Genomic DNA, 144179 nt, shown 5'->3' with positions numbered 1-144179 from the left:
TGTGGGGGGCGCCAGAGAGCGCCGAAAACATCCAAAAAGGCCCAAGGACACTTCGGCTTGTTTCCGGCGCTCCCGTACCTCAGGCCAAATGAGGTACTGCAGACCAATGTTCGGCTTTTCTCTGGTTATGCGCCCCCGTACCTCAGGCCAAATTAGGTACTGCAGGCCTATTTAGCTTGAATTCTGCTTGTCTTGCGAGTCAACACTCGCAAACCGAGTCAGAATAAAAAAAAAAAAGTTGCTTGCAAATCAGAACGCTCTCAAACCAAGTTACTCTTAAACCGAGCTTTCACTGTGGGATATAGCCCTTCTGACTTATTCTGTGCTATAAAAATGAAACTGCATCTACTTAGCTCATGAGAAAAGACATGGCCTATCCCATAAGTTGGCTGTGTTTTTACATGATTTGGCTGCAGTTACCTTTGACACTGACTTTACTTGTGCCTGGTATAGTTTCTTCCATTTTTATCAGAACATGATACGATTGAAAAATCTCCCCAAGAAGGACATTATCTGCAGGATGAAGACATTATCCCTGCACCATATCCTTTTACCTCTACAGGTGACACTTGTTGTTTGGACCACGTGTGGGTTCTGCTGCACTTTTTTGTGACCAGCTTACAAAATTAACTTCAACATCATCAAAACGTTTTTGCATTATTTCTTGCATAATGTTTCCAGTTAAATATTTCACCAGGCACCACCTCTGCAGTGCGTTTACTTGGATGGGACTTCAAGTTGCTTGATTGTCTCTGGTTTACTTATTTCATATTTGTTCTAGAATCAGATAGCATTGAAGACAGTAGAGATGATTTACTAAATCCAAAACTTCTGTTCACTTTGCAAGGGTATTTTCCCTTAGCTTAGTAAATGAGGTGAAGCTGACTAGACATGTGCAATTCTTTTCGTTCTGAATTTGTTTTTCATCTAAATTCGACAAATTCGTTAAATTAGAAATATTCTAATTAACGGAAACCTGTTTAACGAAATTGTGAAATTTGAAAACTCAAAGATTCGGAAATGAGAGAATTATTAAAAGCGCAAATCTGAAAATGCGAAAACTTGAAAATTCCAAAATTTTAAAATCAAAAATTCAGAAATCCGAAAAGTTGAAATTTGAAAAATGCAAAAATCTGAAAATCTCAAAATTTGAAAATTCGAAAATCAAAAATAATAACTAATAATAACTATTACTAACTATTAAATTATAGGTATTGTAATTTCCTTTCAAATTTAGCTTTCGGTGAACTTAATGAATATGAACTTATTCAAAGTTACAAATTATCTGAAATAGGGAATGCCGCATCTAAACAAATGGAATTTGACAAATTAATAATAATATAAATAATAATAATATTAATAACAATAGTGCAGTGCTAAAATATGTTGTGCACAATAGTTGTGGTGACACAAGATCAAAAATAATATAGAAATGCAGGCTGGATATATGTGAAAAAGTCCATATGAAGACCATGTATCACAATAAATACGATGCTGGATCAGTGAAATAACACAACCTAGTGTGTGAAATACTAGTCCATAAAAGAGGTGACTTTTCAATCCTTGACGTATAATGTTAAATATATGGTTGCCTGAAGGGATCACCAAGGCATCACAATGTAGTTGTAGGTATAATAAGGTACTCTTACCAGAGGGTGTGGACTGAAAAGAAAGTGCTCCAAATGGTGCAGGTCAAAAAATAAACCGTGACAGGTTTCATTTTAAAATTCATATAACAAAAAAGCACAGATAAAAAAGTGATCACGTAAACAATTATAAAAGCAGTATGGGATGCTGTTAAGCGGAACCCGACACGTTTTGGCTTGGAAAGTATACCAACTATACTATACTATACTATACTGCATACTCCACTCAACACAATGACATCAAAAAGATCTTGAACAGGCATTGGAAGGTGCTTTGCAGTGATAAAGTTCTTGGTCCTTTCCTACCTGAGAAAGCGGGAGTAATCTTCAGGGGAGCACGCTCTATCCAGAGCGATGTAGCTCCCAATACCATCCATCCTCCTAAAAAGGCCTTGTTTTTCCCTGAAGCTAACGGGTACCATCCATGCCGGAAATGTAATGTGTGTGTTGCCAACGTTTCGGGCAGACGTAGGACTGACACCTTTATTTCCACCGTTACCAACCGCATGTACACCATGAAGCATTTTACCACCTGCTACACTAGCTTCATAGTTTATCTTATTACTTGTTCCTGCAAGTTGCAGTACGTAGGACGTACTATTCGAAATGTTGCCATTAGGGTGAACGAACACTTGGCTAAAATTCGTAAAGGTTGTCCCAAACTTACGGTGTCCAGACACTATTTAGAACACCATGCTAAAGATCCCAGGGGCACACAGTTCCAAGTCATTGACAAGTTCGTTCCCCATTGGAGGGGCGATTCCTGTCTTAGAGGGGTCTCCCGATTGGAGACATATTGGATACATGAGCTCAGGAGTTACTCACCCCACGGTATGAACGTTGAATGTGATATCAACTGTTTCATTAACCGGGCGTGAGTACCCTGAGCTCCTGTTCCAATTTGCGGCTATCTGATAGTGTTTGCCCACCTATGCACATTTGCAGGAGTACCTACATGGTGAGGCAAATGCATAATTTAATAAATTTATATTATATTTCTTTGGTGGCTATTCATATTCCATCCATATAGATTGTGTAAATATCATGTTTATTATTTGCATACTGTAACATGATTGTTATGCTTTCTGTCTCTGGATATTAGCAGCAATGTTTCTGTGGTTGGTGCCCTCTTATCTGAGCGGGTCGGCACACTTCTCACACAAACATTGCATTATTATATAGTTTCTATGGATCTGTTTACCTAGTTGGTATACTTTCCCAGTGTACTATATTGGTTTTGTTGCCGTCTGGCATATTTTGCCCATTACAGATATAGAGTTTTTCTCCCTGTATGGGCATTATCTCACATCCCCCTGAGGCATGTTGTTAGATCACCGCCTTGTGCCCCTTTGATTGGCCCACACTCCGGGCTAGGGATTTGACGTGACTATCAAGTGGTCCCCCGCACCTGAGTATTAATGGTTTATGCCCCGGACTGCATATCCTGAGTGGTGGTCATGTGCAGTGGCATAGCGTGGGGGGGCAGAAGGGTCCGTGGCCCCGGATGCGATATTTAGGGGGGCGCAATTTCAAGCCAGTGTGTGTCCCACTGGCTGCGTCCTCCTAAATTTGATTTTCTGTGTCCCCGGCCGCCCAAAGCTCCGGCTGCTATCTTTCAATGTCTGGCGTCCTGTGATTGGGCCATGGGGGCCATGTGCGGCGTGGGGCTTGCCTGTCTGTGATCCTGAACTCCCGCCTCTGCACATGACCTCCATACACTCAATCACAGTGCGGCGTGCGCCGGACACTGAACAAACATGGCGGCCGCCCCCTCCTATCCTCCGATGTCATGATGCAGCCTGCAGGACAAGCAGCAGGTGAGGAGGAACACGGACTGGGGACTGGGGAGAGAGGCAGAGTGGCAGAGAGACACGCAGAGAGGCAGAGAGAGACAGAGCGGCACACAGAGAGAGACAGAGCGGCACAGAGAGAGAGACAGAGCGGAACAGAGAGAGAGACAGAGCGGCACAGAGAGAGAGACAGAGCGGCAGAGAGAGAGACAGAGTGGCAGAAAGAGACACAGAGAGAGAGACAGAGCGGCAGAGAGAGAGAGACACAGACAGAGTGGCAGATAGAGAGACAGAGCGGCAGAGAGAGACACACAGAAAGAGAGAGAGAGAGACAGAGCGGCAGAGAGAGAATGACAGAGCAGCAGAGAGAAAGACAGAGTGGCAGAGAGAGAGACACACAGAGAAAGAGAGAGAGACAGAGCGTCAGAGAGAGAGACAGAGTGGCAGAGAGAGAGACACAGAGAGAGAGACAGAGCGGCAGAGAGACAGAGCGGCACACAGAGAGAGACAGAGTGGCACACAGAGAGAGACAGAGTGGCACACAGAGAGAGACAGAGCGGCAGAGAGAGAGATGCAGAGATAGAGACGCAGAGAGAGAGATGGAGAGAGAGACAGAAATAGAGACGGAGAGAGAGACAGAGGCAAAGAGATAGAGGCAGAGGCAGAGAGAGAGGCAGAGGCAGAGAGAGAGACAGAGAGAGAAGGAGGCAGAGCGAGAGACAGAGGCAGAGAGAGAGATACAGAGGCAAATAGAGAGAGAGAGAGAGGCAAATAGAGAGAGAGACAGAGGCAGAGAGAGAGACAGAGGCAGAGAGAGGGGTAGAGAGAGAGGGAGAGGCGGAGAGGCAGAGAGAGGGGCAAAGAGAGAGAGAGGGGGCAAAGGCAGAGAGAGACAGAGGCAAAGAGAGAGAGTCAGAGGCAAAGAGAGAGACAGAGGCAAAGAGAGAGACAGAGGCAAAGAGAGAGAGAGAGACAGAGGCAAAGAGAGAGAGAGAGACAGAGGCAAAGGTAGGGAGAGACAGAGGCAAAGGCAGAAAGAGACAGAGGCAAAGAGAGAGAGAGAGAGAGAGATGGGCAGAGAGAGAGAGAGACAGATGGGCAGAGAGAGAGAGACAGATGGGCAGAGAGAGAGAGAGTTACTGTAGGCAGGATAGTATAGTGGTCAGTGTAGTGTAGTTCTCAGTGTAGTGTAGTAGTCAGTATAGTATAGTGGTCAGTGTAGTGTAGTTCACAGTGTAGTGTAGTGGTCAGTGTAGTGGAAAAATAGTATAGTGGTCAGTGTAGTGTAGTGTAGTGGACAGTATAGTATAGTGGTCAGTATAGTATTGTGGACAGTGTAGTGTAGTGGACAGTATAGTATAGTGGTCAGTGTAGTGTAGTGGATAGTATAGTATAGTGGTCAATGTAGTGCAGTGGACAGTATAGTATAGTGGTTAGTGTAGTGGACAATATAGTATAGTGGTGAGTGTAGTGGTCAGTGTAGTGTAGTGGTCAGTATAGTGTAGTGGTCAGTATAGTGTAGTGGTCAGTATAGTATAGTGGTCAGTATAGTATAGTGGACAGTGTAGTGTAGTGGATAGTATAGTGGTCAATGTAGTGTAGTGGATAGTATAGTGGTCAATGTAGTGTAGTGGACAGTATAGTATAGTGGTTAGTGTAGTGGACAGTATAGTATAGTGGTCAGTGTAGTGGAGTGGACAGTGTAGTGGTCAGTGTAGTGTAGTGGATAGTATAGTATAGTGGTCATTGTAGTGGTCAGTGTAGTGTAGTGGTCAGTGTAGTGTAGTGGTCAGTGTAGTGGTCAGTGTAGTGTAGTGGACAGTGTAGTGTAGTGGACAGTGTAGTAGACAGTATACTATAGTGGTCATTGTAGTATAGTGGTCAGTGTAGTGGACAGTATAGTATAGTGGTTAGTGTAGTGGACAGTGTAGTGTAGTGAACAGTGTAGTGTAGTGGACAGTGTAGTGGTTAGTCTAGTGTAGTGGTTAGTGTAGTGTAGTGGTCAGTATAGTATAGTGGACAGTGTAGTGTAGTGTAGTGGACATTATAGTATAGTGGTCAGTATAGTGTAGTGGACAATAAAGTATAGTGGTCAGTATAGATATCAGGTTGGGAATTACTATTGTATTTGAAGGGACTTGGGGAGTGCTAAACGTCCGCAGGTTGGGGGGCGCAAATTACTTGCCTTGCTCCGGGTGCTGACAACCCACGCTACGCCAGTGGTCATGTGGCCACCCAGGCTGGAGCACGATTGGTCGGCGCTCATGAGAATACTATTGGACGGCGCTCTGACGCCGTTACGTCATTGCGCATTGCGTCCGGGTAGCTGTGGCGAGTGGGTGGTCACATGGCCACCCAGGTTGGAGCGCAATTGGCCGGCGCCCACGGGAGTTGGATTGGACGGTGCTCTGAAGCCATGATGTCACTACACATTGCGTCCGGATGACTGCGATGAGCCCGCAGTGAGGCGCGTGTTTGCCGTCTGCGGGGTCCGTTTAAGGCCAAAATAAAGGGCTTCTCTTATGGATGTGTGTCTATAGGGTGACACACACCTGGGGACCGCCGGGATGCCATTGCACGGCGTATCGGATACAAGAGAGTGATTTAGTAATACGTCACTTCCTCCACAGTGGCCATATTTGATCCTTAAGGTGTCCCCAAGTACCACTTCCTGTATGGCGTCACCTATACAGAGATTATGTTGCTGGTATTAAATTGGAGTTTAAGGACGTTTAATATTAGGGTTGTCCCGATACCACTTTTTTAGGACCGAGTACGAGTACCGATACTTTTTTTCAAGTAGTCGCCGATACCGAATACCGATACTTTTTTTTAAATGTGTCCCCAAATGCAGCGATGTCCCCCCACATATGCAGCCATTGTCTCCCCCCATGCAGCCATTGTCACCCCCCATGCAGCCATTGTCACCCCCCATGCAGCCATTGTCACCCCCCATGCAGCAATGTATCCCCCCATCCAGCCATTGTCACCCCCCATCCAGCAATGTATTCCCCCATGCAGCCATTGTCACCCCCCATGCAGCCATTGTCACCCCCCATCCAGCCATTGTCTCCCCCCATCCAGCATCTCCCCCCATGCAGCCAGTGTCACCCCCCATCCAGCCATTGTCACCCCCCATCCAGCCATTGTCACCCCCCATCCAGCCATTGTCACCCCCCATCCAGCCATTGTCTCCCCCATCCAGCGTCTCCCCCCATGCAGCCATTGTCACCCCCCCATCCAGCCATTGTCACCCCCCATCCAGCCATTGTCACCCCCCCATCCAGCCATGTCTCCCCCCATGCAGCCATTGTCTCCCCCCATGCAGCCATTGTCTCCCCCCATCCAGCCATGTCTCCCCCATGCAGCCATTGTCTCCCCCCATGCAGCCATTGTCTCCCCCCATCCAGCGTCTCCCCCCCCATGCAGCCATTGTCTCCCCCCATCCAGCGTCTCCCCCCCATGTATCCAGCGTCTCCCCCCATGCAGCCAGCGTCTCCCCCATCCAGCGTCTCCCCCCATCCAGCGTCTCCCCCCATGCAGCCAGCGTCTCCCCCATCCAGCGTCTCCCCCCATCCAGCGTCTCCCCCCATGTATCCAGCGTCTCCCCCCATGTATCCAGCGTCTCCCCCCCATGTATCCAGCGTCTCCCCCCCATGTATCCAGCGTCTCCCCCCCATGTATCCAGCGTCTCCCCCCCATGTATCCAGCGTCTCCCCCCCATGTATCCAGCGTCTCCCCCCCATGTATCCAGCGTCTCCCCCCATCCAGCGTCTCCCCCCCATGTATCCAGCGTCTCCCCCCATCCAGCGTCTCCCCCCCATGTATCCAGCGTCTCCCCCCATCCAGCGTCTCCCCCCATACAGCCATGTCCCACTTACCTGCATCCCCGCTGCCGCCGACTGTGTCATACGCCGGGAACATTACAACTTTGAATCGCTGTAATGATTGGCGCTGCGTATAGACACTCCCCCTCGCTCGGGATTGGACAGTTCACCCGAGCGAGGGGGAGTGTCTATGCGCGGCGCCAATCATTACAGCTATTCAAAGCTGTAATGTTCCCGGCGTATGACACAGTCGGCGGCAGCGGGGATGCGGCGAATGGCGGCGGAATGCGGCGTCACGGCGACGGCGGCGGCGGCGGGGGAGGGGGGGGGAAGTATTCTATTTGGGTATCGGGGGTATTTGCGGGAGTACGAGTACTCCCGCAAATACTCGGAATCGGTCCCGATACCGATACTAGTATCGGTATCGGGACAACCCTATTTAATATATAACATCTGTACCTGTAGACGTTTGTGTTTCCATCCAATATATATATGAACATTTACAGTTATTTTAAAATGATTTTATGTAATTTTTGATGGTTCACTCCATGTACGTTGGATGCTGCTGTGATACATATGTATTACATTATTTCCTGCCTTTCCTGGATATGTTACATAATTTCCTGTCCCCGCCCCTGTTTGGGCCGACTCTGGCTTAGTACATATATAAAAGCAAGCAGTATGGGGGTGCAGTAAAATGCCCCCGGTGACGGCTCTCTAAGCCGAAACACGTCGGGTTCTGCTTTACAGCATCCCATACTGCTTTTATAACTGTTTACGTGATCACTTTTTTATCCGTGCTTTTTTGTTATATGAATTTTAAAATAAAACCTGTCACGGTTTATTTTTTGACCTGCACAATTTGGAGCACTTTCTTTTCATCTTTTTTCCATTGCTCTGTGAGTCCGTTGGAGTTCTCCATCTACATCCTGCATTGGAAGTCTCATCCGTCCAGTTCCTGTGGCTTGTGGCATCCATCCCATCAGATTGGAACAACCACCACCGTCTGGGGAGATCCTTTATGCAGTGATCCAGGTCTGCCAAGACCATTAAGCGCATGAGGCCCCGTACACATGACCGAGGAACTCGACGTGCCAAACACATCGAGTTCCTCGTCGAGTTCAGTGTGGAAGCCGCCGAGGAACTCGGCGGGCCGACTTTTGCCATTGAACAACGAGGAAATAGAGAACATGTTCTCTATTTCCTCGCCGAGGTCCTCGTCGGCTTCCTCGGCCGAAAGTGTACACACGGCCGGGTTTCTCGGCAGAATTCAGCTCTGAACCGAGTTTCTGGCTGAATTCTGCCGAGAAACTCGGTCGTGTGTACGGGGCCTCAGACTTACTATTGCAAAAGTCCACACCCCAGGGTAAGAGTACCTTATTATACCTACAACTACATTGTGATGCCTTGGTGATCCCTTCAGGCAACCATATATTCAACATTATACGTCAATGATTGAAAAGTCACCTCTTTTATGGACTAGTATTTCACACACTAGGTTGTGTTATTTCACTGATCCAGCATCGTATTTATTGTGATACATGGTCTTCATATGGACTTTTTCACATATATCCAGCCTGCATTTTTATATTATTTTTGATCTTGTGTCACCACAACTATTGTGCACAACATATTTTAGTGCTGCACTATTGTTCCACATTTCTTCCTTACTTTGTTTGTTTGTCTGCTGGCTGCTTTTTTATATATTTGTTTGGTTTAGCGCAGTTTTTTCCCTTTTTTTCACAATATAAATAATAATAATAATTTAAAAAACGATATTATTATTTATTATTACTATTAATTTGTTACATTCCTTTTTCATATTCGTTATGTTCACTAACAGCCAAACTTGAAAGGAAATTCCAATACCTATAATTTAATAGTTAGTTATTATTCGTTCTTATTTTCAGACTTTCGGATTTTTGGATATCAACTTTTTGAATTTTTGAATTTTTGGATTTCTGAATCTATGAATTTTCTAATTTACAAATTTTTGAATTTCTTCAAAATAACGAATTTCGATCATAACGAAAGACCTGAACGAAAATGAAAAAAAAAGAAAGAATGGAATGAAAATGAACACATTTTTGGCAGTGCACATGTCTACTGCTGACTTCCATCATCCAATCATAAGCAAGCTCATTAAGAACCTCAATTTAGAATTAATAATAAAACAATGGCCCCAGAATCACTTCTCTTCGGTGTGAGTAGAGATGCCTAAAATGTATTTCAGTTTACTGGTCTGCCGATTTTCCACCAAAAATGAAACTTGCACCAAATTTAGCAAGTGTGGCATGCTGCATATTAGTGCATTACCGCATTGCACTGCAATAGAGGGATGTTGGGATGCTGTTCCTGATTAATGGCATTGCACCAATGTGAGAACCAGTGAGACTAATACAGTGCTAACAATATGCACTGTCACTGTACTAATGACACTGGCTGGGAAGGGGTTAAACATCTAGGGCATTCAAAGGGTTAAATGTGTGCCTAGCCAGTGTTTTTGTGTACTATGTATGGTGCTTTTAGTAAGGGATGTGATGGATTTTTTGAAAATCCACCACATCCGCACTGTCAGGGTGGAGCTATGCCTTGTTTACATGGGCAGAGCTCCATCCAGCCTCTCTCCTCAACGATCAGCAGGTGCCAGCTCACATCCATAGGCCGGCACCTGCTTTGACTGATCACAGCAGAAGCAGCGCGCCCCCTACCTGAAAGTGCAGGAATCACATACAGTATATACATGTGATTTTGCACAGAGCAGCCCCCTGTAGCAGTAAATCGGGTCGGTCAGTAAGTGGATAAACAATGTATAAACAATCAGCTGGTTTGTTAATAAACTATGAAAACAATGTACAGTATAAGACTTTTAGACTTGATTATTTATTCTACTTGTATTGATTTTTTTCTTAACCTTTTTTAAAATCATTTATCTTATTTTATTAGCAGCTATTATGTTTTTTTTCCACAGTTCACCTGACACATTCACAACCTTTAAGTTATACATCTACCAAATTTGCTGCATTCATGATTACAGCCTGACTCATAGGTACATATCAAAGGACTAATCTGTTTACTTTGGTGTGATTTGCCAATCGCTAAGTAATAATATTAACAGCATAAAAAGGGAATTTGAAATGCTTCACAGTGGATGGTGTTGGTGCAAACAGACTTTTTGTCTCTGTTTCCACTACTGCGAGTTGTTGTGCGAATTGTGAAGTCGCACAACAAGTCCAAATCTATGTATTTCAATGGTCCCCATTCTCACTGGTGCGACCCAAGTCGCAGAGACCCCAAAAAAGTTTTTTGCACTACTTTGTTCTGACTTTGGTGTGACTTGTTGTCACCAGTCGCATGACATTGCATCAAAAATCAAAGTGGCACTGTAAACCGCACGACTTTGGGGTCGCAATAGTGGAAACCTAGCCTTAAGAATAAGGCTTCATTTCCACTGGCGTTTTTACAGCCACTGTTGTTAGGCTTTTTTACAGCTTAAAAACGCCTGTCCATGTTTATTTTGTAAAAAAAAAAAAAAAAAAAAATTTTTTTTTTTTTTGTGAGCTGCAGCTTTAAAAATGCCGCGGTCGCGTTTTTGAGCGTTTTTGCGCGTTTTTGAGCGCTTTTGAGCGTTTTTTAACGTCTGGCGTTTTTACAGCTCTACTCTGGAGCTTCAGAACGCCCTGGTCCCGCGTTTTTTTTACAGCTCAAAAACGTCTATGCCACTTGCAGCTCAAAAACGCCTATGTGGGAATGAAGCCATAGAATAACATGGACAGGCGTTTTTAAGCTGTAAAAAACGCTCAGAAACGTGGCTGTAAAAACGCCAGTGGAAATGAGGCCTAAAGGGCCAGATTCACGTAGAAGAGCGGCGGCGTAACGTATCGTAGATACGTTACCCTGCCGCAATTTTTCATCGCAAGTGCCTGATTCACCAAGCACTTGCGATGAAAACCTACGCCGGCGGCCTCCGGCGCAAGGTGGGCCAATTCAAATGGGCGTGTGCAATTTAAATTAGGCACGCTCCCGCGCCGGACCTACCGCGCATGCTCCGTTTCCGAACTCCCGCCGTGCTTTGCGCGAAGTGACGTAATTTTTACGAACGGCGACGCGCGTAGCGTAATTCCGTATTCCCGGACGGCTTACGCAAATGACGTTATTTTTTAAATTTCGACGCGGAAACGACGGCCATACTTTATACAGCAATACAATTGCTGTGTAAAGTTAAGGCACCAAAAAAAACGACTAACTTTGCGACGGGAAACTAGACTAGCGGCGACGTAGCGAACGCGAAAAACCGTTGTGGTTCGCCGTAACTCCTAATTTGCATACCCAACGCTGGTTTACGACGCAAACTCCCCCCAGCGGCGGCCTCGGTATTGCATCTTAAGATCCGACAGTGTAAAACAATTACACCTGTCGGATCTTATGGCTATCTATGCGTAACTGATTCTATGAATCAGTCGCATAGATAGAACAACAGATACGACGGCGTATCAGGAGATACGCCGTCGTATCTGCTCTGTGAATCTGGCCCAAAAAGCCCAAGCTACTTAAACTGGTCCAGCTCCAAGAAAAGGAAAAGTTCTCCCTTGCAGTGGGACTATGGCTCTACTGCAAGGGCTAACTGTTCATTTAATATAGGGGATAGCAAAAGTACATTGACTTACCTGATCTTCCACTACCCCAGCTGACTGCGCTCCCCCATGCTTTGGCAGTGGACTGTCTCTCAGCACCATCACATCCAATGCAGGCTATGGAACCTGCATCAGTCTTATTGACATCAACACCTTAAACCACTGGAGCAAGGGGGAGAAGATGCCATGACCTAGCAGAGTGGAGGAGTGGAGGAGAGGATAAAGCAGGGTTTGACAAATTTGCTTGGAGTCTAGGAGCCAGCAAAAAAAGTTAGGAGCCAGAAAACGCGCCCCGTCCCGCCAAGCTTGTGCGCAGAAGCGAACACATATGTGAGTGGCGCCCGCATATGTAAACGGTATTCAAACCACACATGTGAGGTATCGCCGCGATCGTTAGTGCAAGAGCAATAATTCTAGCTCTAGACATCCTCTGTAACTCAAAACATGCACCCTGCACCTCTGGACCCCTTTACATTATACGGCACCTTGCACCTAAGGACCTCTTTACATTACACAGCACCCTGCACCTCTGGACCCCTGTACATTACACAGCACCTTTGGACCCCTTTACATTACACAGCACCCTGCACCTCTGGTCACCTTTACATTACACTGCACCTCTAGACCCTTTTGCATTTTACAGCACCCTGCACCTCTGGACCCCTTTACATTACACAGCACCTCTGGACCCCTTTACATTACACAGCACCCTGCACCTCTGGACCCCTTTACATTACACAGCACCCTGCACCTCTGGACCTCTTTACATTACACAGCACCCTACACCTCTGGACCCCTGTACATTACACAGCACCCTGCATCTCTGGACCCCTTTACATTACACAGCCCCCTGCACCTCTGGAGCCCTTTACATTACACAGCACCCTACACCTCTGGACGCTACAGTACAGACCCCCGCTACAGTGCATACCACCCTACAGTGTACAGACCTCCCTAGCAATACAGACCCCCCACAGTGCACAGACCCCCCAACAATACATACACCCCATACAGTGCAGACCCCCTACAGCGCACAAACCCCCCTAACAATACAGACCCCCTCCCCACAGTACAGTAGTAGTAGTACAGTAGTAGTGGCTTTGCAGGGGGAGGGGTATTGTAAGCTGCATCTGAACCAGTCAGCACACTGGGACCCGGCGCCATGACAGACCCTTCCCTTCATACCCACCCATGTACCTCAGACCACACATGAAGAGAACGAGGTAGTGGCTTTGCAGGGGGAGGGGTAATGCGAGCCCTACCCGAGCCAGTCAGCAGACCCGGGACCTGGCGCCATGATGATCCCATTCTCTCCCTGGTCGCGCAGACTCTTGGCTCTGATCAGTCTCTGCAGTCGCTGTCACAGCCGAGCAGAGAGTGAAGCCACCTCCCCCTTCTCCTGCATGCACAGCACTGTGTAGACATAACGGAGGAGGGGAGGCGGCTTCACTCTCTGCTCGGCTGTGAAAGCCACTGCAAAGACTGATCAGAGCCGCGAATGTGATGGTTGCGCCGGGTCCCGGGTGTGCCGACTGGCTCGGGTGCAGCTCGCAATACCCTACGCAAAGCCACTACCTCGGGCTCTACACGTGTGTCCTGTGACCGCTCCGTGCTGCCGCTGCCTAAACCCGCGGCACTGTCTTCAGTCGCGGGAGGGCGTGGGTGTCCCCCCGGGGCGGCCCGCCTCCCGCTTAGTATGCCACTGCCTCGCTCCAGTCCCCTAGGAAGCATAGGCCGCAAAGCTGCGGCCTCAATTAGCAGCCATCGCAGCACTACGAGATCGTGAGATCGTGGGTGGGGGGGGCGGGCTAGGGTTCCGGTCCGGATGTTTGGGTCCACTGGAGTCCACAATCAGCTGGACTTTAAAAGACCAGGAAGAGAGCACAACAGGGCTCTGGCTTTGAGACTCAGGAAGGGACCTGAGTGAAGGGAGCACTGAATGTTGGATTAAAGAAAGGTTTGCTTTACTGCATGTTTTGTGGGTGACGGGGACCAGCCCTGCACTGTATAGAGAGGAGACTATTTGTTTAGTTAGCGCCGGACGGCAAGGATTTAATTTATTGTTTTCTTTATTTTTAACCTGCAAACCTTTTAAATAAAACCTGGCATCCGCCAGACTTAAAAAGAAAGTGCCTGCTTGCGGACTATGATTCAGAAAAGGTGATCCCCACAAGCTAATCTCCCACACTACCTAGAGATGTTTCGGGCGTGGACCCCTTTATCAAATCGATTTGTTAAAGGACCATGCCCGAAACACGTTGTCATGACTACAGCCTCCTGACAGCTTTCCATCTGCTCTACCACCGCATCTGCATTCCATCCCAATCCTTATTGTGGTGAGTCAGTCTGACATCGCTCTGTGTTGGTGACGTCACATCCAGCGCGCCACCCGACCACACCCGCTGCACCATCCGGTGGATTGGAGTCCTATGTCTGATCCATTGGGGGGCTTTCTACATCACTGACCCTTACAGGTTCTACAAGTGGTCTGTCGTCCCTGTCCATCAGTGCTCTAAATCAGTTCCCATCAGTGCTGCATATCAGTGCTGCCAATCCATGTCCATTAATGCCGCCTTTTAAATGCAGCCTCATCAGTGTATTTTCATCAGTACAGCTTATCAGTTCAGCCTCATCAGTGCCCATCAGTTACCATCAGTGCAGCCTCCTAAGAACACGTCAGTGAAGAAGAAAATCTACTTATTTGCAAAATTTGCAAGTGTCCATCAGTGCTCCAAATCAGTGTCCTTCATTGCTGAATATCAGTGTCCATCAGTGCTCCAAATCAGTGTCCTTCAGTGCTGAATATCAGTGTCCATCAGTGCTCCATATCAGTGCCCACCAGTGCTTCATATCAGTGTCCTTTAGTGCTGCATATCAGTGTCCTTCAGTGCTGCATATCAGTGTCCTTCAGTGCTGAATATCAGTGTCCATCAGTGCTGAATAATAATAATAAGTAATAATAATAATAAGTTCCCATCAGTACTGTATATCAGTGCCCATTAGTGCTGAATATCAGTGCCCATCAGTGCTGAATATCAGTGTCCATCAGTGCTGAATGTCAGTGCCCATCAGTGCTGCATATCAGTGTCCATCAGGGCTGCATATCAGTGCCCATCAGTAGTGCTTATCAGTGCTGCATATCAGTGCCCATGAGTGCTGAATATCAGTGCCCATCAGTGCTGAATATTAGTGTCCATCAGTGCTGAATATCAGTGCCCATCAGTGCTGCATATCAGTGCCCATCAGTGCTGCATATCAGTGTCCATCAGGGCTGCATATCAGTGCCCATCAGGGCTGCATATCAGTGCCCATCAGTAGTGCTTATCAGTGCTGCATATTAGTGCCCATGAGTGCTGAATATCAGTGCCCATCAGTAGTGCTTATCAGTGCTGCAAATCAGTGTCCATCGGTGCTGCATTTCAGTGCCCATTAGTGCTGAATATCAGTGTCCATCAGTGCTGCATATCAATGCCCATCAGTGTTGCATATCAGTGTCCATCAATGCTCCATATCAGTGTCCTTCAGTGCTGCATATCAGTGTCTATCAGTGCTGCATATCAGTGCCCATCAGTCCTCCAAATCAGTGCTCCAAATCAGTGTCCAACAGTGCTCCAAATCAGGGTCCATCAGTGCTCCAAATCAGTTCCCATCAGTGCTCCAAATCAGTTCCCGGCTAACCGCGCCGGCTGCCTGTTACTAATTGAGCTAACACACACAGATAGCAGGCAGCCAGCGCTGAAGAAGAAGGCACCGGACATCTGCAGAAGAACCGGGGTTCGCCGAGTCAACAGCGTAAGAGGGGAGAAGATGGAAGAAGCCCCCCGGAGTCCGGAGAAGCCCCCCCCCGGAGAGCGGAAGAAGAAACCCCCCCCGGAGAGCGGAGAAGACCCCCGGAGAGTGGAAGAAGAAGCCCCCCCTGGTAATTGAGCTAATAACGAAGACAGGGGGGGCATCCGGAGCAGAATAATAAATTATTTTAACAACCCTTGTGTTGTGTGTTTAATAACTTTTACTTTTTGCCTACAGGTGAATGGATAGGGGTACGATGTACCCCATATCCATTCACTTAGGGTGGGGGGCCGGTATCTGGGGACCCCCTTATTAAAGGGGACTCCCAGATTCCGATAAGCCCCCGCCCGCATACCCCGACAACCAACGGCAAGGGTTGTCGGGAAGAGGTCCTGTCCTCATCAACATGGGGACAGGGTGCTCTGGGGTGGGGGGGCCCGCAGTGCGCCCCCCTGCCCCAGAGCACCCAACCCCCCCATGTTGAGGGCATGCGGCCTGGCACGGCTCAGGAGGGGGGGGGGGCGCTCGCTCGTCCCCACTCCCTTCCTGACCGGCCGGGTAGCGTGCTTTGGATACGGGTCTGGTATGGATTGTAGGGGGACCCCCTACGTCGATTTTTTCGGCGGAGGGGGGGTCTCCTTACAACCCATACCAGACCTAAGGGCCTGGTATGCTCCTGGGGGGGAACCCATGCCGGTTTGGATTTTACAAATTGCCGTGGAGTTCTCCCTCGGGAATGCATACCAAATGCCGTCGCTTGAATGGGCCTTTACAAGGTGTGACTAACTTTACACTTTGTAAAAGCAGCCCTAGTTTTACACCAGGCAAACTAACACTTACGGCGAAAAAACTAGGCACAAAAGCTTTGAGGATCGCCCTAAGTGCTAATTTGCATACTAGAAGAGGCATTTCGACTCGAAATGCCCCCAGTGGCGGATGCGGTACTGCATCCTAAGATCCGGCAGTGTAAGTCCCTTACAGATGTCGGATCTTCTGCCTAACTTAGGAAAACTGCTTCTGAGGATCAGTTCCAAAGTTAGAACCAGAGATACGACGGCTTACGCCGGAGTATCTCTTTTGTGGATATGGCCCAATGTGAGCATATTTGCGTTTTTAGAATCTCATTTTAGAATCCGAACTGAAAACATGTATCTCCTAAAATGTCAGCCAGCCTCTGTACTTCCTTTGGCCACATCTCCAGTGACCAAGCATTACGTAATGCACACATATCTTTACATAATCCATACATTCCTAAGCTTATTTCTATGATTTACTCCTACACTAATTCCCTGCCTTTGTACACCTTCCGTTCTTACATAACCAACTGGGAAAAAGGTCTCTCATAAACTACAAGTCCAGCACCCAGTGTAAAGTGTATGCAAGAGAAGACATTTTTTACTTTGGGGTACGACTGAGCCTGAACTACCACTAAGCAAAATGGGCACCAAAGAAAGGGAGCACCACTAAATTTTTCCCATAGCTATCAATATAAAAGAACAGAGGGGTGGGTGGAATTGTTTCTCAAACCAATTGGCAGTGACTCACAATCCCATCAAAAGATACAAATAAAACAGAAATCATAAAAGGTAGAGGGAGGCCCTCTTCCAAATATCAGGATTTTTTTATGTGTGAGATGTTAATTGTAGTAAAATATGCCGTTAGTACACAAAAAATATTATTAATACACTGTAATACATTATACATTTTCATATCAAGAAGAACATAGTATCTGTGTGCTCACCAATTCTGTTAACAACTGGACCAAAAAATGTCAAGACGCCTTCCAAGGGATCCCGGTGGCACGGATAGCAGGGACGAACCGGACAGTGACCAATGCACAGGATACTTTAATACTACCTTATATACTTTAATAATCTACAGACACCTTATTGGTCCGTGCTGGGTCTAAAAATTACCTTAATATCCGCACATCTAACGGCCAAGTGGATCTGGCTTCCATTGGTCACTGTCCGGTTCGTCCCTGCTATCCGTGCCGCCAGGATCCCTTGGAATGCGTCTTGACATTTTTTGGTCCAGTTGTTAACAGAATTGGTGAGCACACAGATACTATGTTCTTCTTAATATGAACATGTATAATGTATTAAAGTGTATTAATAATATGTTTTGTGTACTAACGGCATATTTTTGTGTCATACACAGACCACTAATTTCATAAAGATTAAGTTGCAAAGCCCTGACGAAGCACGAAAGTGTGAAACTAGTTGGCAATCTGCATACCATACCCTACCTTCGCTTTTTGTAACTATTGTGGTTCAATTCATACAACTACTTGTTTTTATGTACCTCTTACTGTATATGTATATTAAACTTTTTGATAAATTCATAAACCTCTGTCAAGCAGCTTATAAATCAATCATTTAAGGAAGGCTTGGTACCCACCCTGTTGAAACAGGGCACAATCAAGCCTATCTTGAAGAAACCCACCCTCGACCCCAAGGTCCTTGAACATCGTCGTCCTATAACAGGCCTGAACGTCCTCTCCAAGGTAATGGAAAAAGCAGTGGTACAACAGCTGCAACAGCATCTAGATACCCACAATTTGCTTGATCCTTTTCAATCGGGTTTCCGTCCCGGGCACGGGACGGAGACAGCACTGCTCAAAATATGGGACGATGCTCTCGAGGCCACAGACAAGGGAGAATCTTGTCTTCTGGTTCTGTTGGACCTAAGCGCAGCATTTGATACGGTAGATCACAAACTCTTACTGACTCGGCTAGTTGAAGTAGCCAGAGTCACGGAAGGTGATTTATCTTGGTTCTCCTCCTTTCTGGAAAACCGATCACAAACAGTGAAACTTGGTCCTTTCACTTCTGAAAAACGCACGGTCTCATGTGGGGTCCCTCAAGGATCCCCCTGTCTCCGGTACTGTTCAACATTTATCTCCGCCCCCTCTTTGAAATCATCAGCACCCAAAAACTACTTTATCACTCCTATGCAGATGACACACAACTGTATTTTCGCATCTGCAACAAAAAGGATCATCATCTCGGTCTAGAGAAATGCCTCTCTTTGATAGAAAACTGGATGACTAAGAGTTATCTTAAACTCAACGGGGCGAAAACAGAACTTCTTCTGTTTCACGCCAGTCGTAAGAATCAACCAGCAACACCCTGGACACCCCCGCCCATTCTGGGCCAAATCATCCCCCCTAGCACCAAAGTCAAAAGTCTTGGGGTCATCTTTGACACCCACATGACAATGGATGCACAAATAGGGTCAGTAGTCAGCGGATCTCACCATCTGCTGCGCCTACTACGCAGACTTATCCCATTTATTCCCAAAGAAGACATAGCGGTCGTAGTGGGAACAATTGTGAACTCCAGACTGGACTATGCAAATGCCCTTTACCTCGGACTCCCAAAGTACCAAATCACTCGTCTGCAAGTCGTTCAAAACTCGACCGCCAGACTGGTAACTGGGAAAAAACCCTGGGAATCGATCTCACCTTCGCTGAGAACCCTTCACTGGTTGCCAGTAAAAGATAGAATTGCGTTTAAAGCACTCTGCCTGATACATAAGTGCATCCATGGGAAGGCCCCCCAATATCTATGCGGAAAAATAAAAGCTCACAACCCCAATCGTGTTCTGCGATCCACCAACCAAAATCTGCTCCAGATACCCAAAGCCAAATACAAGTCCAAAGGAGAGCGAAGATTTGCGCTCCAAGGTCCCAGACTATGGAATGCTTTACCAACCAGCATTCGGTTGGAGGAGAATCACTTGACCTTTAGAAGAAAGATCAAAACTCATCTCTTTTGATACCAAAAGAGACAGGAACAACGAGCGCCCAGAGGCGATTTAGTTTGCATGTGCTGCGCTATATAAGTTCTTCACTCACTCACTCACTCTGTGTTTGGTGTACTTACCTTATTACTACAATTGACATCTCACATAAAAAATCCCGATATTTGGAAGAGGGACTCCCTACCTTATATGATTTCTGTCCCATAGCTATCAACTCCTTAACTGGTTGCCGACAAGCTGGCACAGTTCTACGGCGGCAGGTCGGCTCTCCTGCGCGAGAGCCCGTAGCTGTACGTCGGCAGGCGAAGCGGGCACTAAGGGCGCGCGCACCCCCCAGCTCGCTCCTGACTCCCGCGCGCATGCCCGGCGGTCGCGATCACCGCCAGGCACCTGCGATCGCTCGTTACAGAGCGAGAACCGGGAGCTGTGTGTGTAAACACACAGCTCCCGGTCCTGTCAGGGGAGAAATGCCTGACCGTCTGTTCATACAATGTATGAACAGCGATCAGTCATTTCCCCTAGTGAGTCCACCCCTCCCTACAGTTAAAACACACCCAGGGAACACACTTAACCCCTTCCCCGCCCCCTAGTGTTAACCCCTTTCCTGCCAGTGGCATTTTTATAGTAATCAATGCATTTTTATAGCACTGATCGCTATAAAAATGCCAATGGTCCCAAAAAATGTGTCAAAAGTGTCCGCCAAAATGTCGCAGTACCGAAAAAAAAATCGATGATCGCCGCCATTACTAGTAAAAAAATATATTAATAAAAATGCCATAAAACTACCCCCTATTTTGAAAACGCTATAACTTTTGCGCAAACCAATCAATAAACGCTTATTGCGATTTTTTTTTACGAAAAATATGTAGAAGAATACGTATCGGCCTAAACTGAGGAAAAAATATATTTTTTTATATATTTTTGGGGGATATTTATTATAGTAAAAAGTAAAAATTTTTTTTTTTTCAAAATTGTCGCTGATCAATATCACCAAAAGAAAGCTCCATTTGTGGGGAAAAAAGGACGCCAATTTTGTTTGGGAGCCACGTCGCACGACTGCGCAATTGTCAGTTAAAGCGACGCAGTGCCGAATCGCAAAAAGTGCTCTGGTCTTTGACCAGCAATATGGTCCGGGGGTTAAGTGGTTAAAGAATAAGTGCACTTTTTGCTCCTTTTCTCTATGCCAGTGTTTCTCAAACTACCAATCAAAGCACCCTTTACATTTAAGCACAATCTTAAAACAAATAGTTGTGCAGCAACATCCACACATGTAAGACACCCAACATTAGAGGTGATCTATTCTTCCAAAGCAAATGCACCTTTGCACACTGGTACAGACTAGTATTCCAATGTTTCTCTTTTCCCACACTCAGGTAATGTGACCCCAGTGCTGATGGAGAGGGGCAGGGGAGTGGCAAAAAAGGATGCGGTGCAGGCACCCAACGTCCTCCTTATCAACCAATGAAGTCATTGGCTGTTAGGATGCCAATGGTTAGAAGGTTGTAATGGTTTAAAATGAGAACTAGTGGCTTTGTGTAACTAAAAGTCAGAGAGGCAGGCTGATGATGTCACAACCTCTGACTTTGTATTCATTGATAGAATATACTGCTTTCTGTGACGGTCCCCACTAAGGTTCCTTAAGCCCCACCCACATACGTGCCATTTCACATACTTGTATGTTTTCCAGTGGCGATCAAACCAAAATGATGGCAATACACTTTAGGGGTCAATTTATCAATGTTTTTACCCAAGATTTGCACATTTAGCATTTTTTTTCTGTCTATTTGTAAAATGTGTGGGTCTTGGGTGGAAATTGCATGATTCTTGAGTGAAAACATAAAAAAATAAACCTTTTTGTGTTTAAAGTGGAGGTTCACCCAAAAAATCTATTTTTAACATTAGATTGGGCCTAATTACGGGAAGCAGAATCGGGTGTTTTGTTTAAAATCAATGCAGTACTTACCATTTTACAGATAGATGTTCTCCGCCGCTTCCGGGTATGGGCTGCGGGACTGGGCGTTCCTATTTGATTGATAGCCTTCTGACCGTCGAATACAGCGCGTCACCAGTTTTCGAAAGTAGCCGAATGTCGGTGCACAGGCGCCGTATAGAGCCGCACCGACGTTCGGCAACTCGTGACGCGCTGTATGCGACTGTCGGAAGGCTGTCAATCAAATAGGAACGCCCAGTCCCGCAGCCCATACCCGGAAGCGGCGGAGAACATCTATCTGTAAAACATTGATTTTAAACAAAATACCCGATTCTGCTTCCCATAATTAGGCCCAATCTAATGTTACATTTTTTTTTCGGGTGAACTCCCGCTTTAAGAACAAACTACCTCATAATCAATTGGCCTCTAAGGGGAAGTAATCTCAAATAAAGTAAAAGCTAATGCATCCGGATTAGTATGTTTGAGAGGTTTGCTGGCTTTCATTTAATAATTAGTCAATAATTAGCTCCCCTGGCGTATATGTAACTCAACATACAGCTTAAACCTTGCATCCTAAATAACCAGACTGTCTGTAACTTTGGATCTTTATTACGATGAACAGATAGTAAGTGGCCATATAAGACGCGTATGAATAATAGCGAAACAAATAAATGAACATAGAAGAATTATATTAACACAAACAAATGTCTACTAGGCATATAGATAAACAGTCTTTATCATACCAGCGATGCTGTCCCAGGAGGATCAAGACTTAGGAAACATGTGGTGCAGACTTAGCTGACTCCATGTGGACTGTCCAATGGAAAGGAGATGAAAGAGTGGTGATAGGAAGTGAAGACAGTTTTCAATAACATGACAGGAAATGTACATTACCATAGAACTTGCCCGTCAACAGTCCTTTGTTAAGAGTGACATCTAGTGGACAACATTTGAATTGCAAGTCCAGAAGATATTACTGTATTTCCTTATAGGCCAAAGCAATGACAAATACTCTGCATGTAGATACGTCCTTTTTCCACTTTCTTTAACAGGCTAGACCAGGGGTAGGCAAACCCCGGCATGGGTGCCACAAGTGGCACACAAAGCCTCTTTTGCCGGCACGTGACTCCCTCCCCATCAGCAGAGCCACATTATATATGCACAGGGAGGAAGTGTCAGTGATGCGCAACTTCTAATGCATTCCAATCTCAGAATTTCCCACACCGCACCTGCACTGAGGGGAAGGCACTGCACCCTCACACATTGTAAAAGATGGGAAACATTGTTTGGTTCTCTAACTTTGCTGTAGCTGTGATTGCCAGCTCTTTAGATGGGGAAGAGATTGGGTGCAGTTCTGCTTGGGGGGGGGGGGGGGGGTGGTCCCTGTTTCCAGGGGGAGGAGGACTGTGATTGGCCACTGCTAAAGCCAAGATCCTGCTATCCCCCCCCCCTCCCCACCATCTGGAAGAAGATGATTCGCTTGGTGGCCACTGGTCACTACCAATCTCAGAAAGAAGAGATTTCACTGTGATTGAGAAAAACACAATCAGGTAACTGTTTGTGGAATTACTGTTGCTCTTCTGGGAACTTTGTTGACATACAGTGGGGAGAACAAGTATTTGATACACTGCCGATTTTGCAAGTTTTCCTACTTACAAAGCCTGTAGAGGTCTGTAATTTTTAAAAACAAAACACAAATTCAGAAAATCGCATTGTATGATTTTTTAAGTAATTAATTTGCATTTTATTGCATGACATAAGTATTTGATACATCAGAAAAGCAGAACTTAAAGCAGGAGTTCACCCAAAAAATCAATTTGTAACATTAGATATATGCTACGTTTCCACTGAGCGGATCGGTTCGGGTCGTTTAGAATGGAACGGGTTTGAATGGTCCGGTCTATTCTGGTGAGCGTTTCCACTGCAAATCGGACCGCCAGGGCCATACAGGTTTTAGAAAAAATGCCTCTCATGATGTCACACTAGTGCGACGAGAAACGTGATGCAGCGTCACTCAGCGTCAGCCAAACAACAACAACAACAATGGAGGTCATTCAGCAGCTCGTCTTTTCTCTGCTAGCCTTTTGGTTCTTTATAGGCAAAATTCATACCGCACTGTATGAGAGAAGGTTGCGAGCGGCAATGAGAAACACAGCCGAAAAGAGAAGAAAACTTTTAGCTTGGATGTGTAGCCGGGAGGAGAAGTATACATTTGTGCTGCTAAGACAAAGACGGCAGCGCTATAGGGTAAGCACAACTGACTGACTTACCTGAAACACACACACACACATACACTGACACACTGAAACACACACTGACCTACACACACACTGACACACACTGACCTATACACACACACACTGACACACACTGACCTATACACACACACACTGACACACACTGACCTATACACACACTGACACACAGACACACACACTGACCTATACACACACTGACACACACACACACACACACTGACCTATACACACACTGACACACACACACACACACACACACACACACTGACCTATACACACACTGACACACACACTGACCTATACACACACTGACACACACACACACACTGACCTATACACACACTGACACACACTGACCTATACACACACACACTGACACACACTGACCTATACACACACTGACACACACACACACACACTGACCTATACACACACTGACACACACACACTGACACACACTGACCTATACACACACACACAGACACACACACTGACCTATACACACACTGACACACACACACTGACACACACTGACCTATACACACACTGACCTATACACACACTGACACACAGACACACACACTGACCTATACACACACTGACACACACACACACACACTGACCTATACACACACTGACACACACACACTGACACACACTGACCTATACACACACTGACACACACACACTGACACACACTGACCTATACACACACACACTGACACACACTGACACACACACACACACACTGACCTATACACACACAGACACACACACACTGACACACACTGACCTATACACACACTGACACACACACACTGACACACACTGACCTATACACACACACACTGACACACACTGACACACACTGACACACACACACACACACACACACACACACACTGACCTATACACACACTGACACACACACTGACCTATACACACACTGACACACACACACACACTGACCTATACACACACTGACACACACTGACCTATACACACACACACTGACACACACTGACCTATACACACACTGACACACACACACACACACTGACCTATACACACACTGACACACACACACTGACACACACTGACCTATACACACACACACAGACACACACACTGACCTATACACACACTGACACACACACACTGACACACACTGACCTATACACACACTGACCTATACACACACTGACACACAGACACACACACTGACCTATACACACACTGACACACACACACACACACTGACCTATACACACACTGACACACACACACTGACACACACTGACCTATACACACACTGACACACACACACTGACACACACTGACCTATACACACACACACTGACACACACTGACACACACACACACACACTGACCTATACACACACTGACACACACACACTGACACACACTGACCTATACACACACTGACACACACACACTGACACACACTGACCTATACACACACACACTGACACACACTGACACACACTGACACACACACACACACACACACACACACACACACTGACCTATACACACACTGACACACACACTGACCTATACACACACTGACACACACACACACACTGACCTATACACACACTGACACACACTGACCTATACACACACACACTGACACACACTGACCTATACACACACACACACTGAGACACACACACACACACACACACACACACACACACTGACCTATACACACTGACACACTGCATTTTTTACAGATGCTTCTCCTTTTGGCAAAGCAGCGCCGCCGACCAGTGATTTGGGCATTCCCTCGTGCCAATGAGTGGTGGAATGTGACCGTCCCAGGATTCACCCACAGACAGTGGGTGCAGAATTTAAGGATGTCAGAGGAAACCTTCTCATTCCTTTGTGCCAAGCTACGTCCAGTGATGGAAAAGAAAAGCACCAACTTCAGAGCCTGTTTGCCTGTAAGGAAAAGAATTGCCATTGCACTGTGGAAGCTGGCTACCAACAGTGAATATAGGAGTATAGGTCATCTTTTTGGTGTCAGCAAATCATCAGTGTGCCGGTGTGTGCAGGACTTCTGTAAGGCTGTGTGCACATTGCTAGCTCCTGAAATTGTTCATTTTCCTAACAGGGAAAAGCTCAAAGACATGGCTGAGTACTTTGAGAACAGGTGGGGCCTTCCACAGTGTGTTGGTGCTATTGATGGCTCACACATACCAATAATAGCACCACAAGAATACCACACTGACTACTTCAACCGAAAAGGCTGGCATTCCATCGTCCTCCAGGGAGTAGTGGATGGCAAGGGACTATTCTGGAATGTGAATGTAGGAAAGCCTGGGAGTTTGCATGATGCTCGGGTTCTCCGATTGTCAACATTTTGGGATTGGGTTGGCCAGGGAGGCCTGTATCCTGTTAGCACTAAGAACATTTGTGGGGTGAATGTTGGCTATTATGTGCTTGGGGACTCTGCCTATCCTTTACAAAATTGGCTCCTGAAACCATTTTCTGACAATGGGCGCCTAACAACAGAGCAGCAAATCTACAACAAGAAAACATCCAGGGCACGTGTTGTAGTGGAAAATGCGTTTGGAAGACTAAAGGGTAGATGGAGGTGTCTTATGAAGAGGAATGACAGTGACATTCAACTTACAAAATCCATGGTCCTAACGTGCTGTACTCTTCACAATCTTTGTGAAAGCCATGGAGAAGACTTTGACCAGGATTGGAATACATCTCCAGAAGAGCCAGTACCAGTAATAGCAGCACAGGATATGGAAGAAGAGTGCAGCGAAATACGTCAGGCTCTGATGAGGCACCTTAACGTTAACGTTGTTACCGTGAATAATTAAAATCTTTAATTACTTTTTGCTAAATGCTAAATAAAATCAGACATACTCAGAGAAGTCGTTCTTGTTTTTTATTCCACAAAAAAAATCATCTTCATACATATTTTGTAAAAGCAAAATTTTGATAATGTAGAAACATTGTTTACAATAAAGAGCTTGTAAAGGTTTGTTTTTTTATTAAGCTAGTGCAGGGATACGCAATTAGCGGAAATCCAGCTGTTTTGCAGAACTACAAGTCCCATCATGCTTTTGCCTCTGGGTGTCATGCTTGTGACTGTCAGAGTCTTGCTATGCCACATGGGAATCGTAGTTCTGAAACAGTTGGATATCCACTAATTGCATATCCCTAAGCTATTGCATTGTAGTTTTTTTCTTCAATTTCACTACCAATAAATGTTTTTTTTTTTTTTTCTTGGTCTGAATTTCTCACTTCCTGTTCCTCCTTAGTAAGCTGTTCAATAAGCTGTGCTGACTGACTAAACACAGCTCAGATGATGTTGTCAGGTTTACTGAGAAGGAACAGGAAGTGAGAAATTCAGACCAAGAAAAAAAAATGTAGAAACATTGTTTACAATAAAGAGCTTGTAAAGGTTTGTTTTTTTATTAAGCTAGTTAGTGCAGGGATACGCAATTAGCGGAAATCCAGCTGTTTTGCAGAACTACAAGTCCCATCATGCTTTTGCCTCTGGGTGTCATGCTTGTGACTGTCAGAGTCTTGCTATGCCACATGGGAATCGTAGTTCTGAAACAGTTGGATATCCACTAATTGCATATCCCTAAGCTATTGCATTGTAGTTTTTTTCTTCAATTTCACTACCAATAAATGTTTTTTTTTTTTTTTCTTGGTCTGAATTTCTCACTTCCTGTTCCTCCTTAGTAAGCTGTTCAATAAGCTGTGCTGACTGACTAAACACAGCTCAGATGATGTTGTCAGGTTTACTGAGAAGGAACAGGAAGTGAGAAATTCAGACCAAGAAAAAAAACATCTAAAAAGGAAATTAAAGGAAAAGGTAAACCAAAAATGCCAAGTATATTCGCAATTACATCTACAATGCAAAAATGAGAAGAAATTAAGCGATCGGGGGTGCCCTTTGTTGAAATCCAGGCTCCACCGTCCAAGGGGGGGTGATAACGCAAAGGAGGCAGAAGGGAATCAGAGCAGCAGCACAAAGAAAGCCATGTGCAGCAAGGAGCAAATGTGTCCAATCTTGTGTGATCGCTGATGGCTCAAAGGAGCCTATTAAAAAAAAAATCTAACCTTTAAAACCCACTTTATTTTTAAACGTAAACATGGGTACAGGTCCTGTGCTGCATGAAAGGCACTAATGTCTGGGTGGTGACCTGGGTTGACGATTGGCTCCAATCACTTGAACAAGCTGACCAAGGACACCGAGGAAGGCCTGGTTGAAGGTAGCCAACTGCTCCATCTGCTGCCGGGCAATTTCTGCCTCCTGGCGCATAGCTTCCTGTGCATCCTGACGTAGTGCTTGAAACCGCCTCTCAGAAAGGTTATCCATTCTTTCCAGCTGCCTTTCTTCTGCTGCCCGCATATCCTCCATAACTGTGCGCAGATCCAACTGGAACCTTCTCCTTTCACCTGTAATATACAAAAGACCTAAATATTGCTTTTGGTAACATCTGCCAAATAGGGTGACCACGTGTCCCGGATTGCCCGGGACTGTCCCTTAATTAATACTTGTGTCCCGTGTCCCGGACACCCTCATTACGGGACAATACAGAGTCCCGGAATTGGCCTGGGCCGATCTAATGCCCCCTAAAATAGCCTTTGTATACATCATCTCTGTCTCAGCCTGTGGTGGACCCCTAGCTGACAGAGAGTGAGACCCCTTTTTACTTTATTTCCACCGCTGGCTCAGTGCCCAAACTGGTTGCTACCTCCTGCCTCCCGCTTGGCGTGTAGCAACCAGTGACGTCAGAGCAGGAGAGAGGGAGAGACCTATCACAGCGGAGGAGAGTTTAACTTCCTCCTCCGCGCCTTCTGTTCAGCTCCACCCACCTCCTCGTGTATGCTCTGGAGTCCAGCCAGCAGCCAGAGGAAACATCAGACTGTGAGACAGACTGCAGTGTACAAACTAAGGCAAGTAACATTACAAAGCACTGACCAGCATTGAAGATCCATCGGTGTTATAATCCTGTCGGCTCTCCCTCAGCAGTCAGAGTTCAGTAAGACACTGGAGTGTGTGTCTGCACTCTGCACAGTACACTCAGAGGCTTGCTCCAGATAAGGGTCGGCAGGAGAGACACTGACACATGACACCCTGGATGGAAGGAGGAAACTTCCTTAGATATCAGGGCAGGGTTCATGCTGGGACTTGTAATCCTTCACTTTTGGGGGTGTGACTCCCCCCCCCCCCCAAAAGTGAAGAACTACAGGTCCCAGCATGAACTCCTCAGAGCTGAAGATGTTTCCTGCACACATGATATCTCCTCACACCCAGTCCTGTCCGGCTGCTCCCTGTCTCTTCTCTCCCACTACTTGTTTGCCTCTCACTGCAGCAGCCCCCCCCCTCCTCCTTCACCCTCAGCCTTTCATGTTCTGCCACCTTTTCACCTTCTAGTCTTGTTACCCCCTCTGTATACCAAGCAATCCTCTCAGGAGTGGCTCATCAGCGACTATCACAACCTCAGAGTCCTGCCAGCATTCCATTCATTGCTCCTTCAAACTGCCAGAAATGTTTTAGTTACTCCACTGCAGCGGTGTAACTACAGGGGGCGCCATTGCAACCCAGCCTCATACTCCAGGATGGTCCATGCAGCTTCCCTCTAAACCTGGATAGGAGGGGTGTCATATAGAGGAACTGATGCCCTCCATGTTCTTCTTGCAGCCACTGAATGCCTGCAGGAGGTAAAGGAGGAAAAGCGGGCATTCAGTGGCTGCAAGAAGAACATGGGGGGCATCAGTTTCTCTATATGCTGCCCCTCTTATCCAGTTTCCTTCTGCTGCCCACAGGTCCCTCAACACTCTCCTGGCTGATCTTCCCCAGTAACTTCTCTGCTCTCTCCCACCTCACCCCCCCATTCTCCAACCCCCTGCTGTCCTCTGGTCCCACCTGTGCTGTTCTTCAGTCCCCCCCTCCTGTGCTGTCCTCTGGTCCCACCTGTGCTGTTCTTCAGTCCCCCCCTCCTGTACTGTTCCTGATTTGAAGGAACTGTCCCTCATTTAGGGCATTGTCCCTCTGTCCCTCAAGGAGCCAATATAAAAGAATAGTAGTGGTAAAAAAGCACCTGTGGGTTTAACCATTTTTATTTTTGTTTATAATTCTCCTACATATTTTTGCTAATAGGTGTCCCTCATTCCCATCTCAGAAAGTTGGGAGGTATGCCTCTATCCATCCCACGGTCCCCCTGTCCATCCCACGGTCCCCCTGTCCATCCCACGGTCCCCCTGTCCATCGCACTGCCCCTCTGACTACTCTGTGCCCCCCCCCCCTGACCACTCAGTTGTTCTTCTTGATGCCTAGGGCCCACTTTTGATCTTGCGCATGGGCCGCTGATTTCATACGCCCCTGCCCCCAAAATCTGCAAAAAAAATGGGGGGGGGGGGTGTCCCTGAATGGCAGTTTGGAAATGTGGTCACCCTACTGCCAAACCAATACTGTAAGCTCCTTTCTCATCTGCCCCACTAGACTGTACCACACTGATTCACTGCCACACCTCTGTTCCCCCCGCTCATCTGCTACACCAATACACAGCACTGCTCATCTGCCCACTGCTGAACCCCCTTCTCATCTCTTCTACCACTGTACCTCCTGCTAATCCCCCCCTTCTCATCTCTTCCACCACTGTACCTCATACACATCTCCCCCACAGCTGATCTCCCCCTCCTCATCTATTCAACCACTGTACCTCCTGCACATCTCCCCCACAGCTGGTCCCCCCCTTCTCATCTCTTCCACCACTGTACCTCATGCACATCTCCCCCACAGCTGATCTCCCCCTCCTCATCTATTCAACCACTGTACCTCCTGCACATCTCCCCCACAGCTGGTCCCCCCCTTCTCATCTCTTCCACCACTGTACCTCATGCACATCTCCCCCACAGCTGATCTCCCCCTCCTCATCTATTCAACCACTGTACCTCCTGCACATCTCCCCCACAGCTGGTCCCCCCCTTCTCATCTCTTCCACCACTGTACCTCATGCACATCTCCCCCACAGCTGATCTCCCCCTTCTTATCTATTCCAACACTGTACCTCCTGCACATCTCCCCCACAGCTGATCTCCCCCTTCTTATCTATTCCAACACTGTACCTCCTGCACATCTGCCCCACTGCTGTTTTAGTTTAAGAAAATGCAGTTAAAAATTACTTTATTATCATCATGTCTTACCATTGTGCCTTGGTGCATTGGGAGTACTCTGTAGTTGGCTACTCTGTGGTTGGCTACTCTGTGGTTGGCTACTCTGTGGTTGGCTTGAGGAAATACTGCTGCTGTTGCTGCTGAAAGACATTGAAGGTCCATCTTCTGATAAGTTTGATGCATCAGTGGAGAGTCCATCAACTGTTTCTGAAAATAAACATATGGTTAGATATTATATTTTAAATGGTAAGCAGAGCGATATCCTATGCAAAGTTTTAAAAAAAAAAAAACTTACCAAAGGGGTCTACCATAGATTCGAGAATTACAGTTGCAGAGTCCAGACCTCCCTCCCTGCCTTGGTTTGCTGGCCGATGACCGTAAATGGCGTCCATGGCGTCGTACCACCTCCAAGCAGTTGGACAGTTTCCACTACGGCTGTTGGCGTCCTTAATTTTTTTATATTGTGCTTTAAGCTTTTTAAGCTTTGCCCTACACTGGCCCGACGTCCGTTCAAATCCCTCGGCTGCCATCCGCTGAGAAATATCTTTATAGACCTTTTCATTTCTCACTGATCCATCAAGCTCACTCTGAATAACGCCATCGCCGATGATTGCTAAGAACGTAGATAGTTCCTCAGATAACCAGACCCTGCTGTTGTTTGCTGGCATCCTTCTCCTTTATATGGACTAATAAGGCGACGTGGTGATTGTTTGGCGCTTTGCTTTGACGTCAGCATTGATGTTTTCTGACCACCAATCAGTGGAAAGTACTGTGTGACGCCAGTAGCTCCGCCCTAACCGTACCGTTCCATTTTCTATGGACCCACATGAGAAGCAGGACCCTGAATGGTGCGGTACGGTTCGGTTTTATGGCACGCTTTCATAATGGAAACACCCAAAATAGCGTACCGTACCGAACCGTACCGAACCGATCCGCTCAGTGGAAACGTAGCATTAGGCTAATTAATGGGAGCAGAAATGGTTATTTTTTTTAAAATCAATGCCGTACTTACCGTTTTAGAGCTAGATGTTCTCCCACCGCTTCCGGGTATGGGCTGCGGGACTGGGCGTTCCTATTTGATTGACAGCCTCCCGACCGTCGCATACAGCGCGTCACGAGTTTCCGAAAGTAGCCGAACGTCGGTGCGCAGGCGCAGTATAGAGCCGTTTCGACGTTCGGCTTCTTTCAGGACCTGGTGACGCACTGTATGCGACCGTCGGAAGGCTGTCAATCAAATAGGAACGCCCAGTCCCGAAGATCATACCCGGAAACGGCGGGAGAACATCTATCTCTAAAACGGTAAGTACGGCATTGATTTAAAAAAAAAAATACCCCTTTCTGCTCCCCTTAATTAGCCTAAATCTAATGTTAAAAAAAAAATTTCGGGTGAACTCCCGCTTTAATATTTGGTACAGTAACCTTTGTTTGCAATTACAGAGATCATACGTTTCCTGTAGTTCTTGACCAGGTTTGCACACACTGCAGCAGGAATTTTGGCCACTTCTCCATACAGAGCTTCTCCAGATCCTTCAGGTTTCGGGGCTGTCGCTGGGCAATATGGACTTTCAGCTCATTCCAAAGTCTTTCTATTGGGTTCAGGTCTGGAGACTGGCTAGGCCACTCCAGGAACTTGAGATGCTTCTTATGGAGCCACTCCTTAGTTGCCCTGGCTGTGTGTTTCGGGTCGTTGTCATGCTGGAAGACCCAGCCACAACCCATCTTCAATGCTCTTACTAAGTGAAGGAGGTTGTTGGCCAGGATCTCGCGATACATGGCCCGATCCATCCTCCCCTAATGCCGCGTACACACGATAATTTTTCGGCATGAAAAAAAAAAGGAAGTTTTTCGGCATGTAGAAAAAACAATGTTTTTCCAACTTCATCATTAACCACTTAACGACCGCTGCATGTAAATAGACCTTCCTACAATACAGACCCCCCCTTCCTACAATACAGACCTCCCCTTCCTACAATACAGACCCCCCCTTACTACAATACAGACCCCCCCTTCCAACAATACAGACCCCCCTTCCTACAATACAGACCCCCCCTTCCTACAATACAGACCCCCCTTACTACAATACTGACCCCCTTACTACAATACAGACCCCCCCTTCAGACCCATAATGTACCAGGCTCAGTCTCAAAACACACACCACAGAGAGCCCAAGGTAGTGGCTTGGCAGGGGGGGGAGGACTCCGAGCTGCACCCGAACCAGTTGGCACATCTGGGAACGGAGCAACAATCCCCTTCTCTCACGGCTCTGATAAGTCTCAGGCAGCGTCTGTCAGCAGAGCAGAGAAGCCACCTCCCCCTCCTCCTTTATGTCTATACTGTGCTCTGCATGCAGGAGGAGGGGGAGGAGGCTTCTCTGCTCGGCTGACAGCCGCTGCCCGAGACTGATCAGAGCAGTGAGAGAAAGGGATCGTTGCTCCGGTCCCAGATGTGCCGACTGGCTCGGGTGCAGCTCCCACTCCCGCCCACTCCTGCAAAGCCACTACCTACTCTGCACTCCATGTCTATTGTATCACTGTGACCGTGCAATGTTAAACCCGTGACCAGTGCTAGCCCAAGACATTGTGCTGCCTGGGACCAAGAATTAAATGCTGCCCCCCCCAAAAAAAATCACGCCCACCAAAAGGCCCCCACATTCATTATTTTATATCATGATGACTAAAGGGGACCCGACATGCCACACGTTGCAGATTGTCACTTGCCACACGTTGCAGATTGTCACTTGCCACACGTTGCGGATTGTCACTTGCCACACGTTGCAGATTGTCACTTGCCACACGTTGCGGGTTGTCACTTGCCACACGTTGCGGGTTGCCACTTGCCACACGTTGCGCATGGTCACTTTCGTCACCTGCGGGTTGTCACTTGCCACGTCACATGCCAAACGTTGCGGATTGTCACTTGCCACACGTTGCGGATTGTCACAACGTTACATGCCACACGTTGTGGATTGTCACTTACCACACGTTGCGGATTGTCACAACGTTACATGCCACACGTTGCGGATTGTCACTTGCCACACGTTGCGGATTGTCACTTGCCACACATTGCGGATTGTCATTTGCCACACATTGCGGATTGTCACAACGTTACATGCCACATGTTGCGGATTGTCACTTGCCACACATTGTAGATTGTCACTTGCCACACGTTGCGGATTGTCACAACGTCACCTGCCACACGTTGCATATTGTTACTTACTGTGTTTCAGTGTGAATGCTGGCAGCAGAGTGATGATGTAATTGAGGGCGGAACTGTGGTGATGCAGGGCGGGCGGTGAGAGATGACATCTCTCTGCTCCCCTGCAAGCTCACTCACTGACTGTTCTAAGTCCCAACCCCTACCCCCCCCCCCCCCCCACCGGGCTGCGAGTGTTCTGTCTGCCGCTGATCACTAACGGCAGCAGCGCCGGCTCCTCACAGGCAGCGGCGCCTCACTTGCTGACTGCCCCCCCGGGTGCGAGTGTTCTGCCTGCCCGCCACCGCTAACGGCAGCGGCGCCGGGCTCCTCGCAGGCAGCGGCCTCTGACTGCTCCCCCCCCCCCCTCGCCCGGGCTGCGAATGCTCTGCCCGCCCGCCACCACTAACGGCAGCAGCGCCGGGCTCCTCGCAGGCAGCGGCTCCTCAGACAGCAGAGGGGCCGAACGAGCTGGCTGACGGGCGTCGATTTTCCACCCCACTAAAGTGCCGCTTGGTACCATGGTACCACCCGGTCCCGACAATTGCACGGTCGTGCGACGTGGCTTCCAAACAAAATTGGCGTCCTTTTGTCCCATAAATAGAGCTTTTTTTGGTGGTATTTGATCACCTCTGCGTTTTTTATTTTTTGCGCTATAAAACAAAAACTGAGCGACAATTTTGAATTTTTTTTATATTTTTTACTTTTTGCTATAATAAATATCCCCCATAAATATATAAAAAAAATCCTCAGTTTAGGCCAATACGTATTCTTCTACATATTTTTTGTTAAAAAAATCACAATAAGCGTTCATTGATCGGTTTGCGCAAAAGTTTTGGGCCCGGATTCACGTAGCACTTACGCCGACGTATCTACAGATACGCCGCGTAAGTGTAAATGTGCGCCGTCGTATCTATGCACCGTACCCATAGAACTAGATATGCCTGAAAATAAGCTTCCTCCGGCCGACGTAACTTTCCTACGCCGGACGCATCTGGCGCTCCCATTGATTTCCTATTCAAATATGCAAATGAGGGCGATACGGCGATTCACAAACGTACGTGCGCCTGGCGCAGGCTACGCGCGGTGCGCGTAAGTTTAACGTCCGGCGTAAAGTTATTCCACCTAAAGCAGGTGTAACTCTGCACCAGACGTGCACAGGTCAGCTGGAGAGCAGCTGCAGTAGCATTGTTACGGACGAGCTGAGCAACCACACTTGTATGCCAACATGCCAGGCAGGGCCGCCATCAGCAATTATGGGGCCCCTTACACAGCTTCAGGCATGGGCCTAGGGGGTGCTGCCGCAAATTGAGAAAGACGAACTAAAGAAAAATATATAGAAAAAAAGGAACTAAAAAGATTAATAACATTTTTTTTTAAATATCCAATTTTTTTTTTTTCTAATAAAAAAAAAAGAAAGGGGGCTTGCCATCTGGGGTCCTGTGCTCACACACACCACATCCACTTCACATTGGATTAGCACAAGTCCACCATGCAGAACTTCGGAGCAGCAACGCTGTGCCAAGGCCCCAATGGTATAGAAAGAAAGTGTATATATAGAGCTTACATGTTTAGAAATGGAGGAATAGCCAAACGCATTACTGTCCCTGGTAAGAAAAATGGATATATGTTCCCAATTAAGGGATGGGGCATGCTATCCAAATAGCATTCATATAGTCCCATGCCCCATCCCTTAATTGGGAACATATAGCCAAGGCCCCAATGGTGTTGCTGTCCATTCATACCACATTCACACGGTCGTGGGGATAACCTCTCCCCGACGACCCAGGGTGACACACCTTGCTGGCAGGAGTGTCACCCACACATTCACACACCAGTCACACTGTAGCCTGCACTGCTCACCGTGTGCATACACTACAAAAAAAAATAAGCTCATATCCTGAGAAAATAAATAAAATAAAAAAGCTCATATCCTGCGCAAATAAATAAAATAAAAAAGCTCATATCCTGAGCAAAAAAAAAAGGCACTCAATTGCCCTGTCGTGGGCCACGCCTGCTGCCACGGCTCTGGCTCCTCAGTTGCCTGGGGGGAGCCTCAGATGGGGGGTGGGGCATCTGGAGGAGGATCATCCCCAGGTCGGCCACTCCTGGCAGGTGCTGGCTGCCTGCCCTCCAATGCCAGGGCAATGCGGGTGAGGACTGCATTTGTCTCCGCTTGCATCCGCAGCTGGCGGGTGGTGGTCTGACGCTGGTGGCGCCTCGTCTGCCTCCCTTTCGCCTCAATGGCAGTCGTATTGGCCTGTACCGTAAATAAAAAATAAATAATACTGCGCTATATTACAATGTGTTGGTGAAACAAAGTGTGAATCAAAAAATGTAAGGGTGCCAGCACAACATGGAACAACTGTGAAACAAAATATAAAGAAAAAATGCGGCGCCAATAAGAACAAACATATCTGGGCCGAGGAGGGCAGGCTGTCTGCCACACGCCGCAGCTCCCCGGCTTTGGCACACATTTGCGGGTTTGGAGGCCCTGTTTCCGCGTCAGATTTTCCAGGAGGGATCCAGGAACACCCCTTGACTTCCTCGTAGCCTTCCTGGGGGCAGGAGAGGCTTGGGGCTGACTGTAGGGGGTGGCCCTTGAGGGGCTTTCCCTGATGGGGATGGACCCTGAGGGGCTTTCCCTGATGGGGATGGACCCTGAGGGGCTTTCCCTGATGGGGATGGACCCTGAGGGGCTTTCCCTGGTGGGGATGGACCCTGAGGGGCTTTCCCTGATAGAGGAGGAGGATGAGGGGCTTCCCCTGATAGAGGAGGAGGTTTGGGAGGGTGCAGGGATGGTGGTATCCTCCTGGAGGTAGACAACTTCCTGATGGTCCACTTGCTCCTCCTCAACTTCCTCAAGAGGAGAGGTGTGGGCACACTCCTCTGGGGATGGCGTGGGTCGTCCAGCAGATGAGGACGGGCCCGCTCCCTCCTAGTTCTGATACGCCGGGCGTAAATCATTGCACCACGCTCGGACCATCATTTGCATAAGGTCACACCCAGTTACAATTACGCTGACTTACGCCGACTAATTTACGTTACACCGGCGCAACGTTGGGAGCAAGTGCTTTGTGAATACTGTGCTTGCCTCTCTGAGTTATGTCGGCGTAGTGCATATGAGATGCGCTACGCCGGCATAATGATGCACCGATATACGTGAATCCGGGCCTCAGTGTCTACAAAATAGGGGATAGTTTTATGGCATTTTTATTTTTTATTTTTCATTAGTTATGGCGGCGATCAGCGATATTTATCAGTACTGCAACCTTATGGCGGACACTTCGGACACTTTTGACACATTTTTGAGACCATTGCCATTTTTATAGCGATCAGTGCTATAATTGATTACTGTAAAAATGTCACTGGCAGGGAAGGGGTTAAAACTAGGGGGCGAGGAAGGGGTTAATTATGTTCCCTAGGTGTGTTCTAACTGAAGGGGGTGGGACTGACTAGGGGAAACGACAGATCGCTACATTTTATGAACATGTGATCAGTCATTTCTCCCCCTGAAAGGACCGGGAGCTGTGTGTTTACACACACAGCTCCCAGTTCTCGCTCTGTAACAAGCCACCACGGGTGCCCGGCGGTAATCGCGCCCGCCGGGCACGCGTGTGGCACCAGGGGCGAGCAGGGGGCATGCGTGCCCCTAGTGGCTGAAATGCAAAATCACATAATATTACGTGATTTCGCACAGCGGAGCCGATCTGCCGCCGTAAAACTGCGGCAGATGGTCGGCAAGCAGTTAATGTCTAAACTGCTAGCAGCAAAAGTAAGTACACCCTAAGTGAAAATATCCAATTTGGGCGCAATTAGCCATTTTCCCTCCCCGATATCATGTGACTCGTTAGTGTTACAAGGTCACAGGTGTGAATGGGGAGCAGGTGTGTTACATTTGGTGTTAGTGCTCTCACTCTCTCATACTGGTCACTGGAAGTTCAACATGGCACCTCATGGCAAAGAACTCTCTGAGGATCTGAAAAAAATATTTGTTGCTCTACATAAAGATGACATAGGCTATAAGAAGATTTCCAAGACCCTGAAACTGAGCTGCAGCACGGTGGCCAAGACCATACAGCGCTTTAACAGGACAGGTTCCACTCAAAACAGGCCTTGCCATGGTCCACCAAATAAGTTGAGTGCATGTGCCCAGCATCATATACAGAGGTTGTCTTTGGGAAATAGACGTATGAATGCTGCCAGCATTGCTGCAGAGGTTGAAGGGGTGGGGGGTCAGCCTGTCAGTGCTCAGACCATACACCACACACTGCATCAAATTGGTCTGCATGGCTGTCGTTCCAGAAGGAAGCCTCTTCTAAAGATGATGCACAAGAAAGCCTGCAAACAGTTTGCTGAAGACAAGCAGACTTAGGACATGGATTACTGGAACCATGTCCTGTGGTCTGATGAGACCAAGATAAACTTATTTAGTTCAGATGGTGACAAGCGTGTGTCGCGGCAATCCGGTGAGAAGTATAAAGACAAGTGCGTCTTGCCTGCAGTCAAGCATGGTGGTGGGAGTGTCATGGTCTGGGGCTGCATGAGTGCTGCCGACACTGGGGAGCTACAGTTCATTGAGGGAACTATGTATGCCAACACGTACTGTGACATAATGAAGCAGAGCATGATCCCCTCCCTTCGGAGACTGGGCCGCAGGGCAGTATTCCAACATGATAATGACCCCAAACACCTCCAAGATGACCACTGCCTTGCTAAAGAAGCTGAGGGTAAAGGTGATGGACTGGCCAAGCATGTCTCCAGACCAGTGGCGGTGCGTCCATAGGGACGCAGGAGCGCCGCCCCCTCTAGCTCGCTCACAGCCAGTAAAATATACAGATTCATACACTGTATGAATCTGTATATTTTCGCCACTGCCGTCCACTATTCGGCTGGACAGAAGTTGAGCGCCGGTCAGCTGAATAGCAGCAGCTGACTGGCTGTGTGGAAGTGCCTATCACGGCCAGCGGCCCTGATAGGCTGTCCGAGTACAGCCCTGAGGCTGTAGTCGGCTTCCTGAAGCTCATCCTCGGGGCGTACCGGCCGTACGTCCGAGGATAAGACTGACAGGCGTCTCAGCCAATCAGGTAACCTGATTGGCTGAAGCGTCATCGAGGGCGGGACGAGGGACATCGAGGGACGTAGAAGCCATAAAGGTAAGTGCCGGGGGGGGGTACTGGGCACAGTGGCTACAAGTGGGGGCACAGTGGCGACAATTCGGGGCACAGTGGTGACAATTGGGGGCACAGTGGCAACAATTGGGGGCACAGTGGCAACAATTGGGGGCTGTGTTTGATGGCATCATGGTGACAATTGATGGCACAGTAGCTGCGTTTGATGGCATGGCACAGTGGCTGCGTTTTGATGGCATGGCACAGTGGATGCGTTTTGATGGCACGGTGGCTGCGTTTTGATGGCATGGCACAGTGGCTGCATTTTGATGGCATGGCACAGTGGCTGCGTTTTGATGGCACGGTGGCTGCGTTTTGATGGCATGGCACAGTGGCTGCGTTTTGATGGCATGGCACAGTGGCTGCGTTTTGATGGCACGGTGGCTGCGTTTTGATGGCATGGCACAGTGGTTGCGTTTTGATGGCATGGCACAGTGGCTGCGTTTTGATGGCATGGCACAGTGGCTGCATTTTGATGGCATGGCACAGTGGCTGCGTTTTGATGGCACAGTTGTTGCGTTTTGATGGCATGGCACAGTGACTGCGTTTTGATGGCACAGTGGTTGCGTTTTGATGGCATGGCACAGTGGCTGCGTTTTGATGGCATGGCACAGTGGCTGCGTTTTGATGGCATGGCACAGTGGCTGCGTTTTGATGGCACAGTGGTTGCGTTTTGATGGCACAGTGACTGCATTTGATGGCATGGCACAGTGGTGACAATTGATAGGTACAGTGAGGCTGCAATTGTTTTTTTTGTTTTTTTTCGTTTGCGCCCCCCCAAAAATTTTGAGCACCAGCCGCCACTGCTCCAGACCTGAACCCTATTGAGCATCTGTGGGACATCCTCAAATGGAATGTGGAGGAGCGCAAGATCTCTAACATCACCAGCTCTGAGATGTCATCATGGAGGAGTGGAAGAGGACTCCAGTGGCAACCTGTGAAGCTCTGATGAACTCCATGCCCAAGAGGGATAAGGCAGTGCTGGAAAATAATGGTGGCCGCACAAAATATTGACACTTTGCGCCCAATTTGGACATTTTCACTTAGGGATGTACTCACTTTTATTGCCAGCAGTTTAGACATTAACCACTTAAGACCCGGACCTTTATGCAGGTAAAGGACCCGGCCAGTTTTTGCGATTCGGCACTGCATCGCTTTAACTGACAATTGCGTGGTCGTGCGATGTGGCTCCCAAACAAAATTGGCGTCCTTTTTTTCCCACAAATAGAGCTTTCTTTTGGTGGTATTTGATCACCTCTGTGGTTTTTATTTTTTGCGCTATAAACAAAAATAGAGCGACAATTCTGAAAAAAAAACAATATTTTTTACTTTTTGCTATAATAAATATCCTCAAAAAAGATATTAAAAAAAAAAAAAAAATTTCCTCAGTTTAGGCCGATACGTATTCTTCTACCTATTTTTGGTAAAAAAAAAAATCGCAATAAGCATTTATCGATTGGTTTGCGCAAAATGTATAGCGTTTACAAAATAGGAGATAGTTTTATTGCATTTTTTATTAATATATATTTTTTTACTACTAATGGCGGCGATCATCGATTTTTTTTCGTGACCGCGACATTATGGTGGACACATCGGACAATTTTGACACATTTTTGGGACCATTGTAATTTTCACAGCAAAAAAATGCTATAAAAATGCATTGTTTACTGTGAAAATTACAATTGCAGTTTGGGAGTTAACCACTAGGGGGCGCTGAAGGGGTTACGTGTGACCTCATATGTGTTTCTAACTGTAGGGGGGGCGGGGCTGGATGTGTGATGTCATTGATCGTGTTTCCCTATATCAGGGAACACACGATCAATGACACTGCCACAACGAAGAACAGGGAAGGTGTGTTTACACACAGCTCTCCCCGTTCTTCAGCTCCGGAGGACCGATCGTGGGACACCGGTCCCGTGGGCACGGTCACGGAGCTTCGGACCAGGTCGCGTGCACGCTCCGGCGGCGTGCGATACCACGGCTGGGCTTAAAGGGCCACGTACAGGTACGTGGATGTGCCCAGCCGTGCCATTCTGCCGACGTATATCGGCGTGAAGGGGTCCTTAAGTGGTTAATGGCTGTGTGTTGAGTTATTTTGAGGGGACTGCAAATTTAAACTGTTATACAAGCTGTACACTCACTACTTTACATTGTAGCAAAGTGTCATTTCTTCAGTGTTGTCACATGAAAAGATAGAATAAAATATTTACAAAAAATGTGAGGGGTGTACTCACTTTTGTGAGATACTGTATATCCCGTAGTTTGTAGAAGCTATAATTTTTCCGCAAACTGGGGTTTTTGCAATATACAATGTTGCCTAAATTTATGAAGAAATTCGATTTTTACATTTTTGTTATTGGATATATTTAATAACAGAAAGTAAAACATTTTTTTTTTTTCAAAATTGTCAGTTTATTTTTGTTTATAGCGCAAAAAATAAAAACCGCAGAGGTGATCAAATACCACCAAAAGGAAACTCTATTTGTGAGAAAAAAATGATAGAAATTAAATTTATGTGCAGCGTGTTAGTTAAAGTAACGCAGTGCTGTATAGCGAAAAATGGCCTCGTCATGAAGGGGGGGGGTAAATCTTCCAGAGGTCAAGTGGATAAGCACACTTTAAAATCAATGAAACTTTGGCACGCTGAATTTGTAAGCGGTGATACTGGAGCGTGTCATAATTGTATACCATTTCATGTCACGTGTATATCAGCGTTCATTAGCTGGTTACTGTTGATTAGTGTGGTTATGTTCCAGCCTTAGGGCAGGTCGCCACCATTCCTTACATGGCACAGTCAGCAATAGACACAAAGCGGCTCTTTTCATGCTTGGAAATTAATGGGATAGTTACAAAAGCAATGAGAAGATTATTCAGTAAGCAAACAAGAGAAAAATCAATGAAACTCAGAACCTGCCTTACAGGGCAGAGGGAAGGAGCAGACTCAGACAACTTGTAAGAACCCGACGATACGACCTCACAGAGCTCTAGGAAGACTGGTAGAGCTGCGGGGCAAAGCAATTATTGCAGGTGGGCACTTGTTTTATAAATTACATAACAGTAGAGCATTTCTGATGTATACATATTTCTGCTGACTCTGCTTTTTTTTTGTTTTAATAAATGAACATATTCGTTTTGTAGTAGGTCACATAAATACTTAATAATCTGTAAGTATTGAACACATATAAACACGTATTTCAGTACCAAGAGTTATATTAGACCACGTCTTCTCAGCAAAGAAATAAACTTGTCTCATGTTAACCCCTTCATGCCTAAGCCTATTTCTGACATTTGGTGTTTACAAGTTAAAATCCGTATTTCTTGCTAGAAAATTAATTAGAACCCCAAACATTATATATAAATGGTGATTGTTGCAAAATTGTATGCCACACATTACTCACACTTTCATGAATTAAAAAAAGTAAACAGTAATGTTAGCCCAATTTTTGTTATATGATGTGAAAGATGACGTTACGCCGAGTAAATAGATACCTAACATGTCACGCTTTGAAATTGCGCACACTCGTGGAATGCCGATAAACGATGGTACCTAAAAATCTCCATATGATGCGCTTTAAAACAATTAACTAGGGTTGTTCCGATACCACTTTTTTGAGACTGAGTACAAGTACCGATACTTTTTTTCAAGTACTCGCCGATACCGAATACTGATACTTTTTTTTTAATGTCATGTGACAGTGGCGGTATTTTTTATTTAATTTTATTACTTTTTTTTTTTTTACCGTGATTTTTCTTTTTTTTTTTAGGGGGGGGGGGTAGTGTCAGTGTGTTTTTATTATTATTATTATTATTATTTACATTTTAATTTTTTAATTATTTATTGCAAAAAAAAAATTTTCATTCACTCCTGTTGGGGGGGCTTTGGTGAGATATCAGGGGTCTTAACAGACCTCTGATATCTCCCCTTTGAGACAGAGAAAGGGACTAAGGACAGTCCCTTTCTCAGCTGCACTGAAAATGAATGGAGAGAAGACAGAGGCTCCTATCCATTCATAAACTGAAACATTGTAAACACAGGTTACGATGTTTCAGTTATATGAATGAACAGAGTCAGTGATCACTGACTCTGTTCATTCGGAAAAGGTAGGAGCCGGGTTGATTGGTTTGCACAAAAGTTATATCGTCTACAAAATAGGGGATAGATTTATGGCATTTTTATTATTATTATTTTTAGTAATGGCGGTGATCAGCGATTTTTATTAGGACTGTGACATTATGGCGGACAGATCGGACACCTTTGACACATTTTTGGGACATTTATACAGTGATCAGTGCTATAAAAATGCACTAATTACTGTGTAAATGTCACTGGCAGGGAAGGGGTAAACAGTAGGGGGCGATCGAGGGGGTTAACTGTGCTCCCTAGGGGGTGATTCTAACTGAGGGGGGAGGGGACTGCCTGGGTGAGGAGAGCGATCATTGTTCGTATGAACAACAGATCGCTCTCCTCACCCCTGACAGCACGGAGATCTGTCTGTTTACATTGACAGATCTCCATTCTGTTTCTGTGTGGAGCAATCACAGGTGCCCGGCGGTCGCGTGCACATGCGCGCACCTCCGACAGCGCACGCGCAGCCCCTAGTGGTCAAAAGGCAGACCAACATACAGCTACATCGGTTCACCCATGGGAGCCAACCTGCCGCAGTATAACTGCTGGTCGGGAAGGGGATATTCTCCAAAAAGGCTGGTACTGAGGGGTGGAATCAAGAAACGGTGCTCAGAGATAGGTAGGGGGGGGGGGGGGCAGAGACTAAAATTTAACAAAAAAGGGAGAGTTCCTACACCTATTCTCTGAGAAAAAAAAGCTATACACACACAATTTGCATAGTCCCTCTTTCAAAAAAATGAACACACCCTCCCCTGCTCAAGATGAATACTTGTATACAAAAAAAAAACAATATAAATGCAACCACCGCATGTGGGAAATGGTATATTACATTGTCGATCTTGAGTTTAGGTATATTTTAATTTTCAGTACACATTTGTCCTGTGTCCTGTGCCCATGTAAATAATGCTGCATTCTGAGAATTCAACGGCAAAGCAAACAGACATTTCAGTCCATGTTCATTTGAATACAATTCAGCATTAAACAAAACAAGAGCTCTACTGGGTACTTGTATATATTGAACAATTGAACCCAATACAACTTTTACCTTTATACTCCTTTTACTATATGTGATTATTTACTGAGGGGCATTCTTTTTTTCAATGGCTCAGTGAGGTAGGTTACTGTAGCGTTTACCCCCGAAGGAGCCGCTTGGTTTGATGATTCCTCCGCTCTCTGCTACGACTGTGAACCGCTTTGTCTCCGCTGACACACATGGTTATGTGGTGGGGCCTATATTGGCTCAGGTATTACTAGGAGGTAGGAATACTACTCACAACTTTTGACATATAGGAAATATACACCATTTTAGCAGATTGTAAATAAAGTGCGTATATTGTCAAATTGGCACAGTAAAGGGTCAATAAACCAATATTAATAAACAGGTAAAGAATCCATAAGATTGCAGTAAAATAACTGACTTGAGAACTAGGATATAATATGGCATTGGCAGCTTACCTAGACTACAGCAATACTGGACCAAATTAACCCGGTATATGCATCATTAATAAAGCATAAACAGTGAAAAGTATAAATGGCAATGAAAAGTCTTAAGCCTCGTACACATGGCCGGGTTTCCGACGGAAAAACTGTCCAAAAACCACCGGACAAAAAAAGAGAACCTGTTCTATTTTTTCCCGCCGGGATTCCCGGCTGACTTTTTCCCGGCAGTTTTCCTATGGGAAAAACTACGATGGTGCATACACACGGTCGGAATTCCTGACAAAGCTCTCATCTGAGTTTTCCCAACGGGAAAAACCCTCGTGTGTACGGGGGAAAAGTTACCGAGCAGGTTCTTGGTTTTCCCCCTGGGATTTCCGAGGGATCTTTTCCCGTCGGGAATCCCGCTCGTATGTACTAGGCATTACAGTAACTCTCTGCAACAACTGATAAAAAAAGTGTCCCAGAGTGCTCGTGTATATACCCTCTGAATGTAGGTATATTTCGGTTTTCTTGGTTGGGGCACTCTTGGGAGGTGTTTGTATAGTACCTGGCACCTAATTTCCCAACTCAAGCTGGCTAACGTTAAGGCCCGGTCTATTCGGTGGTGCACTTAGTTACTGTCCCTGCATGCAGTAGTTGGCTACTAGTAGAGACTAGACCCCTTCCTGATCTGTTAGCAGCCATAATGATCACACACCCAGCATTGGCTCACTAGTCCGGGCCATGCACGATCCGCTGAATGGCCCGGACTAGTGAGCCACTGCTGGATGCTTGTCTGTTTGGCAGTCTCTTTGGCTCTGTCCCCAGGAATCTAGTCCCCACAGGCTCAGAGGAGGATGTTTTTGTACCATTCTTTATTCATTTATTCAAAAGTTCCCATGTCGCACAAGGCGCATCACCAGTTTTCCGTAAATAGCCGAGCTGCGAGTCGGCGCTATACGACGCCTGTGCCCGCCGTGTAGAGCTGACTGCGCAGGCCCTGTATAGCGCCGACTCGCAGCTCAGGCTATTTACGGAAAACTGGTGACGCGCCTTGTGCGACATGGGAACTTTTTCACAACACGTCAATCATCTAATCCAGGGATAGGAACGCCCAGTCCTGCGTGAATCAGAACCCGGGGAGAAAATCACAATATAACGGTATGTACGGCGAAAAAAAAAAAAGACCTGCATACTGTAAATGTCGTTCGTATGCTGGATGTAATGTTAGAATTTTAGGGTGAACCCCCGCTTTAAGCAAAATTGTGAGTGAGCCTATCACTCCCTTGCCTGAGAAGCAACCCCACACATGAATGGTCTCAGGATGCTTTACTGTTGGCATGACACAGGACTGATGGTAGCGCTCACCTTTTCTTCTCCGGACAAGGTTTCTTTCAGATACTCCAAACAATCGGAAAGGGTATTTATCAGAGAAAATGACTTTACCCCAGTCCTCAGCAGTCCAATTAATGTACCTTTTGCAGAATATCAGTCTGTCCCTGATGTTTTTCCTGGAGAGAAGTGGCTTCTTTGCTGCCCTCATTGACACCAGGCCATCCTCCAAAAGTCTTCTCCTCACTGTGTGTGTAGATGCACTCACACCTGTCTGTCGCCATTCCTGAGCAAGCTCTGCACTGGTGGTGCCCCGATCCTGCAGCTGAATTAACTGTAGGAGACGGGCCTGGAGCTTGCTGGACTTTCTTATGCGACCCTGAAGCCTTCTTCACAAATGCAGTGGAAATTATTCATTTTCACAGCAAAGAGGAACTTTGCAATTAATTGCAATTCATCTGATCACTTTTCATAACATTCTGGAGTATATGCAAATCGCCATCATAAAAACTTTGTGAAAATTAATATTTGTGTCATTCGCAAAACTTTTGGCCATGGTTGTATGCACAGACACACACAGACAGCAGGTTTGTATAGCTGTGGTCGCAGCAGCAAGAGACTGTTTCTCCTCAATGGCTCAGTCCTGGTCCCAGTACTCTATGGTCCCAGCACTCTCTGGTCCCAGTACTCTATGGTCCCAGACTCCCAGTACTCTATGGTGCCAGGATTTTCTGGTCCCAGCACTCTCTGGTCCCAGCAGTCTCCTGTCCCAGCAGTCTCTGGTCCCAGTACTTTCCAGTACTCTCCAGTCCCAGCACTCTCTGGTGTGAAGGTCCTGGTGTGTTGTGGAAACAATCTTTAGGGACAAGTGGGCAACTTACAAAACTAGAAAAGTTTGAAAAAAATAAAACTCAGGGTGGCCACATTTAATTTGTATTACCAGTTTGGCCAGTATAAATAATAACCGGTTTACTTTAAAATGCATCACTTGTAAATGATAGTTACCTTAAATAGAGAAAGCCACACACACAGGTATAAATCATTATAGAAGAGGTGAACACCCAATGTTTCATATTTCACACTAGGCTTTTTAGATTGCAGATTAAAACGCACTTCCAAGACACAGGTAAATTAACTGCCAAACATTGCCTGTCGTCCCCCACTATCCACCCGTCCGGCCCCCTGATCTACATGCAGGGCGCCGGACGCATTGATTCCAATCAGGTTTTTTTTTTTAAGCACGAGATTAGAGCTAGAGACTCTGAGGCCCCATACACACGAGAGGATTTATCCGCGAATACGTTCCAGCGGAACGTTTCCGCAGATAAATCCTCACGAGGATTTCAGCAGATTTCTCTGCGATGGAGTGTACTCACCATCGCATTGAAATCCGCGCCGAAATCCTCTGGCGATGACGTGTCGCGCCGTCGCCGCGATTATGACGCGGCGACGTGCGCGACGCTGTCATATAAGGAATTCCACGCATGCGTCGAATCATTACGACGCATGCGGGGGATCCCTTCGGACGGATGGATCCGGTGAGTCTATACAGACCAGCGGATCCATCCGTTGGGATGGATTCCAGCAGATGGATTTGTTTAGCATGTCAGCGAATATTCGATCTGCTGGAATCCATCCCAGGGGAGATATATCCGCGGAAACAGATCCGCTGGAGTGTACACACCATAGGATCTATCCGCTGAAACCCATTCGCTGGGATTTTTCAGCGGATGGATTCTATCGTGTGTATGGGGCCAAATAGTCTTCAAAAAAAGTTGGGATCTGGGTGCAGAGCACTGCGCCTGAAACCCACCCAGTTGTGTGACAATAGCGAATGTATATTCGCTATTGCAACACTGATTCTTCTCCCAGTCAATCAGGAAGTGGGTCATGAGACCCATCACCTGATTGGCTGAAAGGAGATCTTATCGGATTGGCTGCCAGGAGACGCAGAGGAACCCCTGAGAAAGCAGCTGCCCGGAGAAATGGGGTAATTGCAGGGCCCTGACTAGATCGCAGGGGGGGGGGTTGGTGCTGCCCGTGACCTTGGCTTTCTTGTAATAACAATCGATGCAGCTAATCAGCCGCTTGTTTGTTATTACAGGGAGCGGAAGGGAATGTCCCCCCCCCCCCCACCTCCCGGGCTCTCCCGCCTTTCCAGGGGACCCGAGCAACCAGCCGGCATGTTCTGCTGGCCAGAGACCCGAACACTGCCAGAATCGTCTTTGATCGGATCTAGTAACCCAGAAGCGACCTCTTGACATCACTTCTGGTTTACAGAAGACTTAAAAGCGCCAGATTTTAAAAAAAATTACAATATTCAAAACAGGCCAACTTGTCTTTTTGAATGCTTTTAAGTGCAAAGGAGGGATTTGGGGTCTAATAAACCCCAGATCCCACCATAAAGAGTACCTGTCACCACCTATTACTGTCACAAGGGATGTTTACATTCCTTGTGACAGCAATAAAAGTGATATTTTTTTTTAAAAGGGACAGTGTAAAAATAAATAAATACATAATAAAAAAAATGTTTTAAAGCGCCCAGTCCCCCGGTCCTTGTGCGCAGAAGCGAACGCATACGTAAGTCGTGCCCGCATATGTAAACAGTGTTCAAATCACACATGTGAGGTATCACCGCGATCGTTAGAGCGAGAGCAATAATTCTAGCACAAGACCTCCTCTGTAACTCTAAACAGGTAACCTGTAAAAAAAATAAAGCGTCACCTATAGAGATTTTTAAGTACCAGAGTTTGTCGCCATTCCATGAGTGTGTGCAATTTTAAAGCGTTACATGTTAGGCATCTATTTACTCTGCGTAACACAGGGCCATCTTTAAGGCAGGGCAAAAGGGGCAGCTGTGCCCTGGGCCCTGTCATTGTTGTGGGGCCCAAAGCAGCTGCCTCATACTTGCCAACTATCCCAGTTTAAATTTCCATGTCCCTTGAAGTTTTAGTCCTTTGCTGTATCCTGATATCTCAGTGTGAAGTGCTTCTACTAATGCTGCCCAGCTCTGCCCTATTGTTGTGTACAGATGACTCACCTGCAGACCCTGTGTTTACATGTAAATAACAGGAGCATTCATGTGTAAAAAAGCTGAGGCAGGCGGCATTGATATGTAAATACAGGCGGCATTCATATGTATATCATGCCCCTCTGCAGTGAAGAGATAATGTGCTGTAACCTCTAGCAATCAATCAGTGAGCAGTATTACTATACAGTAATCTCTAGCAACCAATCAACAAGAAGAAATCATGTGCTGTAACCTCTAGCAACTAATCAGTGACCCGTAATGTGTGCTGTAACCTCTAGCAACTAGTCAGTAAGTGGTAATGATATGCTGTAACCTCTGGCAACCAATCACTGCCTGATCTGATACATTAAACTGATTTTAAGTCTAGCTGATATTTAATGTATGTTTCAGAGCAGGTGGAGAGCAAAATTGCGTGGGGGGGGGGGGGGGGTTTCAAGATTTTTTTTGCCCAGGGTCAACATTAAAGATGGCCCTGGCGTAACATCATCTTTTACATTATTAAAAAAAATTGGGCTAACTTTACTGTTTTGTTTGTTTTTTTTTGTTTTTTTTTTTATTCCATAAGTCTTTATTGAGTATATAATAGTGCAAAAGACAACAAGAAAATACATTTTGAGCACATAAAATGTTCAACAGTTCAGAACAAATAATTTTTACAGGTATGAGCAAAATAAAAGGAATGGTGTAGACATTATGCATATGAAATAAACTGAAGTTTGCTTGATGTATTGGTATAAGCAAAAAAATTCATCCTTTAGTTTTGTACCTGTATTCAGGGTTTGGGAAGGGGAAGGATTGACCTAGGAGGGGGAGGGGGGGGGGGGTAGGGTAAAAAAAAAAAAAAAAAAAGGAGAAAACAGAGAGAGAGAGAAAAAGAAAGACATGTGTAGCGCGTATGAGAGGAGAAAATCATCTAAACCATCAATCTCAGAGTAGACAGATCTGAGGTTCAGGCATTACAAGTTATAGGTTTTGTATTCTGGGGTGCTTTTATACTCAAGCCATTTGTACCAAGTCGTATTAAATGTAGTAATCCGTTCCTGAGCAGTGCTAATGAGTTCTTCAATTCTTTCTATGTTAGTTAGCCTGCGAAACCACTCTTTCTTTGTTGGTGTGATAGTTGAACGCCAGTGGCAAGGAATACAGTGTCTAGCAGCGTTTACCATGAACATTGTGAGGGATTTCAAGTATCTCCTTCTGGGGATTAAACTATGGTGTAGCAGATATTGTGTCGGTTCTAGTCGGAGGTCTTCTGATGTGATTGAGGTAATAGTTTCATGAACCATTTTCCAGAAGGGTTGGATTAATGGGCATGACCACCAGATGTGAAGCATCGAGCCTTCCCCTACATTGCATCTCCAACACTTGTTAGAAATTTGGGATGAAAACTTATGGAGCAAGGTGGGAGTTCTGTACCATCTGGTTACAATTTTATAGCCACACTCTTGGGTGGCAACATTTAGAGAGCCCTTGTGGGCGTACATAAAAATGGTTTCCCATTCTGCTTGTGTGAAGGTCAGGTTGAGATCTTTTTCCCATGCCAGACAAGACGCACTGGAGAAGTCCGCATCGGTTTCAAATAGAGAATTATACAGTATAGAAATGGTATGTCTTTGTGGTTTATTTTGCAAAATCAAGGTCTCTAAAACTGTGGGGGGTCGAGACCAGATACGGATAGGCTCTTTAGCAGTCAAGAAATGTTTGATTTGCAAGTATTGCCAATGTGAAAATACAGTCGGCTTTAGTTCTCTGTTCACTTCATCTCTAGTTAATAAGATACCAGACTTAAAAAAGTGCAGAATCCGTTTGTCCCTGTGTGGCCAAGTCCTGGGAAAGAAATTACGTTCTAATCCAGGAGGAAAATCAGGATTGTTGTTTAGGGGGGTAAGTGGGCCTAGCCATGGTGACGGGCAGGTTGCTTTGAATGTGGTACGAAATATTTCTAGGGTGGGGCCAATGAGAGGATGATGTTTGGCAGCTAAAGGGTGGTGTTTCGGGTTGATCCAAGGAAGATTTCTGACTGGTTGATCAAATTGCGAGTGCTCCAATGCGACCCAATCCTTTATTGAGTGGTGGTTGTTCCAGTCCACTATCCTCGCTAGAAGGGCAGCTTGGTAATACTTACGCAGATCAGGAAGTGCAATCCCTCCCTTGTGTTTGGGTAAATTCAGTTTCGTAAATCTTAATCTTGGGGATTTGCCTCTCCAAATAAAAGAAGAGCAGGCTTGTCGAAAGGCGACAAAAAAGGCAAGAGGAAGTTTGATAGGGATCGCTTGCATAGCGTAAAGGAAGTGGGGTAGTATTGTCATTTTAATCAACGAGGCCCTGCCAAACCAGGAGACATTTAAGGAGCTCCATCTCTTGAGATCTTCTTTAGATTCCTTTAGAATTGGGGTAAAGTTTAATTTGAATAAGTCAGGTAAAGATTTGGGAATCACAATTCCCAAATATGTAAAGGAATTTTCTGCCCAAGTGAATGGAAAGTTCTTCCTACAAAGGTCCACCTCGCCCGGGGATAACGTAATATTTAACGCGGTTGATTTTGAGTGGTTGATTTTTAGATTAGATATTGCTTGGAATTGTTCTAAGTCCTGTAGTAGATTGGGTAGGGATATATGGGGAAGCGAAAGGAAGAGGAGCATGTCGTCCGCAAATGCGGCTATCTTGTACATTTTGTCATTTATTTGTATTCCCTTGATATCTGGGTTTTCCCGTATTCTATTTAACAAGGGTTCCAATGTTAGTACATAAAGTAAAGGGGAGAGGGGGCAGCCCTGTCTCGTTCCGTTTCGTAGTTTGAAGGCGTCCGACAGGTGGCCATTGACGCGTACTCTTGCAACCGGGTTTACATAGAGGGCTTGAACATATGATCTCATTAAGGGAGGGATACCAATATGTTTCAATACCGCGTCAAGATAGTCCCAGGCCACTCTGTCGAACGCCTTCTCGGCGTCTAATGACAAAAAAAAGCCTTTTACCTTGTTAGAAGTAAGCCAATGGTGAACATTTAACGCTTTAATCGTGTTGTCACGTCCCTCTCTGCCTGGGATAAACCCTACTTGATCAAGGGAGATGAGGGAAGTTAGCAGTGGGACGAGTCTATTAGCTAGTATTTTGGCGTATATCTTAACATCTACATTGATCAGGGAAATTGGTCTATAGTTTGCAACCTGGGTAGGATCCTTTCCCTCCTTGGGAATTACAGATATATGGGCTTCTAGTAGTTGGGCTGGTGGGTTTTGCTCAGAGTGGAGGGCTCGGAAGGTTTTTAGAAATCTGGGTTTTAATATGTCTGTGAAGGTCTTGTAGTACATTAGAGGAAGACCATCCGGACCTGGAGCTTTTCCTACCTTCATGTCTTTAATGGCCTTGTCAAATTCGCATTCTGATATGGGCGCATCAAGATCTTGTGCTACATTGTCAGGTATTTTTGGTGGGCTGTATTTTTGTAGGAACTCTTCGATAAGTTGTGATCTTTTAGCCGTATTATGGGGGCATTTTGGGTTAGAGGGTAGGTTATATAGAGTTTGATAATACATTTCAAATTGCTTGGCTATCTCTTCGTTAGAGGAGTGTATCTTGCCTGTGTTGTCTCTAAGTTGGTGGATTGTGGCAGCAGCCTTTTTATCTTGGACCGCCTTCGCTAAAAGTTTACCACTCTTGTTACCTTGTTCGTAATATATTTTATGACGTAGTATGTATTGTCTTTTAGTCTTTAAGCTTAATTCTTCCGACAGGGATAGTCTGGCATTCGTCAGCTCCTCCAGGGTATGCGCTGCAATAGTTTGTTTATGAGCTGCCTCTAATGTCTGTATTTGAGCGATCAAGGATTTAATCCTCAACTGCTGGTCTTTTTTCTGTCTGGCTATTGCGGCGATGAACTCCCCCCTCATGACACACTTATGTGCTTCCCACTGGGACAGAAGTGAAGTGTCTCCATTTTCGTTCCGTAAGAAATAGTCTGTCAGTGTATCGTTAAAGGATTGTACATGGACCTGGTCTTTCAGGATAGATGAATTGAGTCTCCACGTTTTTGTTGTAGTGATTCGGTCTGGGAATATTAATGTCATAGTGATTGGGTGGTGGTCAGATAGCACTTTTCAGTAATTTTAAGTCTGCTTGAGATAGAAAGAAGTGGTCTATCCTAGAATATTTTTGGCATACTGCTGAAAAGAATGTGTAATCTTTGGTTTGCGGGTTTAAGGTTCTCCAGGCGTCATGTAGCATTAAACCTTGAAATTGAAGTTTAATTTGTTTCAGTGCTCTATAAGGAAGGCTCGACGCTCCGTTTGAAGTATCTAAAATAGGATTGAGAGGGACATTAAAGTCACCTCCTAGTATGAGCATACCTGAAGCAAAGGTGGTCAGCAATTGTTTAATCTTACAAAAGAATGCTACCTGTTTTTTGTTAGGGGCATACACACTTGCAACAGTGATCTGGTGTGATCTAAGTTTCCCTTTAAGAAATACGTATCTCCCATCTGGGTCTAGCATAGTGTCTTGTATTTGGAATGGGGTATGTTTTGCTATCAGCACTGAGACTCCTTTTGTTTTCCCGTCAGGGATGGATGCATGAAAAGCTAGAGGAAATCGTTTATCAGTAAATTTCGGTATTTTGCCTTTTTTAAAGTGGGTTTCTTGGGCGCATACAATATCGGCTTTGTGTTTATGGCAATCATTAAGCAGTTTAGTTCTCTTTTCAGGAATGTTGAGTCCTTTTACATTTATAGAGAGTAGCTTTAGCGCTAATGGAGTAGAGCGATGGTTATCAGGTGGCATATTCGCACTGTAACAAAAATCTCCTCAGGAAAAGAGAAAGGAAAAATAAATAAATAAAAGTAATGCAGAGAAGAAAGAAAAAAAAAAAAAGGGGGGGGGGGGAGGAACGGGAGGGGGGAAGGAGTTGGGCAGGGAATTCCGGGAGTAGACCTAAACCTGAAGGTCTGCTCTAATAGTACAACCCGGTAGTATCAAAGGGTGTAAAAAGTTACACCCCTTGTGTGGGAACAGTGTCTACTCGGATCAAGATACAGCAAGTGAAGTAGAATAGTGGTAGAAATTGTGATGAGCAAAAAAGACCAATATAATAGGTCTCCCTGCACCTCAGAGATTTCTCTATAAATTAGGTATGTGGGCACTCCGGAGTGACTATCCAAAAAAATGGCATATATCAAGCTCAGGTGAATGGATGAATAATAATTAGGGTAAAGGCTGCAAGATTACTTTGAGTTGCTAAGGGCACTATGTGAGCATGGAAAAGACATGTTAGTACGTTCTGTCACCTATAGACAAACTTCAGTTTAAAAAGTTTTTACTTCTTTGACATTTCTAATAGCGCTGTGAGCTACCGTCAGAGGGCCCTGGCGGGTATCTCAGAGTAAAATACAGATAAACAATCTCTGTTAACAAAAAAAAACTGGCGACACAACCAAAATAAGCAACTTATAACAATATCAGATCCACCAAACGACATATTATCACTTTTACATCTTCTAAGTATTACCAACTCTTCCAACTGTCTGTCTCATAGTTATTTTGAGATAAAACCTAGGCCTAAAACTGATAAATAAATTTGCCTGGCACATTATCCCCAAGGAGTTAGTGATACTATGAGTAGTTTTTATAGATTATATAGAGACGCATCATCTATCTTACTAATTTTGCTATAACTATATTGAATTGATACTTCTGTAAATAGTACCACAAATTACCTATTTAAAAAAGAAAAAAAACAAACCCAAAAAAAAGCAAAAACAGAATTATCAGATAGTGAGACATATCGCGCATGGTACCTGTCTCCGCAAAGTTTTCCGCCACCTACATCTCCAAAGAGGATACTTTCCTTCAGGGGCGTAAGGTAGATTATGTCAACTTAGTAATATATGCTAGCATATTTAAGATATTCTGAGAGTAGGGCGCGACTGTAGGATCTATACCTGGATTATACTTCCTTTACCTTATGACCTCAGTGATCTCGTAATATAATCCAAAGAGAATCAACCTATTATGGATCAATTATGCTCTTGACTGGATCTTAACTAAGACAGTATCCCCCCAAGTCCTCCACCCCCCCCCCCCTCCCCCCACGCCGGGAGTATATTCAAGAAACATGTATAGAAAATACAATAACAATGTAAGCAACCAGAGAAGAGCGGCCTCTAGTGGCCTAAACGTATATTACTGAAGATTAAGATTGTTCAGAGTCAATCTCAAGACTCAATACGTGTACCCCTATTACTGTGTGGGATTATGGAACAGGTCCCATGGATCAAAAGGGGTACTTACAGCTAGTTAACCGTCTTGTCTGGTAAGTAGCAGGCAAGATAGCAGTATTCAACTGAAGCGTCTCAGTCCTGAATAATAATGAGTAAACTTGAGGGTCGCGTATTTCTCTTCATACGTAGCTTCTTGTTTACCTTGTTTACCTGCAGGAGAAAAAAAAAAAAAACCACACACAAAAAAAAGAAAAAAAACGAAACTTGGGAGGGGGGGCCCAGGGAGGAACCAGCAAGATAGGGGTACATGCCCCCAGCAAAAAGAAGAAAGATACAGTTTGTCGGTATGGTTGACTTGTCCTTGTCATTTCAACCAGGATAGGCTCTCAATATTCTCATGAAGCCTTTGTCTCTCATTTTCCTTTCTCCTTCCCCCACCCATAAGGTGGGATGTTTTCCATCTTATGTATAAATGATCGTAGGCTTCATACAGATCATTACTGTGGTACAAAGGTTGAGATGTCAGGTGTCCATCTGATCAGGGCGATCCAGGCGGTCTCTGCGTCTTGGTGGGGACAATTCGGGACTTCCTCGGGCTGCTCCTCCTCTGTTGCGATGGGGCGAGGAAAGTCTGCGGCGCCGGTCTCCGGTCCTCTGTGCTCTCGGGTTGTTGGTACTGATCACTTCGATCCAGTTGTCATGTATCATGAAGGAGTTATACCACTCAGGGACATCTACAAGTGGGATGTTCAGGGTTTCACAGAACGAACGAAGTTCATCAGGTGTGCGAAGCAGTGCCGTGTGGCCTCTCCAGGTAGCAGAGAGACAGAACGGGAACTTCCATCTATATGGGATGTTTCTGGATCTTAGCTGTTCTAAGAGTGGTCTTAGAGCTCTGCGCTGTTGCAAAGTGATGTTAGAGAGATCTTGGTAGAGTTTAATCTCATTGCCGTTAAAAATGACCCTGTTTTTCTCCCTTGCCTTCTTAAGTATAGCCTCTTTTAGTGGAAAGTTAACAAGGCAGCACACAATATCCCTGGGGGGTTCATTGTCTCTCCCCCTAGGCCTGAGGGCCCTGTGGATTCTCTCGAATTCAATGGGGGAGTCAGGGGGTCTTTCCAAGAGATCATTGAATATCTGTGTCGCAGTTTGTTCTACAGGGTTCTGGTCTGCGCTTTCAGGGACACCCCTTACTCTAATGTTGTGCCTCCTTCCGCGATTGTCATTTTTGTTTTTTAATTCATAAAAGTGTATTTTTTTTCCAAAAAAATTGTGTTTGAAAGACCGCTTCACAAATACTACAATGTGACATAAAATATTGCAAGGAGGGCCATTTTATTCTCTAGGGTCTCTGCTAAAATAAAATATATAATGTTTGGGGGTTCTAAGTAATTTTCGAGCAAAAAATGCTGATTTTAACCTGTAGGCAGCAAATGTCAGAAAAGGGTTAGGCGTAAAGGGTTTAAATTGAGATTAAAGGCAAAACATTTTTGTATAGATATAAAAAAAACATTAAAAATAACTTTTCCCCCCTTTTATAAGTGATTACATTCCCTCTGTTCTCAGCTGCATAAGAGCTGGGGGAGGAGAAGCAGCAGTATACTGAGCTTCCCAATGAATTGCTGTGCAGTGGGGGAGTGACAGGACAAGTCTGATCATTGAAGGAGAGCAGGCTGAGTTCCCAGCATAGCTGGGCAGCTGACCACGGGTTGCTCTCCTGCTTAGTGTGGTCAGTTTTTAATAGGAAAAGGGCTGACAGGGTCACCAGGGATTTCACAGGAAGCAATACAAAGAGAACAGGATACTTTCACACAGTGGCGGTGCGTCCATAGAGGGCGCCGGAGAATGGCTGACCCCAGAAAGGTAAGTGTCGGCGGGGGGGGGGGGCAAGGGGGCAGCATTTTACAGGGCACAGTGGCAACAATTAAAGGGCACAGTGGCAACAATTAAAGGGCAAAGTGGCCACAATTAAAGGGCACAGTGGTGACAATTGATGTTGGCACAGTGGTAACAATTGATGGCATGGCACAGTGGCTGCGTTTGATGGCACAGTGGTGACAATTGATGGGCACAGTGGTGACAATTGATGGCACAGTGGCTGCGTTTGATGGCACAGTGGCTGCGTTTGGCATGGCACAGTGGCGACAATTGATGGCACAGTGGCGACAATTGATGGCACAGTGGCTGCGTTTGATGGCATGGCACAGTGGTGACAATTGATGGGCACAGTGGTGATAATTGATGGCACAGTGGCTGCGTTGCATGGCACAGTGGCTGCATTTGAAGGCATGGCACAGTGGCGACAATTGATGGCACAGTGGCCACAATTGATGGCATGGCACAGTGGCTGCATTTGATGGGCACAGTGGCTGCATTTGATGGGCACAGTGGCTGCATTTGATGGGCACAGTGGCTGCATTTGATGGGCACATTGTGGCTGCAATTGTTTTTTTTTTTTTTTGTTTGTTTGTTATTTTTTTGTATTGCATTTTATGTAAATATGAGATCTGATGTCTTTTTGACCCTAGATCTCAGAAATTAAAGGGACCTGTCATGCTTTTTTCTATTACAAGGGATGTTTACATTCCTTGTAATAGGAATAAAAGTGACACAATTAAAAAAAAAAAACTGTGTAAAAATTAAAAATAAAAGGTAAAATAAATAAGAAAACATTTTTTTTAACGCGCTCCATCCCGACGAGCTCGAGCGCAGAAGCGAATGCATACGTGAGCAGTGCCCGCATATGAAAACGGTGTTCAAACCACACATGTGAAGTATTGCCGCAATTTTTTAAACGTCGCCTATGGAGATTTTTAAGGGTAAAAGTTTGTCGCCATTCCCCGAGTGAGCGCAACTTTAAAGTGATAAACTGGGTATAAATTTACTCTGCGTAACATTATCTTTCACAATATAAAAATATAAAAAATATAAAAATGGGATAACCTTACAGATGTCTTATTTTTTAATTAAAAAAAGTGAATTTTTGTCCCCAAAAAATTGTGCATGTAAGACCGCTGCTCAAATACAGTGTGAAAAAAAGTATTGCAACGACCGCCATTTTATTTTCTAGGGTGTTAGAAAAAAATGTATAATGTTTGGGGGTTCTTTCTAGCAAAAAAAAACAGTTTTTAATTTGTAAACCAAATCTCAGAAAGATCGAGGCTCGGTCCTTAATTGGTTAATATCACTTAAGTGACGCAGTGCTGTATCGCAAAAAAATGGCCTGGTCATGAAGGGGATAAACCTTCCAGAGCTGAAGGGGTTAAGCATCTAGTAGAAGCCAATATTTGTATATTAGGGGAGTTCCCAGGTACTCTGCATGGTATGCTTCCACTGACATTCTGATACACCTTTACGTAAGAAACAAAGACTCAGGCCTCGTATACCCAACGACCGTTTTCCTCTGCAAAAAAGCTCTGCCACCAAGTTTCATGATGGATTCTGTCAAGGAAAACGGTCGTGTGTACGAGGCCTAACACGTACAGCAGTTGCTTTAGACCTCTTGCACATAATACTCCTGTTTGAGCATCTACTTTTTCAGACTTTTTTTGTATGTATTTGTGCTTATTTACACGCATTTTCGCATATATGCGTTCGCACATTTCGTGGCATTTTCCCGCAAATGCGCGAATATGTACTCTCATGCCCTGTACACACGATCGGAATTTCAATGGGATAAGATTCGATGAAATTTTCCGTCAGAATTCCATTCAAGCTGTCTTGCATACACACTGTCAGACCAAATTCCGACCGTCCGAAACGCGGTGATGTAAAACACTACGATGAGCCGGGAAAAATGAAGTTCAATGCTTCCGAGCATGCGTCGACATGATTCTGAGCATGCGTGTTTTTTTCTCCGTCAGAGTTTCACACAGACGATCGGAATTTCCAATAGGATTTTTTTCCATCGGAAAAAAATAAAACATGTTCTATTTCTAAACTCCGATGGAAAAAAGTCTGATGGGGCCCACACACGGTCGGAATATCTGATGAAAAAATTCCGATCGTGTGTACAAGATATCACGTTCTCATTCTGCACAACATGTAAACGGGCATTTGAACACGTCTGTGCACATTTGCGCGTATTTTAAATTACTGCAGATTTCTCTATATATTTTTTTTATGAAAGAATGCACAGCAAACGTTTACGCACCATAGGCACATTACAATTAATGGACTTTGTTTTAACTCAGTAAAAATAAGCTGTACTGAGTGTGCAAGTACAATAATATGTCGGCCTAAACTTTTGCAGGAAGTTTACACCTCTTGTGCTCTTGCATAACAATAAGAATGGTAACGCAATTTTCCAAGAATTTAAATATAGTATTTTTGGCAACATCTTTTTTTTTTTTTTTTCATATCAAATGATTAATACATGGGTGGGGTGACAGATTAACCAGCAAGTTGTTATTTAACTTGTAATATGACTGATGAAGAACTATGATTATAATTTATAAATGTAAGAACGGAAAGAAGGTGTTGTGTTTCTAATAAAATAATATGTAAAGGCCTTGGCAAAGTATGTGTTAAGTGGCGGTAGGCTTGCCAAGGGCACACCCACCCATACATCATTACTTCCTACTTTAAGTCTGCATTCACAAGGTTTTTCTGGGAGGGTGTTTGCGCATTTTTGGAGCGTTTATATGCACGTTTTTACATTTTTTTTACAGCATTCTTGAGCTTTGAGGTTGTTTTATTGTGAAGGAGGAGGAGCTAATCAACCACTGTAGAAACCCCAAGACACCTGCCAACATCCCAAATCCAATTAAGAAAAAGTGTGATACAAGGTACAAAATATAACAAAGTTTAACTTATAACTTATAATATTTTATACCTTGTATTACTTTTTCACACTCCCCTAACCTGCCTATAAAGTCCACGCTGGGGCAATTTCTTTCTTAATGGTGTTTTTTTTAGCCAGTAGAGAAAACGATTATCTGTTGCATCATTTCTTGCTCTGTATTTCAGCTTTTCCATCAGCTTTTATTCATTTTTTATATTTTTATTATTCATTTATTTTTTTTCAAGGGTAAGGGGGAGTTAAGGTTAGGTTAGGATTAGGGGTTGGGGTTTGGGTTAGGTATTATTATTTTTTTATATCATCTTATTATTTATTTATTGTTAGGGTTATGGTGTTTATACTACTAATAATAATAAATGTAAAATAACTACACAAATAAATAAAACTAATTATTAATAAATTCAATAAATGGATACTATGTCATACTAAATAAATAATTAATTAACCCCTAACCCTTATTTTTTTTAAAAAATAATAATAATCAGAATTATTATTATTAATGTATTTTTTTGTTTGGGTTTAGGTGTTTATTTTATTATTATTATTATTATTATTATTAATTTATTTAATATATTTTTTTTAAGGTTGGGGGTTAATTATATATTATTATATATTATTAATTTATTTTATTTCATGATGGTTTTTAGTTATTTGTGTACTTTATTGATTTTATATTTATTTATTCATATATTATTACAATTTTTTTTTTCATTTGAACAGAAAATTGAGCAAAAACATGCATTAATTTCCATAAATTTCTATGGGAATAAAAACACGCCAAAAACGTCCAAATTTGCCCGATTTGAGCTACAAGAAAAGCTCTAGAATTTTTTGGAGCTTCGCTTTAGAGTGAAGATGTGAACCATCTCCATAGAGAATTTTTTTTTCTCCTCCAGCGTTTAGGAGCTTTGAGCTCCAAAAAATCAACACCCTACCCCAATTTGCTGATAATTTGGCTGCAATGTAGTCCGCACTACGAGGTAATTGTAATTAGGGTTGTCCCGATACCGATACTAGTATCGGTATCAGTGTCAATACCGAGTACTTTCTCCGATGTCTAATCCGATACCTGGACAGTCAGGGGTGATCGTTACAGTGCTGGGGAGTAGAGATGAGCCGAACACCCCCCCGTTCAGTTCGCACCAGAACCTTCGAATGGACCGACCGTTCGCAGGAACATTTAGAACCCCATTGACGTCTATGGGACTCGAACGTTCGAATTCAAAAGTGCTAATTTTAAAGCCTAATATGCAAGTTATTGTCGTAAAACGTCTTTGAGAACCCGGGTCTTGCCCCAGGGAACATGCATTAATGGAAAAAAAGTTTTAAAAATTGTATTTTTTTCTGGAGCAGTGATTTTAATGATGCTGAAATAAAAAATAAAAAAATAAATAAAAATTCCTTTAACCACTTAAGGACCGCCTCCTGCACATATACGTCCGCAGAATGGCACAGCTGGGCACAAGCACGTACCTGTACATCCTCTTTAAGTGCCCGGCCGTGGGTCGTGGGCGAGCACCTGCGACCCGGTCCCGCGATCGGTCCCCGGAGCTGAAGAACAAGGAGGGCTGTGTGTAAACACAGCTTCCCCGTTCTTCACTGTGGCGCTGTCATTGATTGTGTGTTCCCTGATATAGGGAAACACGATTAATGATTTCACACGTCCAGCCCCACCCCCCTACAGTTAGAAACACATATGAGGTCACACTTAACTGAAAAGAAAAATAGCACAGACACAGACAGTACACACACCACGTAGCTTTAGGGGCACACTGCAGAGGACACGGGCAGTACACACTACGTAGCTTTAGGTGCAATCTGCAGAGGACACGGGCAGTACACACACCACGTAGCTTTAGGTGCACACTGCAGAGGACACAGGCAGTACACACCACGTAGCTTTGGGTGCAAACTGCAGAGGACACGGGCAGTAAACACCAAGTAGCTTTAGGTGCAAACTACAGAGGACAAAGGCAGTACACACACCACATAGCTTTATGGTGCACACTGCAGAGGACACAGGCAATACACCACGTGAGAATACTGCAGCTAGCACATTTATCTGCCTGCCAGTAAATTAGGAAGAGCTGATCTAGCTAAACTATACAGTGTATAAATATATATACAACACCTGGGATGCATATATATATCCTCTACACACTGTAACTTTAACTGACTAGCCTGCCTGCCTGCCTGCCTGCTCTATCTACCTACTAAAAATGACACTCTCTCTCTGTCTTCTCTCTTTTAACCACTGCAACACACTACACAAGGCCGACCTGCAGGCGGCCTTTTATAGTGTGGGGCGTGTACTAAACCCCCTGAGCCATAATTGGCCAAAGCCACCCTGGCTTTGGCCAATTATGGCTCTCCGTTTTTTGCAAGCTGTGATTGGCCAAGCATGCGGGTCATAGTGCATGCTTGGCCAATCATCAGACAGCAATGCACTGCGATGCCGCAGTGAATTATGGGCCGTGAAACGCAACTCGAATTTGGCACGAACGGCTCAAAACGTTCGTAATTCGACAATAGATCGAACATACGATGTTCGAGTCGAACATGATTTCAACTCGAATATGAAGCTCATCCCTACTGGGGAGGAGTTACAATCACTGATCACCCCTGCCTGTCTCCCATATCCTCCTCAAGTCCCCCTCTGTGCTCCTCAGTCCCCCTCTGTGCTCCTCAGTCCCCCTCTGTGCTCCTAAGTCCCCTTCCGTGCTCCTCAGTCCCCCTCCTTGCTCCTCTGTTCCCCTCCGGGCTCCTTGGTCCCCCTCCGTGCTCCGGTCCCCCTCTGTGCTCCGGTCCCCCTCCGTGCTCCGGTCCCCGTGCATGCTCCTCGGTCCTTGTCTGTGCTCCTCAGTTCCCCTCCATGCTCCGGTCCCCCTACATGTTCCCCAGTCTCCCTCCATGCTCGGCCCCCCTCTGTGCTCCTCTGTCCCCCTCTGTCCTCGATCCTTCAGGATGGAGAGTGAAGGAAGTAGCTGGTAAATATGTAATTTACCGGCTCACACCTTTTCCGAATGCACAGAGTCACTGATCACTCACTGTCCATTCATAACTAAGCATCATATATCTGAATAAGAATGGAGAGGAGCCTCTGTCTCCTGTCCATTCATCTTCAGTGCAGCTGAGGCTGCTTATAAAGGGATTGTGGAATCTCTATCCTCAGTCTCAAAGAGGAGATGTCAGGGGTCGGTTTATCTCACCTGACTCCTGATATCTTACCAAAGCCTCCCCCCAGCAGGGCTGTTAAAAAAAATTATATATTAAAAAAAGAATTGTAATGAATAAATATTGAAAAGGTTAAATAGTAAAAAATAATAGAAAATAAAATAAAAAACACACTGACACCGTCCGATACTCCCCCCCCCCCAAAAAAAAGAGAGCATTGTAAAAAAAACCACTCCACTCCACTCTTCCTTAACCACTTCAGCCCCGGACCATTTTGTTGCTAAAGGACCAGGCCCCTTTTTGCGATTCGGCACCGTGTCTCTTTAACTGACAATTGCGTGGTCATGCGACGTGTTTCCCAAACAAAATTAACGTCCTTTTTTTACCACAAATAGAGCTTTCTTTTGGTGGTATTTGATCATCACCTCTGTGGTTTTTATTGTTTGCGCTATAAATAAAAAGAGAGCGACAATTTTGAAAAAAATTCAATATTTTTAAAATGTTGCCATAATAAATATCCCCAAAAAATATATAAAAAATATTTTCTTTCTCTCAGTTTAGGCCGATACGTATTCTTCTACATATTTTTGGTAAAAAGCGTTTATTGATTGGGTTGCGCTAAAGTTATAGCATCTACAATAGGGGGTAGTTTTATGGCATTTTTATTAATAATATTTTTTTTTTACTAGTAATGGAGGCGATCAGCGGTTTTTATCATAACTGCGACATTATGGCGGACAGATCGGACACTTTTGACACATTTTTTTGGACCATTGTCATTTTTACAGTAATCAGTGCTATAAAAATGCACTGATTACTGTGAAAATGACACTGACAGTGAAGGGGTTAACCAGTAGGTGGCGCTGTAGGGGTTATGGGCTGTGTGTCACATGACACTGATCTCCGCTCTGAGTACACGGAGCGGAGATCAGTGTCATTGTCACTAGGCAGAGCGGGGAGATGCTTATTTACACAAGCATCTCCCCGCTCTATCTCTCAGTGAGACGATCGCGGTTGTCCCAACCACTGACCCACAACTGGAAGCCATGCCAGCCAACTGCAGCAGAGTGCACCATGCCAGCCACCCACCCACTAACATACAGCAGGGAGCTAGGCCATCCACCTGCAGCAGGGAGCCAGGCCATCCATCTGCAGCAGGGAGCCAAGCCATCCACCTGCAGCAGGGAGCTAGGCCAGCCACCTGCAGCAGGGTGCACTGTGACAGCCACCCACCACCCTGCAGCAGGGTGCCAGCCACCCACACACCCACTGACCCACAGCAGGGAGCCAGGCCAGCCACCCACAGCAGGGTGTACCGTGCCAGCCAGCCACCCACCCACTGATCCACAGCAGGGAGCAAGGCCAGCCACCCACAGCAGGAAGCCAGCCACACACGGTGACCCACCCACAGCAGGGAAGGATGCCAGCCACCCACGATGACCCACACCAGGGAGCCAGCCAGCCACGGCAGGGTGTCGGCCACAGAGGACGCGGGAGCCAGGCAGCCAGCCACTCCCAGGAGCCAACCAGCCACGATAACCATCCAAAGGAAGAGTGCCTGTCAGCCAGCCACCCGCGGTGGCCCACCCACACCAGGGAGCCAGCCAGCCACAGCACGGTGCCAGACAGCCACCCACAGGAACCAGCCACAGAGGATGTGGGAGTCAGACAGCCACAGAGGATGCAGGAGCCAGCCACAGTACCCATAGTTAAGGTAAGAAGATTACTACACAGCTACCTTCATCTGTGGGGGGACTGCCTTCATCTGTGGAGGGGGGGCTACCTTTATCTGTGGAGGGGGGCTACCTTTATCTGTGGAGGGGGGGCTACCTTTATCTGTGGAGGGGGGCTACCTTTATCTGTGGAGGGGGCTACCTTTATCTGTGGAGGGGGGCTACCTTTATCTGTGGAGGGGGGCTACCTTCATTTGTGGAGGGGGCTACCTTCATCTGTTGAGGCCTTACCACATCTGGTGGCAGGCAGCGTGGCAAGTGACATTCCGTATCTGGTGGCAGGCGACATGGCAAGTGACATGCTCAAAGCTCCCACTGATTCTGCATTATGGTGGGTAGAACTATTTAATTTATTACTACAATGTAATAATAGAAATAATGCGCTGACAAATTGCCCGTGAAAAATCGCTTACCCCCCGCGTGCCAACCCCAACCTCCCCCAATTGGGCCTTGGCACAATTTTCTTCCACTCAGCCGGTCTCCGGTGCCAAAAAGGTTGGGGACCACTGGACTAAAGTACCTGTTTTAACTATTGCTTGTCCAGCTTTATAATCACCTGTCCTTAATTTTCATAAATGAGACCATGCTTTTTTTGCAACCTATATATGTAATTTAACTGACATGAATATACTCCATTAACTAGTGCATCATATGTGCAAGCTACAAAAAAATGGAAATGTTCATAAATATAAGTGCTTGGAACACCCATTTTAACTAGTCAGGTTGCCACATATTTACAATATAATGCACTGGATTTGTCATAGTTGAATAGAAACTGGGCCACTGTTTCGGATATGTCAGATGCCTGAAGCATCTAATTTGTCAAGATTTTACAGTCAATGAATCACAGCCCATTATGCCAGCCATATTAAATGCTTAACCACCTTCCCATTTGTCCAGACAGTAATTACCCCTATTTAATATGTTAGTCATACCAAAGAGCTTGCTCTACATTGACCAGACAGTCACAAAGCGAGAGCTTATCATGTCTACTTTATTAAAGCGGATGTATACCCCGCTTGGTCATTTTAACCTACAGGGGAGCCTATAATAAGGCCTACACACGGTTTTGGAGATATTCACCTTGCATGCAGCCGCTGATGTCAGTGGCGCATGTGCAGCGAAGATACGCCAGAAGGTCCGGTGTATCGTGCTGGAACTTGCTGGAACGGAGGGCTCTCATGCGCATGCACGGATTGATGTCATTGTGTTTTCGGCCACTCACATCGACGGAGCCACGAACCTGGAAGAAACGCAGAGGGAAATATCTTGGTTCCCCCAGGGCTGACTGGGCAGCCCTGTGGGAGCTTCGTTCTAAGGCAGGCATGTCCAAAGTCCGGCCCGCGGGCCAATCGCAGCCCGCGTTCTGGTTTCGAACGGCCCGCCTGGTCATTTTGACATGTATGTCTTTTGTGTCCCCCAACAAATCCCAGGGGGCCACAAAAGAAATACATGCTGGCTGCCTTGGAGGAGGCGGGACAAGCGCTGTGCATACAGGTGTACTTCCTGTTTACACGGCACCTGTGTAAAAGGAAGTCCCGTCTCCTGCGCTGCCATTGGACGACTGTTCTGTCCATCACAGGAGGCAGGACTTTCGATTAAAGAGGCCGCCGATAAAACAGGAAATTCTCCTGTATGTCTGTTGGCACTCGTCCCGCCCCCTCCCTGTCTCCTCCAATGCTGCAGATGAATGAATCAGGCTGCAATGGTGAGTCTGCATTCATGGCAAGGGGGGTGCTGCATTCATGGCAAGGGGGTGCTGCATTCAGGGCAAGGGGTTTCTGCATTCAGGGTAAGGGAGTGCTGCATTCAAGGCAAGGGGAGTGTTGCATTATGAGCAAGGGGGTTTTGCATTCAGAGCAAGGGGGTGTTGCATTCAGGACAAGGGGGTGTTGCATTTATGGCAATTGGGTGCTGCATTCATGGCAAGGGGGTGCTGCATTCATGACAAGGGGGTGCTGCATTCATGTCAAGGGGGTGCTGCATTCAGGGCAAGGGAGGTGCTGTATTCAGGGCAAGGGAGGTGCTGCATTCAGGGCAAGGGAGGTGCTGTATTCAGGGCAAGGGAGGTGCTGCATTCAGGACAACGGTGGTGCTGCATTTATGGCACTTGTGAGTCTGTATTGATGGCCAGTGACCCTTATTTTGATTCACAGTTCTTTATTTAAAATGTAAGATTTTTTAAAGTGAAGGTGCGTGTTAATACGCCGATAAATACGGTATATACAAATAACACGCCTGAGATCATCTCTTCACCACACACATGTAATCCTTCCCTCAGGGTGACATAATAAGCAATGGCTGAGTTAAGAAGCTTAAAGTCATTATATGGCAATCTCCTGATCCAATGTCTCAAAGAGCAAAAAAGCTAGGCAATGGCATAATATTATTTTCAAAATCAGTATTCTTTCCCATCAAATATGCATTTGCCACCCCATCCTCGTTAATTCCCCTAAACCAGGGGTGTCCAAACTTTTTTCATAGAGGGCCAGATTTGATGAAGTGAACATGCGTGAGGGCTGGCTATTTTGCCTGACATCCCTCATACCATTAAAATTCGGTCTAAGTGTGTTTGTCCGAGCACTAATACACTGCCTAACAAGAATTCTCTTGCCTTTGTGGCTGTGTGTGGTGAATAGATGAGCTTGGGCGTGTTATTTGGACATACTGTATACATTTTTTTGTGGCCCCAACGAATCCCAGAGTGCTGCTCAGGACTAAGGATGAGCTTGGGCGTGTTAATTGGATAAACCGTATTTAATCGGCAGATAACACGCACGGGCTTACCATTGCCATGAATGCAACCTCACCATTGCCATGAATGCAGCCTCACCATAGCCATGAATGCAGCCTCACCATAGCCATGAATGCAGCCTCACTATAGCCATGAATGCAGCCTTACCATTGCCATGAATGCAGCCTTACCATTGCCATGAATGCAGCCTTACTATTGCCATGAATGCAGCATCACATGTGCCATAAATGCAGCCTCACATGTGCCATAAATGCAGCCTTACAATTGTCATTGGTGCAGCCTGATTAATGCCCATCAGTAGCCTCGGAGGGCAGAGGGAGGGGGCGGGACGAGTGCCGACATATTACAAACAGGAGAATCTCTTGTTTACTCTTTGGCCTCTTTAATACAAAGTCCCGCCACCTATGATAGACAGAACAGTCGTCCAATGGCATCCAAGGAGACGTGACTTCCAATACAGACGCTGCTGAGTAAACAGGAGACTCTCTTAATGTAATCTGACGGCGCTCGTCCTGCCCCTCCCTGTCCCCTCCAGGGCAGCACCGATAAATACGGTATATATCTTTTGTGGCCCTGGGGGCCACAAACAATATATATACAAATCCCCAGGGGGGCCATATTAAATCAACAGGGGGGCCGCATTTGGCCCGCGGGCCGGACTTTGGACATGCCTGGTTTAGGCCAATATGTATTCTGCTACATATTTTTGGTTAAAAAAATCCCAATAAGCGTATATTGATTGGTTTGCGCAAAAGTTATTGTGTCTACAAGCTATGGGATAGATTTATAGAATTTTTTTTTCTATAAGAAATGGCGGCAATCAGCGTTTTTTAGCAAAAAAATCTGACATTAAATGACACTTTTTGGGGACCAGTGACACTAATACAGTGATCAGTGCTAAAAAAAATGCACTGTCACTGTACTAATGACACCGGCAGGGAAGGGGTTGACCGAAGGGTTAAATGTGTTCCCTGGGAGTTCTTTTTAACTGGGAGGGCGCTGCTCTGATTGGATGAAGACAGAGATCCGTGTTCCTGCTTAGCAGAAACACAAGATCTCCATCTTCTCCTCTTTCAGAACGGTGATCTGCCTTGTTTACATAGGCAGTCCGCCGTTCTGCCTCTCTCTGGAACGATCAAAGGTGGCCAGACCTGCTGATTGGCTCCCCCTCTGTCCAATCAGTGTGTAATCGTGTCTCCGGCAGCGAGCACACCCACTAGAGGCTATTGCACGAAATAACGTACAGGTACGTGATTTCAGACATTAGAGACACTTTGCCGCAGTACATGTACGTTACACGGTCAGCAAGTGGTTAAACGAACAAGCTGAAGTTAGAAGCTGATTGGTGCTGCTATGCATATCAGCACCAGATTCTGAGTGCTCCAGTTTTAGTAAATCTCCCCTTACTATGTCATCCATTTTAAAGACTAGAAGGACCTGTCTTGCGTAACTGACCAGAACTAAGCTGCAGTTCTTATGCCGCGTACACACGATCATTTTTCGGCATGAAAAAAACGATGTTTTTAAAAAATGTCATTCAAAATGATTGTGTGTGGGCTTCACATCATTTTTCGGGTTCTGAAAAACGACAATTTTTTTTTCGGAACATGCTGCATTTTTTAACGACGTTTTAAACGATATAGTTTTTCTTGTTGTAAAAAATGGTTGTGTGTGGGCTAAAACTACGTTAAAAAACCATGCATGCTCAGAAGCAAGTTATGAGACGGGAGCGCTCATTCTGTTAAAACTACCATTTGTAATGGAGTAAGCACATTCATCACGCTGTAACAGAAAAGCGCAAATCGTCTTATACTAACAGGAAATCAGCTAATGCAGCCCCAAGGGTGGCGTCATCCGCATGGAACTTCCCCTTTATAGTGCCGTCGTACGTGTTGTACGTCACCGGGCTTTGCTAGAGCATTTTTTTTAAACGATCGTGTGTAGGCAACGTCGCTTTAATGATGAAGTTGGAAAAAACAATGTTTTTTCTACATGCCGAGAAACATCTTTTTTTTCATGCTGAAAAATGATCGTGTGTACGCGGCATCAGAGAAGAGCTTGCTTTTTCTTGTTCAGCCAGCTAGCTACTGCCCATCACGTCAGCCATATTCACCACTTCAATACTGGGCATTTTTACTCTCCTTCTGTCCAAGACAATTTTCAGTTCTCAGCGCTGTCACACTTTGACAATTGCGTGGTCATGCAACGCTGTACCCATATAAAAATCTGAATAATTCTTTTTCACACTAATGTAGATTTCTTTTGGTGGTATTTAATTACCGCTGGGTTTTTTACTTTTTGCTAAATAAATGAAACAAATAGTTTTGGAAGATAGCCACATTTCTCTTCCTTTCTGTTTTAACCACCTGCCGACCACAAATGGGCGTACCTGTACATCCCCTTTAAGAATGCGTGCGCCCCCGCACTCCCTGTAACCGTGCCCGTGGGAACTGCGGACTCAATGTCCGCCGGTGTCCCGCGATCGGGTCACAGAGAGGCAGAACAGGGGGATGTCCTAAGTAAACAAGGCATCTTCCTGTTCTGCCGAGCGACAGGACACTGATCATCTGCTCCCTCTCATCGGGAGCAGTGATGAGTGTCTTGTCACAGTACGCCCCGCACCCACACAGTTAGAATCACTCCCTAGAAGACACTTAATTACTTCCTAGCCCCCTAGTGGTTAACCCCTTCCCTGCAAGTGTCATTTACACAGTAATCAGTGCATTTTTATAGCACTGATCGCTGTGTAAATGACAATGGACCCAAAATAGCGTTTTGAAATTTTGAAAAAAAATCAATATTTTTTGCTTTTTGCTATAATAAATATCCCCCAAAAATATATAAAAAAAAAAAATTTCCTCAGTTTAGGCCGATACGTATTCTTCTACATATTTTTGGTAAAAAAAATGGCAATAAGCGTTTATTGATTGGTTTGCGCAAAAGTTATAGCGTCTACAAAATAGGGGATAGTTTTATGGCATTTTTATTAATCATTTATTTTTTATTAGTAATGGCGGCAATCAGCGATTTTTATCATGACTGTGACATTATTGCGGACGCATCGGACACTTTTTACACTATTTTGGGACCATTGTCATTTTTACAGCAAACAGTGCTATAAAAATGCAATGATTACTGTAAACAAGTCAATGGCAGTGAAGGGGTTAACCTGTAGGGGGCGCTAAAGGGGTTAAGTGTTCCCTAATGTGTATTTCTTACTGTAGAGGGGCGTGGCTGGGCGTGAGACGTCGCTGATCGTCGTTCCCTATGACAGGGAACAGACGATCAGTGACGGGCTCACTAGGAAGCACGGGGAGAGGTTTGTTTACACGTACCTCTCCCCGTTCTTCAGCTCTGTGACCCGATCGCGGGACAACGGCATCGATCGGGTCCGCGGGTCCTGTGGGCATGGTCATGGAGCACAGGACCGGGTCGCAAGCGCGCCCCCGGCTGGGCTTCTTAAAGCGAACGTACAGGTACGTCCATATGCCCAGCCGTGCCATTCTGCCAACGTATTTAGTCGTGCGGCGGTCCTTAAGCGTCCTTTCAAAAAAGGCCAAGAAAAACAGGAAACACTTCACCAAAACACCACAGTGCATGTAGATGCACCCTACTAGATGTAAGACCACCAATAAAGGATGGTCAAAACACACTCTAAAGCCCTGTACACACTATCGGATATCTGATGGAATCTAATCCGATGGATTTTTTCGTCCGATATTCGATGAAGCTGACTTTCATCAGTCTTGCCTGTAAAGGACCTATGAACTATTTTGCCTACAGAGGACTGCATGACTTGTTACTGAGCTTTAAAGGGTTAATTGTAGAGTGACTTTTTCACTGCTAAATGCTAATTGACGCTCTGTTGTGTATTACCAGTTAACAGCCTCCTGCCAGGTGTATGCTAACGTGATCATCTGTGAGTGTGTATTGTTCTAAAGGTTAATTGAATTCTATTGAGAAAGGAATGTGCCTGGCCAGGTCATGTTAAGTGGATCTCGGTGCCGGAACGTCTAGAGACTAATTGATTCAAGGAGATGTCATTATTTCAAAGTATCTGTGTGAAGGGGGGGCGGAGATTGTCATTGTTCCTGTCACAATTGTAACCACATATAAGCTAAGGGAAATGTCCCATTAAAACAGTGTTGTTTGACCCTTCAACACGCAGCCTCGTCTCGTTCTTGATGGGGGACCCTCTCTCTCTCTGGATCTTGGGGATGGAATGATACCGGTTTTACTTGCATATCGCACTTTGCCAAGGGAAAAGGACATCTCCAACGGCTGATACCCTCTCACTAGCCCGGGTAGCCGTTACATTGCCTACACACCATCAGTCAAAAAAATGGCCGTGTCCAAACGCGGTGACGTCAAACACTACGACGTGCAGAGAAAAATGAAGTTCAATGCTTCCGAGCATGCGCCGACTTGATTCTGAGCATGCGTGGATTTTTGATCGATGAACTTCCAACACAGACGATTCTTTTTTTCCATCGTTTTTTTATCCATAGGAAAATTTTAAAACATGTTCTATTTTTTTTCACCGATGGAAAACAAACCGATGGGGCCCACACACGATCGGTTTGTCCGATTAAAATGGTCCATCGGTTCGTTTTTATCAGACAAACCGATCGTGTGTACAGGGCTTTAGTGTCATCAATGCTAAGACATTCTAGGGTCTCCAAAGATAGAGAAAACCCTCATAGTGTAGTAAGTTTTCTAATTTTATTTATTTTTTCCACTCCCCCTGATGGCATCTGCTGTGACGAAATGCATTGGGAAGCAATGTATACTGCCCTTTGAAAAACAATCTGCGGAGGATCTGATACCTCCTACGGCCTGATTCACACCTATGCAGGTTGCAGTGTGCATATTCCAGGTGCATTTCGCGTTCTTCAATACACATTTTTGATCCATTGAATTCTATGGAACCAAAAAACTGTGCCAGAACAGCGAGCCAAGCATTTGGCTTGTGGTTTTTGTTGCACCCATTGACTTTAATGGGTGAGTTTGACAAGTGCCACATGTCAAACACTGCAAGCCAAGTTAAAATTGCTGCAGCAAAGCAGCAGCGGCATCTGTTGGGGGCAGTAAAACCATGGCTCAAGTACCATTTTTTTACCACCCCCTGGTAATCAGTGTGTTAGAAGCCTAAGCATTGACCAGTATATTTAGAAATACTCTTGGGAGAGGGAGGAGCAGCAATAGGACCACCATAGCTCCCAACTGTCCCTGATTTCGAGGGACTGTCCCTGATTTGGAGCAATGTCCCTCATTCCTCCTCATTTGTCCCTCATTTTGGTCTGATCTATATCGATGTATATAAAATGCACTTTTTACCTATCAAAAAGTGTTTTCCAGCACTAAAAACCTTTCATCTGATTTCTAAATTGCTGCATTGCTCCATACAAAGGAATAGTAGTGGTAAAAAAAAAAAGCACTCATGGGTTTAACCAATCTTGTTTTTTTGTACACTTCTCCTTTAAGGGGGCGTGGCCAGGGGTGTGTCCTATGCCTGCATACTTTTGCCGATAGGCGTCCCTCATTCCCATCTCAAAAAGTTGGTAGGTATGGGACCACACATTTGTGTTGCATGCATATGTGCTGAAAAGGAACATGCCAACAGATCTTTAGAGAAGAGTGATGACTCCTTGGTGTACAGCTTCTCTTTCACTGTTAAATCACAGGTGGAGGGAAATAGGGTGACCAAGCTGTATTGGGCTAATGCATTAAAGAAAAGTGAGGTCACCAGCTTGGCAAGGCTTTCTAAATCTAAAATAAATGTAAGTTCTTGGGCAGGTGACACAGCTACCAAGTATGTCATTCAAATGGGGTTTTACCTGTTTCCCTGGAGTGCAGCATGAGGAATAAAAATGACTACTCCTTTTCTCTGCATACACTCTTGATAATACTGTTCAACTTTGTATATCTTCAATGTCATCCTCCTGGCATTCTGCGTGACAACAGGTCATTTCAATAATGAGAGTCATTTTTTTTCTAGTGTGTGTGTATCATCACTTTGCACTAATTATAGGCACACCCATCTTTAACAAGATGCGCTTTATCAGAACTAATATAAGCCACAACCACTCAGTTGAATCTGAGCAAGACCATAGAGTATATTTTAATGTGTATTGTAGATATTTAAATTACCCACAGCAAAAAGATGGTGATTTTTTTTTTGGGGGGAGGGTGCGGCAAACAACCCCCCCCCCCCCGGTCAGTTGGTTGTTTGATTGTTTTGGGGCACCCTCCACCCTGGCACTTACCCCATTGGTTGCAGACGGGCGGAGCTCCTACAGGCAGTGGCTGGGTTGTGGGGTCCAATGGGTGGGTTGCAGGCTCCTACCAGCGATGGGTTGTGGGATCCTATGGGTGGGTTGCAGGCTCCTATGGGCGGCGGGTTGCAGGCTCCTATGGGCGGCGGGTTGCAGGCTCCTGCGGGCGGCAGGTTGCAGGATTCTATGGGCGCGTTGCGGGCTCCTACTGGTGGCAGGTTACAGGATACTATGGGCGCGTTGAGGGCTCCTACGGGTAGCAGGTTACAGGATACTATGGGGGGGTTGTAGGCTCCTATGGGTAGCTGGTTGCGGGATCCTATGGGGCGGGTTGCAGGGTCCTAGCTCCTATGGGCAGTGGCCTGTGTTCTCTCTGCATCACGGCAGCTTCCGCTGTGTGGCTCCTCCCTCCTCCTTCTAGGTGTCCAATAGGATCGCCTTTCCTTTCAGCCAATTGGGTGACCGGTGTCAAAACCCATTTGCTGATTGGCTGGGAGGGGGATCAGTGTTACAACAGTGAAAATTGATTCACTGTTGTAACACACCTGGGTGGGCTCGGAGCGCACTCTCAGCGACCTGAGCCCACCCTATATTGAAGCCTATTAGAGCCTATGGCTCTAATCGGTGCTTCAAAAATCAGACCCTCCGCATTGGAATCAATGCGCCGGTGTCCTGAAAGCGGCCGGATGCATGGGTAGAGGAGGCGGCGATGGACGGGGAGGGGCAACGCCTGTGCACCCTTAATGGATGGGCCGCCCTTGCTGCCTCCTGTCAGCTTTCACAGCAAACACTAAGGTATGAGATATGCATTCATATGCTGCGTACACACGGTCGGAATTTCTGACAACAAATGTTCGATGTGAGCTTGTTGTCGGAAAATCCGACCATGTGTATGCTTTCTCGGATATTTGCTGTCAGAATTTTTAAAAGCTGGTTCTCAATTTTTTTTAACAACAAAAGTTCTTGTCGGAAATTCCAATCGTCTGTAGCCAATTCCGACGCACAAAAATCCTTTTTCTCGGCTCGTCGTAGTGTTGTACGTGACCGCATTCTTGACGTTCAGAATTTCCGACAACATTTGTGTGGCCGTGTGTATGCAAGACAAGTTTGAGCCAACAATCCGTCGAAAAAAAAATCCACGGTTTTGATATTGGAATGTCCGATCGTGTGTACGTGGCATTACACTGCATCTTCATGTTAAGACGAACAAATATAATTATGCAAATTAGATGTAAAGTATAATAACATATTGTATATCTTACTGCGTGATGCTATCATCTCAATATGGATCAAAATCTCTAAAGGAATGTTTCCAACATCTTGTTGAATCTATGCCATGAAGAATGAAGGCATTTATGATATTATTTATGAAATCTATTTATTTAATCCATATTGAGCACTATAATTGATTGGCTCACACGCACAATCGCACACGATGATTCATGCGATTGTACGTGTGTGCCAGGCCTAAGCAGAAGCAAACAGCCAATCTAATATAGTGCTCAATATGGATTCAATAAATATGCATAGCCATACATATCATAAATAAAGTGTAATAAAGTGATTTGTGCAGTGCAACAGCAGGTACTACTTTTAAGTAGTACCTGCGCCGGTGCCGCGCTCCAGCAGGCTGGCCGCGGCGCTGGGAACTATATCAATCCGGGAGGACGGGGGTTTTCATGCGGGCGGGGGCGGCTTTTTTGCCGCTGCAGACTGAGATTCTCATGGGGCCCCCTTAATGTGGGCCCTCGGCCCGTATGGTCAGTCCGTCCCTGGTTACAGCCTTATTCCAAAATGAATTAAATTTATTATTCTCCTCAAAATTCTACAAAAAATACTCCAAAATGACAACACGAAAGAAGTTTCTTTGAAACCTTTGTAAATGTATTAAAAATAAATAAAACAAAAAATAAATCCCAAGTACATACAGTAAGTATTCACAAACCTTTGCTCAAAATTTAGCTCAGGTTCATCATATTTCCACTGATCTTGCTTGAGATTTTTCTGACAGAGCTCCAGAGTTTATTTGTGGAGAGAGAAGAACCTGTCAGGCCTCGTACACACGGCCGAGGAACTCGACGTGCCAAGCACATCGAGTTCCTCGTCGAGTTCCTTGTTGGACTTGTCGAGAAGCTCGACAGGCTTGCTTTGCGTACACACGTAACAGACAACAATTTGGTCGTTCTCCAGCGCGGTGACGCTCACCACGTATGACGCGACTATAAAGGGGAGGTTTGATTTTGTTGGCGCCACCCTTGGGGCTCCTTTTGCTGATTCCGTGTTTACGCGTGTTAGTAAAAGTTTGGTGAGTGACGATTCGTGCTTTTCAGTCTTTGTGCTTTCAGATTGATCTCTGCCGTTCAGTTTGTACTTGTGGGGGTCGTATCTAGGCAATCGGGACGTGCGGTCAGGTCGTATTGTTTTACATTGCGGTCCTGTCCCCGCGTTTTTCATTGTCAGGTCGTTCTTCATAGGTCTTGCTGTTCTTCACTGCGGTCTGTTTAGTGCAATTCTGATTTGTCGTTCGTTCCTAGCCTTGTAGCCATGTTGCAGGCACCTAGTCGTCGCCGACTTCGTGCTCAGCATCTTATGTGTGTAGGTCTGTTTGTTTATGACCTAGACGATGAGGAGTTCATGAACAGGAGGAGGACGCGTTCATGGACCAAGAATTGGTTGCTCCGTAGGAACCAATTCTCTCACATGCCTTTGCTGCGGGAGCTTCAGGAAAATAATCCTGTTGATTACAGGAATTTCCTGAGGATGTCTGATCCCGTCTTTCAGCACCTGTTGGCTTTGGTGTCCCCCTATATTACCAGGCAGGACACCGTTATGCGGGAAGCCATCAGTGCTGAGCAGAGGCTAGTTGCCACCCTCCGTTATCTGGCAACTGGGAGAAGCCTTCAGGACTTAAAGTTCTCGACGGGCATCTCCCCCCAGGCTCTGGGCCTCATCATTCCTGACACCTGCTCTGCCATCATCCAGGTTCTGCAGGAGGAATATATGAGGGTAAGTTTTCTCCTTTAATCTCACATTTTATGTCTATAATGTATGCTAATGTCTTGTAGTTATCTCCTCCTTCCCTAATTACCATGTTTGGAATATGCTGTGAATGTTCCCTTTGCCCCCATGCATGCTGTAAACTTTATTGATGCCCCTTTTTTGGCCTACATGCATATTTCCCATCACTTACCTCCCCAGCATGCTATCCTGGGCCCCAACCTACCTAGTCTAGTCACTTCCCAATGTATTGTGTTATATCCATTGTAATGTCCCCCCCCCTCCCCTCCAAAATGTGTTGTAAAGTCTATGTTCACCAATATTAAATATATATTTTTATTGATTTTTGGACTCCCAAACTCATCTAGCCCTCCCCTCCCAAATGTGTTGTAAAGTCTATGTTCACCAATATTAAATATATATATTTTTTTATTTTTTGGATCCCAAACTCATCTAGCCCTCCCCTCCCAAATGTGTGGTAAAGTCTATGTTCACCAATATTAAATATATATATTTTTTTATTTTTGGACTCCCAAACTCATCTAGCCCTCCCCTCCCAAATGTGTGGTAAAGTCTATGTTCACCAATATTAAATATATATTTTTTTTTTTTTTTTTGGACTCCCAAACTCATCTAGCCCTCCCCTCCCAAATGTGTAGTAAAGTCTATGTTCACCAATATTAAATATATATATTTTTTGATTTTTGGACTCCCAAACTCATCTAGCCCTCCCCTCCAAAATGTGTTGTAAAGTCTATGTTCACCAATAATCCTAATTATAATTTTTTTTTTGACTCCCAAACTCATCTAGCCCTCCCCCAAACTTGGGCACTGGCCCATCAGAGGGGGTGTTTAATGTGCTAATTGTCTAAATATATTTAGATATAATATGCTAGTTCCCAGAAATGTTATAATGCTTATAATGTCTTTGTCTAATCTGCTTGCAAGGTTATGTGGCTAATTTTTTTATTTTTTCTTCCCCAGCTTCCGTCCACACCACAGGAGTGGCAGTCTGTGGCTTTGGACTTCCAGACCCGTTGGAACTTCCCCAACTGCGGGGGAGCCATCGACGGGAAGCACGTCCGCATCGTGCCTCCACCCCGTTCAGGATCCCAGTTCTTTAATTATAAGGGGTTCAACAGTATTGTGCTGATGGCGGTGGTGTCAGCACAGTACAAATTCCTTTTTGTGGATGTCGGGATGAACGGACGGATATCGGATGGGGGAGCCTTCAGGCAGACGGAGTTTGCGCTTCGCCTTCAGGATGAGGATCTGTCATTGCCACCGGATGACCAGAATGTAGAAAGCCTGCCATTTGTTTTCCTGGCTGATGAAGCGTTTGCCCTGGGACCCCATCTTATGAGGCCATACCCTCAGCGCACCCTCACCCCAGAGAGGAGTGTCTTTAATTTCAGGCTGGGCCGAGCCCGCAGAGTGGTTGAGAACGCCTTCGGCATCATGGCCAGCCGGTTCCGCCTTTTCCTCACCTCTCTCCACATGGCGGAATATAAGTGGAATACAATTATTTTTGCATGCTGCATACTACACAATTTTTTGCGGAGACAATCCCCTAATTATATGGCCCTGGTTGGGCCCGAGGCACAACTTTTGTCTCCAGCAGAAACTTTGCCGGGCCTTGAAGCTGGCCACACAGGACTGCCCCCCCAGAGTGCCCGTGAAGTGCAGGACAAATACATGGACTATTTCATGGGTAGGGGGGCAATACCATCTCAAGGCAATTTGCTGTAATTTTTACTTTAGAAAAAATAAATACAAATATTTTTAAAAAACTTGTTATGTCTTGCTTGTGTTGCTTGTAGTTGTTTACTAAGTGTAACTAAGTGTATTTTCATTATCAACTATCAAACATTTCCCAGGTGACCCCCAAACAAAACACATAGAAAATTATACGTATTTTAAGAAAAACCCAACACACTTTTTTCAGGTTCAAAAGCTCTTTATTTTCTGACATAATTTTTTTTTTTTTGGTTTACCAAATACCCCCAAAAAATGATTTGTTTCTTTTTTCTTTTTTTGATCATACAATATACAAAAATCTTTTTTTTTTTTTTTTTTTTTTCATTTTTTGATCATACAATATACCAAAATCATTTTGTTCTTTTTTTTTTTTCTTTTTTGATCATACAATATACAAAAATCATTTTGTTCTTTTTTTTTTTCTTTTTTGATCATACAATATACAAAAATCATTTTGTTCTTTTTTTTTTTTTTTCTTTTTTGATCATACAATATACAAAAATCATTTTGTTCTTTTTTTTTTTCTTTTTTGATCATACAATATACAAAAATCATTTTGTTCTTTTTTTTTTCTTTTTTGATCATACAATATACAAAAATCATTTTGTTCTTTTTTTTTTTCTTTTTTGATCATACAATATACAAAAATCATTTTGTTCTTTTTTTTTTCTTTTTTGATCATACAATATACAAAAATCATTTTGTTCTTTTTTTTTTTCTTTTTTGATCATACAATATACAAAAATCATTTTGTTCTTTTTTTTTTTTCTTTTTTGATCATACAATATACAAAATTATTTTGTAAAATAATCATCAAAATCTGGTTTTGTTATTTTTTTGTCTTTTTTTGATTAAATAATCATCAAAATCTGGTTTTGTTATTTTTTTTGTCTTTTTTTGATTAAATAATCATCAAAATCTGGTTTTGTTATTTTTTTTGTCTTTTTTTGATTAAATACTCATCAAAATCTGGTTATGTTATTTTTTTGTCTTTTTTTGATTAAATAATCATCAAAATCTGGTTTTGTTATTTTTTTGAATTTTTTTTTATTATTATTAAATACTCTTAAATCAGTGTTTTTTTGGTTTTACAAACTTTTTTGGGCACATTCAGACTCTCCCAAAACATCTATTAACTTTTTCAATTTATTTTCCACCCTCCTTGTTCGTTCTTTTATTTTTCGGTTGGCCAGATGTATCTCCTCCACCTCTTCTCTGCAGGCCCAGATTTCTTGGATCACCATCTGGACAGTATGCCTGTCCAAGTCCAAGCCACCACCTGCTCCTGAAATGTGGGACAAAACCATTTATTAAAATTAGGTAGGCCTACATCTACATTACCTGAAGCTGGGTTAGTTATATGTTACTTTACCTGATGTGGTGGCAGGCTGCGCATCATCACCATCCCTCGGGGGTGTGGCTTGCGTGCTGACTTGGTGCTCCCGTGTCGAAGCTTCATGACGCCCTACGAGAATGAAGAAAATGGAAACAGGATTTTAAGAGCTTATAGGCCTGAAAGAGGAATATGATTCACTTTATACAATTTCTGGGACTATTGATGTTTTGAAAAACCCCTCTGGGCAAAACACAGGATTGTAGGCATTCACAAAGATCATGACATTTCTTGTACCTTTGGTCTACTTTTAAACATGTAAGCCAACCAAGTATACACTGGATCACCTCACCTCTGTGTGAACCCCAAAATGGGTTATTAAAGGGGACAACAATTATGCAAATGAGTCCACATGTGTCACCGACTGCTGAGCAGACTCTCCTTTTACTGTATATATTTTAATTTAACAATAATATAATTTTGTTAATAGCACATCTACATTAATTTCAATATTGATCTCACGATAAATTTAGTGAAATGTCATAATTTTCTTGATTTTATGCACAATATTTTGTCGTATGAGTTGTCGTTCCGAATGTACGTCGACTTTGACGACAAATTATTGGGCAGAAAAACATAATACAGTACAACCTGAAATAAAAAACACATGGCGCGGAACAAATAATAAAAAATATATAAAAAACGTACTTCTTCGAATCACTCTCCTGATCCGCTTCATTTGTTCCGGCTCCCGCTTTTTGAGGTCCGACCACCTTTTTCTGATCTGTTCTTTAGATCTTTTCACCCCAAATTTGCGATGGAGACTCCTCCTCACCTTCTCCATTATTGCGGCCTTGACCTTGTTCGGGTACTTGTATGGCCCATGCCTCCCATCATAGTCCTCTGCTTTGAAGATGAGGACCATCTCCACCATTTCTTCAAAGGTCATGTTGGTGGCCTTAAATCGGATTCTCCTGGTGATCCCTCGTCCCGCCTGGCCTGGCTCCTGTAGTGCTGCCATATTTTTTAGCATGTGCTCCCAACCAAAAAAAAGAATGAAAAGGGGCGGGGAAAGGACTACACCGCGAACGTCAGGGGCGGGGAGACGTGCGTAAAGTCACACATGCGCGTGTATAAAGGGCTACCACGTGAGTAAAAGGGGCGTTCACAGTTTGTGGAAGACGGCGGAGATAACGATCGGGTCAAACACCGGTATGTAACTACATTTTCCATGTTATTATTGATTGAATGATTTTGTGGGCTACATATTATGGTCATAAACTAAGAGATAGCTAGTTCTAAAATTGAAGGTAATGGGCCGCTATAGTGCCGTCGTACGTAACCAACGCTTTGCTTATGCATTTTGATCCAACTACTGTTGTGTGGCCAATCTCGGTTCTCAGGATGTCTTTAGAAAAAATGTCGTTTTAGACATGATGCAAATGGTCGCTTTTATGTCTTGACCAAACTAGATCGGAGTGCTTTTCTATAACGTTTCATACACAAATGAGGAGGAGATCTGGCTTATTAGTTAGACACAACTGGTCATCTGTTTCCTACGAACTGACCCAACATGATCTGCTGCCAATTCCTCCTTGTCGTTTTAGCGACGGAAGATAAGGGGCGGGGGGAAACATCTAATTCTTTAAGCATGGGCGGATGACGTGTGCGGAGTGTATATAAGGCTCGAACACACGTGGCGTCCATAAGACCGGGTTGTGTAAGAAAGACGTTTGAACGACAAGCGTGTAGGTATGCTTCGAACTTGGGACAGCAATGGCATATTCAGGAAAGACAGACATTTAAAGGAGCAATAACCCCAAATTTTTTGGGGCATAAATAGCTTACTTTACATTATATCAGTCTGGATTTCATGTCCTCATTGTCCGTTTTTGCTTTTAAGCAGCTGTAATCCTTTGCATAAATCCACACTTCCTGGTTCTCTGGCTCACTCTTAAATTTCTCATGGGAGCTTCTCACTGTGGTCTAAGCTGTGTGTCTAAAAATCCACAGAAACAATGGTAATAATTTATTGGACAAAAATATGCCCTGGATTTGTTTGTTTTTGTTCTGTGTGTCTCTTTACTTCACAGAAACATTAAATCAGTTTAAAAGCTAAAGTGAAACTAGAGGCACATTATATGTATGCACTTGTATGTCTCTAGACACTGTAAACAGTCATTTCAGCCAAAAAAGATTTATCCATTAGTGACCCTTTAAGGGCTAGCTGGTGAGAAAGAGTAATTAACTTTATAGACTGTGGATTGACAATATTTATTTCTCCTTGGTTTTGGACAGGAAAAGATGAACCAGTTCAACAAACCAGAGTTTTTGGAGATATTTATTGACCGGTGGAGAGAACTTCCAGTTCTGTGGGCCACCAAAGACCCCATATCCCGCAACAAAGACTTGCGGAAAACAGCACTGGAGAGCCTGCTCCCACTTGTGCGGAGACAGGTGGGGTTTGATGTGACGACTGACCAGTTGGAGGTCAAAATTGGGACCTTGAGAGGCACCTACAGGAAGGCACGCAACAGGGTCTTGGCTTCGATGAGGTCTGGAGCTGGAGCAAGGCAGGTATATGTACCAAAGTTGTGGTACTATAGTAAACTGAGCTTCCTGGATGAACACCTGGAGGTAAGGGAGTCACTTTCTAGCCTTACCCCCAGAAGTAACAGAAGGTCCAGCCTTCCCTCCAGCCTTCCCTCCAGCCTTCCCTCCAGCCTTCCCTCCAGCCAACCTGCTGCTCCCTCTGCAGATGAACCCTCTCAGCAGCCTTCCATCCTGGATGAAGATCCGGATTTGCCCAGCTGGAGCCAGGTATAGTACTTTCAATGTGCAAATGTGTGGTGTTTAAATGTTGTTAAAGAGATGTAAATTAAGATGTTAAAGGTCAAAAAAAGGTAGAGATAAAAATGTTATACAGATCATTTGTCAGTATTGGCCAGGAATGATTTTTGTGTGATTCACAAAAAAACATGGGTCACAATGATTGGCTTAGCTAAGTCGTGAATAAAAAATATGCAACAGTCAGGAGCTGAAAATTGAGTCTTATTTTTAAAAAAGAAAGTAAAACTGTACTTTTTTTCCATACACAGGACGAGACCAGCCAGCAGGAGGATCGGGAAAATGCCAGGCAGGAGGAGGGCAGGGTGAGTGGCTTGGAGGAGGCTGCAGGCCCAAGTAACTTGGACGAGGTGGCAGGCCCAAGTGGCTTGAACGAGGTGGCAGGCCCAAGTGGCTTGGACGAGGTAGCTGGGCGAAGTACCAGGTGTCAGGTGCCTCCTCTTCGCCTGCGTCCGAGAAGGCAGGTGAGGGATACGAGGGTGCGTGACGCCTCACTGGCCCTCATTCGGGACGCCCATGCAACCCTTCAGCAGCCTCCCACTGCTCAGGAGGGATTTGAGACTGTGGTTTTGGCAAAAATGGCAGACATGACAGTGGACCAGCGCCTCCTCTTTGAGGGACTCCTCATCACCCTAGCAAATCAGGGGGTGAGGGGTCTTCTCACGGAGGACACTGTCATTTGCAGACATGCCCATCCTCAGACACCAGATAACTCCCAACCTCCTCCACCTTCTTCTTCTCATGCTACTTCTCAACCTCCCCCACCTTCTTCTTCTCCTGCTCCTTCTCAACATTCTTCTTCCTCTTCTTCTCCTGCTCCTTCTCAACATTCTTCTTCCTCTTCTTCTCCTGCTCCTTCTCAACATTCTTCTTCCTCTTCTTCTCCTGCTCCTTCTCAACATTCTTCTTCCTCTTCTTCTCCTGCTCCTTCTCAACATTCTTCTTCCTCTTCTTCTCCTGCTCCTTCTCAACATTCTTCTTCCTCTTCTTCTTCTTCTACTACTCCTACTCCACCTTCTTCTACTGCTCCTCCTCCTTCTACTGCTTCTTCTACTGCTCCACCTCCTTCTACTGCTCCTTCTACTGCTCCACCTCCTTCTACTGCTCCTTCTACTACTCCTCCTCCTTCTACTGCTCCTCCTCCTTCTACTACTACTCCTCCTTCTACTGCTCCTTCTACTGCTCCACCTCCTTCTACTGCTCCACCTCCTTCTACTACTCCTCCTCCTTCTACTGCTCCTCCTCCTTCTACTGCTCCACCTCCTCCTCCTCCACCTCCTCCTCCACCACCTTCGTCTACTCCTCCTCCACCACCTTCGTCTACTCCTCCTCCTGGCATGAGTACTACCCCTGTGGCACCACCTCCAGCCAGGCAGAAGAGGAAGGCTGCTGAGAAGGCTGCAGAGAAGGTCAAAGAGCAGGCTGCAGGGAAGCCACCAAGGAAGGCCTTGAAGAAAACAAGAAAGTGACTCCCTTACTTCCATGTGGTGTACCAGAGTTCAGGCTGCTATAGTACCACAACCTGGTGACATCTGCCTGCCCTGCTCCAGTTTGTGACCTTGGGGAGTCCAAGACCTTGATGCGTTCCTTCCTGAATGAACCTCTCAAGTCCCCATTTTGGCCTCCAACTGCTCACCAGTCACATCAGGCCACACCTGGCTGTGCACAAATGGCAGCAAGCTCTCCAGTGCTGACTTTTGCTTAGTTACTTTATTTTTCGAACCAAAATAAATGGTAAATTTTGATTTTACAGTTCATACTTGTCCTTGTTTTTTTTTGCTTTAAAATTTAGCTTGTGAGAAGGCAGGTTATGTTTAAAATAAAATGGGATATAAGGTGTAATTTGAAAGGGACAGATGAGATAAGACAAAGCAATAAGGTTTCAATGGGGGGAACTTGACATTCCAAAAAATAAGAGGATTTGCATTTTTGCTAAATTAAAAATTAAGGGGAATATTAAGAGCAGGATTTAAAACACAGGACCAAAATAAGGTGACAATTTTTAAAGAAAATATAATTGAGATCAGTAAGAAAAAGGTTACACAAAATTTTACAGAACTCTGTGTGAATATCCTAACAAAAGCAAAAAAGAATATTGCTGTTTTGTGCCCTTACAAAAAATTGTGTAAAGCGCTGCAAATAAACGATGCAATAATGTTGGAAGCGAGACGAATGTGCTATCTCCATTCCAAACGCTACTTTTACCGATGGTGTTCTCCAGTGTCTAAGTTTTTCACAGGTTTCTTAGCATACACACGACCGAGTTTCTCGTTGATAAAACAGCCCGACGAAGAACTCGTCGATCCAAAATCCACTCCCGTCGAGAAAATAGAGAACCTGCTCTCTATTTGCTCGACGAGTTCCTCGGCGGCTCCATCGGGCCGAAAGTGTACACACGACAGAGTTTCTCGACAGAATCCGGCTCTCACCGAGTTTCTCGACAAATTCTGCCGAGAAACTCTGTCGTGTGTACGAGGCCTCAGAAGAACAACCATCTCTGTAGCACTCCACCAATCAGGCCTGTATGGTAGAGTGGCCAGACGGAAGCCACTCCTCAGTAAAAGGCACATGGCGGCCCGCCTAGAATTTGCCAAAAGGAACCTGAAGCACTCTCAGACCATGAGAAACAAAATTCTCTGGTCTGATGAAACAAAGATTAAACTCTTTGGCCTGAATGGCAAGCGTCATGTCTGGAGGAAACCAGGCACCGCGCATCACCTGGCCAATACCATACCTACAGTGAAGCATGATGGTGGCAGCATCATGACTGTGGGAACGTTTTTCAGCGGCAGGAACTGGGAGACTAGTCAGAATCAAAGGAAAGATGATGTAGCAATGTACAGAGACATCCTTGATGAAAACCTGCTTCACAGCGCTCTGGAGCTCAGCCTGGGGTGAAGGTTCAACAGGACAATGACCCTAAGCACACAGCCAAGAGAACTACAGAGTGGCTACGGGACAACTCTGTGAATGACCCAGCCAGAGCCCAGACTTGAACTCGATTGAAGATCTCTGGAGATCCGATAATGGCTTTGCACCGATGCTCCCCATCCAACCTGATGGAGCTTGAGAGGTCCTGCAAAGAAGAATGAGAGAAACTGCCCAAAAATAGGTGTGCCAAGCTTGTAGCATCATACTCAAAAAGACTTGAGACTGTAATTGGGGCTAAAGGTGCTTCAACAAAATATTGAGCAAAGGCTGTAAATACTTCTGTACATGATTATTTTTCCTTTTTGAATTTTAAGAAATTTGCAAAGATTTCAAACTTCTTTCACGTTGTCATTATGGGATATTGTTTGTAGAATTTTGAGGAAAATAATGAATTTAATACATTTGGTAATAAGGCAGTAACATAACACAATGTGGAAAAAGTGAAGCGCTGTGAATATTTTCTGCATGAACCGTACATCACTTGCAAATTTTTATTGTGTCGCACGAGAATTTTCGTAATTTTAGTAAACTCTTAATTTTCAATATGAAACTAGCATGATCATTTGTCCGATAATCTCATCAAGTGTACCAGGCATTAGGCTCGGCTCACACTGCCGGGATCTTGTGATCCGACTTGTGAGACTCCAAGTTGGGTGACATGTGAAATCCCATGTTACGCCTCGTACACACGGTACGATTGTTGGAAGGGGATTGTCTGACAGACTGTTGTCCTAAATTCTTACCGTTGGTACGCTCCTTCAGATAATTGTTCTCCAATTTTCAGCCAACAATGATGACAGGCTAGTAAATTGGATGACAGGCTAGTAAATTTTTGTCGGACAACGGTTTGATGTCAGATTTTCATATGGTCAGTACATAAATTCGTCACACAAAAGTCAAAAGTACAAACACGCATGATCGGAATTAATGCTCATTAAACTCATGAAATTAGCAGAAGGGCCCAAAGGGTGGCGCTCAAGAGCTGAAATTCCTCATAGTATGTCACTACGTTTGTGTTTGTGGCACGACAATTGTGTACCATTAGTATGCAAGACAAGATCCTGGCACACGCCCTTTTGACAAAAATAAGATGCTCGTATGGCCACCAATCGAACCGTGTATATGAGGCTTTAGTCAATGAGTGCTGTTTTAATTAGCACTACTGAAGTCGCTTTGACTTTAGAAAAAGTTCCTGTACTACTTCAAAGCGGCTTCTCTCAGACTTATGCCTCAAAGTAGTGCTCAATTGGCCAAGAAGTCTCCTGGCAAAGTCTCACCGTAAGTCGTGTGACTTTCAGGTCACAGCAGTGTGAACCGAGCCTTTCAGTTCTATTTCTTTATATATATTTGAGAGATTGTTGTTGCTTCCTGTTTGACGACTTTCTTGTACAGAATTTCTTTTTAGGTAGCTGTAAATAAAATTATTATGTTATTTGTTTCTGTGTGCTGGTGTAATTGTGCCCAACTGGGTTAGTGCATCACACAGTGATGTGCCTTATGGAGCTAATGGGTTCTCCAACACGTTATTATGCCGTTAATATTTTGTTCTATTGGTGCTTTTTCCTTTCAAGACAGGCATTATCTTGAAATAGAAATTAAAGTATATACACTATATTACCAAAAGTATTGGGACACCTGCCTTTACATGAACTTTAATGGCATCCTAGTCTTAGTCTGTAGGGTTCATTATTGAGTTGGTCCATCCTTTGCAGCTATACCAGCTTTAGCTCTTCTGGGAAGGCTGCCCACAATGTTTAGGAGTGTGTCTACGGGAATGCTTGATCATTCTTCCAGAAGCGCATTTGTGAGGACAGGCACTGATGTTGAAGGCCTGGCTCGCAGTCTCCACTCTAATTCATCCCAAAGGTGTTCTATCGGGTAGAGGTTGGGACTCTGTGTAGGCCAGTCAAGTTCCTCCACCCCAAACTCGCTCATCCATGTCTTTATGGACCTTGCTTTGTGCACTGGTGCACAGTCATGTTGGAACAGGAAGGGGCCGTCCCCAAACTGTTCCTACAAAGTTTGGAGCATGAAGTTGTCCAAAATGTCTTGGTATGCTGACTCCTTAACCACTATTAAATCACAATGTTTTTGCTAGAAAATTAATCAGAACCCCCAAACATTATATATTTTTTTAAGCAGACACCCTACGGAATAAAATGGCGGTCATTGCAACTTTTTTCCTCGCATTTGCGCAATAATTTTTCAAACGCCTTTTTTGGTAAAAAAAAAAGGTTTCATGAATAAAAAAATAACAAAACAGTAAAGTTAGCCCAATTTTTTTGTTTAATGTGAAAGATAATGTTACGCCGAGTAAATAGATACCTAACATGTCACGCTTTAAAATTGCGCACACTCATGGAATGGCACCAAACTTCGGTACTTAAAAATCTCCATAGGCGACGCTTTAATGTTTTTTACTGGTTACTATTTTCGAGTTACAGAGGAGGTCTAGTGCTAGAATTGTTGCACACGCTCTAACGCACGCAGCATTTACATATGTGGGTGGGACTTACATGCGTGTTTGCTTCTGAGAGCAAGCTACCGAGGACAGGGGCATTTAAAAAAAATGTAATTTAATTTTACTTAATTTTTTTTATTGTTACACTTTTTTTACATTTTTTTTTTCACTTTTATTTACTTTGTTTACTTCCGGGTACCCGGGCGTGACATCACAAGGTAGCCCCCGGCCCTCCGACTGGTCACCAGTCATCTCTATCGTCGTGAGCTAGCGCCGGCCGATTCGTTCTTTGGGCACCGGATGACGGCGGGAGGGGAAGACATCCCCCCCGCTGCCTATAAGAACGATCAAGTGGTGGAACTGCCGCTATGATCATTCTTATCGTGCACAGAATCGCCGGCAGGAGACGGTGATATCTGAATGATGCCTGTAGCTGCAGGCATCATTCAGATATCACTGCACAAAGTCGAGGACGTCATATGACGTCCTTGGGGGACAAGTGGTTAAAGAGTTTTCCCTTTACTGGAACTAAGAGGCAAAGCCCAACCCCTGCAAAACAACCCCACACTATAATCCCCCCTCCACCAAATGATTTGGACCAGTGCACAAAGCAAGGTTCATAAAGACATGGATGAGCAAGTTTGGGGGAAGGAACTTGACTAAGAGCCAGGCCTTCTTGTCTATATAAGTGCTTGACCTCACATATTCGCTTCTGGAAGAATGATCAGACATTCCCATAGACACTCCTAAACATTGTGGACAGCCTTACCAGCAGAGTTGAAGCTGTTATAGCTGCAAAGGGTGGGCCAACTTAATATTGAATCCTACAGACTAAGACCCCTTTCACACTGAGGAGTTTTTCAGGCGGTACATCGCTAAAAATAGCACCTAAATACCGCCTGAAAAACTCCTGCCCAGCCTTCTCAATGTGAAAGCCTGAGGGCTTTCACATTGAGGCGATGCGCTGGCAGGAACGAAAAAAATCTCCTGCAAGTAGCATCCTTGGAGCGGAGAGAGGAGCGGTATGCATACCGCTCCTTCCCATTTAAAACAATGGTAAACCACGGTAATACCGCCCGCAATGTGCCTCTGCAGAGGCGCATTGCGGGCGGTATTAACCGTTTATCGGCCGCTAGCGGGGGTTAATACCGCACCACTAACGGCCGAATCGCGCGGCAATTACGACGGTATAGCGCCGCTATTTTTAGCAGCGCTATACCGCCACCGTGGCTCCCGTCCCAGTGTGAAAGGGGACTAAGACTGGGATGTCATTAAAATTCATGTGCAAGTAAAGGCATGCGTCTTTTGGTAATATAATAATAATAATAATACTTTTGGTAATATAGTATATTTCACGCATCCCTTGCACAAGGAATAAGAATTAACTACCATGTATATGTAATATACTGTTCATGTAATTACATTTAAACACTGCTGTTTTCAAATTGTATTTTATTTGTAATTCCTCCTAGAAATGGTAGCTACAGACCTCGATCAGAATGTTGCCCACGATCATGTGGACTTAAGATATGAGCATTCTTGGCTTCACCGGCACTGCACTTCTACCGCGACTCGCCATAAGAGGGCACGAGGATCTGGTCGACTTTTCTCTGGACTTATGGCAATGAATGTGGTGTTCCTCGGTGCTGCCTTTTTGAGCAGCGTGGTTCTCAGTTCCATGCCTCCCCAGGACTCAAATATCTACTTGTCAGTGTTGATGTTCTTCAGCTCAATATGGATACTCTTCTATCTGCTGAGAACACGCAGGAAACAATTTTCTGCCATACTTCTGGATCACCATGCTGGAGCACTGTATCTAAGAGGTCAGTACACTGTACAGTGCCTTGTAAAAGTATTCATACCCCTTGAAATTTTCATGTCATGTTACAACCAAAAACGTAAATATATTTTATTGGGATTTTAGGTGATAGATCCACACAAAGTGCCACATAATTGTGAAGTGGAAGGAAAATGATAAATGTTTTTTTGTTATTTTTTACAAATAGATATGTGAAAAGTGTGGGGTGCATTTGTATTCAGCCCCCCTGAGTCAATACTTTGTAGAACCTCCTTTCACTTCAATTACAGCTGCAAGTCTTTTTGGGGATGTCTCTACCAGCTTTACACCTCTAGAGAGTGATATTTTTACCCATTCTTCTTTGCAAAATATCTCAAGCTCTGTCAGATTGGATGGAGAGCGTCTGCGTAGTTTAAGGGACTGTCTCATTTGATACAAATTGAATTGATGGTTCAGGTGGACATGGTTGGAGACATGACTCTACTAGTGTCATTGCTACTTAAACCATAAAACCCCCAATCCACTTAACCCCTAGATTAACCATGCAACACCTTCTGGCTTAAATGGCCACTAAAGGCCCCTTTATTAAATACCAAAAGGTAAACTATAAAAATAACTTTTATAAAAGGGGAAGAAACAATATCAAGCAAGTGGACATTGATGGTCAGACTTTCAGGCCAAGGAAGTATGGTTTTGTAAAAAAATATATAATTTAATAGCATATAAATAAATTAAACAAGATATACAGAAAATAAAATTAAATACAAAAAAATTATTATCACAAATTGATCAACAGCAAGTGACCACTGTACATTCCTCGGAAGTCGCCAACGCACGTTTCGCCGTGGGGCTTCTTCAGGGCGAGGATGAGGAATATAAATTTAGCAGAGAGATAGAGACTTATATGACTGATGGTCCTCTGGCGGATGCATCCACGGGGCATATAAGACACAGGTGGAGACAAACAGGTCGAGAAATAAGCTTGGGTAAAGGCTTTCACATATCAAGAATCTATTTCTATGAGGTCCTGGACAAACTGGGACAGCAGGTGGCAGCAAAGCAGCAATGTAAGGGAGCTTTCACAAAGGAACCCTTCCTTAGCAGCATTTGCATAGGGCATTAGTAAAAGCCATATAGCTGATTGCAGCAATGCGTCTGTGTCCCAGGGTGTACACACGGTAACACGGAGTGTGTACTTCCGAGGAATGTACAGTGGTCACTTGCTGTTGATCAATTTGTGATAATAATTTTTTTGTATTTAATTTTATTTTCTGTATATCTTGTTTAATTTATTTATATGCTATTAAATTATATATTATTTTTTTACAAAACCATACTTCCTTGGCCTGAAAGTCTGACCATCAATGTCCACTTGCTTGATATTGTTTCTTCCCTAATATAATTACAGATGTGGCCCATGTGAGTGCTATCCTTGTGTTTCCACTTTAACCTTTCTTCCCCCCCCCGTGTCTTCCTTCCCCCCTCCCCTTCTCTCTTTTTTCCTCTTTTCTCATTTTTTTCTTCTTTTTTCTTTCTTCCTACTCTTCCTCTTGGTCCTAAAAACCCCCCCCCCCCTTTTTTAAACCTAACTTTTATAAAATAACCACTTTATAAATATATATATATATATATCTTTATAATAAATTTATATATATTTAACAATAATAAAATAATTTAACCCAAACAAAACAATTATTCACAACTGCTTTATACGAGGTTCCTGAGAGAAGGAAAAAGAAAAATGCTAGGTAATCGGCTGTCCTCCATCAGAAAGTATCCTGGCCTCTAGCCGTGCTCCCATCAGCTCTGAGACAATGACTTCCTCCTTCATTTCACTCTTCAGCAGGATTGACTATAGCCCCCACCTAACCATGTTTTTTTTGCAGTGGCTTCCTCTATGGTATCCTCCCATGAAATCCATTCTTGTTTAGTGTTTTACGTATGGTAGATTCACTAACAGAGATGTTAGCATATGCCAGAGACTTTTGTAAGTCTTTAGCTGACACTCTTGGATTCTTCTTCACCTCATTGAGCAGTCTGCGCTGTGCTCTTGCTGTCATCTTTACAGGACGGACACTCCTAGGGAGAGCAGCAGCAGTGCTGAACTTTCTCCATTTATAGACAATTTTTCTTACCGTGGACTGATGAACAGCAAGGCTTTTGGAGATATTTTATAACCCTTTCCAGCTTTATGCAACTCAACAATTCTTAATCGTAGGTCTTCTGAGAGCTCTTTTGTGCGGGGCATCATTCACATCAGGCAATGCTTCTTGTGAAAAGCAAACCCAGAACTGGTGTGTGTGTTTTTATAGGGCAGGGCAGCTGTTGATTACAACACCTCCAATCTCATCTCATTGATTGGACTGAAGTTGGCTGACACCTCACTCCAATTAGCCCTTGGAGATGTCATTAGTCTAGGGGTTCACATACTTTTTCTACCTACACTGTGAATGTTTACATTTTTTGTGTGTTATTAGTTTAAGCAGACTGTGATTGTCTATCGTTGTGACTTAGATGAAGATCAGATCACATTTTATGACCAATTTGTGCAGAAATCCATATCATTCCAAAAGGGTTCACATACTTTTTATTGCAACTGTACTTCCTTAGATACCAGTCTTTGCCAACAGTATGATTACTTGCTGCATTGGCAGAATTCATTGACAGCCTAAAAGCAAAGGCTTTTCTGGCCATTCTACTCTTCTGGGTCACAGCTGTTCCAGGCTCTGGAAAGATCCCAACCATATTGTCGGAATCCCCCTAGATGCCTGATCAGCAGCTGGTTCAGCTGGAGCCAGCTGCTTCCGCCCCCTCCTCAGCCTGGTGCTTCAGTGAGCAATAGATGGGCAGAGTGGAGAGCAGTGACTGACAGTCACAGCTCTCTGCTCCGAGCTGACTGAGAACTAAATGATCAATGGTCATGTGATCGCTCAGTTCTCGGGCTTAGAGCCAGTGGAGGATAGCTGCAGCATTAGACCAATGCTACACCATGGAGGTGAGTCTGTATGTTTTTTATTCAAATCCATACTTCTTCTTTAACCACTTCAGCTCCCGAAGATTTTACCGCCCTTCACGACCAGGCCATTTTTTGCAATTCGGCACTGCGTTACTTTGACTGGCAATTGCGCAGTCATGCAACGCTGTAACCAAATTAAATATATATATTTTTTCCACAAAGTCATGACTAATCTTAGAGGGTTGGAGCAAAATGCCTTGGAAGCTTGGCCTGAGGTTGCCACTCTTACACCAATTCTTTAGACTGCATGAACTTGCGGTTACAGGGATTCCCCCTCTTTTTTTCCGAGTCACTGTACTAATGACACCGGCTGGGAGGGTGTTAACTTCTAGGGCAATCAAGAAGTTAAATATGTGCCTACTATGTGCTTTGCAGGAATGAGAAACAAAGAGGTCGTTCCCTGTGTACAGAGCTCTGTGTTGAATATCAGCACAGAGCTCTGTGTTGTGAATGTACACAGCCTATAAGCATGATCTAGCCATGAATCATTGGCTGGGACTTGCTGGCAGGCTCCTGTTGTGTATAATGCCAGCAGGGGGCATGCATGCGCGCCCCCTAAACCCTGAAGTAGGCATTGACGTACAGGTACGTAGCTTTACCTTCAGTACAATGTGGGCAGGCAGTCCCCGCAAGTGGTTAAAGAAATATAAAGCAAAAAGCACAGAAATTATTGATTATCTGGTCTGTGGAATAGATCTATGCAAAGCAACTGCCGCTGCTGAAAAACATTATGATGCAGAGCAACTGTGCAGTGCACTTGGAAAGCTAGAAAAAGCTAATGAAAGCTATATGAGGCTGTCTGGAAAATATACTTTTTTCTTTTAAGTATCAATACAGAGTATTTAGTAGAAAGTTTATCGCTCTCAACCAAAAAATCTGGAGGAGCAGAGAAAAATTAAGTTCAATGATTCTGAGCATGCGTGTTTTTTTGCGCGTATTGCATACAGACGATTAGAATTTCCGAGCAGAACTAGTCCCTTTCAATAATACAGTAATACTGACCGACTTGATTCCTACACTGACCTACCTGACCACTGCACTAACCTACCTGATTCCTATACTGACCACTACACTAACCTACCTGATTCCTTCACTGACCACTACACTAACCTACCTGATTCCTACACTGACCACTACACTGACCTACCTGATTGCTTCACTGACCAACCTGATTCCTACACTGACCACTCCACTGACCTACCTGACCATTACACTGACCTACCTGACCTACCTGATTCCTACACTGACCACTCCATTGACCTACCTGATCACTACACTGACCTACCTGATTCCTTCATTGACTACTACACTAACCTACCTGATTCCTACACTGACCACTACACTGACCTACCTGATTTCTACACTGACCACTCCACTGACCTACCTGACCACTACACTGACATACCTGATCACTACACTGACCTACCTTATCCCTACACTGACCTACCTGATTCCTTCACTGACCACTACACTAACCTACCTGATTCTTACACTGACCACTCCTCTGACCTACCTGATCACTACACTGACCTACCTGACCACTACACTGACCTACCTGATTCCTACACTGACCACTACACTGACCTACCTGATTTCTACACTGACCACTCTACTGACCTACCTGACCACTACACTGACCTACCTGATCACTACATTGACCTACCTGACCACTACACTGACCTACCTTATCCCTACACTGACCTACCTGATTCCTTCACTCAGGGCTGGTGCAAGACTATTTTGCACCCTAGGCAAGACCAGCTTCTTGCCCCCCCCCCCTTAAAAAAAAATTAATTCAATAATTTTAGCACCAGAACTCCTGGTGGAGGGATGGAGCCAGGTGGACAGGAGAGAGGGGGGGTTAGCCAGGTAAGGGGATGGAGCCAGGTGGATGGGAGAGGGGGGTGCAGCCAGGTGGACAGGAGGGGTGCAGCTAGGTGGGAGGAGGATTGAGCCAGGTGGACAGGAGGGGGTGCAGCCAGGTGGACAGGAGGGGGGGGTGCAGCCAGGTGGACAGGAGAGGGGGTGCAGCCAGGTGGACAGGAGAGGGGGCGCAGCCAGGTGGACAGGAGAGGGGGTGCAGCCAGGTGGACAGGAGAGGGGGTGCAGCCAGGTGGACAGGAGAGGGGGTGCAGCCAGGTGAACAGGAGAAGGGGTGCAGCCAGGTGGACAGGAGAGGGGGTGCAGCCAGGTGGAGGAATGGAGCCAGGTGGACAAGAGAGGGGGGTGCAGCCAGGTGGAGGGATGGAGCCAGGTGGAGGGAGGCAATAGCCAGGTGGACAGGAGAGGGGGCAGCCAGGTGGAGGGAGGATGGAGCCAGGTGGAGGGATAGAGCCAGGTGGACATAAGGGGGTGTGTAGCCAGGTGGAGGGATGGAGCCAGGTGGACAGGAGGGGGGTGTAGCCAGGTGGAGAGATGGAGCCAGGTGGACAGGAGGGGTGTGTAGCCAGGTGGAGGGATGGAGACAGGTGAACAGGAGGGGTGTGTAGCCAGGTGGAGGGATGGAGACAGGTGAACAGGAGGGGGGTGTAGCCAGGTAGAGGGATGGAGACAGGTGAAGAGGAGGGGGGGTGTAGCCAGGTGGAGGGATGGAGCCAGGTGGACAGGAGGGGGGTGAAGCCAGGTGGAGGGATGGAGCCAGGTGAACAGGAGAGGGGGTGTAGCCAGGTGGAGGGATGGAGCCAGGTGGACAGGAGGGGGGGTGAAGCCAGGTGGAGGGATGGAGCCAGGTGAACAGGAGAGGGGGTGTAGCCAGGTGGAGGGAGGATGGAGCCAGGTAGAGGGATAGAGCCAGGTGGACAGAAGGGGGTGTGTAGCCAGGTGGAGGGATGGAGCCAGGTGAACAGGAGAGGGGTGTAGCCAGGTGGAGGGAGGATGGAGCCAGGTGGACAGAAGAGGGGCGGGTCAGCCATGTAAGGGGATGGAGTCAGGTGGATAGGAGGGGGTGTAGCCAGGTGGGGGGAGTATGGAGCCAGGTGGATAGGGGGTGTAGCCAGGTGGGGGTAGTTGGAGCCAGGTGTATAAGAGGGGGTGTAGCCAGGTGGGGGGAGTATGGAGCCAGGTGGATAGGAGGGGGTGTAGCCAGGTGGGGGGGAGTATGGAGCCAGGTGGAGGGATAGAGCCAGGTGGACATAAGGGGGGTGTGTAACCAGGTGGAGGGATGGAGCCAGGTGGACAGGAGGGGGGTGTAGCCAGGTGGAGGGATGGAGCCAGGTGGACAGGAGGGGGGTGTAGCCAGGTGGAGAGATGGAGCCAGGTGGACAGGAGGGGTGTGTAGCCAGGTGGAGGGATGGAGACAGGTGAACAGGAGGGGGGTGTAGCCAGGTGGAGGGATGGAGACAGGTGAAGAGGAGGGGGGGTGTAGCCAGGTGGAGGGATGGAGCCAGGTGGACAGGAGGGGGGTGAAGCCAGGTGGAGGGATGGAGCCAGGTGAACAGGAGAGGGGGTGTAGCCAGGTTGAGGGATGGAGCCAGGTGGACAGGAGGGGGGGTGAAGCCAGGTGGAGGGATGGAGCCAGGTGAACAGGAGAGGGGGTGTAGCCAGGTGGAGGGAGGATGGAGCCAGGTAGAGGGATAGAGCCAGGTGGACAGAAGGGGGTGTGTAGCCAGGTGGAGGGATGGAGCCAGGTGAACAGGAGAGGGGTGTAGCCAGGTGGAGGGAGGATGGAGCCAGGTGGACAGCCATGTAAGGGGATGGAGTCAGGTGGATAGTAGGGGGTGTAGTCAGGTGGGGGGAGTATGGAGCCAGGTGGATAGGGGGGTGTAGCCAGGTGGGGGTAGTATGGAGCCAGGTGTATAAGAGGGGGTGTAGCCAGGTGGGGGGAGTATGGAGCCAGGTGGATAGGAGGGGGTGTAGCCAGGTGGGGGGAGTATGGAACCAGGTGGAGGGATAGAGCCAGGTGGACATAAGGGGGGTGTGTAGCCAGGTGGAAGGATGGAGCCAGGTGAACAGGAGGGGGTGTAGCCAGGTGGAGAGATGGAGCCAGGTGGACAGGAGGGGTGTGTAGCCAGGTGGAGGGATGGAGACAGGTGAACAGGAGGGGGGTGTAGCCAGGTGGAGGGATGGAGACAGGTGAATAGGAGGGGGGTGTAGCCAGGTGGAGGGATGGAGACAGGTGAAGAGGAGGGGGGGTGTAGCCAGTGGAGGGATGGAGCCAGGTGGACAGGAGGGGGGTGAAGCCAGGTGGAGGGATGGAGCCAGGTGAACAGGAGAGGGGGTGTAGCCAGGTGGAGGGATGGAGCCAGGTGGACAGGAGGGGGGGTGAAGCCAGGTGCAGGGATGGAGCCAGGTGAACAGGAGAGGGGGTGTAGCCAGGTGGAGGGAGGATGGAGCCAGGTAGAGGGATAGAGCCAGGTGGACAGAAGGGGTTGTGTAGCCAGGTGAAGGGATGGAGCCAGCTGAACAGGAGAGGGGTGTAGCCAGGTGGAGGGAGGATGGAGCCAGGTGGACAGAAGAGGGGGGGTCAGCCATGTAAGGGGATGGAGTCAGGTGGATAGGAGGGGGTGTAGCCAGGTGGGGGGAGTATGGAGCCAGGTGGATAGGGGGGTGTAGCCAGGTGGGGGTAGTATGGAGCCAGGTGTATAAGAGGGGGTGTAGCCAGGTGGGGGGAGTATGGAGCCAGGTGGATAGGAGGGGGTGTAGCCAGGTGGGGGGAGTATGGAGCCAGGTGGATAGGAGGGGGTGTAGCCAGGTGGAGAAATTGAGCCAGGTGGATAGGAGGGGGTGGAGCCAGGTGGAGGGAGACACACACACACACCAGTGAAAGGGTCTGACTGGAACTTGGAAGCCTTTATCCCCAGACCACCTGACAAGTTCTTACCTTGGGGCATGCACTTCTTTCCAGCTCCCTCCACATGGCAGCAGCAGCAGTCGATTTGTCTCAAGTCCCAGGATTAGGAGATGGGGTCTCCTACAATCTGTGAGTCACAGCTCACGCACGGGAGATCTCCTCCAGCACGTCCGATCAGCTGATCGTTTGGTTCCACCCCCGGGCTCTGGTGAACGACCGCGGAGAGGCTCGGTAAGCAGGGCGGGCTGCAGGAGCAGCTTTGCTTCCAGGCCAGCTCCTCAAAGACAAGTTGCCCGGTGGCCTCGACCCGGCCAGCGTATGTCCTATGGCCAGTCCATGTGGCTGTCTCTGTGCACACTGCCGCTCGCCCTGCTCCTCCAATGGCTGCACTGCCGCACATCACTCATGGAGGGAGGCGGGGCGGGCGGAGAGCTAACACCCAGGGCTGCTGGAATGGTTGCCCCCGGGCTCTGCCTGCTCCTTCTCTCCGCCAAGCGACTCTGCAGCCAGCCAGATGGAGCCGCTACCCACTACACTCCGCACCGCACCAGCCTCAACCCGCCAGGGGGGAACCAATCCTCTTGGGACCCAGCGGCTGTGGCTGCACCCCTAGGCGGCAGTGCGCTCTAGGCGGCTGCCTATGTTCGCCTAATGGGAGCGCCGGCCCTGCCTTCACTGACCACTACACTAACCTACCTTATTCCTACACTGACCTAACTGATTCCTACACTGACCACTAAACTGACCTACCTGATTCCTTCACTGGCCACTGAACAGGGTAGATCAGTTGACTTTGCTCACCTCTCTATGGCCTCCATGATAATCTATCGGAGAAGGGCTCTCCCCAGCACCAGGTACTGTTCCCGACACCCAGCCGCTCCTCAGCATCCCCTGCTAAGAGCTTCTCCAATAGCCCTTATACGCTCTGCACTGCCCCTACCATCTGCTGTTGTCACACACACACACACGTGCCGCCCGCACCAGAGGGATCATGGGGGACAGGCTGGACTACAGGAGATCCTGGGTGGGGGCAACACAGCACACTTGGGGGGGGGGGGCACAGTAATGATTTTGCGCCCCCCAAATGTTGCACGAGGGCGAGAGTACCAGATGCCTCCCCTCCAAGCCACTGCAATCCGGGGACAAACTGGCTCTGAGGACAGTGTCCTCAATCCAGGGACTGTCACTGGAAACCAGGGATGTCTGGTCAACATATCCTAGACTGTACACTATTAGACTCAAGCTCTGTGCTTACTCATGGGACATTAACCAGTTAGCAACCGCCCTATAGACGAAATACGTCTACAAGGCGGTTGCTTAACTCTGGGAGGGCGTCAATGTACGTCCTCCCAGAATCGCGCTCCCGCGCGCCCTGTGGGGCGCGCACACGGGAGTCTCCGTGACCGCCGGGTCCTCCGGACCCGGCTGATCACGGATCACGGTAAATCGCCGATGATAGCGGCGATTTACCACGTGATCGCTCCGTCCAATGACGGAGCAATCACTAGTAAACAAACCGGCGTCATGTGATGACGCCGGTTCCTCCCTCTCCTCTCTGTACCTAACGGTACAGTGTGAGAGAGGAGAGGGGGGAGAGCGGAAGCAGCAGCAGCTGCTGTGGGCTGGATCTGTGACACATGCAGTCACAGATCCAGCCAGCCATCCATCCCTCCCTGTGCAATACTCTGCAATGCCCCCATACTCTGCAATGCCCCCATACTCTGCAATGCGCCCATACTCTGCAATGCCCCCATACTCTGCAATGCCCCCATACTCTGCAATGCCCCCATACTCTGCAATACCCCCATACTCTGCAATGCCCCCATACTCTGCAATGCCCCCATACTCTGCAATGCCCCCATACTCTGCAATACCCCCATACTCTGCAATACCCCCATACTCTGCAATGCCCCCATACTCTGCAATGCCCCAAAATACTCTGCAATGCCCCAAAATACTCCGCAATGCCCCAAAATACTCCGCAATGCCCGCAATACTCCGCAATGCCCGCAATACTCCGCAATGCCCCGCAATACTCTGCAATGCCCCACAATACCCCGCAATACCCCACAATACTCCGCAATACCCCGCAATACTCCGAAATACCCCGCAATACCCCGCAATACCCCGCAATACTCCGCAATACCCCACAATACCCCGCAATACTCCGCAATACCCCACAATACCCCGCAATACTCCGCAATACCACACAATACTCTACAATACCCCACAATACTCTACAATACCCCACAATACTCCGCAATACCCCACAATACTCCACAATACCCTGCAACGTCGTCTATGGGGATTTTTAAGTAGCAAAGTTTGGCGCCATTCCACAAGCGTGTGCAATTTTGAAGGGTGACATGTTGGGTATCTATTTACTCGGCGTAACTTCATCTTTCACATTTAAGCAAAAGAATGAAGAAAAAATACTAAATTTGCCAAATTTTATAACAGAAACAAAGAAAAATTATTATTTTTTACAGAATTTTCAGTCTTTTTTCTCTTATAGCGCAAAAATTAAAAAACCCAACGGTGATTAAATACCACCAAAAGAAAGCTCTATTTGTGTGAAAAAAAGGACGAAAATTTTATTTGGCTACAGTGTTGTTTGACTGAGTAATAATTGTCATTCAAATTGTGAGAGCACCGAAAGCTGAAAATTGGTCTGGTTATTAAGGGGGTTTACGTGCCCAGTGGTCAAGTGGTTAATCTTTCTAACCAAATCATCTTTTGTTGCCAGCAGTTTAGACATTAATGGCTGTGTGTTGAGTTATTTTGAGGGGACAGCAAATTTACACTGTTATACAAGATGTACACTCACTACTTTACAGTGTAGAAAAGTGTCATTTCTTCAGTGTTGTCACATGAAAAGATAGAATAAAATATTTACAAAAATGTGAGGGGTGTACTAACTTTTATGAGATACCGTATATTTAAAATAGTAAATCCAAGATAGATAGCTGTGCTAGGTGTAAAATCAAATCATCCTAATAAAGAGCAAAAGTACCAATACACTATATAAAGTGTATATAAACACATGAAATATCTTATATTATTAAATATAAATTATAAAATATCTATAAAATATAAAAAAAAGAAAAAAAAATTAAAGTTTGAAGTGTGCAGTGTTCTTATAGTCCACAAAGTTCTTCAGTGAATGATAAATCACCCAAGTGTCTCCACCTTTAAAGTAGAACTATAGTCAAAACCTTTTTTTATTATTTTGGATATAGCAAGGGAGGGTCAGATTTTTTTTCACCAATTTTTTTTTTTCTCTCCAATGTATGTGTCCCATTGCAGAGATTTCCCTTCACTTCCTGTCCCATAGTCAAACAGGAAGTGAGAGGAAATCCCTCCATATTTAATTATACACAGCTACTGCACAATTTAACAGAACAAATTAACAAATAGTTCAAATACACGTAAAATAATATCAAATTAAAAACATAAGGCATACATTAAAAATACAACTTAAAAATTACCAATGATGGAATTCAACTCAATATCAATATTTAAAGCGAAGGGTTTATTACAAGTAGTACCCAGTTCACTTACATCACTTGCAATTCTAGAATGCTGTATTGCCAACACCTATTGGCACCTATTGGCAATGCGACCAAACTAAACATCATGTACCAATTTTTGTTTTTCTGCAGCCTCTCTCGCTCTGTTTGGGATCTGCAGTCTCCTCCTAGCTGTATTCAAAATTGGATATGATGCATCGCTAATGACATGTAAGTTACCAATGGATATCGCCTTCTCCGCCATGGAAATCATCTTCATTACCGTACAGGTAATTGGATATTAGAATATTAATAAATGCTGGGTACACTAGACATCTATTTTATTATTATAAATTAAATGATAATAAAGTATTATTATTATTATATTATATTATATAGTACTTGCTGTTGTTAAAGAGATTTTGGATTAATCTTCCCATGTGGGGACACAAAGCTCAAATTAAAACCTGACAGTGATATTAACTCCTCACCGCTTTCTCCAAATCAAACCAAACTAAAAATATGTTTTGTCTGTAGTTGGCCTTAAGGCTACACTCACACTCGAGCGAGTGAAATTAAGTGTTTTTCACCTGTTTTTTTTTTTAATGTGTTTTTTTTGTGTTTTCATACAGCAGTTTCAGGCATTTTTGAGCCAATAGAGAAAACCATCATTTTTTTAGCTTTTCCATCAGCTATTATTTCTTTTTTTATTAATATTGTTAATTTATTATTATTTCTTTTTTTGTTAGGGTAAGGGGTTAGAGTTAAGGTTTGGTAAAAATTAGGATTAGGGTTGAGGTTAAAATTAGGGGTTAGGGATTAATATTTTATTTCTTGTCTTATCATTATTATTTATTTATTTATTGTTAGGGTGTTAATAATAATAACAATAATAATAATAATAATAATAATAATAATAATAATAATAATAATAATAAACAATAATAATAAATGAATAAATACATTTAAAATAAATACACAAATAAAAAAAAATAATCATGAATAAATAATAACCAAATACAGTAAATTAATACTATGTAATAAACAAATAAATAAATAAATAACCCCTAAACGTAACCCCCTATACCTTAAAAAATATGAAGTAAAATAATAATAATAATAATAATAAAAAAAAATGCCCTAACACAACATAAATAAAAAAAATAATAATTATTATTATTATTCTTAATAAAAAAAATATTATTTGTATACATTTTGCTTGTTTGGGTGTATGCTATTATTATTATTATTATTATTATTATTATTATTATTAAAAATAATAATAATAATAATAATAATAATTTACTTAATATTATTTAAAGGTTAGGTGTTCATTATTTTTTTTTTTATTAAATTATTGATTTATTTTATATATTTATGACAATTTTTTTTATTTGTGTATTTATTTTGCATTTATTTATTCATTTATTATTTAAAAAAATCTAATTTGTATTATTATTATTATTATTATTATTATTATTATTATTATTATTATTATTAATATTATTATTATTATTCATTTATTGTTATTTCTTTTTTTGTTAGGGTAAGGGGTTAGGTAAGGGGTAACAGGTTTAGTTAAAGTTAAGGGTTGGGGTTGGGATTAGGGGTTAGGGGTTAATATTTTATTTATTTCATTATTATTATTATTATTATTATTATTATTATTATTATTATTATTAATTAAAAAAATATTGTGAGGATTAGGGTATTAATAATAATAATACAACTAATAATAATAATAATAATAATTACAATAATAATAATAATAATAATAATAATAATAACAATAATAATTATAATAATAAGAAGAATAATAAATACATGTAAAAAAAATACACAAATAAATAAAAATAATCATGAATAAACAATAAATAAATACCCTTAACCCTTAACCCCCTAACTTAACCCCCTAACCCTTAAAAAATTACATAAAAATATAATAATAGTTATAATAATTATAATAATAATAATTAAAATAATAATAATTAAAATAATAATAATAAATACCCTAACACAACACAGATGAATTAATTATTATAATAATAATAATAATAATAATAATAATAATAATAATAATAATACTTATTATTATTCTTAATAAAAAAATATTATACATTTTTCTTGTTTGGGTGTATGTTATTATTATTTTATTATTATTATTTGCTTAATATTATTTAAAGGTTGGGTGTTCATTATTTTTTATTTATTATTATATTATTTATTTATTTTATTTATTTACGCTATTTGTGTATTTATTTTACATTTATTTATTCATATATTAATTCAATTTTTTCCCATTTATATTATTATTATTCCTGTATTATTATTTATTTTTTGTTAGGGTAAGGGGTTTAAAGTTAGGATTAGGGTTGGGGTTAGGATTTATTATTTTATTTCTTGTCTTATTATCATTATTATTATTATGTATTTATTGTTAGGGTTAGGGTATTGATAATAATACATTTACTACTACTACTAATAATAATATTAATAAATTAATAAATAAATATAAAATAAAACCACAAATAAATAATAAAAAATACAGTAAACTTAACTCCTAAACCATAAAATAATAAAATATAATAAAATTATAATAATAATATAATAATACATACCCTAACACAATATAAATAAATACATTTATAGTAATAATTCTTCTTCTTCTTCTTCTTAATAAAAAAATATTATTATTATACATTAATCTTGTTTGGGTGTATGTTATTATTATTATTATTATTATTATTATTATTATTATTATTATGATTATTAATCATAATAATAATCATAATAATACATTACTTTGTTTATATAAAGAATATATAAAAATATATAAAAAATATATATATTACCTAATATTATTTAATGGTGGGGTGTTGATTATTATTTATTTATTTATTTATTTATTTATTATTACATTATTAATTTCTTTAATATATTTATGGCATTTTTTTTATTTGTGTTTTTATTTTGCATTTATTTATTCATATATTATTTAAAAAAAATCCCATTTGTATTATTATTATTATTATTATTATTATTATTATTATTATTCATTTATTATTATTTTTTTGTTAGGGTAAGGGGTTAGAGTTAAGGTTTGGTTAAAGTTAGGATTAGGGTTGGGGTTAGGAATAGGGGTTAATATTTTACGTTTTGGAGCTTCAAGCTACAAAACGCTAAGGTGTGAATGGGGCCTTACTGTAGAGTACATTATAGAACCAAAACCGTAAATTTGGCAAGATGTAATTGAATGGGTATAAAGTAATAGCTGCAGGCCATCTTTGCAGAAGTTGGCCAGGCTCATGCAGATAGGGTTGCCACCTTTTCTTTAGGCCGAACCCGAACACTTTAGCAGCCTGAGACACCTTTGGAGAGTAGTAATGTGGTGTGCATAGCGTGCTGAAGCGAACAGTGGGTGTGGCCAAGTTTTCAATTGCCGACATCATCACCCTGCCCCCCCAGTGATGCCGTACCTGCCTCCAGACAGCGGCCTGCAGCTCCCAGATGGCAACAGATTTGTGGGTGACTATCTTCATTACTTAGGGAGCCACTGCCCGGTTTGAATATTATGTCTGGGTTTCAGTCCACCTGAAACCCGGACACATGATTCAAAGCCCAAACTTTCTGGGTGACAGGTGGCCACCCTACATGTAGCATCAATATATTTAATAATTATTGCAGGCGGTAGCAATGGATATGTACTGAGGGCCAGATTCACGTAGAAGTGCGGCGGCGTAACGTATCTGATTCACAAAGCACTTGCAATGAAATGAAAACCTACGCCGGCGGCCTCCAGCGCAAGCCTGCGTAACTCAAAGGGGCGTGTGTCATTTAAATTAGGCGCGCTCCCGCGCCAGACCTACTGCGCATGCTTCCTTTTGAATTACCCGCCGTGCTTTGCGCGAAGTGACGTAATTTTTTCGAACGGCGACGTGCGTAGCGTATTTTCGTATTCCCGGACGTCTTACGCAAACGACGTGAATTTTTACATTTCGACGCGGGAACGACGGCCATACTTTATACAGCACATACGTGTGCTGTGTAAAGTTAGGGCACCCAAAACGACGACTAACTTTGCGACGGGAAACTAGAGTAGCAGCGACATAGCGAACGCAAAAAAACGTTGTGGATCGCCGTAACTCCTAATTTGCATACCCGACGCTGGTTTACGACGCAAACTCCCCCCAGCGGCGACGGCGGTATTGCATCTAAAGATCCGACAGTGTAAAACAATTACACCTGTCAGATCTTATGGCTATCTATGCGTAACTGATTCTATGAATCAGTCGCATAGATACTCTGAGAGATACGACGGAGTATCTGAGATACTCCGTCGTATCTCTTTTGTGAATCTGGGCCATAGTCACAAAAGTATGCAGTGCATGTTGTTTGTATAGTGAAATGGAACATACCAATTTTATTTATTTGGGCAAACAAGACGGTGGGAGGCACTACTCTGGGGTGGGTAAAGTCTAAGGAACTCATTTAATTAGACAATATAACAGATTTTTTGATAAATTAAGACCAATAAAAACACTTGTTAATCTGGAATACGTGATAATCAGATGATATGCTTTCCTTGCAGACATGTTTTTTGTGGTTTTCAAGCCAGGACTGTGTGCAGGTGCAAAATAATATAACTAGGTGAGTAAGAAGAGAGGCAAATTGTAATACTAATGGAGAAAAGAAAACCAGATATTTTCAGATCAATTCATTGTGGAAAATGAAAACCAAAGCTGTTTTATATTCTCTGTAAATGGTACTATTTGCATGATAATGTGGTGTAGGTTAGACATATGCACTGCCAAAAAATGTGTTTGTTTCATTCCTATTTTTTTCCGTTTTTTAGGGTCATTCATTATGATCAAAATTCTTAAATTTGTCAATTCGAATATACGTAAATTCGTAAATTCAAAAATCCGAAAATTTGTAAACTCAAAATTTCAGAAATTCGAAAATCTGAAAATTCTAAAATGAGAAAGAAAATCTGAAAATGTTAAATAATTACAATCTAACTAACTAATAATAACTAACTATTAAATTATAGGTATTGGAATTTCCTTTCAGATTTGGCTGTTAGTGAACATAACGAATACAAATTTATCCGAAGTTAAGAATTATCCGAAATAACAAATGCTGCATCTAAACAAATGGAACGGAATTAATTAATAAAAATAAAACATTTTTATTATTATTGTTATTTATTATTATTAATTTGTTACGTTCCATTTGTTTAGATACGGCATTCATTATTTCTGATAATTTGTAACCTCGGATAAATTCGTATTAGTTACATTCACTAATAGCCAAATTTGAAAGAAAATTCCAATACCTACAATGTAATAGTTAGTAATAGTTAAATTATTATTAGCTAGTTATTATTTCTGATTTTAGAATTTTGGGGTTTTTGAATTTTTGGATTTTCGGTCTTTAAAATGTTTGTTATATTCTAATTTTAGATTTTCTCATTTCCAAATTTCTGAAATTTTGGATTTTCGAATATAGAATTTCCGAAATTTTGGATTTTCGAATATAGAATTTCCAGAATTTAGAATTTCCAGATTTTCAAATAGTCGAATTTTCATTATAACGAATTTACAAATTTTTGAATATTCTGAAAAACTTGTTAAACGAGTGCACATGCCCGGTGCACATGCCAGCGACCGCAATGTCCTCAATCACATCAGGACCGTGGATCTGTGTGTGTAAAGACACAGATCCACGGTCCTGTCAGGTGAGGAGACCGATGTGTGTTCCCAGTACAGAGGAATACACATCGGTCTCCTCCCCCAGTCAGTCCCCTCTACCTACAGTTAGAATCACTCACTAGGGAACATATTAACCCCTTCAGCTCCCCCTAGTGTTAACCCCTTCCCTGCCAGTCACATTTACACAGTAATCGGTGCAGTTTTATAGCACTAATTTCTGTATAAATGTGAATGGACGTCTCTCCAAAATTGAAGAAAAAAAGATGAGAAGAAAACTGGTCAGGGAGGCTGTCAAGAGGTCTACAGCAACATTAACCACTTTAGTCTCGGAAGGAGTTCCCTTTAACCACTTAAAGGAGTTGTAATGGTACAATTTTTTTTTCCTAAATAGCTTCCTTTACCTTAGTGCAGTCCTCCTTCATTTACCTCATCCTTCCATTTTGCTTTTAAATGTCCTTATTTCTTCTGAGAAATCCTCACTTTCTGTTCTTCTGTCTGTAACTCCACACAGTAATGCGAGGCTTTCTCCCTGGTGTGGAGTGTCGTGCTCGCCCCCTTCCTTGGACTACAGAAGAGTCAGGACGCCCACTAACACACAGCTCCTTTCTCTATCTGCAACGTAGAGAGTGTCCTGACTCTCCTGTAGTCCAAGGGAGGAAGGGAGCATTACTGTGTGGAGTTACAGACAGAAGAACAGGAAGTGAGGATTTCTCAGAAGAAATAAGGACATTTAACATTAAAATGGAAGGATGAGGTAAGTGAAGGAGGACTGCACTAAGGTAAAGGAAGCTATTTAGAGAAAAAAAAATTGTACCTTTACAACCCCTTTAAAGACTGAGCCTCTTTCCGAGATTTGTTGCTTACAAGTTAAAAAATTTTTTTTGCAAGAAAATTTAACCCCCAAACATTCGATATTTTTTTTCTACCACCCTAGAGAATAAAATGGCGGTCGTTGCAATACTTTTTGTCACACCGTATTTGTACAGCGGTCTTACAAGCGCACTTTTGTTGGAATTTTTTTTTTTATAAAAAAATAAGACAAAAGTAAAGTTAGCCCAATTTTTTTTAGATTGTGAAAGAGGATGTTACGCCGAGTAAATTGATACCTAATGTATTCAAAATTGCTCCCGCTCTTGAAATGGCGACAAATTTTTACCCTTAAAAATCTCCATGGGCGACATTTAAAAAATTCTACAGTTTGCATATTTTGAGTTACAGAGGAGGTCTAGGACTAGAAGTATTGCTCTCGCTCTAACGATCGCCGCGATACCTCACATGTGTGGTTTGAACACCGTTTTCATAGGTGGGCGCTGCTCGCGTATGTGTTCGCTTCTGCGCGTGAGCTCGGCATGACGGGGCGCGTTTCTTCTTATTTATTTTACCTTTTATTTATTTTTTTACACTGTTCTTTTTTTAAAAAAATTGGGTCACTTTTATTCTTATTACATCCCTTGTAATAGAAAAAAGCATGACAGGTCTTCCTAAATATGAGGTCTGGGGTGAAAAAGACATCAGAGCTCATATTTACACTAAAATGCAATAAAAAAAAATGTAATTTAAAATAAAATCCCTTTAAGAGCTATGGGTGTATTTCGAGGTTCTCTTTAATGAGACATGTAGGGTCTAAAAGACTCTGCATGTCTCCTCTGGTCTTCACTGAATGTATTGCAATGCAGAGATCACATTACACTACATCCCCTCCAGGGGTCAAGTCCTGGGGAAAAAAGTGTGGGAACTCCCACCCAAGATCCACTCCCCCACCAAAAAAAAAAAAATGTTACACTCATATGCATAAGTACTAAACCGCATGTTTTTTTTCTCCGATCCACTGTACCTTAGTAATCCTTTATGTTACTGTCCGCCTCCTGTATATGGATTCATCGGGTAGTGTGCGGGCATTCTGTCACTTCCTCAATGCCGCAATGTCTCCTGGGAGCTTTTGTCATTGTTCCCAGGAGACATTGCGGAGGTCTGAAGCGAGTTATCGCCGGATTTAGAAAGAAGCAAGTTCTTTCTAAATCCCGCGATAACCCGCGGCAGGCCTTCGCAATGTCTCCTGGGAACAATGACAAAAGCTCCCAGGAGACATTGCGGCATTGAGGAAGTGACAGAATGCCCGCACACTACCCGATGAATCCATATACAGGAAGCGGCCAGTAACATAAAGGATTACTAAGGTTCGCCTGCCCCTGACAGTGACTCGAGCTGGGCATCGCCGCTTAGTGAAGGATTGGCTCGGGCGGCTCGGCTGCTCTAGTCCTGCAAAGGGAACTGCGTTCCTGCTGTGAAAAAAAGTGCAGGAACTCCGTTCCCACGTGTTCCTGCAGGACTTGAGCCCTGATCCCCTCCCAGCTATGCTAGCCAGGGACACTAAGAGGCTGACATGGAAGTGACGTCATACATGACACTTTCCGGGTCACAGCAAGAAGGGGAGTTGATTGGAAAAGGGTCCTCTCTTCTCCCTCCCCTCCACTCACCGGCACCCAAAATGTTGGTCCTGGGCCCACAGATGGGCAAGCAGAGCCTAGAAAACATGGTGGAGGACAAATATTGAAGGGCTTCTAAAAAAGTAAAGCTAAACACCAAAACAAGAATGTAATATATTGCATCTTACTGATCATTAGAGGTCGTGCTTTCATTTGTTTTATTTTTATTTTCAGGCATTTTTTCCTTTAACCACTTAAGGACCGCCTCCTGCACATATACGTCGGCAGAATGGCATGGCTGGGCACAAGCACGTACCTGTACGTCCTCTTTAAGTGCCCAGCCCTGGGTCGCGGGTGCCCGCTCGCGGCACGCGCCCGCGACGCGGTCCTGAAGCTCCGCAGCCGCGGGACCCGCGGACCCGATCGCCGCCTGAGTCCCGCGATCGGTCCCCGGAGCTGAAGAACAGGGAAAGCTGTGTGTAAACACAGCTTCCCCGTTCTTCACTGTGGCGCTGTCATTGATCATCTGTTCCCTGATATAGGGAAAGGCGATCAATGATGTCACACATCCAGCCCCGCCCCCCTACAGTTATAAACACATATGAGGTCACACTTAACCCATTCAGCGCCCCCTAGTGGTTAACTCCCAAACTGCAATTGTCATTTTCACAGTAAACAATGTATTTTTATAGCATTTTTTGCTGTGAAAATGACAATGGTCCCAAAAATGTGTCAAAATAGTCTGATGTATCCGCTATAATGCCGCAGTCATGAAAAAAAAACACTGATCGCCGCCATTAGTAGTAAAAAAAAAATATTAATAAAAATGCAATAAAACTATCCCCTATTTTGTAAACGCTATAAATTTTGCGTAAACCAACCGATAAACGCTTATTGCGATTTTTTTTACCAAAAATATGTACAAGAATACGTATCGGACTAAACTGAGAAAAAAAAAATTTATATCTTTTTTGGGGGATATTTATTATAGCAAAAAGTAAAAAATATTGTTTTTTTTTCAAAATTGTCGCTCTATTTTTGTTTATAGCGCAAAAAATAAAAAACGCAGAGGTGATCAAATACCACCAAAAGAAAGCTCTATTTGTGGGAAAAAAAGGACGTCAATTTTGTTTGGGAGCCACATCGCACGACTGCGCAATTGTCAGTTAAAGCGACGCAGTGCCGAATCGCAATAACTGGCCAGGTCCTTTACCTGCGTAATGGTCCGGGTCTTAAGTGGTTAACAGTGAAGCTTATCTAAAAAAAAAAATCCCTACAGCTTTAGTCACATCCCTGAACTGTAATGAAGTATATCCCATGTTGTGCAGGCAGCTAGATCCTAGAGAAATCTTAACTGCAGGGATGCACGGTCCTCTACTTGTCCCTGAACTTTTGACACTGCAATGGTCAACAGCGTTAGGTCTTCAGGAAGAGCAGCATTGCAGGTGATCTAATGGGGAAATGCTCCCCTTCTCGAATCGATCTGAAAACAAAAAAGCTTTCAGATTGATTTGAAACATTTTCAAATCACATTGGCATCGTTTTTGAATTCGAATAATTTTCCAATTTCTAAAGAGAATAGATTAGAATAGAAAATAAAGGAATAGAATAGAAAAAAATGGAATAGCATAAAAAAGAATATAACAGAAAATAAAAGAATAGAATAGAATAAAACAGAACAAAATAGAATAGAAAGGAATAGAACAGAATAAAAAAATAGAAAGATTATAACCATCTCCTGCAATTCGAATAGAATAGAAAATAATAGAATTAAAAAAAAACAATATAATATAACCATTTTCCAAAATTCAAATAGAATCAAATTTAAACTTGAATAGAATAGAAAAGAATAGAATAGAGTAGAATAGAATAGAAAATATCACGATAGTAAAATTGAAAAGTTTTTTTTTAGCAGCAAAATAAGTATTTAAAAAGCAAAAATGTTACGTAAAAATTAGTATTTGTTTAGTGGATTCATAGTAGCAAAAATATTTTACCATAAGTCGAGGTAATAAAACAGTTCTGGCCCTAACATTGACAACATACTCATAAAAATTAGGGAAACTACACATAACATCATGTTGTGTAAACTCTTAGGGCCAGATCCACGAAGCAGTTACGCTGGCGTATCTATTGATACGCCGCGTAACTGCTAGGTTGCTCTGGCGTATCTTTGTTTTGTATCCACAAAACAAGATACGCCTGAAGCTGGGCTAGATCAGACTGGCGTACGTCCTAGTACGCCGTCGGATCTAAGGTGCATATTTATGCTGGCCGCTAGGTGTCGCTTCCGTCGATTTCCGCGTCGAGTATGCAAATTAGCTAGATACGCGAATCCACAAACGTACGTCCGGCCGGCGCATTTTTTTACGTAGTTTCCGTAAGGCTTTTTTCGGCGTAACGTTACCCCTGCTATATGAGGCATACTCAATGTTAAGTATGGACGTCATTCCCGCGTCGAATTTTGAAAATGTTACGTCGTTTGCGTAAGTCGTTCGCAAATAGGGCTTTGCGTAGAATTACGTTCACGTCGAAAGCATTGGCTTGTTGCAGGTTAATTTGGAGCATGCGCACTGGAATACTCCCACAGACGGCGCATGCGCCGTTCAAAAAAAACGTTATTTACGTCGGGTCAAGACGTGTTTACATAAAACACGCCCCCATCCCATCCATTTAAATTGCGCGCCCTTACGCTGACAAAGTTACACTACGCCGCCGTAACTTACGGCGCAAATTCTTTCAGGATAAGGAAAATACGCTGTAAGTTACGGCGGCGTAGTGTATCAGAGATATGCTACGCCGGACGGAAAGATGCGCTGAGGTACATGGATCTGGCCATTAGTGTTCCTGTAGAGTTTCACACAGTATCCATACGCGTTTCGACCTTTAATGGCCTCTTCAGGGGATTTGTTTCTAATGAAAAGGAAAGATTTACAAATCATTATGTTTATTAATACATCATTTATATAACAACACGATAGTATAGAAAAAAAAACAGAACAGAATAGAATGAATATAACCATCTTCCTATTCTAATCTATTATTTTCTATTCTATCCAAATTCAAATTGATTATATTTGAATTTTGGGAAATGGTTATATTCTTTATATTCTAATCTATTCTATTCTATTGTTTGTTTAATTCTATTATTTTTTATTTGTTTATTCTATTCTATTCTTTTCAATTCTATTATTTTATTTTCTGTTCTATTCTTTTTTTATTCTATTCTATTCTATTATTTTCTATTAAAATTCAAGTCTATTCTATTTGAAATTCAAAATTCGGAAGATGGTTATATTCTTTCTATTCTATTGTTTTCTTTCTATTATATTCTGTTGTTCTCTATTTTATTCTAATCTATTCTTTTTTATTGTATTCAAATTCGAATTTGAACTTTGGGAAATGGTTATATTCTTTTTATAATTTCAATTTTTTTATTCTATTATTTTCTATTCTATTATAGTCTATTCTATTATATATTTTTTTTCAATTCTATTATTTTCTATTCTATTTTTCTATGTGTTCAAATTTATTCTATTAAAATTTAAGAAGATGGTTATATTCTTTCTATGTTATTCTATTCGTTTCTATTATATTCTAGTCTTTTATTTTCTATTCTATTTTGTTCTGTTTTACTCTATTCTATCTTCTGTTATATTCTTTTCTAGTCTATGATTTTTTTTTCTGTTATATTCCTTTATTTTTTTTATTTATTCTCTTTGGAAATTGGAAAAGTATTTGAATTGAAAAACTTTTTAATTTGGAATTCGAAAACTATTCAAATTTGGAAACTTTTTAAATTCAAATCCAATTGAAAACTATTGGACTTCTTTCGTTATTTTAGATTTTTTTTTAAATTCGGTACTATTGTAATTCGTAATTCAGATACATCCGAAATTCCAAAAAATTTAAATTCGTCCAAATTTTCATTCGTAACAAAACTAACCACACATGTCTAATCTGCACCACTGCAGTGAAGATTTCTCCAGGGACCAGCTGGCATCCTACATCTGTATTTCAGCACTTACCTGTGTTTTATGTTTTCAGACATGGCATCATGCTGGCATTGTCCACCAACCTCCTGCTTTGGCTCATGGCTGTTTTAAATGATTCCGTGCACAGAGAGATGGAGGGTCTACAAATAAACATAACTTCAGGCAAGTGAACCTTAAGCCTGCTTTCATGCTGGGTGCAGCGCAGCTTACCTGCATGCTTGGAGTGGGTTATCTGTGCTTTACCATAGAGTTTTATTGTGTCCCACATATTTGGTGTGCTTTCTTAAAGCGCACAAAGATGCAACACAATTCGGCATTGCGCCGCTTTAACTGACAATTGCATGGTTGTGCGATGCTGTACCCAAACAAATTTTTCCCCACAAATATAGCTTTCTATTGGTGGTATTTGATCACCTCTGCGGTTTTAATTTTGTGCGCTATAAACAAAAAAAGAGCGACAATTTGGTAAAAACAACAATATTTTTTACTTTTTAAAAAATTATAGGATTAGATTCTCGTAGAATGACGTATCTATGCGGCGGCGTAACGTATCCGATTTACGTTACGCCGCCGCAAGTTTTTCAGGCAAGTGCTTTATTCACAAAGCACTTGCCTGTAAAGTTGCGGCTGCGTAGCGTAAATCACCCAGCGGAATTCAAATTCAGCGGGTAGGGGGCGTGTATCATTTAAATGAAGCGCGTCCCCGCGCCGAACGAACTGCGCATGCGCCGTCCGTAAAATATCCCAGTGTGCATTGCTCCAAATGACGTCGCAAGGACGTCATTGGTTTCGAAGTGAACGTAAATGACGTCCAGCCCCATTCACGGACGACTTACGCAAACGACGTAACTTTTTAAAATTTTGACGCGGGAACGACGGCCATACTTAACATTGTTGCGCCGCACTTATTCCACCATATAGCAGGGGCAACATTACGCTGGGAAAAGCCTAACGTAAACGTCGTAACCTACTGCGTCGGCCGTGCGTACGTTCGGGAATTCGCGTATCTAGCTAATTTGCATACTCGACGCGGAAATCAACGGAAGCGCCACCTAGCGGGCAAAAAAAAAAATTGCAGTTACGATCCGACGGCGTAAGAGACTTACGCCTGTCGGATCTAATGGATATCTATGCGTAACTGATTCTAAGAATCAGTCGCATAGATACGACGGGCCAGATTAGGACTTACGACGGCGTACATGGCACTGCGCCGTCGTAAGTCCTTTGAGAATCTGGGCCATAGTGTCTACAAACTATGGGAACGATTTATGCCATTTTTATGGCATTTCTATTTTTTTACTAGTAATGGCGGTGATCTGCATTTTCTCCTAGTAGGGTTGCCACCTGTCCGTGATTCGCCTGGACAGTCCAGGTTTTGAATCATGTGTCCGGGATTCAGGCGGACTGAAACCCGGGAACATTATTCGGTTTGGGCTGTGGCTCCCCAAGTAACCAAGATAGTCACACACAAATATGTTGACGTTGGGGAGCTATGGGTGGCTGTCTGGGGGCAGGTTTGGCATCATTGGGAAGAACGGCAGTGATGTCAACAATGTCAACAAGAGCAATTTGACCACATTACTCTGCTTGGGGCACCCAAAGGTGTCCCAGGCCGCTAAAGTGTCCAGGTTTGGCTTGAAGAAAAGGTGGCAACCCTACCTTCTAGGTAGGTTACTAGGATGTACATAGCTTGGTGTAGTGTGGTCTCCTGCTTAACACTAGACTTGTTTGGTAAGACATAGCAGCTTTTCTGCCTAACAGGAAAGTTACATTGTTTATCAAGGGAGTCCTGTGTGCTTCACAGTGCTGCTGCTTCTGCATTGACACCTCTGTATCCAGTAAACAGTGGAAGGTTCTGGATAAATAGAAGTGACCCATGCAGATCAGCAGTATGAATATGGATGCCATCCCAGCCAATTACACGCATGGGACCCTTCGATTTTGCTTTTAAATGTCCTTATTTCTTCTGAAAAATCCTCACTTCCTGTTCTTCTGTCTGTAACTCAACACCGTAATGTGAGGCTTTCTCCCTGGTGTGAAATGTCGTGCTCGCCCCCTCCCTTGGACTACAGGAGAGTCAGGACGCTCTATACGTTGCAGATAGAGAAAGGAGCTGTGTGCTAGTGGGCGTCCTGACTCTCCTGTAGTCCAAGGAAGGGGGCGAGCACCACACTCCACACCAGGGAGAAAGCCTTGCATTACTGTGTGGAGTTACAGACAGAAGAACAGGAAGTGAGGATTTATCATAATAAGGACATTTAAAAGCAAAATGGAAGGATGAGGTATGTGAAGGAGGACTGCACCAAGGTAACGGAAGCTATTTAGGGAAAACAATTGTACCTTTACAACCCCTTTAAGCGTGCACCTAGCTGTCAAAGAAAATACTGTGGGCCAGATTCACGTAGGAGAGCGCATCTTTGTGCGGGCGTAACGTATCCTATTTACGCTACGCCTCCGCAACTTTGACAGGCAAGTACAGTATTCACAAAGCAAAGTTGCGGCGGCGTAGCGTAAATAGGCCGGCGTAAATAGGCCGCCTAATTCAAATGTGGAAGATGTGGGCGTGTGTTATGTAAATTTATTGTGACCCCACGTAAATGACGCTTTTTAAGAACAGCGCATGCTCCGTCCGTGAAAGTATCCCAGTGCGCATGCTCCAAATTAACCCGCAAAAAGCCAATGCTTTTGACGTGAACATAAATGACTCCCACTACGTAAAACGTGAAAATTTTTACGCTGTTCCGACGTCCATACCTAACATTGGTACGCCTCATCTACGCCTCATAGAGCAGGGGTAACTTTACGCCGGAAAAAGCCTTACGTAAATGGCGTATCTGTACTGTGACGGCCGGCATACGTTCGTGAATAGGCGTATCTAGCTGATTTACATATTTCTAGGCGTAAATCAGCGTACACGCCCCTAGCGGCCAGCGTAAATATGCAGTTAAGATACGACGGCGTAGGAGACTTACGCTGGTCGTATCTTACACAAATCCGTCCAACTAAAATCCAAAGTACAAACACGTATGCTCCGAACCAATGCTAAACATCAATAGCAGAAGTTGCCCAAAGGGTGGCGGTAAAGAGCTGCAAAACCACGTGGTTTGGTGAATGTTGGCTGAAAATGTTGTGCTGTGTGTATGCAGAACAAGTTCACAGCCAGCGCTCTTCGGACCAAAATCCACGGAAAAGTCCGATGGAAGTCCGATCGTGTATTGGGCTTTAGGCGTTAAAACATGGGGAGCTGGTTTTAATATGTTTTCTGTTTTTCACAATAAATAACCTAAATAATTTTCTCTTGTAGACGAGGAAAGCGACTGTTTATGCCTAAAAAATTCAATGTGCTGGACCTTTCAAAGAGGATATGTGGTCCTATATCCATTCAATTTGGAATACAGTCTTATCTGCGCATCAATGCTCTACATAATGTGGCTGAATGTCGGACGAAAAGACGTTTCTATCTCTGCCGTCTCGCACCCGAGGTTTCGTCTTCACGGAGTTCTTTATGGCCCAGTGTTGGGTGGTGTTGCATTGGTGGTGGGATTTTGTGTCTTCATCCTGTATCAGATACAGGTATCTTCAGGAGAAGTTTCTCCCACGTCATCATTTCTTTTTTTTCTCTACAATGTCATTGTGTTGCCCCTCATGATAATCTCCTGCATTGTTGGGATAATCGCTCAGACCTTTACAGAGAAACAGTCGGGCAAACAGTCAGGACAGCATAGTGAGCATGATGAAGAGGAAAACAAAAACGACACAGATAGAGCAACCAAACTAGAAAATCAAAGTCGGTGCCGACACAGGCACGTGGAGAGGAGCCAGGATTACGATCAAAGTGACGTGGATTTGGGGGAGCACAGAGATGAAAAGGGACATTACCAATGGACAGATCTAAAAGAAATTGTTGAACATAAAGGAGATGAGGAAAAAAGTTGTGATAAATGTAAAATTCAAACAGAAAGTGGAAAGTATAGTGAAAACATTCCAATGGAAGAATTGGAAAAAGAAGACATAACGGACCATATGGAGACCAACCACCATTATAGGACAACTACCAGAAAAATCAGTGTTGAGAAGAACGCTCACGGCATGGCATCGTCTCCAACACCTAAAAACTACACTCGCAGTCTAGAAATAATCCTGCTGCTGGCGGCTGCTCTCGGTCAGTTCTGCATTTCTTATTATTCCATAGTTGCCATTGTGGCTACAAGAATATGGAACACGTTGAATTCCTTAAATCTGTCATTCTCAGTCCTCATGATCTTCCAACATGTGTTTCAAAATATCTTTATAATTGAAGGCATGAGAAAAGAACATCATGAGCCTATCCACCCAATTATACAGGAGGAAAGCAAAGAGGAGGCCCCTCGTAGAATGTCTTTTGTAGAAATACGCAGGGCTTCCGTGGCTTATCTTCAAGGTGTCGGGAAAATCACTATCAGTCGCAGACTTGTGAAGGAGTCCGCTCTTTTTCTAGTGCTCTGTAATATAATGGTAAGTCTATTTGTGTGTTTTAAGTGATTTTTTATTGTTTATTAAACACTTCGCATTTTACTGGTCAATGACCAGACCACTTTTTGCGATTCGGCACTGCGTTGCTTTAACTGACAATTGCGCGGTCATGCGACGTGGCTCCCAAACAAAATTGAAGTCCTTTTTTTCCCGCAAATAGAGCTTTCTTTTGGAGGTATTTGATCACCTCTGCGGTTTTTATTTTTTGCGCTAAAAACAAAAATAGAGCGACAATTTTGAAAAAAAACAATATTTTTAACTTTTTGATATAATAACTACCCCCAAAAAATCTATAAAAAAACATATTTTTTCCTCAGTTTAGGCCGATACGTATTCTTCTACATATTTTTGGTAAAAAAAATAGCAATAAGTGTATATTGATTGTTTTGCACAAAAGTTATAGGGTCAGATTCATAAAAGAGATACGATGGCGGGAACGCACCTAATTTAAATGGTCCCCTCCCCATTTGAATTAGGCGGGCTTGAGCCGGGCGGATTTACGCTACGCCGCCGCAACTTTACAGGCAAGTGCTTTGTGAATCAAGCACTTGCCCGTAAAACTTGCGGCGGTGTAACGTAAATGTAATACGTTACGCCGCCACAGAGTAAGCCGATTCTACCTGAATCTGGCCCATAACGTCTACAAAATAGGGGATAGAATTATGGCATTTTTATTATTATATTTTTTTACTAGTAATGGCGGCTGATCAGCGATTTTTATCGCGACTGCGACTTTATAGCGGACACATTGGGCACTTTTGACACATTTGTGGGACCATTGTCATTTTTATAGCAATCAGTGCTATAAAAATGCACTGATTACTGTGAAAATGACACTGGCAGTGAAAGGGTTAACCACTTGGTGGCACTGAAGGGGTTAAGTGTGACCTAGGGATGTGTTCTAAATGTAAGGGGGATGGGCTTACTGTGACATGACACTGATCACAGCTTCCAATGACAGGAAGCTGTGTACACTGTCCTGCCACTAGGAAGACTGGGGAAATGCTTGTTTACTTAAGCATTTCCCCCTTCTTCCTTACCGTGACATGATTGCGGGTATGCCCACTGACATCGGTCGGAGTCTTGGAGCTCCTGGCGGGCACGAGCGCCCACAATGCTGGCTTCTTAAAGGAGACATATATATACGTCCTTCTGCATGTCCATGCCATGCTGTCAATGTAAAAAATCGTGCGCTGCTCGGCAAGCAGTTAAAGCTTAACCACTTGCCGACCTCGTAAAGAACATATACGTCAGCAGAATGGCTCATGTGGGCAAAGCAACGTACCTGTACGTTGATTTGAAAATTCCGCCGTGCGTGCGCGCACCCGCCGTGGGCTCCGTGACCATGCCCGCAGGACCCAGAATGGGGAGATGCCTTTGTAAACAAGGCATTTCCCTGTTCTGCCTAGTGACAGGACAGTGATCTACCCTGTCATCGGGAGCAGTGATCACTGTCGTGTCACTCGTAGCCCAGCCCCCCACAGTTAGAATCACTCCCTAGGACACACGTAACCCCTTCCTCGGCCCCTAGTGGTTAACCCCTTCCCTGCCAGTGTCATTTACACAGTAATCGGTGCATTTTTATAGCACTGATCGCTGTATAAATGACAATGGTCCCAAAATAGCATCACAACTTCACAAGTGTCCGATGTGTCCGCCATAATGTTGCAATCACGATAAAAATTGCAGATCACCGCCATTACTAGTAAAAACGATCCCCTATTTTGTAGATGCTATAACTTTTGCGGAAACCAATCAATACTGTATACGCTTTTTGCGATTTTTTACCAAAAATATGTAGAAGAATACATATCGGCCTAAACTGAGGAAAAAAAATGTTTTTTTATATATATTTTTTGTGATATTTATTATAGCAAAAAATAAAAAATATTCCATTTTTTTCAATATGTCACAATTTTTTTTGTTTATAGCGCAAAAAATAAAAACCACAGAGGTAATCAAATACCGCCAAAAGATTTGTGGGGAAAAAAGGCATTAATTTTGTTTGGGTACAATGTCGCACGACTGCGTAATTGTCAGTTAAATCGACGCAGTGCCGAATCGCAAAAAGTGCTCTGGTCAGGAAGGGGGTAAATTCTTCCGGGGCTAAAGTGGTTAAAGTGATAATAAACCCTTACATATGCCAACTGAAGTGACTAGCCTCAGGTGATACACAGTGATTACATAAATCCTCCTACATAAGCTCTACCTGGTTATCTGTAGCACTCTTTCTTCCACCACCTTCCAAAGTGAACCGTTTCGATTGTATTTTTCAGTTTCCAGAAGGCACAAGGCCATGTATCTGATATCACACACTGCACATCACAGAGCACATTGCTGAGTGTAATCTGACACATGAGTGGAGGAAAAGGGACCACAATGGATATCACTGGGGAAATCTTCCTTAGTCTAGGTTAACACTTTGCTCTTTCAAGCGTTTTTTAAGCTTTTTTTGCACAAAAATGCATCGATGTGAACGTGTTCCATAGGAACCCAAATTAAAAATAATGCCCGCTGGCAGCTGATGACTCATTGATTGTAAAGGAGTCCGTTCCTTAGCAACCAGCTATACTCTGTTTAACCACTTGCCCACCGAGGACGTCATATGACGTCCTCGACTTTGTGCGGTGATATCTGAATTATGCCTGCAGCTACAGGCATCATTCATATATCACCGTCTTCTGCCGGCGATTCTGCGCACTATAAGAATGATCATAGTGGCAGTTCCGCCGCTTGATTGTTCTTATAGGCAGCGGAGGGGGACGTCCCCCCTCCCGCCGCCATCCGGTGCTTCTCCGGGCTCTCCTGTGCCAACAGGGGCCCGGAGAACGAATCGGCCGGCGCCGGCTCCCGATGATAGAGATTTTCGGTCATCTCTATGACCGTTGGAGGCCCGGGCGCGACGTTGTGATGTCACGCCCGGGTACCCGGACATAAACAAATCCGCGATCGCGGCTGTCGGCATGAGATCGGTGAATTTTTTTTCACAATCTCATGCTTTTAAGCCTGGAGGAGAGATATGGAGTCTTACTGACACATCTCTCCATAGAGAGGACCTGTCACAGTGATCCCTATTACAAGGGATGTTTACATTCCTTGTAATAGGAATAAAAGTGATTAAAAAAAAAAAATGTATAAAAAAGAGTGAAAATAAAAATGAAAGTAATGTATGTTCCGCCCACATATGTAAACGCCGTTCAAACCCCATATGTGAGGTATCGCTGCATGCGTTAGAGTGTGTGCAACAATTCTAGCACTAGACCTCCTCTGTAACTCGAAAATAGTAACCTTTAAAAAAAATTTAAAGCGCCGCCTATGTAGATTTTTAAGTACCCAAGTTTGGCGCCATTCCATGAGTGTGTGCAATTTTAAAGCGTGACATGTTAGGTATCTATTTACTTGGTGTAACATCATCTTTCACATTATACCAAAAAATTGGGCTAACTTTACTGTTTTGTTATTTTTTAATTCATGAAACTGTTTTTTTCCCCAAAAAAGGCGTTTGAAAAATAATTGTGCAAATACCGTGCGAGAAAAAAAGTTGCAATGACCGCCATTTTATTCCCTAGGGTGTCTGCTACAAAATATATATATAATGTTTGGGGGTTCTGATTAATTTTCTAGCAACAAAAAATTGTGATTTTTACATGAAGGAGAGAAGTGCCAGAATAGGCCCGGTGGACAAGTGGTTAAAGAGAAAAATAAAAAAAAAGCAACTTGCAAAAATGGAACACTTGCGTTTTTGGTGCGGGTCCATTGAAGTTTATTATATGCAAAACGCAATCTGCTACATGAAAAAAAGTCCCTGACTCTTTCCAAAAAGACACCGGCTGAATAACGTATAGATGTGAACGTACCATAGGAAACCATGTTAAATGGACTGTAGAGCGCTTCTGCAAACTGCAAAACTCACTAATAAATACATGTGAGTAAAAAAAAAAAAACAGCTGAAGATCATTAATTCTCATAATTAAAGCCTCCAGCAGAATCTTCACATCCTCTGCCTGAACCCAGCCCTTACCTCACTAATGTGTCATGTACTGTTGTAGAGATAGGCAAATGGAAATTCTAAGTGCAATGGGGGGAGGGATGCAGGCAACTGACTCACCTATAAGCTTCTAATGTGAAGATACTGGCCCGGATTCAGAAAGAGATACGACGGTGTATCTCCTGATACGCCGTCGTATCTCTGAGTTTGGACGGTCGTATCTATGCGCCTGATTCATAGAATCAGGTTACGCATAGATATCCCTTAAGATCCGACAGGTGTAAGTGACTTACACCGTCGGATCTTAGGCTGCAATTCCAGGCCGGCCGCTAGGTGGCGCTTCCGTATTATTACGCAAGGAATATGCAAATGAGGAGTTACGCCGATTCAGAAACGAACGACTGCCCGGCGCTTTTTTTTACGTCGTTTGCGTTCGGCTTTTTCCGGCGTATAGTTACCCCTGCTATATGAGGGGTAGCTAATGTTAAGTATGGCCGTCGTTCCTGCGCCAAGTTTTGAATTTTTTACGTCGTTTGTGTAAGTCGTTCGCGAATACGGATGGACGTAATTTACGTTCACGTCGAAAGCATGACGAGTTGCGGACGTCATTTGGAGCATGCACACTGGGATTCAGTCGGGGCCGGCGCATGCGCAGTTCGTTCGGCGCGGGGACACGCTTTATTTAAATGTTACATGACCCCTACCCGCGGAATTTGAATTCCGCCGGGGGATTTACATTACGCCGGCTCAACTTTACAGGCAAGTGCTTTGTGAATACAGCACTTGCCTGAAAAACTTGCGGCGGCGTAACGTAAATGCGATACGTTACGCCAGCAGAAAGATCCGCTGATCTTTCTGAATCTGGCCCACTGTATTTCCAGAGGACTTAGCTCTTGACAAAAACAAAGATCTGATGGCAGAAAAAAAATGAGTAGTCCAACGAGGACCTTTTTAAAAAAAAATGTTTTGGTTATTGTTTTTTCGTTAACTTTATTGTCCGAGTCTAAATCTATGTTTGTCCCAAGCATGTTTGAAGCCATTTACTGCTGACTGTCTCACTACCTCTGCTGGTACTTTATTCCAAGCATCAACTACCCTTTCAGTAAAATAATACTTTAGTAAATAAGCAGTGAGTGATTTTCAAAATGAGCTATTGTAAAAGATAGGTGGACTTTTGATGAACTACATATTGACACATTTGTTTACATTTTGCATTAATTTTATTCAGACAAATTAACCATTAAAAGCATCGGGCCAGATATACATACATTGGCGCATATTTATGCCGGCGTAGCGTATCTCTTTTACGCTACGCCGGCACAGCGCTCAGAGGCAAGCACTGGATTCACAAAGCACTCGCCCCCAAATCTACGCTGGGTTTCCTTGGCATAAGCGGAAGTGGGCGTGAGCCATGCTAATGAGGCGTGACCCCATGTAAATGATGGACTGAGCGTCATAAAGATATGAATAACGTACGGCGCATGCACCGTCCCGTGGACGCATTCCAGTGCGCATGCTCAGAATCACGTCGGAACTACTCCCTAAGATACGACGGATCACTGCCTACGACGTGAACTTAACCTACGCCCAGCCCTATTCACGTACTACGTAAACAACGTAAAATATGACGGCTGTGTTCCCTGGTCCATACCTTAGCATGAGTTGCGCCTCCTATATGGGGAATAACTTTCCGCCAGACGTACGACTTACGCGAACCGCGTATATTATGCGCCGGGCGCAACTACGTTTGTGAATCGGCGTATCTCCCTCATTTGCATATGTGCATAGAAAATCTATGGGAGCGGCAAATGCGCCCAGTGTAAATATGCGCCTACAATACGACGGCGTAGGCAAGTTACGTCGGTCGTAGGAAGCCTATTTTTAGGCGTATCTTGGATTGTGGGCACGGCGCACAAATACGATGGCGCATAGTTACACTTACGCGGCGTATCTCGAGATACGTCGGCGTAAGTGCTTTGTGAATCCGGGCCATCATATCTTGTGAAAAACAACAGAGAAAAAAACCCTTAACAATTGAATGCTCTATCGTGTGTTAAAGGGCAAATCAAACTAATACTGTACATCAAGGGCAAATGCCTAGTATATGAATTATCCATTTTCCATTTACGGTTTTCAGTAGGTAATATTAAAGCTCCTTAATCCCTTCACAGCAAAGGGTAAAACAAATCTTAATGCCTAAGCACACTTTTGCAACTTTGACATGCATTAGTAAAACCGTACATATTATCAACTACTTTGTGCATCCAGGTGGATTACACCTTGATTTTTTTTCAGGACAAATTGGGCTTTCATTTGGTGGTAAATGGTAATGGATATCTCCCTGATTTTTTTTTTTTATTATTATCAAAAAACAAAATTTCTCAAAAATGTAGCTGTATTTTTCTGGCTAATGCAATAACCTTCCATCAAAGAACAACATAAAATAAATTCTCCTGCTCCTGATGATCGCAACGATACCACATATGTATATGTTAGTTGTTTTTTTTGTACTCGTAGTACAGCCCAGAAAAAATTGTGCATATTTTGCTTTTTTATCCTACCTACAGCAAAATATTGTCACTGAAACTAACTGATACTAATTAAAAAAAATATCCTGTCCAAAAAAATACTGACCTTGACCCAAACACTAAGAGCCGGTTCACACTGGGGCGACTGACGAGTCTATGCAATAGAACCGTTCTAATAGGAGCGACGCAAGTCGCTTCGACTTAGAAAAAGGTTCTAGTACGACTTCAGGGGCGGCTCGGGGCGATTTGCATTGACTTCTATACAAAAGTAATTTTGCTAATCGCCTCTGAAGTCGTCTTCAGGACGACTTGCAGAGTCGCCCCCGAAGTCGTGCCGCCGCAGTGTGAACCGGCTCTAACTCTGGCAGTGAGCTAGATCAAACCTTGATCTAGGTAGGTGGTATTTTCTTGTATTTATTTATTTTACTCGATTTTGTTATTATTTTTTTATTTTTTATTTTTACACACACTTTTTTTTTCTCTCTGCAAGGAAAGATAGAAATATGATTTATTTCTCTTCTACATTCACAGAGAGAGAAAACATGGGAGGGGGCTTCATAGTGACTGATCACTGTGGTAGCCAATCAGAGGCTATCACACCAATCAGGTGACCTGGAATCCTGAGTTCCAAGAGTGACTAAGTTCAGGTTGCATAATGCTAACTGAAATCAATACAAGAATTAGCAAATCAGCCATAAACAATACAGATAAAGGTTAAATGCAGTATGAATGATACTGATACTACACTGGTTTAGAGTGCACTCTAAGGGATCGGTTGGAGTATGTTGCAGCATCTCCTAAGAGGTACATTTTTTTAACATACAAAGGGGAAAAGGTCTCTGGGTATTAACTGTTAAGGGCGATCTTTAGTCTTGACTCAGCCGGCTAAACGTTGGGGCCCAGTAACTGTTTTTAGATTTTGTAGATGCTATAAGTTTTGCGCAAACCAATCAATATACGCTTATTGTGATTTTTTTTACCAAAAATATATAGAAGAATACATATCAATGTAAACAGAGGAAGAAATTTGTTTAAAAAAAATTGGGGGATATTTATTATAGCAAAAAGTTAAAAATATTTTTTTTTTTCAGAATTGTCACTTGTTTATACAGTAGAGTAAAAAATGTAAACGTCAGAGGTGATCAAATACCACCAAAAGTAAGGTCTATTTGTGGGAAAATAAGAAGTCAATTTTGTTTGGGTACATCTACAATCTCACTGGTAGACTCAGCGTACCAGCTGGTTGCTGAAATGCATTACCGATCTTGCCACTTTGAAAGATGTGAGTGTGGTGGCATGTGCGCATGCTCAGTCCTCTGGGTCTAGCACATGCACACCTCTAATAAAACAAACAATAGCCCGTGGGACTTTGAATGATGTGATCATAATGGTAAAATGCAGTAACTGGAGTATATAGAGTATATAAAATCTCTGAATTTATTTGAAGATGTATAATCATCATTATAAGAGATATACATAAACATGGATAACAAACCCATAGAAACAACATGATACAAATAACTTTCAACCATAAACATAATGGTATGCAGTAATGGTAGTACATAGTATACATATGCATCTATAAACTTGACATGTTTCGTGATCTCTACTCGCTTCTTCAGGAGTGGATGTGTGTACAAAATGTCTGTAAAAATAAAATATAAATGAGATATAACATGAATTATGGGTTGTGGTTGGACAGAAAGCAGGAGGCCTGAGCAGGAAACCCCATACTTACTTGACGGTTGATTGGTTCCAAGGACTGACTGCCAACCGGAGGCAGAGACAGAGTAGGGTGTTCCAACCGGGAGCTGAAGGGGCAGGACCTGTGGCAGCCAAACTGAGCCAAGAAAGAGGGTAAAGCAAGGCAAAGAAGTTAATTCAGGTTATATGTATCCCTTGAAGTCCCCCATTGACCATAGGTTGCATGGCCACTGTAACAAAATATATATATGTATCTAAATCCATTAGTAGTTAATGTAGTAGTAGAATAGTTATACTAGGAGTATAAAATTATAAGAGGTATAGCAGGGAATCTGTATGGAAGCTCACTGCTAGAGCTCCATGTTCTAATACCTTCCTGAAGCGGCTAGCAGCGATGAAAAGCGTGCCCGAGGACACAGTATCGATCCGGAGAGGACAGAGAACATCTCCAGCATTATGGAGAAACGTAATTCCCGCAAGAAACCCCGCAAATTGGGGTTGTTTATCAGTCCGGCTGAATCCCCTTAGAAAAAAGATGGCGCCTCCTCCCTCACACACACAGACCAGCTGCCAGGAAACTCTGTGAGGAGAAAGACACAGGCTCTGGTGCTGCAGCAGCCTGAGAAGGAACAACAAAATGAAGCCTTTGAATCAGACTTCATCAGCCCTGTAAAACAAAGGAGAAAAGTGTCATCTGGAGATAAAGTAAGTGAAATTGAAATAGAAAGTGATTCTGATGCTGATATTAACCCCTATGAGGTAAAATTGGACTCCTTTCCCACCTCTGGCAAAGCAATGCTTGACACTGATATGAAGGAAATGCTAAAATCATTGCATGGAGCGATCCAACATGACATGAGAGCATTTATGCAAAAATCTAAAGCGGAAATAGGAGATTTGGGTGAAAGAGTGGACTATATTGAAAACAAAATGACTGACTTCACTGACGCCCATAATGAATTAGTTGATGACCATTTTGCTCTTGAGGAAGAAGTCAGGCAACTGAAGCTTAAAGTCTCAGACCTCGAGGATAGGTCTAGGCGAAACAATATTAAATTCCGCGGCATCCCTGAAAACGTAAAAAATAATGACCTAAGAATCTTTTTGCAAAAAATGTTCGTGGACCTTATCCCCTCATTGCAAAAACAAGATCTAGTGATCGACAGAGCTCACAGACTTCCTAAGCCCTCGCACATCGCAGCGAAACTTCCGAGAGATGTGATCGCCAAGATCCATTTTTTCCAGACAAAAGACATGCTAATGCATTTTGCAAGACACCATGCACCACTACCAGACCCCTACGCGGGAATTATCCTATACTCCGATCTTTCCCAAGCTACTATCTTGGCGCGGAAAAACCTGAATCCAATCACCAAAATACTTCGAAACCACAAATTAATTTATAGATGGGGTTTTCCAACCAAACTATCTGTGGAAAAAGATAACATGTCATATACAATACACACACTGGAAGATGGCCTCAAGATTCTGAAAAAAATGGAATCTACTCCCAAATGATGAAAGTACCCCGATCGATGGAATCACCAAAGAAAAACTGACCGCTCCTTGGAACGTCAGTCATGGATGACACAACCGCCGATATAAAAATTCTTGTCTCTTTTCTCTCCAGTTTATCATGGCCTAAGTTCCTCAGGCACATGAATCCCAGGGAGCCCCTATCGCTTGTTTTTACATGTTATTTTTTGTTTTTGTCTCTGTTTTTGACCCTGATCCTAATTTCATTCCCTCCCCCCCTCACAAGCAATATCATACAATCTTCTTTTTTCATGGAAGTTATGTAGTCGATGGACACGCTTTGCCTTTACTACATTCGATACATATACAATTCATCTATATGAAAATTGTTCGCTATGCCTAATCTAAAACTACTCTTATTAAATGTGAAGGGCCTCAACAGCCCCTTCAAAAGAAAAGCCCTATGGAATGATGCCCTAAAATTCGGATGCGACATACTCTGCATTCAAGAATCGCATTTTGCAAGAGACAACCCTCCTCAATTTTCACACCCTAAATTCCCGCATATCTTCGCATCTCACAACAGTAAGAAAAAAAAACGGAGTCCTGACGATCATCAAGGATTCAATCTCCTTTCAACTTTTGGACTCAAAAATTGACCAACAAGGTCGGTATGTAATACTGGTTGCAAAGATTGAAAATACAATACTAACATTAGTCAATATCTACGCACCAAATAGGAACCCACAACAATTCCTTCAAAAAGTTATCACAATAACAAAGAAAATACAAAAAGGCAATATTATCTTATGTGGGGACTTTAATGCAACGATGGACCCTACTCTGGACACCACTAAAGGGATCCAATCCAAACGTAGAGGTTTGAAGAACATCTTCTCACAAGAAGACCTCCATGATCCTTGGAGGTGTCTCCACGCAACAGAAAAGGACTTTACGTTTTATTCAAATGTCCATAAATCCTATTCTAGGATCGACTTCTTTATCACTGACAGAGCTCTCCTCCAGAAAACCACAGATGCCCATATACATAACATAACATGGTCTGACCATGCTCCAATCTCTTTAATTATTGATCTAGCCCAACAAAATTCCAAGCATGTTCTTTGGAGGAACAATACATATATTTTGTCACATAGAGGAGCTCTGGCGGAGATGAAGGAAAGACTAGAAGAATATTTTAAATTTAATGACAACGACGAAGTCTCTATCTCTAGTATATGGTGTGCCCACAAAGCTTTCTCCAGAGGAATGCTGATACAATTGACATCTAGGGGGAAAAAAAGGCGGTCACAGGAGGTAAATAATCTATTAGTGAAAATAGACAAATTAGAGAAGGAACACAAGCTAGCCCCCAAACACATCCTCCTCCTCCAACAACTTAATGAAGCCAGACACGAGCTTAGAGCGACTTTGATCTCTGATCATGAAAAATACCTCAAAAAACTAAAACTAAACCACTACTCCCAAGGAAATAAAGCGGGTAAGTTACTTGCCATGCAACTACGTATTAGACAGAACAAACAGAAAATCCATGAAATTGTTCACCACAAGTCAGGAAAAGTATTGTATAACCCACAGAGTATAGCTGATGCGTTTGCAGAATACTATGAGGGCCTATATAATCTAAAAAAAGATCATACTGTCACCCAACCAACCCTAAAAGATATAACCCAATTTCTTGATAAACTTAACATCCCTACAGTAGATTCCGCTACATTAGAAAAATTAAATGATCCTATAACAGTAAATGAAATCAAAAAAGTAATCTCAATGTTACCACTAAATAAAGCGCCCGGTGCAGATGGCCTATCTAGTGAATACTTTAAGGCATTTGAAAATATGCTTTCTCCATACTTGACCAGATTGTTTAATCAAGCTGTCAACACCCGCTCATTCCCTAAGGAAATGCTTGAAGCAATTATCATCACAATACCAAAGCAAGGGAAAGACCCGACGTCTCCAACTAATTATAGACCTATCTCGCTACTTAATTCTGATTTAAAATTTTTTGCTAAGGTTCTAGCTAATCGATCCCATTACCGACTACATTTTTCACACAAATTAACTTGAAATTGAGCAACTTGGTCTGGTTGGGAAAGAAACCTAGAATTGATTTATCTACTATGTCATTGGTTAAAGCTAAAGGAGGCCTAAACCTCCCAGATTTACGCCTATATTACTTCGCCTCACTCCTTGATCAAATGAGATACTGGTTCAGATATTCAAATGATAAATTATGGTTGAACATTGAACGAGAAGTGTCTAAAGGGAAGGATCTATTTTCCCTTTCCATGGCCTGCTATGCTCTACCAAAAATTAATACACCCAACTTCCTAACAATTAGAGCTACTCTGGCAGCCTGGAAGTTTGCTCTAACAAAATTACAGCCGACATGTAACCCAGTCCTAATGCCAATACCACTAGGAGTAATCGATTACTGTAAAGTAAGAAATACTACCACACCCTGGTCCAAACAGGAAATCAATTTTTTTGATCAGCTATCACCCGATGACATACATAAAATAACGAATAAACTCATAGCCAAACCGTTCAATAAAAACTTTGACCCAAAGAAAAGTGTGGAACTCCCTAGGGCGCTGTGGGAATTCTTCACTTCCTATAAAATAAGTGGAAAGAGAGGCATATCCCATATATATAAACTACTTTCATCTTTTCCAATTCAAACCAAAACTTTAAATATGATTAAATGGGAGAAGGATCTATCACAAACTTTTACGTGGGAAGAATGGCAAAAAGCCATCCATATTAACAGTTCTTCTTCTGCATGTGTAGAACATTGGGAGAACGCCCAGAAAATACTAAACCGTTGGTATTTGACCCCTTGCAGACTATCCAAAATATTCCCTAGCTCCTCCCCCATATGCTGGAGATGTGAATCCCACACTGGCAATTTGTTACATACCCTCTGGGATTGTAAAACCTTATCTAGCTTCTGGAATAATGTATCCTCCTTTATCGCATCCTTCACTGGTAATCTAAAAATACTCACACCTGAATTAGCCCTACTAAGAAAGAGTAAGGAAAGAGAGAGAGCGAGAGAAAGGGGGATAGAGAGAAACAAAAAAGAGTGATGGAGGGAGAGATACAGAAATAAAGAGGGATGGAGAGAGAAAGAGGGATGGAGAGAGAAAGAAATAGGGATAGAGAGAAACAGAAAGAGGGATGGAGGGAGCGATCCAGAATTAAATAGGGATGGAGAGAGAAAGAGAGAGAGAACAGAAGATGGAGAGAGAAAGAAAGAGGAATGGAGAGAGAAAGAAAGAGAAAGGGATGGAGAGACAGAGCAAAATGGAGAGAGAGAGAGAAAGAGGGATAAAGAGAAAGAAAGCAGGTTGGGAAGAGAAATAGAGAGAGAGCGAGGGATGGAGAGAGAAAGATAGAGAGAGAAAGAGGGATGGAGAGAGAAAGAAAGAGGGATAGGGAGAAACAAAAAAGAGGGATGGAGGGAGAGATACAGAAATAAAGAGGGATGGAGAGAGAAAGAGAGAGAGAACGGGAGATGGAGAGAGAAAGAGGGATAGAGAGAGAAATAAAGAGGAATAGAGAGAGAAAGAAAGAGAGAGGGATGGAGAGACAGAGAAAGAGCGTAATGGAGAGAGAAAGAGGGACAACGAGAAAGAAAGCGGGTTAGGGAGAGAAAAAGAGAGAGAACGAGGGATGGAGAGAGAAACAAAGAGGGATGGAGGGTGAGAGAAAGAAATAAAAAGGGATGGAGGGAGAAAGAACGATGGGGAGAGAAAGAAAGGATGAAAGAAAGATGGAGGGAGAGAAAGATGGAGGAAGAAAGAGAGAGACAGATGGAGAAAGAAAGAAAAAGAGAAAGACAGATGGAGGGAGGAAGAAGGATGGAAGGAGAAATAAAGAGGGATGGAGAGAGAAAGAGGGATGGAGAGAGAGAGAGAAAGAGGTATGGAGAGAGAAAGAAAGAGGTATAGGGAGAAACAAAAAAGAGGGACAGAGCAAAATGGAGAGGAAGAGGGATAGAGAGAAAGAAATAAATCAGGTTGGGGAGAGAACGAGGGATGGAGAGAGAGAGAAAGAGGGATGGAGAGAGAAAGAAAGAGGGATAGGGAGAAACAAAAAAGAGGGATGGAGGGAGAGATACAGAAATAAAGAGGGATGGAGAGAGAAAGAGATAGAGAATGGGAGATGGAGAGAGAAAGAGGAATAGAGAGAGAAGAAAGAGAAAGGGATGGAGAGACCGAAAAAGAGCGTAATGGAGTGAGAAAGAGAGAGAAAGTGAGAGGGATCGAGAGAAAGAAAGCAGGTTGGGGAGAGAAAGAGAGGGAGAACGAGGGATGGAGAGAGAAAGAAAGAGAGAGATACAGAGGGATGGAGAGAGAAAGAAAGAGGGATAGGGAGAAACAAAAAAGAGGGATGGAGAGATACAGAAATAAAGAGGGATGGAGAGAGAGAAAGAGAGAGAGAACGGGAGATGGAGAGAGAAAGAGGGATGAAGAGAGAAAGAAAGAGGAATAGAGAGAGAAAGAAAGAGAGAGGGATGGAGAGACAGAGAAAGAGCGTAATGGAGAGAGGGAGAGAAAGAAAGAAAGCGGGTTAGGGAGAGAGAGAGAACGAGGGATGGAGAGAGAAATAAAGAGGGATGGAGGTAGAAAGAAGGATGGGGAGAGAAAGAAAGAATGAAAGAAAGATGGAGGGAGAAAGAAAAAGAGAAAGACAGATGGAGGGAGAAAGACAAATGGAGGGAGAAAGAAAAAGAGAAAGACAGATGGAGGGAGAAAGAAGGAAAGAGGGATGAAGAAAGAAAGATGTATGGAGGAAGAGAGAAAGAGGGATGGGGAATGAAAGAAAGAGGTAGGGAGGGAGGAAGGCATTTCAGTTTTGAGTTACTGTTGGGGCATAACACACTTTCTCCTTCCTCACTTCAATCAGTTTGCAGAGCAGCTCCATGCCACAACACCACAAGAAGCCCATGGGAAGTTATGGACAGTGCACCCATTGGCTGAGAGGCAATGGAAGGTGGGGCAGCCAGCCTCCTGTTACCTCCTAAGCCAATAGGTAGCTGACTCTCAGCCCAGCCAGCTTACTTTGTAGGTGGGCCGGTGTCCTGATAAGAATTGTCCCCCGGCGGATAATGCCCGCTCTGTACTGCGCAATACAGAGCACAACGGACCTCCAAAATTACCCGAAGATGAACACAGATGTGACTCATCTGTACACGGCGCATGCGCAATGACCAACACACGCTGAACGCTCCCGATGCTCGTTCGAGTCTGCAAGGGGTGGATGTGTATTACTATTGTATTGTGTAAGGGGCGGATGTGTGTTATTATTATATTGTGTAAGGGGCGGATGTGTATTACTATTATATTGTGTAAGGGGCGGATGTGTATTATTATTATATTGTGTAAGGGGCGGATGTGTGTTATTATTATATTGTGTAAGGGGCGGATGTGTATTATTATTATATTGTGTAAGGGGCGGATGTGTGTTATTATTATATTGTGTAAGGGGCGGATGTGTATTATTATTATATTGTGTAAGGGGTGGATGTGAATTACTATTATATTGTGTAAGGGGCGGATGTGTATTACTATTATATTGTGTAAGGGGCGGATGTGTATTACTATTATATTGTGTAAGGGGCGGATGTGTATTACTATTATATTGTGTAAGGGGCGGATGTGTATTACTATTATATTGTGTAAGGGGTGGATGTGTATTACTATTATATTGTGTAAGGGGCGGATGTGTATTACTATTATATTGTGTAAGGGGTGGATGTGTATTACTATTATATTGTGTAAGGGGCGGATGTGTATTACTATTATATTGTGTAAGGGGCGGATGTATTATTAGGGTGGTTTTCTCAAGAAACTACACGTCTTTGCGGGGCAAGTTTAAACAAATGAAGGGCGTGTTTTGCAGTGTCTATGTCCATCAATCTAAAATACGGCCTCTTCGCCCTTCATTTGTTTAAACATGGCCCGCAAACACGTGTCGTTTCTTGATAAAACCACCCTAATAATACATCCGCCCCTTACATGTTATAATATTAATACACCCGCCCCTTGCAGAGTGGAGCGACCATCGGGAGCGGGTGACAACGTCTCTCACAATGTCCTGTTCATTGCGCATGCGCAAGCAACAGCTGATTCCCTGCTCTTCATGTTTGGCAATTTCCGGCATCTCCGCTTGCTAGGGGGATGCGCCTGCGCAGTCCAGGGCGGACATTATCCGCCAGGGGGACACATCTCGGCAGAACACCGGGATGAAACCTTTGCAAGCTCAGAGTTTCTTAGCAACCAGAATTGAATTCAAAGCCTGCCTGCGGCGCAGACCTTATGGTACCCGTCTCATGCAGGACAGGGAGAGCCGTAGATCCAACCATGCCGCACCGGTAAAGTCAGAGCGGTACGGCCGTTTTATGGGAGAATCAGACCGACCCGAGGGAAATTGCCACCCTGCCCCCGACCCAGTTTGCCACTGGTTGTAAGGTAAGTATTTCATAATGTGTCAGTATACTAGCATATTATGCCTGTCTTACAGGTTTACAACCGATTTCAGTCTGGAGATGGACTCCTAATAGCCCCTATAAAGGTTTGAGCTCAATATTCCATCCATGTGGAAGGATGGGAGATATTTTGCTGCACTAGTTTTGAATTTATCTTCTCCATATGTATTATTACTATTTGTTTTTCTATGATACCTTTATAGTACTTGACCCTTGGAACTTCTCTGGATGAAGCAGATATCACAGTCCGGGAAACACGAGTCCGAGTTTACATATCTAAAAGCATTCATGGGAACCGGATAATTCATATACTAAGCATTTGCTAATGTATTCGTTTAAATGTTGTCCATTTACGGAGGTCAGAGCTTTACATGGTTAGGCGGTCACTTCATTGCTTTTCTCTCTCGTGTTTAACAAGATGTGATGTTTTTATAGATTCATTTGTCTGCATAAAATGTATGTAAATTCAAACAAATTTGTCAATACTGATATTTTTTTTAGACATTAATGGCTGTGTGTTGAGTTATTTTGAGGGGACAGCAAATTGACACTGTTATACAAGATGTATAACACTCACTACTTTACATTGTAGCAAAGTGTTTGGGGTGGAGGAAATTGACTGGCCTGCACAGAGTCCTGACCTCAACCCGATAGAACACCCTTGAGATGAATTAAAGCGGAGACTGTGAGCCAGACTTTCTCGTCCAACATCAGTGACTGACCTCACCAATGCACTTCTGGAAGAATGGTCAAACATTCCCATAGACACGCTCCTAAACCTTGTGGACAGCCTTCCCAGTATTGAACCCTACAGACTAAGATTTGGATGCCATTAAAGTTCACGTGTGTGTAAAGGCAGGCGTCCCAATACTTTTGCATTCCATGGGCACAGTGGCTGCGTTAGATGGCACAGTGGCAGCACTTGATGGCACAGTTGTTGCGTTTAATGGGCAAAGTGGCTGTGTTTGAGGGAACAGTGGCTGCTTTAAATGGCACAGTTGCTGCGTTTGATGGGCACAGTGGGTGCAATTGATGGGGGTTTTTTCCAGTTTGTTTGCGCCCCCCCCCCCCCCCAGAAATTTTAAGCACCAGTTGCCACTGCTGTAATATCAGAACTTTACTTCCAGCCGCAGCCACACCATGTGTACACCCCCAGCTGCCTCTGCAGTTAAAAGGGGAGTAGTTGGGAGTTGTAAAAACAGCTCAACTGCATGGTTTTACTGCCCCCCAATATCACATATGAGCAAGCCTTTGGTTCATATCTGTGCAGCTGCGTGCAGGGCAACCCTTTCATTTCAATGGGCTGCCCTACCTACAGAAATGCAGGGAAAGAAGTCCCTGACCCTTTTTTTAAAACTTGTGTTCAGGGCTGGTGTAAGAATTTTTCACACCCTAGACGAAAACTAATTTTGTCGCCCCCCCCCTTGCCCATCAATGCAGCCTACCAGTGCCCATCAATGCAGCCCACCAGCACCCATCAAATGCAGCCTGCCAGTGTCCATCAATGCAGCCTACCAGCCTCCATTAATGCAGCCTACCAGTGCCCATGAATGCAGCCTCACCAGCGCCCATTAATGCAGCCTATCAGTGTCCATCAATGCAGCCTACCAGCACCCCATTAAATGCAGCCTATCAGTGCCCATGAATGCAGCCTACCAGCGCCCCATTAAATGCAGCCTATCGTCACCCATCAATGCAGCCTACCAATGCTCATCAATGCAGCCTACCAGTGCCCATCAATTAATGTTTGCTTGCTTCCATTCATTCGAGAGTCAGGACACAGTGAGACTTAGTTGCTTGTTGTAAAGAGAAGAGAATAGGGACACCAGTGGCCAGGCGCCCCTAGGCAGCAGTGTGCCCTAGGCAGCTGCCTAGTTTGCCTAGTGGTAGCACCGGCCCTGCCTGTGTTGGACCAAAAACACCCCACGTAGCACCCCTGTGTGTCTGCTAATGAGTAGAGCATTTGTCTGCATGTCAGGAAAGCGACCAATTTTGTATGCGCTCCGCTACACGCAGTAACATGAACCTAGCCTTAGATGGGGGGCCTTGATACTAAAAATACTTTTCAAGGGCGTACTGACTACTAACTAAAAAGGTTGAACAACACTGTACTAGAGTGAAAGAGCACAAGCATGATTTGTACTACAATCATTAAGATACAGTACGATTGGCCAGCAGCAGGACAGTTAGACTTCATTTTATTTTTAATATGGATCACAGTCCACCCACTTTCTCTGACCTGCAGTGTACTAAGTACAGTTTGCCAGGCAATAACCACGCTTTTCTAAGCACCTTGCTGGTGGATGAGAGAGAGTGAGTAAGTTGTGTTTAGGCCACCCCAAACCTAAAAAAGCTATACACTCTATTATCAAAAGTATTGGGACGCCTGCCTTTACACACACGTGAACTTTAATGGCATCCCAGCCTTAGTCTGTAGGGTTCAATACTGGAAAGGCTTTCCACAAGGTTTAGGAGTGTCTATGGGAATGTTTGACCATTCTTCCAGAAGCGCATTTGTGAGGCCAGGCACTGATGTTGGACGAGAAGGCCTGGCTCGCAGTCTCCGCTTTAATTCATCTCAAAGGTGTTCTATCGGGTTGAGGTCAGGACTCTGTGCAGGCCAGTCAATTTCCTCCACCCCAAACACTTTGCTACAATGTAAAGTAGTGAGTGTACAGCTTGTATAACAGTATACATTTTATTTCCCCTCAAAATAACTCAACACACAGCCATTAACGTCTAAAAAAACGCTGGCAACAAAAGTGAGCACACCCCTACGTGGAAATGTCCAAATTGGGCCCAGTCCTCCCCTGCAACAGTGTTTGACCCATATAGAATCTTATAGACTGAACCATTAATGTTTGTATGTGTAGTGCTGGAAAAGTACATATTAATATACCACGTGTTTATACAGAAATTCCACTTACTGCTGTGATCTTTTACAGTTATGGATCATGTCAGCTTTTGGAGATCATCCTCAATATACAAATGGTCTGGAACAGGACTACTATGGATCTTCTGCATGGTTTTCCATTCTCAACTTCGGACTTCCTCTGTCTGTATTCTACAGGATGCACAGTGTGGGAGGGCTGTTAGAGGTCTATCTTACCACCTAATCATTCCTTATTAGGATATCAAAGACACTAATCTTCTGATGGACATTCTATTTCTATGAGATGTTGGCTGTAAATAAATGTTTTAGCTGTGAATACAAATCATTGGTGAAATAAATAAATCAAAAGAAAACATTGCGTTCTTCAAAAGTGCAATACAGCATATAAACATTTCTACACAAGACATTTTATAATTGAATGTTATTAAAAATGTACTTTCTCCTGCATCTCAAAAAAAACAATGTACTGTCAGGGCTGCCATCAGGGGGGGGGGGGGGGGGAGGGATACAGGCAGTACACCTGTAAGGGGCCCGGATGGCAACCCCCTTTTTTTTTTTTATGTAAGGGGCCGGAGGTGCCCAGGGCCCTGGATGGTTACCCCCCTTTTTTTTATTTTTTTAATACATTTTTTATTTTATTTCTTATATACATATATATATATTTTTTTTATTATTATTATTAAAAGGCCCAGAGGTCCCCAGGGGCCCAGATGGCAACCCCCCTTTTTTTTATAAAATGTTTTTATTTATTTTTATTAAAGGGCCCAGAGGTCCCCAGGGCCCCGGATGGCAACCCCCCTTTTTTTTTTTTTTTTTTATAAAAAAATGTATATTATTTTTTTATTTATTTTTGTATTTTTATTAAAGGGCCCAGAGGTCCCCAGGGCCCCGAATGGCTACCCCCCCCCCCTTTTTTTATAAAAGAAATAATATTTTTTTAATATATTGTTTTCTTTTTAATAAAGGGCCCAGAGGTCCCCAGGGCCCCGGATGGTATTTTTTTTAATACATTTTTTATTTTATTTTTTATATAAATATATATTTTTATTATTAAAGGGCCCAGAGGTCCCCAGGGGCCCGGATGGCAACCCCCTTTTTTATATAAAATGTTTTTTAATAAAGGGCCCAGAGGTCCTCAGGGCCCCTGATGGCAACCCCCTTTTTTTTATATCTTTGTTTTCTTTTTAATAAAGGGCCCAGAGGTCCCCAGGGCCCCCGGATGGCTACCACCCCCCCCTTTTTTTTTATAAAAAAAAAATAATATTTATTTTTTTATACATTTTTTTATTTTTACTAAAGGGCCCAGAGGCCCCCCGGATGGCAACCCCCCTTTTTTTTATATATATTTTTTTATTTCTTCTTTTTTCTTTTTATTAAAGAGCCCAGAGGTCCTCAGAGCCCTGTGTGGCAACTCCCCTTTTTTTTAATTTATTTTTTTAATACATTTCTTATATATATATTTTTTCAATTAGCGGTGGCACCCCCACTTCTCAATTCGTGGGGCCCCCTCCCCGGTTCTCTGCTCCAGGGGGCCAATACCTGAAGCTGTGTAAGAGGCCCCATAATTCCTGATAGGGGCCCCGTATGTACATACAAAGGAGAGATGTGGCTCCTCAAACTATTAAAATATTAAATGGTATATAATCCACATATGTCAAAGAAAAAGATCCATAAGCCGCACATCATAAACCAGACCCATGTGCATGAAGTGAGATGATTGGCAGCTTCAGCCAAGCCACGCCTCCAACGCCCTTGGAGCTTAATCATGGGGATGGGAGACAGTCCACATAGCAACCCTACATACACCCAAGAATCTTTCTTGGTGCTAAATTCCAAATAATTTCCCAACTGGATGACGACAGGAGTGCACCAAAATAAAAAAGACTCCACACGTGCCCCTTTATGATATCAAACGTATGATGAAACGCGTAGGGACGAGCGACGCGCTGACATCACCGTTATACCTGTGTCCCAGAAAGACAGCATTTATGTATGTGTGCCTGCCTCCACATATGAATTAATGTTTTTTTTTTTTTTTTTTTCACTACAATCTTGTAAGTGCAACTTATATTTGAGTTTATTAAAGTTTTGGAGATTTTACACTATGTGGAGTCTTTTCTATTTTGGTGCACTCCTGTGATCATCCTATGAGGAGGATCGATGTTCCAATTTACAAGATTGACTGGATTTAAAGGCCCTGGCTGGGTATGGAGCCACAGGCGTTTGTGACCTTTTTTAATGAGAGGTCCATGTAATCCAGTAAGCAAGCCCTTTTTCAGCCTTTGGTGGTGGTGTTAGCTCACAGGAACACTCTTCAATCTGTTGGACGGTGGTGAAGACTAAGGGCCAGATTCACGTTGAAGTGCGGCGGCGTAACGTATCATAGATAGTTTTCATCGCAAGTGCCTGATTCACAAAGCACTTGCAATGAAAACCTACGCTGGCGGCCTCCGGCGTAAGCCAGCGTAATTTAAAGGGGCGTGTGCCATTTAAATTAGGCGCGCTCCCGCGCCGGACCTACTGCGCATGCTCCGTTCTGAAATTCCCGCCGAAATACTGACGTAATTTTTTCGAACGGCGACGTGCGTAGCGTACTCCCGTATTCCCGGACGTCTTACGCAAACGACGTGAATTTTTACGTATTAATTTTGACGCGGGAACGACGGCCATACTTTATATAGCACATACGTGTGCTGTGTAAAGTTAGGGCACCCAAAACGACGACTAAATTTGCGACGGGAAACTAGACTAGCAGCGACGTAGCGAACGCGAAAAACCGTCGTGGATCGCCGTAACTCCTAATTTGCATACCCGACGCTGGTTTACGCGGTACTGCATCCTAAGATCCGACAGTGTAAGGCCGGAATCACACTAGTGCGTTGCTTTTTTGAGCTGCGTTGTCGTTGCAGATTTCTCTAGAGGGTGTTCTGCAGATCAACTGCGGTTTAGCTGCAGATCAGGTGCGAATTTGGAGACCTGGGAGAACTTCCGGGTGAGAGGAGAGTGGGGGAGAATTGTATTGAGCTGAATGAGAGAAACTCCTGCAGAGAACTGAACACATGTGCGAATTAGATGCGTACCCATAGAAGATAATGGGACTGAATTCGCACCGCAAGACATAAAAACCGCATGCGGTTTGGAGGCAATACGCAGTGCGGATGCATCGCACATATGTGAACCAGCCTCATTGAAAACAATGTATTTTGAAATGTCCTGCGAATTAGATGCGGTTTAAACCGCACTCAATTCGCATAGGTGTGAACCTGGCCTTAAACTATTACACCTGTCGGATCTTAGGGCTATCTATGCGTAACTGATTCTATGAATCAGTCGCATAGATACTCTGAGAGATACGACGGAGTATCTGAGATACTCCGTCGTATCTCCTTTGTGAATCTGGCCCCAAGACCCCTTTCACACTGGGGCGTTTTTCAGGCGTTTTAGCGTTGAAAAAAAGGCATGTAAAGCGCCTGAAAGAAGCTGCATCTGCAATCCCAAAGTGAAAGCCTGAGTGGTTTCACACTGAGGCGCTTCTTTGGCAGGGCGTCAAAAAAAGTCCTGCAAGCAGCTTCTTTGCAGCGCTTTAGGAGCGTTGAATACACCACTTCTAAAGCCCCCTTCCCATTGAGGCGCTTTTTTTAATGCCAAAGCGCCTGAAAAACGCCCAGTGTGAAAGGGGTCTTAGCGGCGCTTTACCAGCGTTTTTTGGGCGCTGGCAGTGTGAAAGGGCTCTGAAAGGACTCGGGCTTTTTCACATTGGGATTGCAGATGAGGCTTCTTTCAGGTGCTTTACAGGCTTTTTTTTAACAACAAAGAGCCTGAAAAACGCCAGAAAAACCGTCAGTGTGAAAGGGGTTTAGACTCCATGCAGACTGAAAGCTCATGAATTGACATTTTTGGGTGTTTGGGTGTTTTTTTTAACAGCCCATAAACTCCCCTCTATGTTACCCTATGTGTTCATGGATGTTTTTGAACGTTTATCAGCAGTGGAGTTTATGAGCTATTGCCTGAACGCCCTAAAATCTCATTCAAGAGCAGTCCTAAAAATGTCAGACACAGGTAAAAACTGTTAAACGCGGTTTAACGCTGTAAACAGAGCATTAGGCTTTGCCAGGTGTTTATTGGCCTCTATTCAAAATCATTGGTTTCCTATGGGAGCCCATTGATTTGAATAAAAGTCGGATTATGATGATCCGACTTGCCCTGCCACTTGTGCTGAGAATGAAGGGGAACCCTGCCAAAATGAAGAAAAAAATTGGCTTAGGGTTCCCCCCTCAGGCGATACCAGACCCTTTGGATTTTAAGGGGATTTTAAATGGCGTAGTGTCCCCCCAAAATCCATACCAAACCCTTATCCGAGCACGTAGCCCGGCAGGTCAGTATAGGGGGGACAAGCGAGCGCCCCCCCTCTCCTGGACCATACCAGGCCACATGCCCTCATCATGAGGGGTACCATATTTGCCAGCGTATAAGACGACTCGGCATATAAGACGACCCCCTAATATTCTGCTGAAAACTGTGGTTTTGTGGTCTACTCACCGTATTAGACGACCCCCTTGTGCGGTAGTAATGCGTTTTAAACAAACGAAGAGGCCGCAGCCCGCCGGGTGCTCTGTAAGGCTGTATGTAGTCTGTATATGCGCCGCTCAGCCAATCCTGATGCACTCTGTTGATGACAGAGCATGCTAAGCCTGCTCGGATTGGAGTAACAACCTCTGCCAATCCGAGCAGGCTACATAATGTAGCTTGCTCGGATTGGCAGAGGTTATTACTCCAATCCGATCAGGTTTAGCAGACTCTAGTCATCAACAGAGTGCATCGCCCGCTGGGATTGGCTGAGCGGCGCATATACAGAATACATACAGCCTTACAGAGCACCCGGTGGGCTGATATCGATCGAGCAGCTGCTTCACCCAGCGTATAAGACGACCCTCGGTTTTTGGCTGTGTAATTCCGGTGTAAAAGGTTGTCTTATACGCCGGAAAATACGGTAAGTGCTTTGGGGCAGGGGGGCCCTGCGACCCCCACCCTAAAACACCTTGTCCCCATGTTGATGACAAGGGGAAGAAATTGGGAAGCACTAAGAAAATAAATGTGAAGTGAGCAAGCTTGTCAGGCCACAAGAGTTGCTCTAAATTAAAAATGAAAATGATGGGAAGCAGCAAACCTTCTGTAAAACAACATACAGTGATCAAAATATGGAAAAAATATGGTCGCGCTAAACCTATGGTAATTGTAAAACTAAATGCAATACTAAATATAACCTTGTGATTACAGCAACATTTCAATTGAAAAAATATGTGAAAAATCCAAGGAAAGCACACTTATAAATAACAAAAAAACTTAGGATGTGAACCATAGATAGATAAATGATCCAACAATTGTCTCTTAAAGTGGAGTTTTTTTTTTTTTTCGTACATACCTCGTTATCGCCGTTTCATCCCTCCGCTTCCGGGTATGATTCTTGCTGGACCTAGTTGATCGACGTTCCTCCGACCGGCGCATACTGCGCGTCACGACTTTCCGACAGAAGCCGAACGTCATTGCGCAGGCACCGTATAGAGTCGGCTCTATACGGCGCCTGCGCAGCGACGTTCGGCTTCTTTCGCAAAGTCGTGACGTCAAGTATGCGTCGGTCGGAGGAACGTCAATCAATTAGGAACACCCAGACCCACAAGAATCATACCCGGAAGCCGAGGGATGAAACGGCGATATCGAGGTATTTCCAAAAAAAAAAAAAAAAAAACAGCATACCCGCAGTGTAATCAGTCTTCTCAATGTATTGTTAGAATTTTTTTTTAGGGGGAACCTCCACTTTAACTATATTGAATCAGAGAGATTAATGGTTACTATAGTGGAGTGAAAAGTTCATGAATGAAAACCATGAAAAATGTATCAATCAAATAAACAATTCCGTGAGTCAAAATTCATGGATATATAAAGGAATACATGAAGTGATGTCTGTGCACCCGTGCAAAAAACGTCCATAGTGTAATTTATCCATAAGTGAAGACTCCAAGTCCTCAGATGTTAGAGAGAAGCTTTTGTGAAGTCCACCACCGAATTAAATAAAATGCCTCCTTACCAGAGCTCCGTGACCCCCCGTGACAGAGGATCCGGAGAAGCTTGGATTGAGAAACACGGTTTGCTCCAGAGATACCCAAGATGGATAGCAATCCCAGTCAGCACACTCCGTGGATACTCAGCGGATCTCAAACTCGTATATACAGTATATACCATGTAAAAGACATAATGCATCCATAGTGTAAAAAAGCTTAAAATGTTATTGGAATTAAAAAGTAACACACTTACAATTCATGCAGCGTTAAAAAGCCATAAGCCTGTTGTGTCGGCCAGACACAAACAGGCAAACCCGTCCTTCTGGATACACGAGTATAGTGGGTGATGACCGTCATCACCGGGTATCCAGAAGGATGGGTTTGCCTGTTTGTGTCCGGCCGGCACATCAGGCTTAAGGCTTTGTAACGTTGCATGAATTGTAAGTGTGTTACTTTTTAATTCCAATAAAATGTTATATCCATGAATTTTGACTCACGGAATTATTTATTTGGATTGATTAATTTTTCATGGTTTTCATTCATGAACTTTTCACTCCACTATATGATTCATTAATCTCTCTGATTCAATTTAGTTAAAGGGGAGGTTCACCCTAAAAACGACTTTCTATTATTACATTGGCCCCCCACATTACAATACAATTATGCCTATTATGTTTTTTTTGTGCTGTACATACCTTGGTACAGCTAATTCACCCGTGGCTTCCGGGTTGCGAGTCCCACGGGAGTGGGCGTTCCTAACATGCTGTTGATTGACGTGATGACCAAAAACGAGCTCCCCCGTCGCGTAAGCTGCGTCACGATTGCCGAAAGGAGCCGAACGGTGGTGCGCAGTATAGCGCCGACTCGCCGTTCGTCTCCTTTCGCCAATCGT

General features: G+C 44.0%; 1 protein-coding gene across 1 annotated transcript; it reads left to right on the top strand.

Annotated features, from left to right (window-relative positions):
* The first annotated feature begins 41893 nt into the window (after nt 1–41893).
* On the top strand, nt 41894–137583 carry LOC120919403 (proton channel OTOP3-like). Its single transcript, XM_040331558.1, has 7 exons — nt 41894–42205; nt 89839–90189; nt 101632–101768; nt 106067–106125; nt 113663–113772; nt 116915–118104; nt 137281–137583. The coding sequence occupies exons 2-7, from the start codon at nt 89841–89843 to the stop codon at nt 137449–137451; spliced, it is 2016 nt and encodes a 671-aa protein (XP_040187492.1). The 5' UTR covers nt 41894–42205; nt 89839–89840; the 3' UTR covers nt 137452–137583.
* The last annotated feature ends 6596 nt before the right edge of the window (nt 137584–144179 follow it).

This window comes from Rana temporaria, chromosome 12, assembly GCF_905171775.1.
Source record: "Rana temporaria chromosome 12, aRanTem1.1, whole genome shotgun sequence".
NCBI lineage: Eukaryota > Metazoa > Chordata > Amphibia > Anura > Ranidae > Rana > Rana temporaria.
Note: the sequence above shows the minus strand (reverse complement) of the source record. Positions and strands in the feature narration are given on the sequence as shown.

Excerpts from the sequence above, each read along its gene's own strand:
- LOC120919403 (XM_040331558.1), top strand. The coding sequence starts at position 89,841 with ATGGTAGCTACAGACCTCGATCAGAATGTTGCCCACGATCATGTGGAC. Across the intron at positions 106,126-113,662 it reads GTGCAAAATAATATAACTAG|ACATGGCATCATGCTGGCAT; the intron begins GTGAGTAAGAAG and ends TTATGTTTTCAG. Across the intron at positions 113,773-116,914 it reads ACAAATAAACATAACTTCAG|ACGAGGAAAGCGACTGTTTA; the intron begins GCAAGTGAACCT and ends TTTCTCTTGTAG.